The following is a 115,493-nucleotide window of genomic DNA, read 5'->3' on the forward strand; positions in this document are numbered from 1 at the left end:
TGCCGTTTAACATCTTCTGTTAGATTAAGTAGATTAAAAGTCATGATATAAAGTCATCAGAGCTCCTTATTTAGAAAATCCATGTGCCCCTCTTGGGAGGTACAGAAGATCTCCACCGCCTGAGAAAAAAAGACAAGGAATATAGAGGTAAGTATCAGACGAGTTATGGAATAAACTCCCCGGTCTTCAGTCTAAACCCCCCTCGGCTCAACCTTCAAATAACACCCCTGGGGTATTAAGCACTTGCTGAATGACTTGGCAAAAGAGATGTTACAATCCATAGATTTATGTTACTTAGTGAAGGTTGACAGAGCGCACTGGCTTTTTCTCAGCAATGCCCTGCTTGACATTCCCACACAGACACACCTGGGAGCTCCTCAGAGGAACCACAGTCCTCAGGCTGAGGGCTGTTAGATTTACTTTTACATCAGACTAACAGCTTGACTCTGATTTACATCATCCTTTTATCCACTTTTCTTTAGCACACAGTTATACAGTAATTATCTTAATCCTTGTGAGACACGGAGGGGTTTTATTTCCTCTATAAACCGTGCATGTAGTTGTGTTTGTATATGGTACAGTGCTGTAGGTGCTGCCATGCGTGTGCTGTGAAGGCTGTCGCTGTGCATCTAATCACAGCAATCTCAGCCAAGACTGGAAATAGACTATTACACCATCTGTGTGTGCATACATTCAAGTAAGAGAGGGCCATAAAGTTCCAGTCTTATCCCTGTTGCGCAGCTAAGTATCCTACAGTGCAGATTCCAAATGAAGTCACATTTGTAAAGGTAATGATGCTGGTGGCAGACAGTACATTTGAAAAAAAAAAGAAAAAATGAAGGAAAGACATCAGATTGCTCACATTTGTGCAGCATCATTAACTGAGGCGAGCTTTATGAGCTTGAGGAAGGTCCCTCTAACCAAAGTGATCCCAGTATTTTAAGGTCGCTGGTCAAAGACTTGTGATTAACGTGCGTATGCAATGGTTGACTACAAGCAAAGATTAGTCATAGAGCAATAATCAAAAGTAATGAAGCTTATATCAGGACGTGGGTTCTCTCTGTAACCACCAACAGCTAGAAGGAATATATGTTCATTGCCATTTCACTGTGCATTGGTGCTAAATGAAGCTTTCTTTCAGCGCTGGAAAGTCTGTACTCAAGTGTGACTCCAGTTACGTCACTGAAATATTACTCAATTACAAGTAAAACGAGTGGTCTTATGATAATAATTAAGTCTAAATTACTCCCAGCTCCTGCTCTCTTCTGCCCAGTGGTCATGGTGACCTCTCCAGACCTGCACCGGCTGCAGAGCCGTATGTCAAGGTTTTCATTGGTTTCGATATTAATTCAAATTGTACACACTACTCAATCATGATTTTGAAAGTAACTAAGCAGAGTTAATGATGCTATGTGAGTACGAGCAAAATCACAGACATGAAAAGACACTCAGAATAGTACAATTACGTCTACTGTCAGAACATTAAAGTCTTAGTTGCTCATTTATGCGCTCAGATTTCTGTGTCTTAAAGGTTACAGGGTCATGGTAACAACTGACTCCATTATTCATACCACAGAGAAGTTATTAGCCGGAGTCTTTAGATGCAGCTTACTGTGGCAGAATAAACATCAGGCTGCTGGCTTTGAAACTGAGTTGAGGTAATAAATAATGATGTGACATGCTGATCTCATTAGGCCCTCTGAAGTTGTCTCCTCTGGACAATGATTAGCTGTATAATGTACAAAAACATGTGTGAGGGTTATGTTCTTTCTGCAGAAACCCAGCGCCCTCCAGTATCTGTTGTAACAGTTTCTGATAAAACGTCTGTGTGAAGCAAAAATTACTGGGCAAAACATAAAAACACAGCTGTGTGTGTTGCTTTTCTCTTCAGAGTGCTGAAACAAGATGTGCTTGAGATTTTTTTCAAATGATACCCTGTGGTCTAGCAGTTAATTATCAGAGCGAACGGGCAAACCGAACAATGGCGAGGCCAGGCAGCTCGCATGTTAAAAAATGAAGCAGGAGAAGGGAGAGATCAGACAGTCCTGTGAGAGCCCACTGGACTGGAGTGTGCATGTCTCTACTGCATGTGTGTGCATCATACAGCGCTTTGACTTTCACTGCCATGTCTTGACTGTGTGGTGAAATTGTTTCATAAACAAGACATAAACCTCAAAACCCTCTTCTCAATACACACAAGCGATGCGCTTCTGAGAGCAACACATAATTATAGATTTGGAGTGTTTGGCGACTATCTCGCTCTTAGAATAAGAAAGGCCTGTTATAAGCCCCGCTGCTACAGGGAGGGACAGTTATGCCTTCAAAGGGTACGAAGACACAGTGAGGGGTCATTGCTGTTCTGCCTTTGACCCAGCAGGAAGAAGAGTGAGCAGGTAGGACAGGGTAGAGGTGTAATGTATATTTAAAAAAAACATCAAGATGCAATTAGCAGCTACAGTGATTCAAAGTGAAACTCAGCTGAAAATGTCATAATTGGGGGCAGAGTGAGGTCCTTCACCCTCCGAGCAGAGGACAGGACGACACGCCATCCAGAATCACACACTGGGGTGGCGTTATGCCGGTGTTGTTTGATCCGGTGTCAAAAATAAAAAAAGCAGGCGGAATAAAGGATTTTTGTTTTGCTGTGTAAAAGCAGCTTATGATACAGAAATCCCTCGGTCAACTTTGAAACAAGGTGGTGCATCAACATGTAAATGTTTGGCCTTTCAAAACGTAACCTTTTTACATATACAGTACACCCACTTCATTTCTCTTTCATTTGATGTGAAGTGGCTGTGGCTCGATGTGTCTCCAGGCCACAGTGAAATGAAGCATTTCTCTGTGGCCTGGAGACACACTAGAGACCCCGCTCTGCAGTCACAGCCAGAGTTATATCACATGCCACCTTTTGTCAAAGTCACACTAGTGCAGTCCAAAATGTTGCATACAAGTTTCAAGTCAGGCCAGACCAGAAAGGACGGGTGGATGTGCTAAGATAGTGTACAGTGCTGCACCATAATTATGGTAATCTCAGTATGCTTAAGTCGTACTTTCTGCTTTCTACTTCACAACTATGGCTTCACACAGAGTCAGCACTGGTAATTGTTGCAGTTTCTCAGGTCATCAGTCAATCAAAGAGCTGCTGTAACGAAACACAGAAAACACTTTGAGAGGCGGAAGGATGAGCTAGCGGTCAAGCTAACCAGGGCAGACAAGCTATCATTATCTGTGACGACTACCTGTACAGTAAGATGCAGTCAAGTGTTCTCCAGTCCAGTCCAGTGTAGAAATAAATCCAACTGTGCCAGACTAGTGTGTTCCTCAATCAGAGCCTCTCCGTCTCATATCAGACAACCACGGCAAAAGCCTCAATGAGCCGACGGAGGGCTGGACGATGAGGAAGCCTCTTGTATTTTGTGCCATTTCTCTTTTTTTTCTTAATCATTAAACAGTTACAGTGTACATATTATGTATATATGAGTCTTATTCATTTCTTACCTTTATATTAAATTGTTATTTTTGACTATTGTTATTGTTTATTGTTATATTGAACTGTCCTTTGGCCGCTGTGTCGCACAGATTTCTCCATTTGCGGGACTAATAAAGGGATTATGATTCTGAATTTCTGATTTAATGGTTCGTTACCGCTTAATGGATGTCAGGTAATCAACAGCAAAACAAACCAAAACTGACGTCTGCACTCCAGTGTGTTTTGTGTTGCACCTTTGATCATTCCTGACTTGGTTTCCAACACGCATGGCGCCATCCTTCACTCTCCCAGTTCCATTACTTTGGGGTCTGCTCGAACAACAGTAACAGCGGCATGCATCGCACATGCATTAAACTTGCACAAGGTGTTCAAACCCTGTGTTGTTCCTAGGATGTACGAAAAGTGCTGTAATGTGCTAAAATATTGAAAACAAAATGATGAGGCGTGTATGGGGGCAGGTGAGTGGGTGGAGCATGTGTGTAAGAGAGAGAGAGAGAAAGATTCTGCTGCACCGAGCAGATTTGCAGGGCCAAGGTCAAGGTCACAGCAGGCTTGCTTCCCGCCAGAGGCAGAGGTAACCTGAACCAACAACTGCAACACAAGAGAGCCCACACTATCTCCAGCCTGGGTGTGAAATGGGGAAAAAAAAAAAAGGTTGCCCTTGTGCTTGTGTGAACAGGCGATCTATGAAAACACATGCAGAGTTTATGCACGCAAGAGATATTTTGTGTGTCCACAAATCAGATCATACTGCAGGTCATGTGATGCTTTTCTTTTCTTAGCTCTTTTGTCAGACGAATCTCCCGCAGGATTTTTACTTTGATTTTTCCACATCACAGCGATGTTATCATCAGTATTTGAAGCGTTAAATCATAACTTATCAATGTGTCAGTGGCGAGACAGTAAATGTTCATAACAGCAATCCAGCCAAACAACTTCACGGTCCATGTCGGTGCTCAAAGCAGAGCCGTTCATGGAGGCAGCTCGGCACACACATTGAAATATTCATGTGCTCTACATGAACTGTGCTTTCATCTATAAGTTAAAACCTCGGGAGAGGGTGTAAGCATTTTACTTTGAGAGTCTGGTTCTGATAAACTTTTCGGTGGGGTAAAATGTGTCAGCGAGGCAACAGAGGGGCGAGACAGTGTGTGAAATCAGAGCTCAGGAAGAATCTCATAACATGTAACATGTCTCTCTGGCAAGGCGGATTTGGATTTCAGTAATCATGCTTGCTCCATGCTTTCTTGGTGTGATGAGAAAGCACTGCTGGTAAATGTATTTTAGAGGGTAATTTATTCAACATTTTTTTTTTCCCAGGCTTTAAACCCAGGATGCTGCAGTTTGCCTGAAGCTAGAGAGGCGCAGAGTATATCAAAGTTTAGAGAAACAGAACTCAGATTCAGACCTCGAACTGCAACAAATCTCAACTAAAAAACCATCTGTGCATCCGCATATTCATCTATATTTATATAAAGTTAGATATCCAGGTCAGGTTCAATCAGATATTTTTATGCCATATGCTTCTTGTGGAGGATGTGATCACTTCAACTGAGAATCAACTCCACGATGCCCAAACCCCCATCACCTCCTTCCTATCAAGAATCTGCTCCACAACAGGATTACACTGAATCCCAACATTCAGCCCCAGTGAGACCAACATCCTGCTGACGAGCATCAAGAGGATTCACACTGGGGCTGTGCAACATGACCAAAAACTTGGTACCTACTCTGATATACATCTTTTCGCATCCTGATAAATATACCTATCACAGTAAGGCACATTTCCTGTAAATTTAACTAATACATAGTTTATATAAAATAAACATATTGAAAGGCCTATTTTTTGTTACATTTTAAATGATTGACTTAAAAGACCAAAATGATTTTCTTGACAAAATAATACTCATATTACATTTTTTTTTTTTGCTTTTATTTAGGACCTTTGTGCAAAATTCTCAAATATGCTTGCATAAAATATACATTTTATCCCTGGTATTTCGTACTGTTTTACGTGATTATCTTGTTGATGGTAAAATACCTTATGTCATTTCAATAATGTCAAATAAGACAGATGCATGTGAGTGTTAACATCGTCAGACAACTGACTTTGGCTGAAATGAGGCAACTAATGTTTGGTCTTCAGGCATCTCCATGTTTTTTGAGGGTCTATCTGATATCAGTGTGTTGATGTTGCTCCTAGATCATCATAATTAATGTTGTTCCAGGACCATATATGCAACTGACACACACATTTGTGTAATGTCACAGCTTTGCAACTCTTGTTGATGTTGCTCCTGGAACATTATAACAAATAATGATCCAGGACCATCAATTTTAATTACAAGATTTTTTCGGGAGTTCGGATTTTGCTCTTATTAAAAATCAACTTGGATAAGCTCTCAGGAAATGTCCAAGTTGTTGTTTTGATCAGGATGATTGCTCTATTATTAGCCCAAACCAGAAGAAAACTACAGTATATGATGAAGAGGGCCAGTGAGAGAACCAGTGACGGGCACCCCCAGCTTACACTGTGTATAACTGAGAGGCCTGCCTGCATAGGTGTCAGCCATCTCACTGATGGACTCCCTGACAAGCTCAGCTCACAGGGCCAGGCAACACTAATGGGCTGTCTCCACCCTTTTTCTGAGATACCTGGAAGGAAGTCTCTTCTCAGGGTAGCTGCTAGATAAGAGCGGGTCACCTTCCTAGCAAGAAAAGACCAAGGTCTCACACTTGGCGGGGCCGTTTCTCATCCTGACAGCATCACACCCAGCTGCAAACCAACACACCGGAGATTTCGGCAAAGCCAGCTCTGCACCAACTACAACATCATCCACAAATAGCAGAGCTGCCACCATGTCACTTAGCTTATCCAGTTGAGCCCCCTTGTCAAGACTTCCCAGCGTATCTTGGATGTGTCTGACTCCATGCTAAGCAAGCAGGCAGAGCTGTCAGTCAGTGTGAACAGATATGATACGACTTGCAGTATCTCCCACAAGCTGTCTTTGGATACAGCTCTGTAAGTCCTCTCTAAATCTCATAAAACACATGTAGACTAGATTATGAAATTCCTGAACACATCACTGATCCACTGTAACACAGCTAGAGAAGAAGCCAAACTAGATTCAAACACTCCTCGACCTCAGTCCACGGATAATGGCCAACAGCAACAATAATCAATTAACTGCTTGAGTCATTTATCATGCACAAATATTAGCTGGTTCCAGGATGATTTTCTGTCTGCTCCTGTTGTATAGAGTAATAAATGGTTTGTCTTTCACCGTTGGTTGGACAAAGAACAATTGGAGATGTCACCTTAAACAAAATATTACAGAGCAAACAGTTATTTGATTGAATTGAACTGGTTGACATTTTGGGAAATACGCTCATCAGCTTTCTGGATAAGAACGTTGACACCACTATGGCAACAAGACTGTTAAGTTCTGGTAATAGGTTTCTGATTGTATACTTCCTATCCACCATACTGTAAAGACAGTTAGAGGTGCCACAATTTTTATTATAAATTTAAGTCAAGCAATAATCACTTTCAATTTTGGCCATTGAAATCAAAAGCAGAATCAAAGATTCTCCCAGTATTTCTGCTATTCTCTCCACCCTCTTGGGCACGTCCAAAGGAAGAAACAAACAACCCTGAACTGAAGATGATAAAGCCAGTTTACCACCAGCCTTCATCTGCACTTCCTGTGTGCACAAAGACAATAAACAGACTTGTGCTGGATACAACTGATAGTGTGTGAGACACTGGGTTTATTTTCTTTTCTAAAGGGGATCCTTTATTGATTTCTTTGAGAAGAGGGTTTACTCATGGGTGAAGAACTGTACTGAACTGAAAACATTGCCAAAGATCCTTCATTAATTTGTTTGGAAAGAGGGTTCACTCGGGACAAATGTGACAAACAAACAAACTGAATGACTGTCTATTGTTATTTATTGTTGAATCCCTGAAGGGTATTTTTTGTTCAACTCCAGAACCTTTATTGCTGATAAACATTATTTGATCTGCACAAAGCCACCAGGATGTGATCAAGGTGCTGTACTTTTATATTTTCAAAGAAATAATTTGGCATGAAAACAACAACTGTCACACCCCTAATAAGAGTGTCAATAAAGAGACTATCAGTTTTTTTTTTTTTTTTTTTAATCTAACTCCTGTCTGGAAAATGCCAACGAAGGACTGTCCTTACTGGAGGGTTGCAACTTCTTTGTCATCACTGAGGTCATCAACAGCAAGTTAAAGTTTCGCAGTGATCGGCGCGTGATGAAAACATAAATGACCTCAGGTGAACTGGTGGGCCATTTCAGTCACGGGGGGTTTCGACCATGGAGTGACTCAAGCTGTATGTTCCTGCCCTACAGAGGCACGAAGAGCAGCAGTCAGAAACACTTTAACCAGATCCTGCATGCAGACCTCCAGTCAGCCCGTCCCCGGCTCTCGATGCCTCGTAGGGGAAATCTGCATCAGTAACACAAACTGGCAGATTGGTCTCAACAGTTTAGAATTTGCCACAATAATCATAGCCTCGGCCTTTCTGCTATTTGGCCTTGGCAAGCAAGAGAAAACTCATATAAGCAACCTTATACAAACAAGAGCATATTTTTAACTATTAAGCTTGGGCATTCCTTTTTTTGCTACTCACTGTCGCTATTATTGCAAATGATCTCCTCATGAATGTTTGTACCAGTTTCACATAAACTGAGGCAGACAACTTAATTAATGCCATGTCGGGGGCCTATTACTGCAGAGATACAGTTTAGGTTTGTTCCGTTTGTCCCCTGACAGCAGGGCTACAGAGAACAGAGATATGAGTTTAAGAGACACTGCCAAAACACAAGTTGTGTGAGTGAGTGTTATAAGAAGAGGACGGGGGCCTGTGTTTAGACAGGGGCATCCTGTGCTGGTGAAACAAGAAGGAAGAGGTCTCGACATCACAGCGTCTCGGAGAGGAAGAAAGAAGCCAGACGTCCAATAATATTCTTTAAGTTGTTCATGCCATTCTGTTTACATCGTCTCATGATAAATGGAAAAACGCTCCAGTCAGTTTCAATTTCGGTGGTGTTGTGTTTGGACTTTGTTAACATGAGAAAAACACTTTTCAAATATTTAAGTGGCTGTTAATCATTAGTAGTAGTGTCAGCTCTCGTGCTAATATCCCAACAGCTGCAGTATACCGGTGATCTAAAATCTATGAGAAAAATGACTGCTAATAAAATGTCAGTGCAAAAACGATGATTTGGATACAGCCACAGTTTCAAAAGAAATATCTTTATTCATCACATACCATCATACAATATGTAGTATAACCCATCCCAGAGGAGCAGTGGGCAGCCAAATTACTTTGCCAAGTCCAGATCCAAGCCAGTGCCTTGGTCAGGGGCACTGACCGGAGAATGAACCTTATATATGTTATATATATATGTTTTGATGGCAGGGGAAAATGGAGCAGCAGGATCCAAGGTGAGAACAAATCACAGCATCAGAAATGCCCAGCTAAATGTGAGATCTGAACCCAGCACCCGTGAGGCAGCAGGGCTAAACACTGTGACACCGTGCTGCTGTACCGTATCTGTAACTCTTCTTTTTTTAAATTCGACATTCACTCAATCCTTGGTAATTTGCAGATAAAAAAAGATTTCAATGGTCACATAAATATTACATTCAACCTTTCATTCCAAAACCTAGCAGCGCATGAAAATATTGTAATGTAGCCTGCTCAATATAAAACTGATATGAGCCATTCTGCTTTTGACACTTTCTGCACATTTGGCTGATGGTATCACTCACTAGTAATGCAATTTATTACAGTTTGGGGCACTCACAAGAGACAGCTTAAAAAAGGCACAGCAGAGGCTGAGATATCCAGACTTTTACTACACTGACTGTAAAGAGACCTTTATGTGTAAAATTGATGGAGAGCTATTATTCTTTTTTATTTTTTCTCCTTTCCTTCAGTGTTTTATAGCTATAGTCTGCACCAACAGAAGCTCCTCTCTCCCACAGAAAACTCTGCTCCTGAGATGCCTCGTCAGTTATCCCGCCTTTATTTCTGTGACTTTGTGACATCACACCACATCATCATGTCTAACCACCATGTCTGTCATTTGCATAATGTGGGCCTGGCAGCTGGTCTGGCTCTTAAGAATTGATCGACCACAGCTGCTCTGTTGGTGTTGTTAGTGGTGCTGGATCAGGCATGTGTGAGCTGACCAATCAGAGGAAAATGGGAATTTGGGAGGGAGTGCTTAAAGAGACGGGCGCTAGAACAGACCGTTTCATACAGAGGGTGAATACGTTTCTGTAGCACTGGACAGTATGAGAAACTGATGGGATGATTGAGCTCTGAAGGCAGTCTCTTCTAGTAGTACCCCAAAATGAAATTATTAAGCTGAAAAGGATCACACTATGTCTCCTTTAAGTCACTGAATTAGGACTTCTACTTTTCAGAAGTCATTTTCTAATGTCACATTGCTACTATTACTTGAAAGTACCCTGTTGAGTTTTTGACCTCAACAACTGCTGTGAAACAGTTTACTTTATGAGTACATCCCCATTTATGAGTGCATCCCTAGGTCATTGATCATCAACATTTGCCAGTATGCACAAATAAAGCTAGATAAGAAGAAGAGCCGCTCAAAAAGGGTGTTGCAAATGTTTCATGAGGAAGGAAAGACATCAAGGACACAAAGAATGCATTTGGTGAAAGATGACTCTGGCATGTACACATAACTTCTGTTTGTTTACAAGAAATTGCCACAGGGCACCTTTAAGTAAAAGATATAAATGCGTCTTGCACTGCTGTCCATGGGGGAGCAAAAGCAAGACGTTCTATGAAATATAGGCTAATAAACACAGAGAGAAAATGATGGGCGTAAAGTGAAACAAGAACGGGAATTCAGGTCATTAATCCAGCTAGCTGGTGCTCAGCGGGGTGTTAACCCCAGGGAGCAGCCATTTCTTAGTGGTGCCATCCTCCAAACTCCAAACGATGACTCATCGTGGACCCATCGAGGGCAAATAACATTCACACATGGTCTGGCATCGCAGCACGACAGTCCTTGGTGAGACACAAACTTAGCTACAGTCAGTCAAAAACTTTGATTCTGTTGGCAGTTCCTGTCTCGCAGGTGTCCTCTGTTCAAATACATCTTTCACTCCGTGTGTTGCCTAACAGAATACCTCTGTGCAGCGGCGCCTGTCCAAGTGCACGTCCATGTGCGTGTGCACGTTCAAGTGATGCATGTATGAGTCTACAGTACATACTTGCCTAAGAGTGAGTCTGTTCTCCTCGGGGTAAGCCTGTGGAGCCTGCGACGTTTCCTCTCACCCTACTGTCAGGCACTGCTCAGCTGTTGCCTGCATGGCTTCTTAACGGTCTGGGGAGCAATGTACCCTCCTGTCCCTCCTCAGCACACCAACACACCCCGGTGACCCCAGCCGGAGCGAAAGGTCAGCACAGAGCCCACAGCAAGCAGCGGAGAGGTCACTCTGGAAAAGTTTCTTTGTCTCCTCTACTTAACTGAGAAACAACTGAGTCCACAGAGCTGTGAATACATTTTTGCAATATTCAAACCATTCAGTTTAGTGTGAATTATTGTTTTATTGGATGAGTGGGTTTGATAGGTTAGGTCATAAGTCATGACATACACTTGTAGTGATCATAGTAAAGTTCTCTTCTGTAATTTGCAGTACATCAAATTGAAATGTGTTCAATAACGTCAAATTCAGTTTTAATCAAGTTCAGTGGCAAGGCGTCTTGAAATGTGCCTTGAAGAGACTGTTTTAAGACTTCTGGTCTCAGCATGTATCACACTTTCACAGCAGGTCCGACAGACAGAGAAGACATAGAACCACGAACACCTCTCTGTAGCTAACACTGTGCGGCAGCTTGCTTAATTATCACATTATTATTACGGCTTGTGCATTCATATCAGCTCAAACTCGGCTATGAATCACAACCAAGACGAAAGTTTGAAAAAAAAAAAAACATGCAGGAGAATTTGCAGATTTTGTCATTAAAGAAGTCAAATATCGAGTTAAGTCGTAACACAAATTATAGTTACCATGAAAGTAGGACAAATAACTTTTACAATCTATGACAGTTCCTAAAAGCAGATGGGAGATATGGATGCAATGTGGTTTTGTACCGCAATACTGTTTATGGATAAAATAAACAAAAAATACTGCTTGTTGTTTAACTAATCCAGCTATTTACATACCCACTGAATCAAATACCTCATCAAAAATCATATAACAAGAGCCGACAGCCACGCAAACGGGTCTGTGAGGCTGTACTCCGACACAGCTATGCATTGACCTAAATGCTAACGTCAGCATGCCAGACATGCTCACACTGACAATGTTAAAGTGCTGTTGTTTAGCAGGCATTACATTCACCGTCTAAGATTAGCAATTCTTAGCATGCTATTTAGCACTGAAGGCAAAGTACAGCTGAGGCTGATGGGATATTTCTGTTTTCGTTAAAGGGTTAGTTACCACTGTATGACAAGTATATATGAGGGGGGGGGTATAGTGTCAGTATTTGTCTTGTTTAAGAGTAATCACATTTTATCTTACACATATGAAAGTAAATTAACTGATTTACAGGAACATTATAATCATATAGCAAGACACAGAGAGGTGACTGCTGTCTATATGCACACATCCAAACAGCAAAAATAATAAACCTGCACTAACATTCAGCATTTTCAGTCAGACATCACTCATCACTTGTTTCAAGCAGGGTCACGACTAACAGGTCTGAGAGTGACGTTTGGAAGTTTTTTCAAAAAAATGAGCAAAACAAATTTTCAGTGCGAGCAAGGCAACATTTAACAACTGGCTCAATAATGAACCATTTGCTCATGAAGTACAAGGAGTAAACAAACACAGACGACAGGCAATCTCTCATCAAATCCCCTGCTAACAATATTAGCACATGCCATGTGATACTAACAGGATGAAGATCAGAGGGCTCCTGCTAAGCCCTGTAGAAGAGGAAGGTTCCCGCGAGTGGATAGCATCTATCGAACTGGATGGAAACAACTGCGAGAGTGAATAGTGAGATAAATAAGAGATAAATGCAGAAAGCGCAGTGGAATTGATGGCTGCTGTGCAAGGACTTGATAAGAAGCACTCAATTATGGAAAACACTTAAAATGCTCCTCTTCATATCGCCCTGTGTGACACCCTCCTACTGTACAACATTTTCCTCATTTGTGCAACTACTGTCACGACCCAGTCTGGGATCTCTTTGAACCGAATCAACTTAATGTAAGCGTGCGATAATGGAGACCCTCCATGTTTCCAGTTAAGCAGTGGACACTGCGGGTTTACCGATCCATGTTACAGGTTAGTAAGTGAAAGAGACACTACATCAAAGATGAGGCTGAGAATGAAACCCCGTCCTGCGGTGGCCTTAATCCTTCAACACCTGCGATGTGAAGCGCACTCCTTTGATGCTGTTGGTTCAGCTAGAGAGAAAAGAGACTTGATAGGGAGACAGAGAAAGAGAGAGCGAGCGAGCGAGAGAGAGAGATGGGGAGATAATAGACTGCTCATTTAAAACTGAACTAAAGTGAATGCAAGTTAAGTTGACAGATTGGTGCGTGGCGAGCGAATCAGCTCTTCTATAACTCTTCAATGATATAACTCGGGGGAGGTTTACTGCTCCATCTCACTGACAAAGCACTGGGGGAGAATGCTGACTGGCTATCTGCTGATGTCTGGAACCAATAAATATATAAAATTCAAATCCAGCAACAACTCATGAAGACACCAGTTGTCATTGATCTTGCCTGGACATTATTTTATAGGCCAGAGCTCACAGCTCCCGCTCGTACACAGTATAGAAATATCTCCACAGTCCTTACATGTACCTCTCGCTACATGCTCACTGCTGTTTGTGCTGCATTACTGTTTGACTGTCATGGTTATGAATAAAGATTTTTTTTTTTTTTAACTGAAGTGAATACATGGTTGATAAATCATAAAAAGTAGTTTTTTTTGTTTAATCAGGCTGCTGTGTTTCATGAAAAATCAGATGGATGAATCAGTGTGCTGCGTTAATTCCCCTGTGAATGTAGCCTTCACTTCACTACCAAAACCATCCAATTAAAATGTATGTTAACAGTGTGTGTGTGTGTGTATATATATATGTATATGTATATATATATATATATATATATATGTATATGTATATATATATATATATATATATATATATACAGTATGTGTGTGTGCACATATATACATTGATTTTTTTGTTTTTCTTTCCATTGCCTCCACAATACTTACACAGGAATACACCCAACAAATAAGAACAAGGACAACAAAGCTCGACAAATGAATGTAAAAAAATAAAGAGGGCTAATATGTACACATGTATATGAACAACTAGGTTCACAGGTGGGGACTTTTGATGTAGAAATTCGCAAAGGAGTCCAAGGCAAGCTGAAACCAGACCTACCACATCTCTGTAACCGAGAGGAATCAAAATGGAGAGAAATGTATGTGATGACATCACAGCTTTCATATTGTAGCACAGATACAAGAGTTGCAACGACGAGGCAATTGACAGAAAAATGGATCAGAAACAAATCTCATTGTGGGGTTGCAGCAATGCAACTTTTTAAGGTATAATGTGATACAAAAATTGATATTTACCATATTATGTGCACAAAATATGGCAAAATTCTGAATGAAACTGCTGAAATGTGATTTAAAACAAGATTTTGTTTCAGGCTGCTTCATAGTCATGTTCACACTTGTCAAGCATGTCCATAGCCTACACCATCCACGATTACTCTCAAGCTCAACTCAAACTGCAGTAAAGAACCGAGGCAGGATGAGAAGTTCAAAACAACACAAATGTCCAACAAATTACCTTAAGGATGATTAGGAGAATATTTCAAGCAGCTCTGTTGAAACTGAAGATGACAACAGTGATACGCTAAAGGGTCCACAGAACCTGCTAACGTTAACAGCAAGCAGCACAGAACAGTACAACCAGAACGTTTCTGCAGAACCACAAATAAGAAAACTGAATGTTTCTTGATGTTGAATGTTCCATTTCACTCTTGTGCCAACACTTACACTCTGGTAAATTTAAGGCACAAAGGCCAGAAATCCTGACAAAAAACCCCCAGCTTGTTTTGGTCACCAAAAAACAGCTGGAAATATCCCCAGGTGTCCTTACAAACATCCACTGTGGGCCTCGAGCTGTGGTCGGCCATTTGCCAGCCTTCTTGGCTTGTAATACCTGGGCTGAGCAGTGTAGATAAATGACTCAGCGCACTTATATCGGTGGTACCTAGAGACTATAATATTTTATGAGATGGTACAGGATGTCGAGTTTGAGACATACTGTTCTAGGATACCAAAATGAATATATTTGTGTTACGGGTCTTTGTTGTTTGGTAGAGATATAAAGATGTCACTTTGTGTGGAATATTGTGACGGGCATTTTTCACTATTTTCTGTCATTTTTATAGAACAATCAATCAGTTTTATCTCAGATCTCAGAATGCACTAAAGCTGACCACCACCACCAACAGCAATATCACAACAACAATGGCGATACAATAATCTAGGCTACCACACAATGGAACAATATCACAAGGGACCGGAGGAGATGGATGATCCTGGGGTGGCCAGCTCTGCCACCGCGGGCCATTCACTGTGTCCAGCAGGAGGGAAGCTGAAAGGACAAAATCAGCACAACGGCAAACAAAAGGCAGGAAGAGGACACGTCCGGTGATTTTTACATAATTCAGATTATGTGAATTATTCCTGGACATCAGAGGACACACAAACCACCCAACAGGCCGGAGTCAAAGAGAAGAGCAAGCGACATGTAAATGTAACAGTGAATGAATGCACTGTGATAACACCTCCCCAAACATGAAACATTTAATTAAAGCTGCAGCTAACAATTATTTTCTTTTCTCCATCCGACAATCCACAACCCCGCGGTATTTCATTTATCATCTCATGACAAAAGGACAGGAGCAAATCGCCACTAGTTGGCATCATTTTCTGTTGACACACAGTACTTATCCGAGTTGCTTCAGTGCTTCATTTAAATAGGGCTACATGCAATTCTTTCATTACAGATTAATATGGTGACTAAAAAATGACAACCCAAAGCAATTAACAATGACAAAGAATAGAGAAAGAAAAACAAACCCTCACATTTGAGAAGCTGGAACTGGAACTGAATCTTTACGTCATAAATGACTGAAATGATAACTGATTATCATTATTGTTGTTGATTCATTTTACGTCATCCACTTATCAATCAATTGACTTTTTTCAGAACACGTAAAATTTACAGTACGGGTGCAAATTTTTCATTTTGAATTTAAATTGTGGGCTAAGTTAAAATATAAAATAAAGTAAACATCACATTTTTATTGTTACTTACATACATTTTCTGATACCTGCATTTGTATCTAATTTTGATTTATTTAATAAGCAAGTGTTTTTAATGTGTAAAAAAGATATTTTTGATGTATGTATGTCCATCTCAGCACATCTAAATCAGTTCAATACTTATGATTATGATTAAGAGGCACATTCTAATGTTTAATAAGGTATTTTTAGCAAAATGTTAACTGATCAGAAATGATTTCCACACACAGTAAATTCTACATTCCAGAAGTGCAATCCTGCTTTTGTGCAAGGAAAAAAAAAAATGTAACCAATAAGACCATTTGACACACTATATAATAAAAAAGGTGTCGTCGACAGCTTTGATCGATCAACAACAGTTGGGTGATGATTTTTTTTTTTTTCTCTGCTCCTGTAAAACCTCGGTGCCTGTACCACCAAACCGGCCCCTCCTTCTACTGCTTTGTTCTGAACAGAGCATGTTGAGGGGGTTGGGTGTAAGAAACAGGGTGTGGCTTCCCTGTTGTCATGGCAACAGAGATATCCCTGCTTTGAACCCCATCAACCAGTCGCCAGTAGTATAGAGTGGGAGAACGCTGGCACATGCAAAAAAAAAAAAAATTTACAAATATGCATGAAGCCTCTGTCACACAAACAAACAACCCACAGAGCTGAGTGCCTGCACATGGAGGAGATGAGCACCATGGCTTTTTCTGAGCAGTTCCTGAGACCTGTGATAACCTGAGATAAAGCCAATACTACCCCCCTTCAGTGACAGAGCGATAGGCTCTCCGGTTTCTCCAAGTTCAAACATGCATAGCCCATCACTTATACCAGCAATACCGCTGTACAGCAAATATCTCCCCCTAATAGGCTGCCGCTGTTATAAAACACAAGGTTACATGACATTATGAGGCTCCGTAAAAACAGGAGTCAACGGGTACTCTGTGTGCATCTGTGGGACGTGATGAGCGCCTGACCTGCAGACAACCCCACGGAGGAGGTGGTAGAACATAAAGCAGAGGAGCTGATGTCTCCACACTGCCAAAAACTGCCTGTCAGTATGTCAGTGGTTCAAAACAGCCTGTACACGGACTCTGATGTTATTTAGTACGAGTGAGATTTGACAACAAGAGGCTGAATTTACCTCCAACAGCCATCAGACACTACAGCAGTACCAGACTGGAAAACTGCTTACATATATATTCAAAAATAAACCAGTTCACTACATTAGATATGCAAAGCCCTTGTGCACTTCCATCAACTGAAAGCTACAACCATTATTCAGTCCCAGTCCCTCAGCAAACAGCTCAATATCACAGTCAGCATAGCATTGCTTTCCAAACACAGCTGCATTCAGAAGATATGAAAACACACTTACAATGGAGCCCCAAAGTTATTCAACGGCAGCTGCACTAATGAAATGAAAAAAAAAAGGGCTTGATCAATACCATATTTTACTTCCAACATAGTGTTAGACCTAACTGTTACATGCCATATAAAATGGACTGTGATAGTCACATAATGTATATGTTAAAAAATATTACCATCTGGTGGTGAAATGTAGAACTGCATAACACTGCTGCTGACCCAGATGGGTGTCAAGGGGAAAAAAAAAATCTTAAAAAACTGGAGACTTAACTCAACGACTTCCATATGTTTCAAGTCAGGACAATATTGAAAATGTCATTCATAGTCACCGAAGCTCTACTGAATTGGAAAACTATTGGGGGAAGAAACCTATGGAGGAAAGAGGGTCTAAATCAAATTTCAGGGACATTATTTTACTTTTTTTGGAAAACACACAATGTGAAGTCAGTAGGAGGTTATAATTATCCAGAGGCTTTAACATTTGCATCTTTGGCTCCCAGAAGCATCTTGTGTGAAAGAAAAACAGTAAATGTTACAAAACAGACACCAAATGGCCTCTTAAGTTTTCATAATTCAATGTGCATTTCCGTTTTTATTGAACCTTTGACAAGAAAACCTACCTTTTACCGCTGCCCATTCCCGTTAAGTTAAGCTAATTTGGCAAACAAACCAGATAAAGCCATAATTATTCTTAGAAAACTAACAGGATTTTTCTTTTAGAGGCTGTGATTTAAAGTAGTGGGATTTTTTTGGGGGAAAAAGAAACCTAAAACATAAACAGCCCAACAATTAGTCTCCTAAAAACTTAACATCCAAATTTTAAGCTGGCTAACCTCAGGAAACCCAAATCATCATCTCACCAGCCTCCATCACTATTCACTTAGCTTACTTTGCTAGCTAACCATCTAAGACCCATTTTGGGAAAGGAGACATACGCAGGTTATTTTTTTTATTTGGAGGCTGGAATTTTAAATTGTACAAGTTTAGAAAAAACATATAACATATACAAACGAAACATTAAACAGCAAGCACAAGCACAAGCTTGCAATTAAGCACCATAACAGCCAAGTATTAATCTAGCTAGCCTCAGGCCTTGCTTACCGTTTGATTCGTCGTCGATCCCTCAGAATTCCGACAGTTTCTGACAACACTTAAATGCAGCAGAGTCGTTTGCGCGCGACACGACAGACAGCAAGGCAGCAGCAGCAGTTAGCAGCTCAAGCTGCCTTACAGATAAAGCAGGCTAGCTGTACATTAGAGTTACTGCGCTGTTATTTTTTACATCTACAATCATTAGTTGAAAGTAGCTGACAAGGCTAATGAAGACTGTCGCCATGTTTAGGAATAAGTCTGCCTGGTTCTCCAATAGTGCACCACAGGAATGTCAGAACTTTTGGGGTAAGTGCTGTTAGCTAGCTAGCTGTTAATCTATCATCAGGTCAAGGTGTACAGTAGCCATTTTTATTTTAGTTAGTAACCTAATAGTTAAAATAATCTCCCACTGAATCATGTTAACTGAATTTATTAACTTGGGTAGTTAGTAGGTAATATAATGCTTACAGGGATGCTGTGACTGACATTATGTTAGGTTAATGTTATGATGAAACAAAGATTAAAGTTATATTTTAAAGGATAATAGATACAGTGCCACTAATCAAGATTAGGAATCGGTGCTTCCTCAATGACAGCCAAGGCCTAAAGATGTGATGTGCTTGGTTTCAGCCTCCTATTAGGTTCATAATGATTGTAATCCATCCATCCATCATCTGTACACATTATATGTACGCCGCTTAATCCTCTGCAGGGTCGCGGGGATGATTGTAATGCCTATTCCAATTCATAGAATTTCAATAAATATGTCAGCATAACAGACTGGTGTAGTTTCTAGCCTTAAAACCTGGAAATCAGTTAGCATTTTTGAACATCTGGTTCCCCGGTCCAAAAAAAAAAAAAAAAAAAAAAAGCAATTTTTGAATATTTTTTGGGTTGAATGCCTGTAATATGGTCTGTGGTTACAACAGGCTTAAGGTATTTTGACATTTCGTTCTACAATATAAAATGCATCATTAAATGTCTCTCTGTTTAATAATAATGTGCTCACAAACATGGCAGTTGTTAACAAGTGGATAATGAGACTAGAGAATTTGGTTACAAACTATTTTAACTTCAACTTTGCAAGTTGTAGATTTATCAGTTTACATAAATCAAGTAGAGTTTTTGTGTAATAAGATGCCTAGTGGTGGTGATATTTAAGTCCTGTGACTGTAGTGTAGTCTGTTCAAGGCCTGTTGTTAGCTTTTTACCTCTAGTGATTTAATTTACGCTTCACAAAAGTGGTTTTCATCTGTGAAGATTATTTTGCTGGAAAAAACATGTAAGCATCAGTAAATTATGTTTGCCACAGATATTTCTTCAACAATAATCCAAAATCTCACAGGTTTCTTGTCAAGGGAACCAGGGCGATTCTAAATTCTGGGTTAAAAAAAAAAACATAATCGCTATCCTCTATGCATTTAAGTTGGATTTAAACTCAGTTCGAGCTGGCATTTTGGTATCAATAACATTTTTCTTGTAGTTTTGGAGGGTGGGACCATTGCTGGTTGGAGAACAGCAGACTACCTCTTCAGCAAGGATGCTACATGTCCTGACACTCTAAGGTGAGCATGTATCAGACCCAAAAAGCTGCACATTTATCATCTAGAAGATCATTTGAAGGTCATTTTCCCTTCATTTCTGTTTCTTTCTTTCAGGATATTTGAAAGCAGAGATTATCTCTGGAACAAGGTGGTGGTTTTTCACTGCTCGTTTCTGTCTACCTGTGAGAAGAGGAAGAGCGGAAAATCTGTGTGTATTGGTCATTATGTGCTGCCTCCAGCTTCAGTGCAGGAAGGTGAGGAAGACGTGTTTATTGATTTGTTGTAAACCATGCAAAATCAGTAGTTCCCAGCCTTGGAATCTGGACCTGTAAGGAGATCCCACGATTAGTCTGGAGGGTTACAAGATGATCAACAAGACAGGAAATATGACATAATTTGTTAAATACCTGATTGTTTTACCTCTTCTGACCTCAAAACTCTTCAGAGGGAAGAGTCATTCCTTAGATGAACTTCATTTAAAAGGAAACATTTTTTTTTTAATTACTTAACTCGTTCCATGTTTTGTCTGTTTATCATTTAAGAAGTGAGGAACGTGGTTGGGAGGTTGATTTGGGAGTGTGAAGACGAGCAGTCAGTGGCAGAGGTAAGTACACTGGGATGTAAAATTTACACAAAGGCAGATCATGTAAATTACTATAAGCTGCTTAGTTTAAATCTGTTTTTCAGGGTTCCCATAATAGTTTGAGTTGCCAGACAGAGGATGAGCACAGTGGAGGAGAAGCCGGGACAAGCAAGTATGTCACTTTTCCTAAAAATGTTTTGAATCAGAGAGCTCAAAGATATTGTAAACTGTCCCACAGCTGATTTTGCCTTTGACACTCTTTAAGCAGCTCTGAACCATGTGACACAGACTCATCAGGATGTGAAGCCCCTCTATTTGGTCATTTGCGGGATTATCCAGTTAGCAACATATTCACAGGTGAAACATCATTAATACTTTCATAATTCCAATATTGCTGTTCTTTGAGTTAATGTCTGTACTTGTTTTTGAGAAGATAAGAAGTGATGATTAACCATATTGAAGATGTGGTGCAATCCATATTTTTAAAAGAGAGTCTTCTGCAGGTATTGGAAGAAGTATATTTTGCATGTTCTGTGTGTTTACATGCTTTTTTATTCTGGTGACTCATTCATTTATACTGCAGGGTATGTCAGCATGGACAACCTGCAGAAATATTCAGGTGATCTGAGTGATTTCCATCCTGGTTGTGTCCGATGTTCCAACTGTAAAGGCTGTTTGCCACATCTGTAACCAGTCGTGCACTCAGAGACAAGAGTGTGGAAGAAGAATAAACATCAGTTGTGGTATTAACAGTCACAAGCAATACTATATATATTATACCAGAAAATGTGTTATTTTGTTTTTATTAAGGTTGCATTGTGAGAATGTATTATAGATGTTTACACTGACATGAATAAATCAGTGTACCAAGGCTAATTTTGATTTCATTTTGTCCACATTATTTCATTGTCTGTTTATTGTTTTATCCCTCTCACATAGTCACATTTTGTTCCAGTTGCCCAGTGAAACTGAAATAGGTAGATGGTACAAAAGGCTAAAATAACAATTTCTTACATCTGTCTGAGAGTGTGTACAATATTACTCAGTTTCCGATATGATAACGTAGTGAGGATACACTTGTCCAAAAGAGGAGTCACAGAAATTGAATTTGTGCACTCAACTAACATAGTTACCATCGAGAGACAAACCTCAACAGACAATCTGCACATTGTAAGAAATACAGCACAAGGTGTTAGGTGCAGTCATACTGACCAGAGGGTAACTGATGGAGTATTTTGCTTTTTTAATCATCTGTTTGCAGTCTTACAGTATTAATTGCAAGTGAGTTCACACAGTTTGAATCTGTTTTTTTTTTTTTTTTTTTTTTTTATCTTTTATTGATTTCGCCTCTCAAATCTGGAAAAGCCACAGATGACAGACAGAAATAAATAAGTGAGACGTATAACAAGTGTGTTGTACGAACAAATATATCAATTTTTTAACATTTACAATTTGATCAAACAAACACTTTGACAATAAGACATTTCAGCTTTTTTAAACTTTCAATAAGAAATCTGAAATCAGAAACTTCTCTACAATGTAGAAAGTAAAAAAGAAAAAAAAATGTGTTGACATATATGTAAATATGTAATGTGTAAGTAATCAGAAAGATGTTTATTTTATACAAAAACAAACAGGTACTATACTCACAATGGTTTCAATTAATTAAATGTAATATTTCCATCAGATGAAAACAAACTGATGAACTTCACTCTGTAGGGCCTGTTTTCTATTGGACGATCGTATCGTATCGGACTGAGCGTAGAATTACGTTAAAGTTAGAGGGTTTTTAATGGTAATCACATCATGGCATATCGATTAGACAGGCTTAATATCAGCTTATAATTACCAACGACATAATTTTAATACATTGCAAAATCACACCGAGCAATGTGAGGGTTGAATGTAGTAAATTAGCGAGGTTGAATTTCTTGGCGTGGTCGCGGTCACCCCTACAGAGTGGACTCTTCCATGGGTCGTTAGCCAATCACACGCTTTGTTTTGGTACCGGCCCTGCTAGCTAGCAGGAAGGTGTAGCTCAAGCTCACTGCTGGTTGTACTTTGACACCAGCTGAAGTGAGGTTTTGTCACTTCGGACTCTTCGTCTGTCTGGTTCATTTTCAGCCCGCTGTCACAGCCGTCATGTCGCACGAGAATCTGACTGTGGTGCTGCACGCGAAGGGAGACCTGCGGCTGGTACGAGCACAAACGTGGTCCATGTGCATGAGACGATTAGTGAGTTACACTCGGTGGGATTTAAAACTGAATCCAACCTCTCTGCATTTTCTTACAGGAAAACCGTCCCGTCCCTGAGCCAGGACCCGATGGTATGACATGTCTTAACAGTTTACAGGCCGCTTCAACAAAATGTGTAGACTGTGTGCGCAGGTTATGTGAGGTTATTGTGCGTGAAATTAAATAAACTTCATGCATTACATCAGTGCAGGTAACTCTGGACAATCTGTTTCTCATTTAAAGAGCACTGCATGTCAAAATGCTTTACGAATATATGACTATACTGTAAACCGCTGTTTCTAAAGCTTTTATTAGCTTTGTTAATGATCTTAAACAATAGACCACTCCCCTGTCTAATGTTAACAACAAATGAGCTATGAAGACCTTTCAGTAATGAAATCAATATAATATGCTTGTAATATGAGCTCTGGTATTCTAAAGTGTGAGTTAAAATTTAAAGATGTAGGAAATGATTGTGAAATCTGGAATCAGACTGGTGTGTAGCGTGTTTTCTACTACAGGGTGATGAAATGCATTCCCCTGTCATGAGTAAATACTGTCTGTCCATATTTTGCACCCAGAGGTTTTGCTCCAGATGCACTCTGTTGGAATCTGTGGCTCAGACGTTCACTACTGGCAGCATGGCCGAATCGGGGACTTTGTGCTCACAAAGCCAATGGTTTTGGGGCACGAGGCGTCAGGACGGGTGGTGAAGGTCGGGTCTGCAGTCCAGCACCTTAAAGTAGGTGAGTGGGTGATATGTGGAAGTGGAAGTGTTTTTACATTTCAAACAACAATATTTATTATTCCAAAGGGGTGTATTATTTTTCTCAACTCTGGTCATTTCTACGTGTGGAGCCACAAATGCATCTCACACATCTTCGCATTTATATACCGTTGAAATGAAGCTCACACTCAGACCTTCCGTGATAGTAATGCCTTGATAAACTCATGCAGTGCTGTTTACTTTTCAGGTGACAGAGTGGCCATTGAGCCTGGCGTGCCCCGCCATGTGGACGAGCAGGTAAAAAACGGCCGGTATAACCTGTCTCCCACCATCTTCTTCTGTGCCACGCCCCCCGATGATGGAAACCTCAGCCAGTACTACAAGCACAGTGCCAACTTCTGTTACAAGTAACTTTTTGTTCATGATCGCACCAGAGTTTGCACAACAACGGCCTGATCTGACTGCCAACTGACGCTCTTGCCCAACATTTGCGGTATCCTTTTATGTCCTCCTTCGTCTTGATTTCTCTCTCACTCTTTTCTTTTTTCCCCAACGATGCAGGTTGCCTGACAATGTGACCTACGAAGAGGGAGCTCTGATTGAACCTCTGTCTGTGGGGATCCACGCCTGTCGCAGAGGTGGTGTGACCCTCGGCAGCACAGTGCTCATCTGTGGTGCAGGTAGAAATGAGACCAGAATATTGAAATTGAATTAAAAGACTTTAGTACTTTACTAACAAGACACGGCAGGCAGCATTTCACCGTGCACCGTTAGGGAATACAAACAGAGAGGTTGATTGGAGTAACATGCCCCTGCAGGTAAAGAATCAGTGGGTGTAGTCACAAAAACAAGACTCATACTGACTCAACAAAACTCCAACGAGGGCAAAAACTGCCGAACCTGAACGCACCTTGTAAGAGACTTAATATTTAACAAATCCCTCATGTTGTAAAAAACAAGCTAATGAACATTTTAGGCAGGTGTGTTCAGCAATATCAGGTGAAACAGCAAATTCTTCTACAACGGTAAGTTAAGCTGAACAGGTCCAAGATAAAAGCTGAGCACACATTATGTCATTCGCTCTTTTTACTCTCTGCAGTGGTCATGCTGTGTATTTCCTCTCTCTCCACAGGACCTATCGGGTTGGTCTGTTTGCTTGTGGCCAAAGCGATGGGAGCCTCAAAGGTCGTCATCACAGGTAACACACGCAGTTTACAAACATCCACCTCAGCTGAAACGGCTCATACAGATTCAGTCCCGTCTTTTGTTCTCTGATCCACCTTTGCTGCATTCAGATCTGTTCCCGGAGCGTCTGACAATGGCTAAAGAGTTGGGCGCAGACTTCCAGCTGACGGTGAAGAAAGAAGACGGAGCCCAGCAGCTGGCTAAGAGCGTAGACGACCTGCTGGGCGCTCAGCCTCACATTACTATTGAGTGCACTGGTGCTGAGAGCTGCATTCAAACTGCCATCTATGTACGAGTCTTTCTCCCTGTAAAATATCATAGAAGGGTCATACTGTATTTGTTAGTCCACACTTAATCTGACAGCTTCAGCTACTTGTTACATTACAGATTAAACTACCTACTAAATTTACAGCATGTAAAATTAGCAACTTTTTGTATTACTGTTTTTACTTCAAGTGGAAACAGACAACTTCTGAAATCAAATCCTAGAAGGGGTCCAAGTGCTTTTGTAAAGACAGCATTAGCAGCATGGCAACTGCTAGCATCCCGGTTACTGTCCAATGCAAAAACAATAATAAGAATCACAATTGGCCCATGAAACCCTGATCTCAGTGCTGTGAAAAGACGCACCAGGTTGTATCAATAAGTCGGTAGGTTTTGTTGCTGATCTAGTTCGCCTTCAGCGAGATTTCTTTTGCTGTGTGAGTTCCCACAGTTATTCCAGTTGCTCCATAGTAACAGTACCTCTTCCTTTTTTGGTTGCCCAATGGCAGATGTGCTGTCTTGTTGTAATCCTTCCTTCATTTTTTTCAGGACAAAACAAGCCTGGACTAAAAACAGAGTTTATAGGGTTCAGCCATTACACTGTGCAATCAGTATTAACCTCATAAAGATAAGCTGAAGCTAAAGAGTTGTCTGTTTTCAGTTTAGGAATTTGTATACATTCTCTACCACTGCCTGTATTATATTCTTTATTATGTTATACTCTGAGTCAGCCTGCTAAATGCCAAAAGTGTTTTTATTCTTTGTTTGTTTTTTGAAATAATTCAAGTGATATTTGTCTCTTTCCTGTCAGGCGACACGTTCGGGAGGGGTGGTCGTGCTGGTGGGCCTTGGCTCTGAGATGGCCACTGTTCCTCTGATCAATGCTGCTGTAAGAGAAGTGGACATCAGAGGAGTTTTCCGCTACTGCAACACGTAAGGAGATATTGATTAACTGCCCTTCTTATTCTATAAGCAGATGTTTAAAGCAAAGTTGGATACAGTTCAACTTCACTTTGTTTACAGTCAGTAAAAATTAAGTAATAGGTATCACAGAGATTAAACTCTAAAGTAAAATGTTTGTCCTGCTGTGTTGCAGCTGGCCGATGGCCATAGCCATGCTGGCGTCTGGCAAAGTGAATGTGAAGCCCCTCGTGACGCATCGGTTCCCTCTGCAGCAGGCGATCGCGGCCTTTGAGACCACGCGTCAGGGTCTGGGGATCAAGGTCATGTTAAAGTGTGACCAGAATGACCAGGATCCTTGATCCCCTGGAGTGAAGCAAACCTCACCGACTGCGAGTGACTCAGCATGACGGACAGACACACACTGGACATTGACCCAGAGGAAGATAACGGCTAGTTCAAAGAGACTACTTAAACTACTTACTGCTGTACTGCCTGCAGGTCAGAGATGTTGTTGCATCAAACGGTATGAGTTATAATTCTATGGTGCTTATTTAAAAAAAAAAAGCATTTTAATTCTTTTATGATTTTATATAATTTACAAATGTGCTGCTCTTTAAATTTCTGATAGACTGCTTACAGCCACTGTAGTGAAAAAAAAAACCTTAATAAAATTAATTTAACAAATTGTTTGTTTCTCACAAAACTTGCACTACCTAAATATAGCCATTAGGGGGAACTAGAGATTTAAAGTGAAAACATTGCAGTGTTTTTGTCCCAATAGTACATAATTGGTATTATATACAAACAAGTTTAGACAGGTTTTTTGTGTAAGTGCATGATTTTAAAGTGAATGCTGATTGCACAATATAATGGCTATAGACTAATGTCACCATTGGCATTTAGATGGGTTCCATATAAACATTGTATTTGCTGTACTGCTGTGTTCTCCACCAGGCACAAAGTCTTCCAGGAAAATGAAGAGCGTCTGGAGATCCAGTCACTGGTACCTGCTCTCATGTATACATTATAAAGAGTAAATGAACGAATAAAGTCATGTTTCATCCTGTGTTACTGATAGCTGAGTCAACAATAATGGCACTTCAAAAGACCAGAGGGGCAAAAGTTGTGTTTACACTGTAAATAAACAGGACCTGAACATATTTAGCCATTTTTTGCCAATGGGAATATCTACCAGACTGCAGCTTAGATACTCCACGCTCTTTGAAAGTTTCCATACTATCTAAAGATCTCCAAGGTCGACATGAAGCTGTCGCACCGGCTACAATTAATTTACTGATTCACTTTGCAGCGGTGAGCTTTGTGGGAAGTGTGTATAGAAAGACCGAAACTCATAGCTGTTTTGAGAAATACCATAACATTGAAGTTCTTTTCTTTTCTTGGCAGCAGTGGGCTTTCACAGAAACAGATTGGTGCCAAGGCTACGCTTTCATACAGCGAACACATCCCTTTACAAAAAAACAAAAAACATCTTCAGTCTTCAATTTGATTCAGTCCAACAAAACCAGCCAGGTTTAGCTCAGATTTTATTATCTTGCCACAATGACATGGTACTACTTTACGAGGCATGCACACAGATTATGTTCATATGGTTTAAAATTTACTACAATGCATTGCAAAACCATTACTCGGTGGTAAGGCTTGTTTCTGTCACAGTGTGTGTGATTCACAGTTCTCTCTTTCCCTCTCAGGACTGAAAGCCAACATACAGGTGGGAAGATGTTCGCGGTGACTAAACCTGTGTGTTTTTGTTTTGTTTTGTTTTTTTTTTTCCAACATGAGCACAATACTAGACGAGTTTCTCCTTATGTACAGACATTCTAATACTGCTTATGGCAATGGGACAGCTCACACAACACAGTTACATTCACAATCCGCTCATAGTATGCATGAGTTTTCAGTCAGGAACACTAAAGATGAACATACAGTAGAGTAGCACACAAAAGAAACTTAATTTCCTCATACATGTGACTTTGATATCAAAAGCATAATTAATGCATGGTAATAGCTGTATTCAGTTGCTTGTTATTTAAATGTATGTGAGTGTTTGTACATGGGATTTAGAAAAGACTAATCTTGCCATTCAGAGGCTGAACTCGTGTATTGCCGTATGATGAAGATAAATCAAAAAGGATATGGCATTTCTCCCATAAACCCCTGCTGCAAGCGTTGGTTTGATTCACATGTACATTATATCAACGTAGCATATTTAAACCCGACATTTCAAACACTTGATGCATTCTCCTTTTCACTGGCAACCACGATGGTGTCTGGCATTTGATTGTGTCTCTGCCATCATCATGGTTTTTCAGTTCAACAGCAAGATTCAATAAATATTTACAGCTGCGGGCCCCCTCCCTCCCCTCTGCCTCCAGTTGCAATATTAGCAAAATATGTATTTACATGAGAAATAAATAAACAGTGGAGAAAATGAAACTATACAAGGAGTATAGTAGAAGTACCATATTGCATTACATGAATATAAAAAAATAATCTGTGACGCATTTGCTCGATAAGTCCGTCCACTCAGTCTCACTGGAGTGACACAGAAAAAGCACAGACAGGACAAATAAATAACACACACGCACGCACACACACATACACACACACACAGTCTCTTCAGCTGGTTGGATGGAAAAAGCATCTCATGTCAATAAAATGGCCGATGCATGTTAAGCACAGATGATGGAAGAGATGATGATGATGATGAAGTCACCAGCTCAAACAAAAGAAGAAAAAAGAGAGACATGAATCGACAGGGAGAAGTGATCCTCCCCCACCCCCCCGGGCGCTGGTCAGCTTGGTTTGACCCATAAGAATACCAATCACAGCTGATCACAGCCCGTCCTGTGGAGCGGTCCCTGGCCATTGTTTATATGTACATAGGTGTCTCCTGTCCTGTCAGAAGTCTGAACATGGCTGCAGGCATGGTCTTCATGTGAATCTGACATTGAGAGAAAGAAAACAACAACACAGAGTCAGCGAAAAGTGTTTTCTTATCGATATTTAGAAGATGCATAAACCTCACGACTAAATGGATTCATGAGTAAAACTGTATAAGCAGAAGACAGAAATATTCATACACATTCTTTTGGACAGATTTATGAAGCTGTGTGTATGCCTGATTCTGTTTTATATTCTTTTTGTCTTTGAGAAAACCGGCAGGCGTGCACAAGCTTCATTCCCAATCCCACAATTATCCGCAAATGGAGGTAGAAACACCCGGCGTGTCTACGCTCGCGTCGGCTCCACCACTCATTGGTCCCAGAAGAACGGTAAAACAAGAAGCGCAATGTGGTTTAACTGTCTGTGTTCTCCAGCGGCACCAGAGCAGCTGTCGCTACATGCGACTGTTACGCACGGCACATGGACCCATAAATCATCATTAATAACGATAATGTCTTCATCATCATTCCTGTAAGTCAGACGGATGAGCACTGAATAAACACGGAGCTCAAACTGAAACAGACTTTTCAAAGTGCTTTGCAATTCAGGATCAAATGGAAAGATGATGAACGTGGACGTTAACAGCTCCAATGTAAATAAGAAGTGATCAAAATTGCTTTAAGTATGTGTGGGAACAGGCACACACAGTTTTTTGTATATAAGCAACATTCATTCTTCTGGCTTCTGGTATTCATCAGCTGACACTTTCCTGACCTTCTACTTCTTTGGCGTAACTCTCAATATGTCTGTTTCATATATCGATTTATCTCCGGGCTTCTGTTCTGACTTATATTATCCCACAATGAAACATAAAAAGTAGTGTAAAATCAATGGTCACTAAACACGATTTATTTACCATCTCGCAGCGTGCAGACAGGTCAAAGAGGTAAATTTAGAGGCCGGTTGGGGCAAGAGGAACGACCTCTGTGGAGTTTTTGATTTTTCTGTCTTATACACTAAATATTCCTCTACACAGAGATCACAGACTACTGAGAAGTAAACAGCAAGTGATTTCGAACCCATGTTTTAGACTCCACACAGAAACGAACATGACAGATTCCTTCCATCCATCCACAGCACAGAACCCTCCACCCACATTTGCAGTCTTTATTAGCTGTTTGATATGCTTGGCTCCGACTACTCCAGTTAAACTGCACGTCCACAAAATACAACCTGCCAGAGACAGAATTAAAAGAGGAACTGTCAGGTCGAGGCAGCACAGGCCGAGATATCCTCACTTTTACTGTCCAAACAAGCTGGGTCCAACATTTCCTATAAAGATACTCAATCACTCCTTTTATTAGTCTTCCCCTGCCTGGTAAATGCCGACATCTTTCAAACCTAACGACCCAGTTTGCAATGCAGGGTTTCAGTTAAAAATGAGTGGTCACCAGTCCGAGCCTGAAATAATCCATCAGGGTTATTTTCTTGCTTTGCTTTAGAAAGTTTCTCTGGAGTCAGGAAGAGATTAAACAACTGATTTCCGAGATCTTTACGGGCAGAGAACCTCATTACTAAATGCAGAGCCTGTATAGACTCTGCGCAAATACGGCGGATAAAAGATACACATACGTACATGTGTATATAATTATTCTCTGTGTGTATGTGTGTGTGTTTGTGTTCATGAGTTTAACCTCTCCGACGGAGTTCGACAGGGCCTGGACAATCTTCTCATGTGCTGTTGCCACCACACTCTGCCCGTTGATCTCTATGATCCGGTGACCCACGCGGACTCCTCCTCGCTCAGCAATGCCTCCTCGCATCAGACTGCATATCTGATGGGCGGAAAAAAAACATTCACACACACACAGAAGAAAAAGTCTTCATGTTAGATGCATTTTGCAAGAATTCAGAGGTATATGCCAGGGGAAAGGTAAAATGTCTGTAGCAATGCTGTGATGGCATCTGAAACTGAGGCTACAACAGATAGTTTATATTTAAAGACAGTGACAAACTGCACATCACATCTATGCTAAATACAATGTTCTTTTTAGCAGGAGTTGCATTTGGTGTATGTTTTTCAAGGCGAAACAGCAATTTATCACAACCCTGCAAATGACACGGTGTTTCTACAGTGTATCCAACACGGGGCAAATACAATAATGAGGAGATTAATCTAAACTGAGACGGGAAAGTACACATGCTGTACAGGACAAGTACGGAATATACCGCACTGAATGTTAAAATTAACAGTTTACTCAAGAGAAAAATACAAAATCACAAAAAAGCTGCACATTTTAATTACGATTTGTGTAAGGTTGTTGAAAGTATCGATACTTTGATACGTTTTTTGATGCCGCATGTTTAAAATAATTTAATTTCTGTTAATCATAAATACAATAGCATTAAAAGTACCACAGCTACAAATAAAACAGATCCATAATTACGGTTTGCACCCAAGGCTGCACAGATATTAACTTAATCACCAATGTGTGGTTATGCTTTAAGGAACTCTTCTTGCACCAGCACTGTGTACAGGTTGTAAGTTAAAAGAAAACAAAAATGATCCCATCCTAAGGAGTGTTTTTACTTTTAGTGGTGGTTTTGAAAGCAGTATTGAGTATGACTGTATTTCTAATCGTACTGTACTAAACTGTGCCAAATATTCTGGTATTATGATGACCTTATATCACAGTGATGACCCTACATGCTTCCAAGTAACATAAAGAAGTCAGAACTACACTTACGATGCCGTTCTGGACACTGAAGCCCAGCTGATACTTCAGATCTGGTCTCTTGATGAGGACTGTGGTGACAGGAGGGCAACTGACAATGTTCATCTTCACTTGAACCTGGTTCTTCAAGCCCTTTAACAAAAGAGGAACACACATACATAAAAGTAGTTCAGTTTTACAGAAATCATACTTATTTTACACATTCAACTGCATCTCCAGTGTCTCTGTACCTTAATGATTCCCTGACAGGTGGCCAGTGGCAGCCCCACTAGGCTGGTGTTGTTAATGGACATGATCTGGTCTCCGATGCTGAGCTTGCCAGAGCGAGCGGCTGGCCCGCCGTTCATCATGTTGGCTAAGATAACTGTGGGCAGGATGGAGCCCCAGCCCGACTCCACGATCACCACACCCAGGATCTCCCCTTTACTCTTCTCCAGCTGCAGCTGGAGGTGGAGAGAGAGGAGCAGACAGTCTGTCAGGTCTCATCCTGTACAGAAGGTGATCATCTTTAACACCATGATTAGAGCATGCTGACTGACTGGAGCAATTAAAATTACCACAACAATTAAAACACAAACATTTCAACACTACTGTGTCTTCATCTGCTTTAGTAAATCTCAGCAGCACCGGATTCAGTCTCAGCTTTCTGAAGAATACGTAAAGAAATCTTTTTTACTTGAAACAACATGAATCCTTTTTAATAACAGTCAGAAAATTCACTTTTTCTCTCCTTTTTCCTTCCAAGGCTGTTCAGCACTGTGAGACCCTACCACGACATCTATCCTATTAATATCTCCGGTTGTATTATATTACTTCAGGCTATGTTGCAAATCAATGAGCAGCACTCCTTTCTGGCAATGTTGGATATATTATTTATTAACACATTATGTGAAGAAATACCACAATCTCTCAAACAACAGACATAACCAGCTGTGTATTTTATACATGTATGGATCCTCTCTTGAACTTCTACCGTTCGTAGCATATTGCAACATATATCACTGTAATAATATTAACTGCATAACCATTATGTTGACATATTCAGCAGCTAAAGGACAGATTCTCTAAAAGTCAAGTCAATCCCATTTAATGTTCCATAATTGTTCAAATGTGCCCTGCAGAGCTGTTTATAAGAGCATACAGTACTCAGGTAGATGTTTGATTTAGAGAAGTGCTCTCTCTCAATAATGTTAATACTGACATAATAATACAGTTAGTATGTCAGACATTAAAGCTGCTACAGTGGTATGAGCACTACTGCTTCCTGTCGTAAAGATCTTGATCTGGCTGGCTCGTACATTTGTTTTGGAAATGTGTGAAAGAGAGACGCAAAATATCTGCAATACTATTTTTCCTGTTCTACTCTATGAAATCAGACCTGGGACAGAGCGATCGCTGTTTACATGATTCAGTTTAAATCGATCTAAAACCCACAGCACCGTCAATTCTTTCTGCCACGGCTTCTGTCTTCTGCCGCATCACGCACGCTCGTGATGACGTCATTGTTTTAGGGTACATGCATTTATTTTGGAACAATTTTTCTACTTGTATTGTCTTTTTTGAGGCCTTGATGATGAGGAAAAAAAATTAAGTCGGTGACGTTTCGCAGCTTTTGTTCATAGGTGACCACCTTTGGAGTGTTAAGATATATTTTTGTCTATGTTTAGAAATCTTTTGTTCGATATTTTTTCTGTTTTTATCTGGTAAAATTTGATTTAAAACATTTGATTCGTGCATCTTATTTCTATCTCTGGCTCAATTTAAATGCTTTACCTTTAACTTTTAGCTTCGGTTGTACATATTTTAGGGATGTGTAGTGTAGAAAAAAAATCACAAAAAGCTAAGATACCATTATGGACACTGGAGGAACATTTCTATTGAGTTCTTCTACAATGTTTGCAGGCTGCATAATGATGAGGTCATGTATGGATTTGTGGCTGTTTAAGATCAATAACTGTAATGTGAAGATACTGACACGAAGAAAACTTGGTTTTCGTGTCGTACAGTACCAACTGACCACAGAGCAGCTTCTCATCTCAGGCTGTGAGCCTCAATTCATCCTCCACACTCCACCATAAAAAATAGGTTTAGTTTTATGACTCATCCAACCTGCAGTCGAATCCCACCCACTGACAGGCATTGAAAATAACTATGAACTATAAAGAATTAGCCGGACCTCTTGCTGATGCTTCGTATGCTTATGTAGGTCACATAGAGGCATCAGTATTGAACTGAAATTGTTTCATAATCTATTAAAAGTTCCTTGTTGTATGTTTAAAGGGATATTCCGGTGTAAATTTAATCCATGTTCTAACTCACCTCTCCAGCTGCAGGCTCGTTGTGGGGAAGTCCCGCAGCCCAGTGAATATCATTACTGCACTCGGTAATATCAAATGTTTGATACCTCGAAATATGTGCTGGGACCCTGTTTGTAATGTTGCTGAAGTTTGGTGCTGTTCTGAGCATTATTTGTGGCTTTTTGATGGCGATCCATTGGATCCATTTACTGCAGCGTTGTGTTGTTGTGCGGTGGTTTCTGAGGATGCTAAAACTACGTGAGCTAGCGGTCCACAAACTTTATCTCTGGAGGGGGGGTCGTACTCGATGTAAGGTGTGTTAGAACATGGATTTAACTTACACCGGAATATCCCTTTAAATCTAATTAAACAGTCTTGACTCTTCTCTAAAACCTCCACCTGGTGTTACCTCAGTGAACAATGTTTGATGTTTATCACTTCACCGCACAGAAGTTGATCAGTGTTTAAAGCCAGATGAAAGCCGGATTTAAATGATTTTATTCTGAATTTATAACATCAGCATTTCAATTCACACGGCTTTACAGATCCAAGCACTGTGTGAATCTCCACACTGTCTTAATGCAGGAAACAGTTTTCTGCTCACACTCTCAGATGCCAGCTACTCGTGAAGCCTTGTGAAATGAACTTATTCTCCACACAGTTGGTGAGGAAGCTTTATTGCTTCGAGAAAGCCCAGTTTCCCCATCACCGCTAAAAATTACCCACGTGCCTCTGAAATAGCAGCTGTGTGGTGGCGCCCGTGCAGCCTCTCTGCTCGTACAGCAGAAACTGTTACACGGTTTGTAATTCTCTCAAAGCCTCCAGTAATGCTTTCAGCGCACTGTAAGTTCTAGAGGAAATGCTACGGCGATAATATTTTTAAAAAAACCAAGAGTTGACATGCTTGAGGATTTTACTGTGCCATCTGCCTCCTAATCTGTCTAATTAGTTAACAGCTACTGTATACTTTCTCTGATGGCCCTGCAGCAGGAGTGCCATTTGTGCCACATGTTACATTTCACAGCGTCTCGTTTTTTCCCAGCACCAACAAACATCTGCAGAAAAATCTTGAAGTTGCAGGAAAATTAATGCGTGTTCTGCACATTTGATATACACCGACCTCTTTGCAGTTTTCAGAGTTGGAGAAGTGAATGAGGTCGTCATTGTACATCTCCTGGGTGTTGATGATGTCACTGTACTCCTTCTGGCTCAGGTCCTCGGGGTTGATGCCATTGGCTCTCAGGAACTCCTGATAAGCTACGCTGAACGCCTGGCCGATGGACTGAGCGATTAGCTGGGCCTGCAGGCAGACATAAGCATGTGTTTGTGATCTTGTTTTGTTAGATTCACAGAAGCTCAGCTTCACTGAGTTATATATAAATAACAATAGTGTGGGTAATGAACATCCGGTGGCATCAAACAATAGCAGCATCGAGTATGCCCAGAGTATGTTGTGGCATAATAGAAACTGATTTTGACTGTCATAAGCTCTTTGTTTGAATTTTCAGATGAGAGCGGAAAAGACAGGAGCATTTCCCTGCTGGAGTCTCAGTGAGGAGGAATGAAGTTTAATGAAAACAGCCATAGAAACTAAATCTACACAAACTAAACGTTCTGTCTTTACCACAGTGATGGAATGATACACAATTTCAGCCACACAAATCAAGGACTTTAAAGCAGTTATTCCCAACCAGGAGGACTCGTACCTAACTGTGAACCCATCATGTCACCCACTGATTTGTGGACTACCATTTTAAAGCATCGAGTTTAGAGTTACGTCCCTCGCCATTTTGTCTTTTGGAACCAGAAGCGACCATTTTGTGATGAGTGGGCGGTGCTGGGAAGGATATCCTGTTTGGATCTGACTGAGAACTCGAGGACTTGCCATGGTAGTGACTTGTCAATCACAAGATAATCATGCTCTTTTGCATACCCTGCTTTATTATCTATTATACTCTAAATGGGACCATCATTTACAAAATGAACATAATAGTGTATTGAAAAAGACCATGAACTCATTGAGAAACTATTAACTGAGGTAATAATTCAAGTAAGAAGTCGTGTCAAGCCTGCATTCAATTGGACGGGAGGATGCTTTAGGCGCTTCCACATTGATTTCACTTCCTCTATATCTTTAACAGTCAATGCTCATATCTCTGGGGATGCTTCTGCATTTACCAGATAGTACATGGAAAGATTACAGAATACCTCAGCCTTATAAATAAAATAATTTAGACAAAATATACATTCACACGTGTTAAAGGGAAAAATACCCACCCAAATAGATTTAAATGTCAGTGTGATCTTTAGTGTGGATGCTGTGACAATCGGCAATGAACTCGCACCTCCCACCAACCTTCACAATTGATTGATACAGCTGATGGATAATTGGTTGCGATGTGAGCTTCACTCAAATAAATAATAGAAGAGGAAAAATAAGAGAGAGGAAAACATGACCACCTCTGAGATCTGAATGTCTGCTTTGACAGAAATATCACAAGAATGTGCTTTCGCTGAAGGGCAGCTTTAGCTCATCTGTTAGGGTTGTGGGGGCTGAGCAGAAGAAAACACTGGGGCCCTGGCACAAAGGACATTTGCTACCAAGAAAGATAAAAGTTTATAAAAAGGGAGATTAGTCAAATATAAACTTGTAACAAAACAAAAAAAACTGTGGAGATCTTTGCTGCATAATCTACATCATTTTGCATGCTGTAATCCCCTATTTTCCTTTGTAATTAGATTCTGCACTTGCATATAAATCTCTTGCAGAATCTGCAGACAGTAATGACCCAAACTCTCAGAATCAATACACTCTGGCTGAGTTTTGCACGACCATAAAAAAAACATCAAAACCAAGCAAACAGTGCACACAGCCAGCAGAGCCACAATAACAGAAACTGTTTATAAGTTGATGGATGAGCGGCTGAATGGTTCTATTATAACTCTGTCCGGCCTTTAAAACCTGGCAGCAGAATGAGATGAAGAGAGGACAGATTGGAGTCCAGCCTTTATACTGACTGGCAACAGACACTGAGCTGCTGGCTCCTCTGTGCAACATTGTTCATCATGCCAAGTCTTACTGAATCTGCCTCGACAAAACAAGCAGCAGCTCTCTGTCTTCAAAAAAATAAACTAAAGATTTTAAAAAGCCCAGCCATTTGTCGTCATTTCACGTCACTGAGCTGCTGTGGTCGCTTATTGAAGGTCCCACAGCATCATTTGTTGAATATCTATATTGAAGTAACATCTGTGACAAGGCTCAGTAACACGCGGAGCATCAAACGGGAACTGAAACATGCTTTTATGTGAATCCTGATTTAGACAAAAGCTTTTTTTCCTGTTCGGGGGATCAATATGTGGAATTCCTCCTGCGGAACTCAAACCAGATCATTTTAAAATCAGACAAACAGTTTCTGAAGAGATCACTCATGTAGTCTGATTTGTATTACAGTTTATATCTAATATTGTTTTGTATGTATTGTCTTGTACATATTTATTGTTGAGTTTGTGTTTGTTTTGTCTTTTGTGTACGTGTCGTTGAGTACTCATGTATTTAGGGACATGATTGGACACTTGGGCTGTAAATGCTTTGTTATGTGGCATCAGCTTATGTTACATACTTTACAATGTACAAATAAATATACAATTAATAAATACATGTGGAGCAGACACAAAAATAGAAATTAAGGATTAAAGACAATAAAGTCTAAACAAAGCAATGACAATCCTCATCTCTTACTTTCTTTAGATGTTGGAAGACTTTTCTCCAAGAACACCTTTTTGACTTCCTCTCAGCTACTTCCTGTCATTTAAAATTGACAGCTACTCTTATAAAGCGTGATCAGATATATCAGGTTTTTGAACTTGAAGCACTTACATCTTCAGACTCAAAGACATGGCATATCATCTTGTACTGCTTCTTTGCCTCTGGTGCCCCGGGCGTAGTTTCAATACAGTCCTGGGAGGCTGTGCGTGGCATCCGGCGTCTCGCCATCAGGACCACGATGTTCCCGATGTCTGCGATGTAGGATATCGTACGGAGTGCGTTGTCCATCATCGTCTCCTGTTGGCAAAATCAACCAAATTCTCACACGTCGAAGACAAAATCAACCTTTGAACATCAGCCCACACATTTATATCCACTGATGAATTTAAAGGCATCATTAGGAATGTTATAAAGGAGGCATGTGGTTGTTTTCCTGAGGGGCTGCTGTGTCTGAATAGGTGTTTTGATTTATTGTGGATTTTTGTATTGTTTTTATATATTCTGTTACAATATCTTGTGCTTTTGTACAGCTGTTATCTTGGCCAGATCGCTGTTGTAAATATGACTATAATCTCAATGGGAGATCTTAGTAAAATGAAGACGAAATAAAAAAAAATATATATTTCTTTATAATACTCTACAAGTAAAGTTTCAATTTGTGACTTTATAATATGTCATGTAGGCTATGAAGACATTTGATTTGCAGCTGTGAGCCTCAAGTCAAATAAAATCCTACTGGACCTAAAATCTGAAACAAAATTTAAAAAAATATTAACACTGTAAAGTCGAAATCTTTTTATATTCTGAACTTTTGCTAATTATCTTGTATGGCCTGTCCTCGTCCAGGTCAACACAGTCGAGTGGAGACTGTATGATTCGGCCTGTTCATACGTCTTCCTGGATCCAAACTACATATATTTTATATAATTTCACTGACAGTCATTAAATCAATTACATTTTTAAGCTGTGATTTTGTTGTCCTGTGCATACAATATCTACAGCATGTCTTCCATCTTTTTTCCCTGTCAAAAGTGTTTTTCTTTTTCAATATCATATTTTCCTCACTAGAATTTAGGGTCTAAGGACGGAGGATGTCATTTACGGTACAGACTGTAAAGAGCACTGAGGCAAATACAGTATACAAGATACAGTAGGATGTTTCAAATATGTGTTGGAGAGTACAAGATGGAGCCAGTAAATAGAGAAAATGATCACACCACAATTCCGCATCTGAACCAACAAAGTGACGTGATGACACAAATGTCACCACAGTGAGTTTTTTAGTTTTGTTCCTCTGATACTAACACAGCTTTCAGGAGTATTTTGCGATGGGATTAAAGTCTGATAAATCACAGATAAATTAGACTGTGAGTACACGTTCATCTGAAAATAATAAACAGGTGTGCAAAATATTTAACCAGCATCTGGATACCAGAGTTTGTGTTGTTGAAACTAGGTGATCCGATTGGTGTAATCGTGTTTGTTCACTCAGTCTAATAACTGTCTTGTGTCATGATGTGGATTTTATGAGGCTTTGTTTCTGAACTACGGAACTGAAATCTAGAGAAGATATAGGCTTGAATCTGCAGGTTTGCTGAGAAGGACTCATTTGTTCATGTTTTATGATAATGTGCTCAATTTCATTTCAGTTTAGTTAACTTCACCTCATTAACTGTGCCTGGTGGTTTTATTCCATCGGCCTAATTAGTGCTGTTGTTCCAGCCCACCTTTGGAGTTGTTCCTATTATGAATCAATGTCAGAAACCCCATGCAAGCTACAACAAGGCTGTTGATGGCAAGCACGAAGGCTTTTTCACTCTCAATCTCCCCGTTAAGAGAGCCAGGACCACTGGCAACCAGATGGAAAAGGGAGGAAAATAGACACTGCATTGCAGCACGTTATTTTCTGCCAGGCTTCCCACACGCACACACACACACACACGCGCGCGCGCACGCACACACACACACACACACACACACACACACACACACACACACACACACACACACACACACACTCACAAACACACACACACACACACACACACACACAGACGACCAAACAGGAACTCAGACTGACATACTGCAAATGAATCATCTATCACATATACATTAAACTGTTACTGTGAACACAAAGCTGTATTTATGATCCAAGGAACTGCAGCACTCTCAGAAGCATTTCTGCTCCTATCAAAGTCTCTGCCTCCTGTGAAGACTTGTTCTTGTGCTTCACACAGCTGCGTATCACGATGCTAAAAGGCAACAAAACTTTTACAAAGCCTTTGCAACAGTGAGGAGAAGCTTTGTTTAAGAAAGAAACTTCAAGATGAGAAAATCTGGTGGATAAATGAGATTTTCGACCTTCGGAAATCAAACTTGTGTGTGTCTGTAAAATAACTGAAAAAACCAACACCCATATTCTACCTCTGATTAGTTCAGTAAATGGCTAACTAAGTACAAATGTGCTCATTACCTTGACTAAGGAGGTTTTGTTTTTACCTGTGTCCGTCTGATAGTTGGTTTGTCTGCAGGATTACACAAAAACTACTGAACAGATTCCAACAAAAATTGAATGGTGGATAGGTCTCGGCCCAGAAAACTTTTGTTGTGAATGAAGGGACGGATCCAGGAATTTCTTGTCTGACTTTCTTTCACATTCTGAGAATCTCATTTATCTTTTCTCATGGAATAATGCACAGATCTTGATGAAAAAAGGTGTACGTTGGTGGCTGATATCAATGAGTGAGTACAATTTGATGCAGATCCAAATTCAGAACCGGGTCAAGTGGATTTGATGATGTTTTATTTGATATTTGATAAGGCTTGACTGAATTAGAAGGAAGTGTTGGGCATTCTTTGGTGGCGGCCTCATCCACACGTACAAACGAAAAGAAGACATTTTAGCACCATCTCAAAAAAAAAATCTCCAACCATACCAGGCACACCTGAACATGCATATCCTATGACCATTCACCTACACATGATATTGTAAACAGGAAGCAGATTGTGTTACCAAAAAGGTCTGTTTACAGTGACCTAAATTGCAGCTTACATGTGTATGAAAGGCTCAATCTTAAGAAACACCAGTGTACATGTGGTGTGCCATTCTAATTATTTAGATGTCTATATGAAGTCTGTCACACAATATCAATAACCCTCAAGCACCAAAACCCCCACTTATACACTAAATTTATACAGTTTTAAAATGCACATTTTCATGCACTGCCAAATATAATACATATATCCTGCTTGCTGTAAATACCTGCCAATATAAATCCTGCAAGCTGAATATAATATAATGTAATGTAATGCATAGATATGTATACATGCATATATTGTAATTTACATTATCTGTCCACCTCATGTGTGCATATTTATCCTGTGTTTATTCTGTATTTCTTTGGAATACTCAACTGCTTCATCGCAGTACTTGTACTATGATACACAACCCACAAAAAAGCTCAGTTATACACAGACTTTTTGGTGTTTACTTTAACAGTGTTTGGGCCATTGGTGATTTTAACATACTGTTTATACACCTACTTTCTTATCAGATGTTTTGTGCAGCACATTTCTCTCCCATGAACCATTTTTTAGTCTTTACTAGTCGTTATCTCATTTGTTTAGTTTTTATTGATCTCATTTGTAGCTGTATGTCTGTTATTGAGTAAGAACACTGAGAATAATGTGAAACTGGAGTCACATTCTGTGCATGTGCACACATACTTGGCCAATACTTGACCGATTCTGATCGTTGCTCTGAGTCACCCTCCACACACAGATGTTTGTGCAGCATTTTTAGGCTTGGCAGAGTTCAATCTCACCCCGGGTCCAAAAGAAATGTGACAGTGACATCAGGAGGTTAAATAAAGAAATAACTAAACCACAATCAGTCATGGCATTTCATAACAAGCAGTGTATCCACAGTTAAGCTGCAGTTACGTCAGCTATGACACAACAGCACTCCCCTGATGTGTAATACCTCAGTGGGTGGCTGAGGCACTGGAAGGGTGAACAGCTTTCATTCTCACTGGTGAGAATAACGCTCTCTGGTAAAAAACAGAAACATGATGTACGTGTGCTTGCTGGTTCTCACCTGTGAGTCTGCGTTGAGGACTTTGATCCTCTGGGTGGAGATGAATAGATCAACCTCGGTGAGGGTTTGAGCATCTCCGTCTGCACTCTGCATCAAGATAAAAAAAAACAAAAAACAAACAGAAGATGTGGTTAGATCGTCTCCTTTGACTTTCAAGATCTTTGTGCCAAACTTGGCTGTACATGGTTTACAGTTATTCACAACTGTCTGAATGGTGTCTGTGTTAAATACAGAAACATATTAGTTTAGTATCCAAAAATGCATGCATGTAAAGTTCAGGGTCCAGCTGGGGAAAATGCTTGTTAGATGGACCGGTTGTTGAGTCTAAAGGTGAGGTGGATACGGCAGAAAAAGAAAGCGTCTGGCAGTGGCATTACTTTACATCAACCGTCTTGGCACGAGGATGGCGGGCTGGCATGGAAACAGTTCATCACTAAACCCTGACCAGCTGGCTGTATTTGAGAGTGAGAGCAATGCAGCTTCAGCAGTGGAACAAGTCTGCTCACATCTCTCTCCTCATCACTGTGCAGTGTGCACTAATAAAATTATATTTGTCTTTGCTTCATTAAAAGAGCCACATGCATTTCACAAATAAAGCAGTAGTGCTAAAAGCTGTAACTGTAAATGTTTAATGTCATAAATGGTGAATCATTTATTAGAGACTCTGGCTTGAAACAATTTTTATCCCGAGTATAGTGTCTTAGGATACTAAAACTAAGCAGATATTGGAAAAAGATGTAACTGAGTGCTGTTGTAGTTTCCAGAACACCTTCTGCCTGGAGAAAAGGTGCGCAGTCTTGCTTTGTGAACAGAATTCAACTTGTCTTGTGGATTTAATGTTCTACAGAGGCCATGGTTACAGGAGAAATAACAATCAGCCTCCTCTACGATGGACTTCTGCCTATAAGATCAAATTATTAGTATTATTCTTGACATTACCACTGAAAAGTTTGATTATAGCTAATCATGTCAGGTTATGGTAAAAAGAAAAGAAAAGAAAAGAAAAGAAAAGGAATATAAGACCTAACAGCTAAATGAGACCAGAAATGTACAGAATCCCACAACAAACAATTACTTTAAACGACGTTGAATAATACATTTTTGTCTTTGAGCGCACCTTAGTTATTCAAAACGCTGAGTCTTAAAGATGCTAATTCAGTTGGAATTGAGGTTGTTTTTCACCGTCATGCCAAGGATGATATGAACTGAAATGTTATTTCTGCAAGAATTAGTTGATGAAAACTGAGTTAATCACATAAAAATACTACAAAAGTACAAGTAGAAGTACAACTGAATTTGCAAACACAAATTAGCATTGCAGCTGATGAGGTAAAACATTGTCATATTCAGTATGTTGTCTGTTTTTGTCAGCAAAAGCTAAACTTGACAAGGCCTTTAGATTTCTGTTTTCTTTTTCGCGTTATCTTGGTGCATTCATAATGCGAGGAGTCTGGCTGTTGGACGATTGTGGTGGCTTAAAATCCTCCATAGTTTCTGATTCTTCGGTTTGAGGGAACAAATGTAAATTTGACTTTTTTATGTTTTTAATAGCACTCGATTGACTTGAATCACTTGACATTTATTCCTGCACTCGGTCAGGGAATATAACAGCAGGAATCCAGAGCATGGGTAAGAGGTTAATCACAATGAGCCATTGTACTCTTAATCAGACATTTTTGATCTCATGAAAGTGTTATAGCACAGGCTAATACTGTGCTGAAAAGAAACTTGTGAAGTAATACATCCTGGAGCTTCTCCTACAGTGTTCTGCTGACAGGTTCTCTGTTACTGTGTGCTCACAGTGGTTCCACATAAATTCACGTAAATGTGCTCTTATTGAATTTGGCTTTAGCGGCTCTGGTGCATTATAGTACACCTCATCTTCGGTCAGTATAAAGGGTCCTTTCACAAAAGCATTTGATGATGCATCTGGTTAAAACATTACAGTTTAACTGATATTGAGACATTTCAACTGACTTAGGAAAGACTCTCACTACCGAAATGCATCGCCTTTCACTTATATATATAAAAAAAAGATGTTTGTCTTACTTCTGGAAAACATGACAAAGATTTGTTCGACTAAATTAATGCACACAACAAAGGTGACACAGATGGGAGGAAAACAGACGGAACCAGACAGGCACAAATGAAATGAAAAAAGAAAAGGTGAGAGTGTAGGGAAAAGTGGCCAAAGGGTCTTCCTTTTGCTCTGTTTATTACACACCGCCTTTTTCTTGATTTTGGCAGCCTTCTGTACCCTCTGGCAGGCGGGCGGGCAGGCGTTGGGACGGGACAAGGTCAGCGGATACGGGAGCACAAAAAAACAGGAGGGAGAGGAGGAGGAAATAAAGAAGGTAAATAAAAGAAGGTAAGACAGTTAAGCCTCAAACCAAACGGCAAGTGTGCTGTCACTGCTTAGAGAGAGGGACAGAGAGACAGAGAGAGAGAGAGTATGTGTGAGTATGTGTGTGACTGTAAATATGTTTGTGGAGATAGTGTTCGCACAGCTGTGTTGGTTATCAAGTACAAATCAAAACAGCAATTACAAAGGGGTCATAATTGCTTTTTCTCTTTTAAACACAACAAATCAAAGCGTGCAGACACGAACTGACACTGTTCCTGCGGTCTTAACATCGATGTAAAGCTCTATAACGAGGGTTTATTTGTCTTTATCAGCACTGCGGCGAACAAAGACAACAAAGTCTGTAACTGTTTACTAACCTCCATGTTCATGTCACAGTCTAAGCGCTATTACTACAGAAAGACTGGCTGGAAAACACTCAACGCTCAAAGAGGCAGCAGAGGGGATAAAGCCCCGAGCAAGGATTTAAACTGTACGCTTGAGGTTTGGTCTCTGGGCTGGATAAAAAAAAAAAAAGTCAAGTCACTATATTTGGAAATAAACGGCTTAGATGAACATGGAGGCAGTTTTACAAAGCTCATGTGTTTGATTAGCTCATCAGTAATTCTGCTTGGCGTGGGCCCTACAGTTGCTGAACTTGCACTCATAATCCTTCAGGGTACTTTGTAATCTTTCAAAATCAACCCTCCTGTATAAAGTTCAAGCCATCTCCATCTGCCATCGACCAGAGGAAATGATTTTGACCCTCATTACGTTTTCCGAGTGTGAGGCTGGATGTTTGCCCGAGCCAAGACAGTATTAGATGAAAAAATAAAACAAGAAAACAGCCCAGAGGGAAGAGTCTTTTTGGGGGGTTTTCGTTTAATGACAGTTTCCTCCTCCGTCAACATCTGAGGCTTTCAGCAACATCTACAACTCTGCTAAAGAGGAGCTGAGCAGGGGAGGAGGGGGACAGAGGGGACAGACAGCAGGAAAGAGTGACTGTGTGTGTGTGTGTGTGTGTGTATGTGTGTGTGCACGTGTGTGTGGAGGGGGCGAAGCTGCATAAATATTACATCAAACAGAGTGAACATCATGGAAAGAAGATCTGCATAAATAACCTCTACAGCCTTGCTCCGATCTACCTGGCACACTTTCTTTCTGCTCTATCCAGCACTACAGGGTCTAAGTGCTTGTATGTACGACATGTGTGCTTGTTCGGGTTGAAGTGGAGCAAAGAAAAAATACGAGCAGTGCTGCACGCTACTGCCTGTGTGGTGGGGTGCGTGTAGTCAACGTTTGTGTCCGTCTCAATGTCAAAGATTAAAAATGACATTTGCTGTAAAGCAACTAAATCCTCCACGGGGGACGAATCAAGGAGATAATGGACGAATTCCTGTTCAATGGACCTTTTACAAGCAGGGGACTGGCACTAAACGGTGATAGCTAACTGTTGCCATGGATTCATCCTGACAAGACTTTTGGCAGGAAAGGCAACTGCATGACAGGGAGTGAGCGAGCGAGTGAGTGAAGAACCAAACATAGATTGGATAAATGTGAAATGATGCCAGTCGACAGCCTCATTGTGGTGAAGAGGGCTTTTAGACTGAAACAAGCCAACAGGCACGAAGACTTTCAGACCCTCCGTCACTTTCTTCTTTGTTTCAGGATGTTGTTTGATTCAGTTGAAACCCATGAAGTGAAGTAATTCGGGATTTGGGGACGAACACAACTAAAAATGTATGTAATGTATGTAATTTATCTCGTTAAAGTCAACAGAAACTAATAATAAATACGTCAGTGCATTCATTGGTTGTTAAGGTCTTTCACGCCACATTCATGGTTACATGTCGGCATTTATGACTCAATATCAAAATGAAATACTCATTTGGTATAGACCGATCAAACGATCATGCTCCGACAAATTTTAAATATACAGTACATCTTATTGCGTAATTACATAAATACTTGCAGGCAACAGCAATTTCAAAGCCTCTTCAGCCACAATGTGATATACATTAAGACTAATTTTGGAGCCTGCAAATGGATCATTAACCATTAACAATCCTAAATGTAAGTGGAACAGCTTAGACTATACTGAAGCATGTAAAATCCTAGGATAGGGCTCAGTGGCAGGACTGTGTAAGTATGAGGATGAGGTCTTTATCATCTGAGTCTGTCACTTAATTAAAGGACCAATTTGTAGGTTCAAAGATAAGTTCACCCATTCATGAAAATGAATTCATTAAACTTAAACTCACAGTGATTTCTATGGAAACGCTCTCCTAAACAACTGAAGTTCATGATAAAGATGTTTTGTGGACTACAAAACCCAACCTTCCATCAGCATGAGGTGAGTATATTATTACTTCATTATCATTTTTGGGTGAATTTATCCTTAAATGTACTTCCTGTTACCAAACAAAGGAACCTACAAAATGTGACCAGTTATAGAGGCTAAAACACGACTTGACAGAGACACACCAGAGTGAACTGAAACTGGCTGGTATTTGAATTTTAATGCCTTGCTGATGTCATGCACCATGAAAGCTGAATATTTCAAACTGAAGACCTACAGTACATTCAAGGGGCACTGTGTAGTTTTAGAGAAGAAATTCAAACTCAGAGTTTTAATATTTACAGTATTAATGTGGTAACAATACAAAAAAATGTGTATTTCTTCCATAGCTGAATAAACGAGCTGTTGTCAGATGGAAATAAGGTCCCCAGAACACTATTTGACGGGGGACAGGGTCCACCACATATAAACAAAGTAAAACAGTATGATACTGAACTGTCCCTCAAGGTCAGCTTGTTCATTCAGACATGAAGACAAAGAAAGTTTTTTTAATTTAGTTTGTTTTGGCATTTCTCTTCTGATCGAAAAGTTTATTCCACAAAAGTACACAGTGCACCTTTAACGCTCTCTGTCTGCACAATTGCACTCAGGTGTATCCATGTCACCGGTGACATTACAGCACGCAACTTTCTAAAACTAGACCACTAGACGGGAGGTCATCTAATATTTAGAAACACAGCCCAGCTTGTGATCACATGAGAGGGAGATAAAAGAGACTGGAGTCTGGGTAGCAACTCTGCACCAGCGCTGCATGATGTCATCAAGTCACGAAACCATGCACTTTGATTTCGAGTCCATGACTAAGAAATGTAAACAAGCTAAAAAGTCTCCTCCTGAAACTTTGAGTATTGACTTTTGAGAAGTTGGACACTTGCACTTGGGCAGAGCAGCAGTGATGAACGGACCAGTCAAGCTAATGAAAAAGAGCATGAGGCCGGCTCCTCGACGCCGCTCTGGTACCATCCACAGTATTTCTCTGAAACTGCACTGGAATATCCTCATCGCGTCGACATTAGTGAGCAGGAGGGAGAGTGTCAACAAGGGAAATATAAGGTTCACAAGCCAGCAGTCCCATTATCCAGCCAGCTGTGGCAAACACACCCTGCGGCCCAATCTGGCCAAGTTCTTTAGCTGCCCTACAAGACCACTCATGCCTAATATATGTATATAATGTTGGGTTCTAGACACCATTAGCACTCTGTCCTTGTACATTTCATTAAGGGCAAAATAGACAAAACAAAAAAATACCTCATGAACTATTAAGTACAAATACAAAAAAATCAAACAATATACTGAAATGGCAGGGTTACATTTGTTTGCTTGAGTTTGGGGAAATGCATATAACTTCCCCTTCACAGATGTCCACGAAGGCGAGAAATTAATTCAGATACTGTATGACAAATATGATCAAACATGCAGCACTAGCCCCGTGAAGGCACTGGACATATTTCCTGCTGGGCCTCTGTGTATATTGAGAAGCCTAAATAACAACAAGTTGACTGTAACATTATGCCAGCTCCTCCGGGGAGAAGAATGAGAACTGCAGCCATACCAGCAGCACTGATCGGATGCTGTCTCCAGGGATGTGATCAAACACATCTCAACAACACTTCTGAGAGGCTGCAATAACTTAGAGGGGAATAGGCTCTCATATGGCTGTTTCCATGACAAGGGTTTTTTCTAAGAAGCAAAGGACATTTCTTGTTGCTCAAAACCACAATTTAAATGTATTTTCTGGTCCAGTCCTGACTCTGGTGGTAATCCTTTTCGATGACTGAGGAACTACTGGGGGATGAGTTTTCTCTGCTGTCACTGAATGAACATCAAGGGAGCTACAACTTGTGCAAACCATGAATTCTTACAGTAAGAAAGTATTAGAGATATCAGTTAATCTTTACTGATGTTAAATACCAATTTATAGTATGAAGTTGACTTCCCAACTTGCAGTGGCAACACTGTGCGACTGCAAATCAAAAAACAAAACAAAGCAATTGTTTTTAAATCAATTATTTGAATTTTTTAAAAAAAATATTCTTCAGACTCAATTTAGGACAGCACAGAGTGACTAGTACAAAACAGTTCCAAGAATTATGGGACCAGAAGAAAAACACTCATAAAATAAAAGTACTTTCCACCTCCTCTGAAGAAATAGAATTAGAGGCTATGGTGTTGTTAGAAATGCTATTTTCAGACACAAAGAAACAACAACACAGAGTCCTTTGATGTTTGAGTTTGGTGTAATAAATTGATAAAAAGGGAACTGCAACGATGACAATCCTCTCTTTTAAGGTTATTTCTTTTCAACCTCCATGAAACAACAAAGTAAGTTTGGATTTTCTTGTTCCCTCTCCTTGTTCTTTCATCAGCACTCCCTCTCTCTCATTCATCCACTAGCTCTCTCAACTGCAGCTGTCTCTTGTTTGCTTGCTGCGCTCACTCTTTTTGAGCTTGTGGGAAAAACAACAACAGAGCTTTGTTTATAATGTTAGCAAAGTATGAAGACATATCCACCCGACATCCTTATTTTAATACGTTGCGCCTTGCACAACTTTTCAAAGCTGCAATATCTGTTTGAATAATCAGTGACATTTTGTCCAGTCCATCCCAGTAGTTCTGAATCATCATAAGGTCTACAGTAGGTGACACCAGTTTTACAACTGGAACTCAGTTTAATTCTAAATTCAGGTGAAGTTCTAGTATCTTTAAGGGCTGTTGGATCCCTGGAAAACTTCCTGTAGTTGAAAATGACTGTAGCTGTGTTTCCACTCAAAGTACTCAAAGGAACTTTTTTTGATGCGTGAAGATTAAAAAAAAATCATCTTACGCATGGCCATGGTTATTCAAACATGTAATTTTTGCATGTGACTTTGCAATGATGATGTGATATAAAGTGATGGACAGGTATCATTATTTGTGCGTTATTGTATTTTGTTGATGTAGCAAAGCACAATGACCAAAGACTGGCTTGTTGCTGCAGATTTTTAAAAAATGGTGGCTGAAATAAAATGATGCAAGTGCTGATCAATCAGAAATGTTCTGGAAGCTCAATCCCCAAAGTTACTGTACTTTTGGAAGGTAATCCTTTTGCTAAGTAAAATACTGTCCCTGCAACGTTAGAATTTAGACTCTGGTCCCTGAAGTGGAAACACAGGGTCGATCCAAATATTCCTAGCTCCTTCTTGAAGTTTGTGCCTGGGACTTTTTTGGTCAACTCCTCCAGATGGAAAACAGCAGAACTGCAAACACGCATCCAGCTGAGTGATTAAAAGAATGGATATGGATTCCTTTAGGCCAAAAACACAGTGTGTGTTTGTTTTTATGTGTGAGTCAGTGTGGCTGGGTGTGTGTGGGTGTGTTTTTGAGTACCTTGACCCTGCTGACAGCCTCCTGGGCCTGCATCATGCGAATGTTCTTGGAGGGATTCCTCTCAGACAGCAGCTGAGTGGAGCCCAGGTAGTTAGCAGCAAAGATAATTCCATCAATCAGGTCTTCTGGTTCACAGGGTCCTGGGACTGGGCCAGGAAGAAGCAGAGAGGATGGTGATTAACGGTGAGATGAGGGGAAGGACAGAGTGCAGTAAGACTGAAAGGGTCAAGTGTGCAGTAGGGAGGGTATAGTAATCATTGCAGTCAGCATGCTGTGTGAAGAAATGAAGCCAAACACTGTTGCTCTGGAGATGGAGAGATGGAGATAACAGGCTGGGTGGGATAAAGCAGTGAGATGGCCACTGGCTGCGAGCTGACGGAGGTTCAGTGCTGGTGGGAGGCTGAGGCTCGGATTAATCTGTGTCTGTGAAATGTAGATGTGGACTCTCTGACACCCACTCGGGGACACAATGTGCTGTCATGATCTGAAGGAGCAGACAGGCAGCAAAGGCCCTCGCACATTACTGGGCCAAGCATCTGCCCAGAGGCAGGGAAAGAGCACTTGAAGAGTTATATCAGGGCCCGTGATGTGACAGACTGGAGGCAAAATAATACCTGGAATGGTTCCATGCAATTACAATGTTTTGATTTCATCACCAAACGGGTGTGAAGACGGATTCACTCACCATCGACGAAGCTGGGAAACGATGCAACCTTCTTTGTGGGCTGGAAGACAACAACAGGATATGACAGATAAATCATTGTGAATAGATTTACAGTCAATTAAGCTTGTTTCTTCAATCTCAGATAAAACAGAGAAACCTTCATGTTTCACTCCGTTTGTAAATGTTGTCAACTGTTACACTCGTCTGCTTTTCTTATTGTACTGTGCACGTATCAGTTCATGGAATCGAGCAGAAAATCCTTTACATTTAATTTCAAAGAGCACCTGCTCACAGTTTTGACATGATGCGTAGGGGAGTCTGTTAAGAATCGGAAAACAAAGATGAAGAGAAAATCTTCAAGGTAAACGAACATCCAACACTCACTCACAAAAACCCTTCTGTCTTTTATTGACACAGTCAGAGAGAGTAAATCTGATTGCTGTTTACATCAGTGATGATAAAACTGATTGTGACTGGTGTCTGACTTTCCACAAACAAGTAAGCTGACCGTCCTATCGTGCGAGGCATGATGCACATCTGCTATACTGGCTGGTAGTTGCTTTTCAGTTGCAAACTGCCATGAAAAAATTGTGTCTTCCTTTAGCATGTAAATAACTGACACCAGAGATGGAAATCAATCTTTTTCACATAGTTTCAAAGATTGATAACACATTTAGCACTGATTTTTGAAAAATATTGTCCTATATGGACACATAAAACATATAAATGGGTTTATTTGAAAGGGGCAGAGTGTATGATTGAAAACAAGGCAAGAACCTCATCAGAATAATTATAAATGACTCTTTTAATCTATGTAGAAATATTCCCATTGATGATTTTGCTGAGAAAAGTTGTCATAAATATTCAGACATTTCTCTTATTTGCACCCCATTCACACAATTACATCCATTTAAACCGGAATACTTCTAATGCTACAGTATTTACACCTTGCTCAAGAGCACTACAAAAGTGGGTGTGGATAGAGCATCAAGTCTTAGTCATCCACCTCATTCAAGTTGCTGTGGGAGGTGGAGGAGTGATGAGGAAGCACAAAGAGTTGGTTGCACAAAGAGAGAGATAGCTGTGAATATTGAGGTGATTCATGAGATTCAAACACTCATCGCCCGGGATCTATTGGATCATCGAACCTGCTCTCTACAATCAGAAAGTGCACTCAGCCCACCGACAGGGAGGTGTGGTTGGAGGCTGCACAGGAAGCCTCCGCTGCAGACATCTCAGTGAAAAATGGCTCTCATAAAACCACAAGCAGACACACTGCTCAATTACGACAACGCTCTCGCGCCGCAAGCTGAGGACATAAGCTGAGGTTGTAATTACACAATTACTAATTTACTCAGTCACACACACATGCAAGAACACACACAAACAACATCTTCTGTCTAAATGACCTTGCAACAGATCTAAAGGCTGATGGAGGAAAACACTGCGACACAACATCCAGCAGCATCTTACCTCTGGTACATTGTTGTTCTCCAGGGGAACGTTGAGGTCGGAGCGCTGCTGTTTTCTGGGTTGCTCTGCACCATTGCTCACCTGGTGGGTCAACACAGAAGTACAGGTGCAACCAGATAGGAATTAGGATATAATAAAAGTGAAAATCAAGAGAGTAATATTGAAAAAGCTCAAAGTGAAACTTTTTGTTTCGGTTTCTGAGGTTCAAGTGTGAGGAAAAGTCACATGTGGGAGGGTTTTAATGCATAGGTAGACCTGCTGTGAACACAATGTGTATAAGAGCCCTGCACTATCTAATAATAACAAAGATTAAGTTTTAACCTAAAAAATAAAGTCAATCATCTTAAGAGTGAAGCATTCTTTTGATCAAGCTGCTGTAAACTGAAACATGATTAAGTTCTGTCTTCTACTTGTCCTTCAGCCAGCTCTTTCTTCTGTCTTATCTCACATCAAATATATAGACATATACAGCACACCCAGCATATAATCACACAGAGGGAGGATTACATTTATTCCCCTGGATATCCATCCTTCAGTCCACCACTGCTCATTAACATTCATTTGTGTTACTGGCTGAAATGAAAACCTCCTGCCTTGATGTGGTGGTGAGGAACTGAAATCCGGAGGAACGGTCCATGCTGTTGTGCATGTGGAATTGAAATTAATTACCACAAACATGACATTAGTGGCCTCATTTGCAAAACGAGAGCTAACTTAAAGTCCTGATCAGTATTCATGCTGCACAACTCTGTAGTGCAAACAACCATTAAATTAATGAGATTCGTGTTGCTGTTTGGTGAGATGTTTAACTGTCATGTTCTACAAAACTACATTCATGCACAGAATCCAGGGTGAATTCAGTCAAACCCTGCACATGCCTTCACCTGCATGAAAAGCACTTTCATGAGGTGTAGGGATAACTGAAACAAATAGTTCCTGACAGGGAGGAACATTTCAGGAAATCTTTCATATCATAGCTTTAAATATATAATTGCTATGGACATACGGCAATCTAATAATTATACATGTTTAGCTTTAAACAGAATCATAATAATAGGCACACACTGGCTTTTAACAGATTGTAAGTGGTCTTAAATAGTGAAGAAATAAAGAAGCATTCCATCCCAAAAAAAAAACAAATTCAAGTAAAAAGGAAAACATTTAATTGAAAATACTGGCTATTATAGGAAAACAGAGCCTAAATGTTAATGCTGGTATAACATTTGACCATCGTCTCATTGGTGATTATGTCACAAATAACTTTGATAACATTTAAATGTTAAAACGTGCAGCATGTAAAGCATGTGCAGCGTGTAAAACAACTTTCCTCACACTAACATAATGTATCTGTAGATGACCTCAAACTGTTCCAGCTCTTGAAGCATTATCTTCTGGCACCACACTGTGCAGCAAAGCTCTTTTCAAATTCATTGTTATTCTGGTTTATTCAAGGGTCATGTAGAAGTGGTGTGCCGAGAACATTTCATTTGTTAACAAAGGTCAGAACGACCAAATCATGTCAGTGTGTCTGGGACTCATCTGAATCTGCGGTGTACTGTACATTCTTCCAATTTAATCTAGTGTCTGACCCAGTTCTGTGCTACAAATGAGCTCCACAGTGTATGTAGGAGCACATGTGCGCACTGTGGAGCAGGTGTGTATCAGCATGCTGCCCACAGGAGACTATCTCTGTTCTCCTTTTACCATCTGACTTTTAAAAGATGGGGGAGCTCTGCGTGTGTTTGAGCCCATCGATGTGTCTGTGCAGTGTATGCGCGTTTATCCAGATCTGTGACAGGGAGCGAGATGGGGTGGGGGGGCATCTCAAGGTAACATGGGGGAGGGTAAACGCTCAGAGGAACGATGAGGCAATGAGGAACACGTCACCTATAACTCATCTCCAACTCCTCACCACAGAGCTCTTAACTTATATGAGGTAGCAACATTATTTGCACGTTTTCTGCAAAGACTCTGACCATATTCGCATTGTTCTGTTGTTACTGCTTTCCATCTGTGTGCCTTTTGAACACAACAGAAATTAAGATTTCTACAAGATACGCCAGGAAATTGAACTAGTCTTGAATTGAAAAAAAAAAAAAAAAAAACACTGAACATTTTTCACAAGTATTTAATTTACTGCCTAAGAAAAAAAAATTACAGTATGAAAAGCAAAGATGTGAAAAATAACCCAGATGATGGCTGCCTCAGTTTCAGGCTCCCTCTATTGTCTGTCTTGGCTCACTGTCACATACTGCCAGGGCTTACTGGGGCTCTTGAACAGAACACGGCCTTTGCTAATGTGATGATTAACACCTGTGCTTTTTTCCAAGGAAAAAACATCCAATACGCAAAGGCCTGATAGCTTGAAATGTAGTACAGTAATCATTTCTGAATAGAAATCTGCAGGAATTTTAAATTGCTGCCTTAATACAACGTAACAAAAAAAAAATGGTTATCAACACATTTTAACAAAAGGCAAAATGTTTATTCAAGTTTTGCTGCTAATATAACTGCAAAATGCACCTTCTGGCTGAAGCCTGGTGAATGTGCTCTGTGCATGCAGGTATTTGTATTTGTATATTATATTGTATACTTAAATGTGTAAATGTGCAACTTTTGATCATTTTGATGTTTGGAAGGAAAGAGTGGACTGTATCTTTTAGCAGTTTGCCAGAAAGAGAGCGCCTCACTCCCAAGCATCTGGCTCATCACCTCGCTTCATTCTTATATCATTTTTACATGCATGAAGATTTTTCAAGGTGTGTAAACCCACCAAAAACGGATGATTGACTCCTTTCTCACTACAACTAGATGAGTTTGCATGTCCGTTTTTTGTTCTGGTGTGTTATATTTGGCTTCACAAGCAGGAAACAGCTAAAAGTTGCATTGAGGCCAGGGACAATGTTACTATGGTTACTAATTTTTTACTACTTCAGTCTCTTTTTCAAACCCAACGCCAACTGAACAACAGTCAAGCACTGTTCGAAAGAAAGTCAGCAAACTATTTACATCATAGCATCACGCCACAAAAAGGTTTCAGGTGTCATGTTTCTATCATTGCTGATCGAGGGTGGAGCCGATGAATCCCTGTGACCTTTACAATCATTAACCTGTTGAAGAGTGCCAATTGTCCCCTTCACAGAAGACAAAAGACACATGTAACCGTGTTTTTTTTTCAGTGTGAAAGAGGTTTCTAACATGTAGCTAGCTTTGTAATGGTAAATGACAAAATGACTATTTTTCTAAAACTATCAATCTCTTTTTATGGACTGAAATTACTCTCTCTTACTCTTACTCTCTTTTCTTGCTTGGTTTTGTATTCCCTGCTGAGTTGGTTTTATCTTCATGTTTCAAAACAAGGATGCAGGTACATACTTGTAAAAAAACAGCTCACCTGCTCCTGTGTCCACCTCTGCCTGTCTTCAGGGGAGCGTGGATGTGCCTTGACCCCCCTCTGGAGGTCAGGGTTGTTGTGATGCATGGAGGGCAGGTTCAGGGACTTGGGCCTGCTGTCGTGACGATGGTGAGCTGGTGGGTAGGGTATAGCGTCAGGCTTGGGATGAGGGTAGTCACTTGGTGCAGGGTCCTGCGCCAGCTCCTCTGGGCTTTGGTCAGTGCCACTGCTTAGACTCCCCATGCTCATACTCATCTTGATCTCTGCAACAATTTGGTCAATGTCCTCCTCCGCCTCCTCCCCCGTCTCCCCCTCAACCACAAGCACCTTACGGCTACGGTAAGGAGATGCCCGCACTGAATTCCCATTGTCCTCTGGCGCATAGTAGTCTCCAGTGTAGGCCCTGCCATGTCTGTCCTCCTCCTCACCTTCATCATCTTCTTCCTCATTAGGACAGTACTCCTCGCTCTCTGCCTCCTCCTCATCCTCTCGGGTGTGCAGGGTGTCTTGCAGGGAGGGCTGGTGGTGGTGGAGATGGTGATGGTGATGATCCAGGATGGGTTCTGGTCTCCCGTTGTATATCTGCTCATCGGGGTCTTGCTCCACCACCTCACAGCGAACCTCCCCCTCTCCCTCAGCCCACTCCTCCACGCCGTGCCTCTCTCGTCCTGCCCACTGCTCCTGCCTGACCTGGCCCTCCTCTCTCCACTCCTCCCTTGCCTCCTCATCTCCCTCTCTCCACTCTTCCCTCACCTCTTCCTCCTCTTCTCTCCACTCCTCCTGCACTGCCCCCTCTCCTTCCTCATCTTCCACCCATTCATCCTCTCGCACCTCCCCCTCAACCTCCCCCTCCTCGACCCAACCTTCCACGGCCTCCTGGCATTCGTCAGTGTGTGCTCCGGCTGGCTGCATGCTGCCAGCGCAGTCCCCCTGGCTGTGGTTGTGGCTGTGGTTGCAGTCTCCCTGGCTGCTGCAGTCCATACCTTCCAGGTAGCTGTCATCCTCTGGGCAGTAGCGGATGTAGTAAGTCACACCTTCATCCTCTTCTGCCAGCCCTGCAGAGAATAATGATCAACACAGATGTGTTTCTTAATATCTGAGGCCTCTTCTCTAAAATCCAAACAAGCATTGAAATACGTGTGTCTGATGGTTCTAGCCTCCACATTTAGTGCCCGGCAAGGCCCTGGACAGGCTCCAAAAGTGCAAAACTCAAAACTCATCTGGCAGGGTTCTCACCCACACCAGACCTTGGCAGCACATCACCCTTACCCTTATTGAGCTCCACTGGCTCCCCATTAAGTCCCGCATCGACTACAAAATCTCCTTCTGACCTATAAATCCCTCCATGCCCTTGTCCCCGAGTACCTAGCGGACCTCCTCCACTGCTATAACCCATCCCAGGAGCTGCGGTCCTCAGATTCTGGCTTTTTTTCCACTCCCCAACCTGTAGAACTCTCTCCCTTCTATAATCCACAGTGGTTCATCTCTGGAGACCTTAAAAAAACTCCTGAAGCACCACCTGTGCACCAAGGCCTACGACCTCAGTTAACTCTGTCTACCCTGCAATAATCTATCCTACTCTGTCATCCGACCAGCCATCCCTCTTTCTGACTTCAGCTCCTACTTCCTTATTATTCTTTTCGGAGCCATCCGTACTGTAAAGCATTCTTGGGTCTCTTAAACGGTGCTACATAAAACCAAGATATTGTCATCATATTATCATAATCACTATTCAAATATCTGTCATGATAATTGCAATATGATCTATTATCATATCATGCAGCCCTGATCATTACAATCCCATAAGATTCCTATGCTATGGAAATGTTGTTTATTACTCCAGTAAATAGGATGAGCCTTAGATTTGACTTAGCAACAGGAGATACTTTTAGTCTGCTTAGCTTAGAGAACCCTCTGGCTCAGCTATTAGCAAGATGCTACATGATTTGTGTACAGCTGACAAACAGTGAAAGTAATTCAACAGTATGTTTAACAGCAAGGTTACCAAACTAGCCAGCCATGTCACTGTCCTCAAATCAATAAAGATTTTTCTATGATCAAATGATTGGCCATGTGGCCTCACGTAATGACATGAATAGCAAAGGGAATGTGTGATAATTGCTTATATAAAGTATTGATATGTTCATAGGGATAGTTTATGCAGCATCTCAGCTCTTCTTTTACATGTGCCATCCTGTGGTTTTCAAAGGATGATGTGACTACGCTTAGTGTTGTTGTTACCTATTTTAGATACAGGCTAAACGTATTAATTTAGAGAAGTAAACTCACAGTTTCACTGCAACTACTGGTGTTCATATATAAGGCATTTATTGACACCCTGCAGCCAATCAGAACCATAGTATCATGGTATATTAAATTAAATACAGCCGGATAACACTGATAAACAAGATTTCAAAGTTTATTTCCATGTGGAACTTTAGTCTTTATATGGGAAAAATGTTTGAACTTGGGTGCCAAATTACACCCTTGCTTGAATGCAGAAATCAAAGGGACTCCCATATGCACCAGTGGCAGAGCCAACATTTTAGCACCTGAATGACAGTTCACTGTTTGTATTTCTCAGCTTCTCTGTGTGTGCTTCACATACTTTTTCAATTTACATTTTACCTTACTTTTATTCATTATTGTTGTCTGCCTTCACATTTGATCAAACAGAAATGGATCGAGAATCAATAATGTAAGAATGATTAACGGAGGGGCAACGATAAAATCTTCCTGATAATTCCTGATAATATACAAAGATTTATCATCCACATGATTAACATCATACCGTCATCATAATCCTCCTCGTCATCTGAGGTGTTGTTAATGTAATCAGAGCTGGAGTCATCATCCAGGCTGTCAGCGCCACCGTGGAAGTCTGCCTGGTCGTGGTCATTTTGTTCATGTTCTGGCGTGGAGGGAGTTGCTGGCCGCTGATCCTCCAGTTCTGCGTCTGCTTGGTTGGTGTACAGCTTCACTTCAACCTCTGCATCTGCATCCGCCTCTGGATGGCTGTGACTCACGTCTTGAGACTTGGAGGAAGAGTATTGTGCCTTGCAAGAATGGGGTTGGGGTTTCGGCTCACGCGAGGACTCTTTGGGGTAGCGGACTGGGCGTTGCCGGGGCGGGAGGACTTTCAGATCACATGACTCTGGAGGATGAGGGTTGGGACAGGAGGCGGGGCCTGGAGCAGCCATACTGTTTCCTCCGCTGGTCCCCGGCCTCTTCCTATGAGCCATGTTCGGCGGCTTACTGGCCATGCATTGTTATCAGTTCGATCCTAGGAGACAGATAAAGATGCAGGGGAACGGTGTTAGGGCAAAATCAGATGTTAACTGTTAATCTACCCACGCAAGAGCTGCAAGTGCACTGAGGAACATACTGCAATGTAACAGAATCAAATAACGTTCAAGGTTAAAGCTGCTGCTTTTAAGACAAGTGGAACTTTGTGTTTGTTTGATACATATGACCCTTTATCAAAATGGCAATAGACTCCATTTATCAAACACACACACAGAAAGTACACCCTTATAAACATAGTCCTCCATTCATCTTCTCACTCTCCTTCTTCACTTTACCTATATCTATAACATATTCAGTTCCAGACTAACCAATCTTTTCTTGTTATTGAGCACAACAGCCTCAATTTACTTTAGCCACATTCAGAGCAACACTTTTGTGCTTACTTAGCAAAACTTTGGCTTCAAATACACAACAGTGGACTTAATATATCACTGAGGCTCAGCTTGAGAACAATAGACACAAAGAGCAGAGTCTTTCTAAGAAGACCCCCTCTACATAAACCTAATGGGACACTGCCAGAGAAAGAATCAATAGTTAAATCAAGGTCATCTTCACAAAGGTGCTGCACATGTGCCCTGATACCACTAGGCCTACAGATGTCGGTGAAGACTTTATTGATCCTTCAGTGACTTACCGGCTGAGAATGGTCAACCTGGGAGACAATAAAGTCTCTTTCCGACAAGACCTGGCTAAGTAGCGCAGGTGAAAAGACAAAGCAAATTATTTCATTCTGTGGTGAGGAAGTAGCCAGCCAGCTAGCACAGAACTTAAATCCCAAATGTACACATTTGCTAAAACCATAAAAAACCATAAAGCTGCTTCAGTGTGGCCTGATGTGCTGAAACTATTTTTTATCATCAAAAATCAGTAACTAAACCATATCCAGTCTTTTAAAATCTACACCATCCAGTTAGATAAACAACAAGGTACTGTAGCATTGGTTATATTAAAATGCAGACCAACCAGCAGGCTGTGGATCCGTGTCTGTGACAAGAACAGATAGAAATAAAGTAATAGGCTTACTTTCCCTGATACCAAAACAGATATTATTAAAAAAGGTACACAAACAAGATAAAGGTATCCTACAAATCATGAATAAATCCTATTACAGACATACAAAAGAAGGAACACAAACACAAGCCAGCATCAACACACAAACAAACAGAGCCAAGGATTACAGCAATAAGAGCGCATTACTATTTTTTGCAATGCATTTTAACAACCAACAACAAAAGTTCAGAGTATGTGTTCCAGTTTGTTGTTATCCCCGCTCTGTTGTGCCGTGCAGTTGCCATGACCAAGTGCCCACAGAGGGGTGTTGCCGCTTATTTCCCCATACTTTCCTTCACAATAATTACATTTTCCACTGCCAGTGATTACACTGGTTAATTAACTCCACACAACCTGCCACAAACACATCCGTGCTGAAACACAAACACACACACATACAGTAAAGAGCACACACGGACACAGTTGGTTGCTCCACAGGTAGCCAAGTCAGGGGACAAAGATTACATGTGCACACAAAGCACATGCACTGGGCTCTTGCGGCTGTTTGGCACCTAACTGTATAAATAAATATAGACACTTGTCTAGAGGTTACTCATCATGTAGTATTTGTAAATGCATACAGACACATGTTCTGTACACCTGATGATATATAGCAACTTGTACGTCCAATGAAGCAATTTTGTGCATCATTTAAAACAGCTCATAAAAAGGTTTTCTATTCAAATGTTTTATGCCTTCAAAATGACCCCAGCTTATTAATGTCTGAGAAACCATGCAGTGACTGTCTTACCTGAGCTCCTGAGCTGGGATCTGGTGTACAATAAAACAGGGATCTAGCTGTAACAACGGTCCCATCCTCCCTCCCATCTCTCTTCGCTCCTCCCTTCCCCCACCAGCATCTACGCAGCATGCACCTCCCTGACTCCACCCACCTTCCTTCACATTATATCCCAGCATCCTCCTGCAGAGCCCCTGCCCCGCCTCATCCAATTCCCCAAGGCTGAGGGTAAGGATTGGTAACTATGGGTAACTGCATCCCCTGGGGACTGATACCCTCTGACCTCCTCTTTGTTAGCTTACAACAATCACTGGCCTTATTTTTGTGGTGGAGTGTTGCCTGACTGTTGCCGTGTTTGTTCCATTTCGAGTTTTTGATATTTTTCCTGAGTGTCACCACAACTGCTGTGTAAATCTGGAAATCCTATAATTCCCGGGCCAGGTGGCTTTTATCAAATCTGCTTTGTCTGGCACGTATTTCAGCATTTGATTTGTGTTTATTGATTTGCATGCATTTGTAAATGATTGCAAAACACACAGGGGATCTGTCCCATCTGTTTAGTACCATGAGGACAGATTCTGAATGAATTATAACATATGGTATACACAACTTTGCTTGTAAACACAGAACCTGTCTACATGTCATGAGGCTTGTTTGTACCTTCACTTGTAGAATCTGTTTTTCCCATTTAACAACCAATATATAACCAACAATTTAAGTGTATGCGCACAATCTCAACCTATCCAAAATACAAATACATTTCTCTAAAGATGTTTGCACATTTCTCTCCTTCCTTTTGCATTAATTTTGACCGCATATGAGCGCCACTGCATTTATCATTACCTCACCACAAAATCATAATTGTTATAATTAAGTGGTCCTGATTGCTAAACAAAATACCCATTATTTTACGTGGCAAGTGGATAAAGATGACATTTGTTTTACAGGAACTACTGTAGCTAAGGGTAGGGGGCAGTTTGCACACATACAGCTGCCTATAAACAGGCGCTTAACACCTTTAACAACTGACTGGATGCTCACTGCATTACTCATGAACACTTTTGTTTTGTTTTACTCAGAACAAAAAGATGTACCGCCTTATTTAGGGACTTAGTAATTGCAGGGTAGTTTGTTTAATTCAACTCTATGCATTTGGGACATTCTATCATTTTTATTTTCAGTCTTCTGTTAGCCATCAGTTTCCAGTCAGGCACCACTGAGTCATGTGTGGCCACACAGGTGGCTCAACTCAGCTCGAGACAGCAGCCGTTGCTGCTGAATTGCCACAGGAGGCAGTCGATGAGTGGGGCACGCCTTGCAGAATCAATGATGTCCCCATCTGCAGTTCAGTTTCACTGTATTTTTCTCTTCAACATTTTCTATTCTTCAACAAGCAAAAATCAACAAGGCAGAGAAATGGGACAATGTGATGATTGCCGTTTGCAATTACTTCATCAGACATACGGGACATTGTTCTGTCTCTGTTGTTGTTGGAATCAGGAGTTAGAGCTACAACGATTAGTTGACTGAAAGCAAAATTAGGGGCCGACTGTTTTGATAATCTATTCATCTTTCTGTCATTCTTGTTTCTGTCAAATTGTTAACATTTTTCCTGGTTCAAGCTTCTTAAATGTGAACATTTGTTTCTTTACTGTGTCATTTATTATAACAAATAAAGAATCTTTAAGTTTTGGACTGTTGATTTGACAAAATGATATGGCAGATTAATCAGAATGAATGGAAACAGACTACTGAGTGACTACTTATTTTCAGACAACTGACCAGCAATTGCTCATAAGATATTTTCTCTTATGAACATGCTGTACAGTCAGATGGCTTTGGCTCTGTAGATGTTTGCGGTGTTGAACTGGGGATGTTAAGCAGTTTTTGAAGGCCATTTCAAGTCTTCTGAACTGTCACTTCCTCACACTCTTACTTTAATCTTAAACTAATTTTGAGTTTCTTCCAAGAGTTGTTTTTAAATTGTTCACCATTTTCCATCCATACTGTGCTACTGACAAAGTGCACATGTGTAATTTTAACACACATGCACCTCGCTGTTCTTTGAAAGTTAGACTAATAAACTTAAAATAACTAAACTAAAATAAACTGGTCAGCATCCTAAACCCTAGGCCAGTAGCCACCCTTATTTCACAGCTCCAAAATAAGTCCTTGGTGAAGAGGGAAAGTACTTACATTGTTCTAACTACAGCCTACAAGACTGGTAAACTGACCATAGCTGCACATGTGGGTTTAAAAGATTGTGTATCCGAGTTAGTCTCTCCTGTACAGGTTGTGTCTCTGCCTTCTCTGTAATGAATGCAGGGATATGCTCCAGCCTCATGGGAACCTGAATATAAATGGAGTGCTGGATGAAAATGAATCAATGATTGGTGCAAAAAGAAATCAGAATCCAGCTGGCTCCATCACTGTACACTTCTTTCTATGTCCCACCTGCGCACACACATGGACACACAAAGCATGGGTCTCCCACATAAATGCGCTGAAATGTAGGCACTGATTCAAGCTGTTACCTCCATCACTAAAATAGGCTCGACACACACTGGGAGTACTAACAGCAACACACCAGCCAGGCCGCCTGCAGTATCCCAATTGTCTGCTCTGAGCTGCAGCTGGGGACCACTTGTTCAGGGCTGTCTCCACGGACAGACCTATTCATGTATGCCACAAAGCGCCTCATCTACAGTAAGATAAAGCTTTAAATTACCCGCAGACACTCCTACTCGTTTGACAGACATGTCTTAAACGTGTGTGTGTATGTGTGCCTAAAAGCAGGGCTGAGGAGAGGACAGAGGGCGAGAGAGACAGTTCGAAAGCAGCAGATGGCTCGGTCAGAGTGTGGGCCCCGGGAATACTAATGTCTCTCTGCCTTGAATTCTAAGATATGACCTCTGTTCACGCCAGTGAAATAGAGAGTCAGGCTTCAACAGGGAAGAAGCAAGACGGAACAGATGAGAATGTCTTTTACCCCTCAGAGTGTTAAAGAGCCGTGAAAAAAGAAGATTATCAGACAAAATGTACATGGCTATTCACATCTTCTTTAAATGCAATAAGACAAAAATAAGTATCTCTATTGAATGCATTAGCATCTGAATGAACAATTCAACTGGGGGTGTGGGGACATTCAAATGATGATCAAATTCACCAAGGTGTAACTGACAGTCTCCAACATTCAGGTTAAAACATGACACAGCAATGTCACCTCACCCTTTTTAATGTTTCCCTCCAACAGTGCTTCTTCTACAGACAACAGGGTTTTCCCACCAAGTAATAAGCTTGCGACATCACCCGAAATTGCCTGTACACCAGGTTTTTTACATGAAAAGACTCTCGCTAAAGCAGTGTGGTTATTCACTAACATCTCCTCCTGCTGCAAGTATTTCACTTGTGAAATGTGACATCATTAGTACTTTGAAGTATGCTAGTTACAGGAAATGCACAGACATACAAAAGTACATATATTTGGAAAAGCGGATCAATTTTAAATATGTCAGGGAGTAGTTTTATACAGTCTGTGGGAGTAATGGAATAAGAAAGTTAGATGTTAGATGAAGAGCTGCAGAATGACAGACTGAACACCTTCAGCTTCTAAGTGAGGTAACAAACTCCCTTTTCACTCATTCATATTATTAGATTTAGTTAGCATTGGGTTGAAATCCTAAATATTGCCAAATACACGTTTTTGCCTTTCACTTTGACAACAAATCCTCCATTGTCATCTTGCCATCTTGTCATCTCTCCTCCTTACCAGATATGTCTTCTCTTCTGCTGCCATTGCAAAGCAGATGAGTTTGTAACTGAAGTGTCTGTTTGATAAAGTTTGATTAGAATAGCAAAAGGACAGCAGTGGGCAAGTAATATAATCCATGTATGCTCGACCACCATGTAGGTCTGGTGACACTGATTACAATGGTAGGTCTGCTGCAATACAGTTGAAATTGTATTGGACCACTTCTACATCACTGCAGACAGGTAAGAAGTTAAACCACCAGATGTGAGTACAACGAGATTTTCAGCTGCTATTAAGTTGTTGTTAAGTTTATTGTATACATTTTTTTTCTGAAAACAGGTCGTTGCAATGACATAATTGTGAATATTAGGAGTGTTTTGGATACATTTCCATACATTTACCTACTGCGATAGATCTCAGTATCAAAAACTGAACTTGTGAATATTCTAATATCAATTTCAACCATTTATCACCACCCTTGCCTTTCTTTCATGTTCTCTATCCAAACATGTTTTGTGTTAGAATGAACTGCTGCTCTGCTCTGATCTGAAAGAACATTTCATGTGACAAGCTACAAAAACAGTATTTTGTTTTCTTGCATTACAGACAGGTTTTTGTGTTTCTCATTTTGAGCTCTTGTCCAGTGACTCATTTTTCAATGTGTTTGCTGCAGGCTCAGCTGTGTACTAACAAGAATCATCATTTAACACCAAAAGGCTACTTTATGCGAGTTCCAAGGAGTGAAATAGAAGGAGTGGGAGTGGATGCAGCACTGCAGCTTGACTAAAAATTGGAGCATGATGTTCTGTCCTATTGCAAGTTTGATTCAATACTGACTCCAAGCAGAAGGCAACTGCATATCAGGCAGCAATACCACAGGGGTAAACACCTTTCTGGTAAATACTGTTACCTAGGCTAGCTCAAGCTACTGACTCACAGCTGTCTCCACTGTATTGCTTTTTTACAATACATTTACCCTGCAGTGATATTTTTGCCAAAATAGGAAATTCTGCAGTTTTTTTCTGCATCGTGACTGATCCATTAAAACTTTCATGTTGTCTCTCTCACCTCTCTCTGCTCTTTTTCTGCTGTCTTTAAAAAAAATGTCTACTTTCCTTTCCATCTTTTTTTCAAGGATCTACCCAGATAAAACAGATGATTTTGGCATCCAGTTCTTGACATATGTAACAAAAAAACCTAGTTTGGTTTACCAGTTCGCTCTAAAACACCATGAATTATTTGGTTTAGGATGTTTCAGAACAAATGTTTTCTTTTCGTTTTGCTGGGTGGTATACTTAAAAAACATTTTGAACTGGTTGGTTGAACCAGTGCAAAGTTTAATTCATAAGTCTAGATAGCTAACTACGGTATTTTATTTAGTATTTTATTTTCATAGAATGAGACAACACTTTCAGTATATTCCATGCTTGATCAGAAACGTAATCTGGTGATCTGGTTATCAGAAATATCTTCTTTTATTTCTTTATCAAAGTGACCAGATATAAGCCACTTTTGAAACCCAATATGTTGGCTAAATGAGAATAAAACAAACATATCCTACTTGCAAATCAACACTACTCGGAATGATAAAATCAGTTCTGGTATATTTGGGAGTGTGCTGGTGTGTGTGCATATTGTGGTCTGAATGAATGATTACGCATCATTATTCAGTCTTTGGGGTCTGCTTGCGGCTCATTTTTCACTATGAAAAGGAAGAAAATGAGACCTGTCGGCTGAGTTTAAAGTTAAAAGCTGTCAAACAGATGGAATATGGAGGAGTTCAGTATGAGTTTCCAGAGAGAGGAGAGCGATAATGGAGAGAAAGAATCTTCTCTGTTTCATTTCTTTCAAAGATGGAGACCTGGCTTCCTGCTGCTACTCGGCACACAGGAAATTGCTGTTTCAATTGAAGTGTGCTTTCTGCTCTCTCTCACTCTCTCTCTTTTGCACAGACACACAGACACATTTGTAGAGAAAAATAAGGTCCGAGCATATTTTTTTTTGCCACAAGAGTGCTCATTTACTGGAGGTGTCCCTGTCGTTTAATGAATACAGGGATCATCCAGACACCACACACACACACACACACACACACACACACACACACACACACACACACACACACACACACACACACACACACACACACACACACACACACACGCACTTTAGATTCAGCCTAAACAAAACATCTGACAAAGAATGTCCCAACTGGACATCACATAGCAGGGACTTCCACTACAAGAATTAAAATGTCTAGTAACTATGATGAAAGAAACAAACAAGCAAAATGTGTTTCATGCCCCCCAAAATGTCTGATCTTCACTATACCGTCTTGAATCCTAGCAAAGTTTGAGTCTAATATGAAATAATACTACTGCCAATGAGCAAGGCAAACCTGGTTAGCTATCAAGATTAAAAGCTATTACACCATATGTAATGTAAATATCCTTGCTAAAAGGAATATACATTTTAAGCATACCTTAGTATGTATTTACAATGTGACAGTGTGAACACACACTGTGATACATAGATTTATCAGTGAGGGAGAAGATGTGCTCACTGTGCACTTCAGACATTGAAAAAACACTCATAAGGAAAACATATTAAACAAAACATTAATCACAGCAAACTTATCTTGAGGAGATTTTTAAAACTGCCACATCATCTGTTTTCTGTACATTTTGATAAGAGTGGAAAAAAGCAACCTCTGTAAAATTGCTTTCCGTTGACATCGATGGTTGGAGATATGACCCTTAATCAGACTCCTTCAGCCAAATGATCAGGACAACAAAAAAGGAACTGACACTGTGAGAGGTTCTGTGTCAGTCAGGTTATGAAGCCCGTAGGCATCAACTCTAGATCAAACACTCCATCGACAGATAAGGCCAAGCTCAGCCCTTTTAACTGGACTCTTTCCCACTGCAGCCACCCTCTCTTCTCTACTAGCTGAGGCATAACTGCAATATACCCACTTCCTTATGTACCATCTTGATATTCCCCATCTCCACAGACCAACTGTGCTGAAACGATTGGTTTTTAAAGTCTGTCAAACTAACCTGAAGAGTGATTTCAGGCAATCTGAGAAGAAATCAAAATTTCTGAGATACTATTTATATCTCACTTAAAATTTCCTGAACCATGAAATAATCTGCGTTGCCCTTCACGAAGCAGATATCCATCAACTTTAATAGGGTCAGCTCTGATCACATGATGTTGTAAACATTTAACTGCATGACATTACCCTTACGACACATCCACATCATTTACCACATGTTAATAAATTGTGTAATAACCTGGCCATGCTGAGCTATGCCGCTTGTAAATAAGGAGTAAAGGCACTATCAGAGGGAGACAGAGCGAGAAAATGAGTTTCCTCTCAGCTGTCTCATTGAGATTCAGCGTTTGTTCTCCTTACAGCCTCCCACTCACTTCAGGACGACAACAAGAGAGCGATGCGGGAGACGGGGAGAGAGAAGGAAACCAGAGACTTGGTGAGCAGCGGGAATGGCACAGGACCACAGAACGCATTGCTCGTTCACCCGCCATTCTGCCTGCCAATGTCCATCTTGCCACTCGAAAGCACACCACAGGCACACCCCCCTCCTTCACCCTTGACTGTTACCATGGCAACCCTTTGTTTTCCAGTGCAGTCTCTCAGAGGAGGACTGTCTCAGCCAATCACCAAATAACTCCTTCTAACTGAGCAAACACACAAAGCACGCACACATTACTTGAACAATGCTACTGTGCTAATGTGGACGTTTTAATCTGTTTTGGAAACACAGGAAACAGCAACACTTTTGGTCTCAGCTGTGTTGAGTAAATGTGCCCCCTCACGTCAAATCACAAAGGCAGAGCGAATACAACAGATGGACTCAATTCTTTTAGGGTGGCCCGGCAACATATTATCTACCTTAAGAGACAAAAACAACAAGCCTCCTTACTGATTCACAGTGGTATCAACTTGTATCAAAGATGAAGTCTAAATGGGTGGCCTCCCTTAGAAAAACAAATAAAGACAATATTAGGGCAGAAAAGAAAGGTACACACAAATAGTGTTTTTCTGTTATGCTCATGTTTGTCCTCGAAGGATGGAAATACCTGAACTAGTGTTGGGTAAATGAGTGAAACATCTTAGACAACTGTTGGATGCTAGCTCTTAAATCCACAACAGTTACAAGGCCTTCCCTTTACTCTGCAGAGTCTCAATCTCAACTCAGCAGGTAACTGTTTTATCTGTAGTCTCTGACTGGTGTGATGTTGCAAATAACCACCCAAACTGCTGTACTTATGCAAACGTCAAACCATCATTACTGGTTTAATTAATGTGTTTGTTAGTTTATAACGCAAATCAACAGCCATCACACAGTTCCATGGTAATCTAAGCAAAGACTCAGTGTGTCTGGCCAAGGCGGCAACTGGAGCGCTACCTTTTTAATTACATCATGGGTAGACACACGGTGTGATCACCAACATGATGTGTTGATGAGATTTGTCAGGTTACATTTTATAGTGGTGTTCCCAGGATGTAACAATCTCAACAATATTCTCAAAATATCAGTGTATTTGAGGATCATTAACAGGATCCTGTTCAGCAAGCAAAAGTGAAAATCATAGAGGTAACTGTCATTACCTCCCAACCACCTCTGCAAGTATACAGTCAAATCTTAAAAAAATCAAGCTTCAAAAATAATCAAGAACTAATCTCAATTTTGTCTGTGATTGGTGCCACACAGTTTTGCTTTCTGTTGTATTGTCTTTCTATCATGTTGTCTGAGTCTGGCCTGTGAATATAGATTAGTTTTTTCTTATCACATGTGGGTAAGATGTGCTTTTTAATGGTCAGCAGGTTGTTTTCTGTAGTCTTTGCAATACGTTTGATTTCAACTTCAAACCAGATACTCGGCAATGCAGTGTTTTTGATCAGTTGGCCTTTAAGTCAACAAACCAGCTAAAAGAAAGTAATTCACATATTTTGCCTTTTTTAAAACTTGTTGCATGTGACCACTAAACAACATGACCAACAAGAGTAAAGTGTCACCCATTAATTCACAGTGTGAACATACTTTGGTTTGTGGGCTCTGAGACTGGCCAGGTGGCACATTGGGCTAGGTTGGCCTACATTTTAAGAAGGAACATGAAACACTCTCTAAAGTTTGCCTGGCGACAAGCCCAGCATGCAGACAGCTAAACACAGCTAAATGGCCCCAGAGGGAGACCGATACTGGGGCGATTTCACAGGGTTTAATTGAAGCTGTCAGCTGGGTTTGGTTACTGATGATAGAGAATGAGTGAGAAAGGGTGAGACTGATAAAAAACATGAAGTTATTTCAATATGTAAAACTATGAACTTGGTGAAAAACAGTAAAAGCAGCCTTGACATCACATGGATACCCAATCACTGCTGGGACAGCCTCCACTGCACACATGTTAGCAGCAGGGAAAGCATTTTTTGTTCTGGATTTAATGAGAAATCCTACTACACCACTTTGTCCCAACTGGGCTGACGCATGACAACACAATAAATGGGTATTAATCCAATAACCCCCCCCCAAAAAAGGGGGGAGTTAATACAGATTGTGGAGATGCTGCTAATTAAAAACTATGGTTATTTGTCCTGTTGGCTGATAAGATGTGGAGGGAAAATATGCAGGACAAAAAAAGACCCGCTGTTTATTTTTGTTTGAAAGGGGATTAGTCATTTTTGTGCGAGTTTTGACAAAAACAGGATGAAGCACATACATCTCAGGATATGAGAACTGAGATTGGAATATTGTCTGTAAAGTAAAAAGTATGTTTCTTAGGATCCAAGTTTTAATTAGGAAAGGAGATATGATTTGTGAAATGTTAGTTGTTTTCATACTTGTTTTATCTTTGCTAATTTTTGAGTGAACTGTGTAAACTGTACGTGGATTACACATCAGTGTAGATGGTTATAGTTACTGCACTTTCAAAATGTGCATTTACCTTTCATTTGTTACTGGCAGGAATAGCAGACGTGTTGCAGATTGATAGTTTAGGATTTTAGAGGTTTTGTTCTTTCAAAAATTCACTAAACACAGTCAGTTACTTTGCTTTGCTGCCCTTGATGACCATCGCGCTTTTTCACGACAACTACATTAACATATGTTAGGTAAGATCTCTGGCTGCTTTTGACTAATGAAAATGAAATGAAATGTGCTTTTTGTTCTGTAGCAGTGTTGGCACAGAAACTCTGGTATTTAATAAGCACCAGCATACTATCAAATCTTAACCCACCTCCTCTTGTAAATGAAGCCATTCCTTTGGATCAATCTTTTTCAGTCAAGAGGCCTTACGCCTCAGATCCCCACGTTTTGTCAAAATCCAGTCAGTGGTGTTTGTTCTATCATATTACAAATGTATGAATACCACATAAATATTGTTTGGACCTCAGCAAACTTGAAACTGCTGAGCCAGGTGACTTCTTGTTAGTAACTGGCAATAATGGATGTTTGACAGCTGCTTCACAATTGTATTTAGACTGGACAATGCACTGCAGTGTTAATTCTATTCTCCAAGAGTCAGCTCAGACACCAGACCATGGCAAAAAACAGCATGTACTTCTACTCCCACAAAGCTGTCTTCCACATTGACAGATTCCTTAGAAAAATGCTAATAATATTCATTGAACGTGGTGATGGTCATTGTATCCAGTGACAGCACAGAACAGAGCGAGCAATATTGGGCTGAGAAATATCCCCTTATCTTGTTGAGAGACAGACAGGCTGAGCGGTAACAGCCAGGCCCGCTAATGCAGTTTGGTGGCAGGCACATGAAATAACTTCTGGGTTCAGTCAATCACACAGCCCCTCGGGGAAAACAGGAGGAAAATATGCATCACGTTTCACATCATACAAACACACACAAACAAGTACCGCAATGCATACTCCATCAGTCCTCGTCTGCCTTTTTTCCACATCTATACATGCATGCGTGGGCTACATGCATTTGTGACTGAAATGGCTTGATAACAACACACCAAGGTGATGACTGCAATTAGGTGTGAGTTGAAAAACAAAGCACACTCGGCACTCAGGTTTCCCACGCGTCAGTGTTTGCTCCTGAAAAACACAGCAGGGTTAAATGTTTCACCGTTATTTGCTTTGGAGCAAAGTGATTTGCGCGCACGACCTGCACACCCCTGCACACCCCTGCACACCCCTGCACACCCCAGCACATCCTGAAATGGACTGTGAGAGCGTGCACGCTGCTAAGCTTGGTGTGACTTTTTGTTTGGTTTCGGTATCGCAGCTGGCCAGCTGACAGGCTGAGGATTAATCAGGCAGACAGAGCTTGCTCAGCCACACAGAGGAGCAGCACCACATTGGGCAGGAACAATAGACAGGTAGACAGACAGACAGACAGACAGACAGACAGACAGATAGACAGACAGAGGCTTGGTTTGATTACCCTGTCCCATGTTGCACTGTGTCACATGTCACTGTGTGTGCGCACGTATGTGGGTTTTTGTATCTCAGACCTCAGAAGTGTGCTAACTGTTAACACAGTGGCTCTAGTTTGTTGCATCTGACTGCCTGAGTGTGGTATGTGCATGTGTGTGTATGTGTGAAATTGTCACATCAATCCTCCTAAAGCAGTGGCAGGTTCTGAAGGGGGTGTCACACCTCCAAGCCTCCTTAAAGCTTTACTGAACCCAAGGGATACACACCGAGTCAGGCTGGAAGATTGAAATCTGCCCACTTACACACACACACACACACACACACACACACACAGAAACACATAACAAACGGTCTCATGTTGCAAAAGCGGCTCTGTACTGTTTTTCCGTATTCCCCAGCACTTGCTCTTGTATACATTCAAACATCAAAACTGTATCTGTTTATGTGTGTTGCATAATCTGTTGTTTTATTTTTCATTTTAAGTGCATTTACTGTGGAGAGACAGAAAAGTCATCTGTGAGTCTCTTCATATCATCTATAAAGCTATGCTAATGAGGCTGGGGAATCTTTATAAAAGTGGATGGTTGGAGAAAACAAGAAGACAATCATCACAGCAGCAAGTGTAGTTTGACAGAGGAGGCAGGCCTACTATGTAATAATGTATGATTCAAGCTATTTTAAGATTGCGGATTGCTAAACCTAGATTTCTTTGGGGAAATCTCACTCACAGTGCTCAGTAGAAACTGTGCCAAGCAGGAACACAGTCAGTTCCTGCCTGGGTTTGGTAATGAGGCTGGCTCAGGCACAGTGTTATACCTAGACAAGGTGGGAAAATGTGTATCTATTCAGATTTGGCGTCATCACATTACGTCTGTTCCACATCCAATATGTGATCACAGTCGTCAGACACATCTCTCTTTTCTCTCCTTCTCTTATATCTCAGTCTAAATCCCCAGTGAGGCAGTCATGATAACAGAACTGATAATATAACTAGATAAAATGGACAGTTAAGAAGACTTTGGATTTAATATCATGTTATCATGATTAAGTATCAAGATTAACTAATATCCCTTGATGGCAGAAAGTCACAAACTGTTCAGATAAAATATTAAGGCGATTTAGAGGTCAAACTAAAATTAAAATAGAGATATGATGAGGTTATGAGGTGCAGCTGGGTTATTTCATTATCAGTGACTGGGAGCCAGAACTAGAGTTGTGTTATTGTTTTTTAACTTTTCGTATTCATCTGATTGTTTTTATTTTGAGAGACTGCTCTCTGCTCTGAAAAGCTTTTGATGGGGCAATATTTCAAATGTGAAAATGGCTTCTTAAAGATAAAATTATGCACACTGATGTCCAGGCTCGCAACTAGGGCTTATAATAATAAATAAATAAATAATAATTGTGTCATTTATTACTGTGTTGTTTATTTTCCCAATCAGCCAATCAATCGTTTAGTCCATAAAATGTGAGAAAGTAGTGAACAAATTCCAAACAAAATTCTCCAGGAGACATCTTTAAATGTCTCCTTGTATCTGACATACAGCCAAAACCTGATGATTTAAATTTTATGTTAACAAAAACAAAGAAGAATGGCAAATCCCCCTGAAGAAATTTAGCATTTTTGCTTTAAAAATTATTTAATCATTAATTGTCATCATTATTTTTGTAAAACAAAATAACTAATTGCTAAAGTTCTGATTGCATCTAACCATTATTTTCACAATAGATTACTCGGTCAACAAAATTTAGATTAATATAATAACTGTTAAAATAAATCTATTGTCAAATATTTAGTAAACATGCCAATTACTGGCTGGCAGCAATGGATTAAACAGAGTGAGGACATTTGTTGTTATGAGGAATTGTCTGGCCCACAGTCAGTTAAATTGCTAAAAATGGTGGAGCAGTCAGAGCAGTTGGAATACAATGCTGCTCCAACATGTCAGAAAATGAAAGGGGACAACTGAATTGTGTTGGAAAAGATACCAAATTTTCATATATCCCACTGAAGTCATCAGTCTACAGGATAGTTGTATTCATAAAAATTGTATTTATGGTTTTTGCACCCACAGAAACATAAAATCAGCAAATGCATAAACCATAGGGGAGTGGAATATAAAATCAGTGAAAGCAGGATCCTCAATAAAAAATACAGGGCCCAAAAATTTAAAAAAAAAAAAAAAAAAAAAAAAAGACTTTGAGAAAAGTATACTGCCAACTGTACACCCAGGCGACAACAACAACAACAATAGATGCCAGACATCTACAGTGCCACCCAGCTTTTAGAAAACTTTAGCGGTGGTTTCAAGAATTAAGAGTCTAGTCGAACAGTTATGAAGCCAAAACACACAACTCTAAAAACACTCTATCCATTTGCCTGCAGATTCTGATGGCTTCATCTCTGTAGCAATGAAGTGTTAATTCTTTCTTGCTCAAGTTTATGAAATAGATGTGACAACATTCAGCAAAATGTTATGAGTAATTAAACTAAGTGCAATCCATGATTGTTGACACCTGTTCTGGCGTGAGATATCATCTTTCTTCTGCTTTACATCCATCACTCGTATAAAAACTGTTTCGTATGCAATTAAAACAAAAAGAAATTATGTTGAAAAACATCTACCTTTTAATTTCCTTGATGTTATACTTCTGTGTTTTTACTACTACTATTTTTGCCTACTCTGAACATGCAACACGACTTTCTTCCATGTCGCTGGGTGCTGGAAGTTCTTCCTTTTCTGGACAGAGGGTCTAATCATAGGGGGTGTCTCGGTGTGGACTGCAGATTTCTCTGACACAGACTTCAGACAATAAGCGCAGAGTTGTCTTTTCATTGGACTGACAGTTGACATCAAAATTGCCATGTATGTCCGAGTGAAGAGATCATTTTATCCCAAATACTGTCTAAAAAATGTCGGGAGTACACTGTGTACAAATGGATCATTGAGAGAACTGTCATGCTTTTATTTATTTTATGAAAGGTCAGATCTGAAGAGAGATAAATCAATGCTAAAGATGGCAGCTTGTAGATGCATTGCCTCAGTCATTTCACTGTGATGTGCTGAGTACTAATGTCGCTGTCCCTTGGGATGCAGCCAGGGATCATAAGAAATGGCAAGGACAGAGAGGGGTCTAACGGGGCTCATTGAGGCTGGATGACCAAACAGAGCAAACAGCGGCACTGATTCCATGATGACAGAAATCTGGATTATTGCAGCTCACATTTGAATCCCCTTACATCACATCACTCTGACTCTGGTCTTTCTACTCATCCTAAAGCTAAACCATGGACCTTTACCCCCCCATTTAGTCCCTATATTACCAAGTGGCAGTACAGTGGCCTTGTGGATAAACAGGGTGGCCTTCAGCTGGAGGTTCACCTGCTCAGCACGACACAGATTCACCACAGGTCCGGATTCAGTATATTTGGCCCTACACTCTGACCTAGTCTTATCGACCTACAGGAGTCAATGAAGTGGTGACTATATCATCACACCACTATGAGGACTTGAGAGTACATCATTGCAGAGCTGAGGTAATCTGACAGCCCCTGATACATTATGGTTCCAGTTAATGTATGTGCAGACTTTGGAAGGATGCAAATCATTACTGCTTAGCCAATATCTGATAACAAGATTAAGTCAAACATAGCAGCCAATTTTTTGAAGGTGTTGAGGATCCTTAATGGTTAGATTTTAAGCAATTTATGCTCAAAATAATCAACCTCCTCAAATCTGTATCTAGATTAGTTAAATCTCTAGAACATGACCCATGCTGATGTGAGATTAGATGTGAGTCCAGTGTAATCAACTGTGTGTTTCTGAATTAGCAGAAGTGTCCAATTGCCCATTGGAACATTACTGCTGTTTCCCACCATCGCTCTGACCCACAGATCTCCCCAGAAGGAGAAAACAAGTCTCCCGTCACCACCGACATACATCCCTGTGGTTTAAAAGGGTCTACATCACCACTCTGCATGTCTGTATTTTAGCTGTGTTCAGCCTCACAAGCTTGAAAATAAGACTTTCTAGTTATTAAGGAAGTTATGCTAAAACAAAACAAATAACAATGGCATGGATCAAGAGAACGGGGAACGGAGAACTCCTTCAGTGATAGACTACTACACTCCAAGTGTGTGAAGGACAGGTATCGCAGGTCACTGCTTCCTGCTGCTGTCAGTCTTTACAACCAGCACTGCTCCCAGAAGACCTCACTGTGCATTGTGCAATACAAACTCTATACATAACTCATTTCTAATTTTTATCTGGACATTTTTTTAAACCCATATTTATTATTTGTAAATAACAATACACTGCCTCACTTATAATTACATGTTCATATTGTACAATATCATGTATATATGTATATACGAGTCTATTCTATTTCTAACCTTTTTATTATTGTATAATATCACTGCCCTTTGGCTGCTGTGATGAAGAAATGGCCCCGTTTGTCATTCAAATTGTAATTTCAAATTGACCAAGAAGCCATTTGTGGTTACACTTTTAGGTAAGTTCAAATTCCAATTTGAACATCTCAAAAAAATATAATTTTCTACAAGGTACTTTGAACTTATACGGATGATTTAGGAGCGGGCGTGGCTCAGTCTGCATGTCAAAGTGTCCATGGGCAAGATACTGAACCCCAAACTGCTCCTAATGTGCTGGTCGGCACCTTGCAAGACAGCCACCAGCAGTGTATGAATGTATGTATGAATTACTCTAAGTAGCCTTGGACAGAGGCATCTGCTAAATATAAAATGATTCAGAGAATCATTGCACTATAGTCGAGCAACAGGGACTGCCACCTGAGGAGGGGGAAAACAGACTGACAAATGTGAACTGTTTTTGTTCACAGCCTTCACACATTTCTAGCAACCTCATATATTTTGTGCCGGCAAATTTGACAGAATGTTAATAAGCAGAAGAATGTTCATGCTGTATTATCATGCAGATATAAAGTGTATCTATACAAAACACTGATTGTGGATTTTCAGGTGATTGCAACTCCTAGGCTCTCGAGCAGAAGAAAGGAAAGCACAGAAAATTCCTTACACATATGATGATGTGACAGATCGTGGCATCAAATTCCACTATGTCTTCGGGGTTAATTATGAGTACATTCACAGCGTGGTATCCAAAAAAACATGTATACATTAATGGAGCTGCTCAGGCTTTTGATGATTTATAACAAGTCATGGGAACGCCAGATTCTTTGTCCTTCCCTTCATCTTCAAAGGATTTAATCAGAATAAGTGAAGCATAGCAGCTGGCAGACTGAGCACACATCACTGCGCTGCACTGGATGACTCAAATTCCAAATGCAGCCATCCCCAAAACCAGTCTATCCCTCAAGTTCTCATATGGATCCAAACCGCTACGGATTTCCCATATCAGTGACATGCAGATGGATAGAGGAGTATTTTTGACTGTTTACAGACCAGCTCGAGCGAGAATGGTTATGAAACTGATGTCAGTGATCTAGTTCTGGAGTCACAGCTCCTTTCAGACCACACTGAGGCTCAGACTTTGAAACCCCAGAACAAACAGCCCTGCCCCTGTCTCTCTTTAATCACTTTACAAAAAAGGATGCAGTGACTATCAACAGTAAACATGAAATAAACACACAAGCAGAACGGATGGAAGGAGTCGGTTGATGATGGATGATATTCAAGTGACTATAATAACAAAGGCTGTGATATACTGTTGAGTGTCAGGATGATACAGAGCTCTATTAATTTCTCTGTGGGTGGATGGCACTGTACCAGGGTGGATGAATATTCTAGCAGAATATTAATAAATGATGAGGGGAGGCAGTGTTGAGAGACTCACGACACTTTGTATTGCTCAACTGTTGTTTTTGCGTCCCCTTCCTCCACCTCCGTACAGTATGTCTTCAGTTGGGTTCTCCCATGATGCCTTCCCTCCTCCTCAATCAGAGGAACTAACTGCCTATCACAGTTTGATCAAAAATATCAACAATGTGACTGTTGTTAACCTCTTAATGTATTTACAGGTGGGATAACTAACTATTATTATTATTGGCAAGATAAATTATAAATATATGAGAGTGCATAGCTTGTTTGTTTTTCAATCAACCATGGCAAAACATTAAAGGTGTCTCAGCTAGAAAAGTGTGATATCAATTAATGGGTTTTGTCTCTGATGCGTAAAAATACTAACATAGTGTGAAGTGTGTGAGTTCTCTCTCAGGAGCCCTGCATATTGGCCTTGTCAACAAGGACTCGCTTCCGCTCACAAGCCAATCGGAATCGGATTTACCATAATAGCAGAGGATTTCTGTTTTTGCAATACTCCATCATGCAGAAGTTAAAACATTAAGCATATGAGCTTTAACGCAGCTGTAAACACCAAGAAGAGTCACCTTGCCGCCTCCACACAACAAAGTCTCTTTGACTGGACCCCTATATGTTTTTTCCATCGTTTTATTCCTTACTCCCTTCCTCATCTTGTCCCTTCAGTGTTTGTTTCTACACCAGAGAGGCATGACTCAGTGGACAGCCAGGCAAGATAAGGAGCTCCCCAGTGCCTGGAGGTTGTTTGTGTGTGCTCACTCTGTGCCCAGAAACAGGTCTGAGTGTACCAGTGCACAGAAACACACAACAGTGGGCAGTGGTCGTCCCATCATTATTGATGTGTTTCTACAATTTGGGAGAACTTGAGTATGTTTCATGTGACACAATGAGGAGTCCTCCCACACTCTTCATTATAAAATCATACCGTTAAAACCTGTCAAGGCACAGTAAAGCAAACTTACTGATATCTGTAGGTAGGGAGAGCAGCTCTACTGTTTGCTCCAGGCGGTGACCTAAAACACAAAAGGAGACAGAGCGTCACGCTGAGCATCAAACTGACAATGCGCATGAGAGACACTCAGTTCAGTGCAAAGATGGAGCTTTGATCCCTTTCTCCTGCCTCGATGTGCAGAAGCTATGAGGGTCGATGATGAGAAATGGGACTGTTTGGGTTGTAGTGGCAAGAGGACATCTGGTGAATAAAACAAAACAGAAAGTGACACTGCGGGCAGCTGTGATTTGACTCTGAAATAAGGACCTGAAGCCCTAGCAGAATCTTTTTGGCAATTGCATCAACCCTGTAGAAACTCTGCTGACACAGATTGACACTGACACTCATCGCTACATCAATTATCTAAAATATAATATATATATATATATATATATATATGTATATATATATATATATATATATATATATATATATATATATACACACACACATATACATATATAGGTATCAAGTATCCAAAATTTCCATCATTATTTTTTTAATAAAAAGATTTTTTTCCCAGACAACCACTGTTTGTGACAGCGGTGTAGATAAACAGGAGTAACTTGCATTTCAGGGAGGGAGTTTCAGCAAACTTAGTAAAACAGCAACATTAGCTCAGCTGTGACAGCAAGGCTTCACCATCTGCCATTAAGCCAAGGCCGCATGTCACATCTCATCCTCATGTCCCGAGTCCCCATGTGGCAGGCCCAAGTTGCTGTCCCAACTCATCAATTAGATCAGATCAGCTAGAAAAACACACCACCAGCATAAGCACTGTTGGTGTCAGTATGATAGCTCTTTCACAGCCAGTGGGGGTTCTGCTGAGTGAAGTGATTTGGTCAGATGGCGGTAAAAAAAACACCCGAAAGGAACAGGTAATTGAACAGTGTGGTGAAGACCACAACAATGGCAGCTGTTTGCTAAATAACAGAGTAGCTAATCTATCATGGTTCCTGCATGATATCAAGAGTTTTCCACTTGCCTATGTAATAACTACCAATCAAAGTAACAGAAAGCCAAAACTTGGCTTCACAAACAGCTGACTTAAAACAAGAACTCATATGCTGTTGGATCCTCAGCAGCAATGTAACTGACCGAATGTTGGAGAGAGGGAATAACGAAAAAGGCAAAATGGTCTTTTGAACTGCAAGTGATCAACACTCGCTGACTCAATCTTCCAAGGGAATAGTGCAAAGTTTGGTATATAGGAGGAGAAGAGACGAGCAATGCCTGAGCGTTGAAAAAAACAGCTATAGAAAATTGTTGACAGGGCAATCAGTGACTTTGGTGCTTACTTCTGTAGACATAACAGACTCTCTTTATTCAGAGGACATTGTTTCCATAAGATTCCAACTCTAACCATCACACCCACATGCATGACTGTAACATTTACCCGCATCTTGTCTGAAGCATTACTCTAACCATAACCCAAAAACTTTGTCTTAGTTCCTTTATCAACAATTGGTGATTCGTGTGGGGATGAACACTATCAGCCCCCGGCCTCTCATACAAGAGGTACCCTTTAGTGCCTATATGAAACATACCTAACTTAAAAAAAGTAGGTGAATAGGCCTGCACAAAAGGATACCTTGTGCATCTGTATTAAATGCAAGATGACTTTATATCTGAATTTGATCACCTGGGAATGAGAACAGGTTACCCACAAGGACATGATGTGAACACATTTGTTGTCTGCACGAGGTGAGAAATACATAACATTAACAGAGTGTGTTCAAACTAATTGCAATGACTGGGGCTCTTCCATCTTACCACCGCTGTACTTCACCATGGCTCCCCTCCTCCTACTTGCATACAGCCCTGAGGCTTGTATTGGTCCCACAGGTCCACCTCACTCTGCAGCACACTGCAGCTATACAGTGTCTGAGACAAAACACTCAGTGGATCATGATTACGAACAACCCAAATGAAAGAAGAAGAAAAAAAAAAAACATTTACAAAGGGGCGCATAGTCCAGTGAGCTACATTCGAGGAATAACACACTATTATACTGTATAGCCTCATTCCCAGCACCATATCATCTTCGACACTGTGAAGCAAAAATGGCAAGATGCATAAATAACTATTTTCAATTATTAATAGCTGCTCATTATGCTGCTTTTGTCTCTCCTTTATACCCTTACCAAAGTTATAGATCATTCCTGACTAATCACAGTACTCAAGGGTTGTTTTGCTGTACCCTTAACAACTGCATATGAGCATTCCACCCAGAAATTAAGACAGGCAAATCATAGTGCACATAAGGATGTGATGGAATATAAAAAAAGATATTTTACAGAGAAAACTAAGCAATTTATAGGTCAATGGACAATTATCAAACAGCCACCTCCCCTATAATTTAAGAAGTTTGGACATTTCTCGATTATAAGACATGATGATTCAGAGACAGAGCATAATCAAGAGTCTGAAGTTTATTGTTGATTGTTGGTTGTCCTGCTTCAGCTGGACAGTGAAGTTACATCGTGAGGTTGCTCCCACGCTTTTAATTGTGGGCAGACATTAGGCTCACGTTACTTACGTAGGAGGCATGCAAGGACGTTATAATAATACCTGTAAGGTATGTCGGAGGGAGGCAGAGAACACCTGCAAGTGATAAAAATAAATGAATAAATAAATAAATAAATAAATAACCTTGTCAGTACTTCTTACTGGGACGCACGTATTGGAAAAGATCCATGCATGACTTCTGCCTCACAACAATTACAACACATTACTGTAGAATGCAACAAACGTGAAAGGCAGTGCAGATGGATAAATATTTTATTTTTGTAATGGTTATGTACTGAAAAGATGTAGCTTTGATGTTGTAGACTGCTGTTGATTAATCATTGGAAGGACCTTCTGAACAAAAGGGGAATTTAAATGATGAAAGAGTAGCCATGCGCAGCAATATAGCTCATTGAGGATGCCATACACTGAGATGCATCGCAATGCATCTAGAATCGTTTGACACTGACAACTGAATTGCTATCGAATCGAATCATGAGGCCATTGAACACACCTCTACTATAACTCTAACACCTCTACTATAACTGTAACACCTCTACTTTACCTCTAACCTCAAGAAAAATAATTACAAAAATGGAAATGAGCCCACTCAAGAATGCTAAAAAGATGATAAAAGGCTTGTTTAGAATAATTATGTGCACCAAAAGAGCATTTTCCAAGGGCCAAATCAAAGTGGTTACATAGAATGTAAGATTATTACTATTTGTCCTTATTCAGGCTCAGTGTGATAATGAACTACATGCTGTACCATTGACACAATGTAGGTCATCAAATATACCAAATATTACATGCAAACACTACAACAGGTAACTTGTCGCTCATACTCAAAAACAGCAAACCACTGTAGACTTCTAGCCCTAGGTGTTATCAGAACCAGACATCCATCCATTGCTTGTGCAATGAGGGCCAGATGGTAAGGAACAACTGTAAGTGTAAGTGCTCACTCAGTTCAGTGTCAGTGAATATGTCAAAATTTGACATTAATTTAACATACTACGCAGTATATCTCAATTTATGTTTCAGTTCTTCACGTCTCTATTCTGTCCATATGTGTGCAAGTGTGATGTGGAAACTTGCAACCTGCTGGTCAAATACACTCATGATGTACTTTTCATTGAAGCAGGAGACATCTTATATCCACACATTCATGTTGGCTTTGAATGAGGGAATCCCATTAATCCCAACATTAAAAAGATGTGAGATTGTGCAATACTGCCACAATAAAGACGTGTGAAATTTAAAATGGCATGTCTGCATTCCATCAGCAAAGAGAATGCGACAGACGTGACTTGTAACACACAAGTGTCAGAAATCAGCAGCATAATATAGCAATAATAATCATGGGCCATCTCAGTTATGGTGGTTGATCTCATCCTGGACCTGAGACTTTTTCTGACATTTTTGGTTGCTGTTCTTCACCTCTAAATTACTTGCTAACTGCTGCTAGCTGCTTTTTAGGGGAATGCTTTTTTGGCCTCATACATAACACATCATCAAAAATGTGACACACCTTGGGGGCTCACTCTTTCTACAGAGTCGATTCAGTTCTGTCACTAGTTGGGCTCTGGCTAAGAAAAAAAAACATAATGAACCCCCATTTCTTCTTTGTACCTTTTAGACAAAACGACAAGGTGGGAAAATGGCTGACTATTACCGCCTTGAACAGGCTGTATCAAAGGGGCTTTCGTCTCAGGGGACAAACATGACATGATACACTGATGAGTTCCCTTTTTAAAAGAGTTTTTGCTATGAATGAGAGAGGACCTGTTAATGAGAATGGTCTGAAGACATCAATACTGTACATGCATGTGTGTACACAGGAAAATTCACATAACCTGACCAACCTGACAAAAAAATACCTGTCTGCACACCTACATTTCAGGTCATCAGAGCTCATCTCCAGCAGGAAATCTATCCACATTGATCTCCGCCCTCTCTCTCTCCTCCGCCATGACAGGCGAAAGCTTACAGTGCCCTGTTCGCACTAAAACCTTGCATAAGCTGTTCCCTGGCATTTTACACCCCGTCAACATTTTACAAGGTTGCTCACTGCCATGCTTTCCTGACCTCCTGTCCCAGAGCAATAACTAAGCTGTCTTTGCTGAATTACAGACTTAAGGCACCCAAAGATGGAACAGAGGATGAAATGAGAGTGCTCTGAGGCACAGCAGAGATAAACAAGCTGCTGGCTGCTAACAGTACAGTTAAGATGTCCTGACCTGCAGCTTTAGTCTCAGTGCTGTTTAGCAGTCAGTGTTAAGAGAAAACACACCAAATGCAACATATTAATAATTTCTATCTCAGGTCTTATCAAAGAGTATGGTACATAATATTGTCCATAAAATCAAAACATAGTATGAGTGGTACAATACAGTACTGTCATAAGAATGCAGGTTGTTGTCTTCAGATTCATTATCTATTCACTTCAAACCCACCTCTTTTAATTCTCTCATCAATATTCCTCAGCCAGCCTCAACTCACCCGAGGCTGAGAGGTCAGCACAGACGGCTCCAATTTCAGCATGTTCAACTAAATCAACGGACTGTTTTTGAGCTTACTGCTGAGGTGTGGAACCTCTCTTCTGACCTTTCAAATGCCTCCTGAACCAAAATAAGAGGGTTCATGAAACTATTTGATACAGTGCTGCAGCAATTAGTTTAATGCAGTGTGCTATCACCTTCACTAGAGCTGAAACGATTACTCGAGTAACTCAAATAATTCGATTACAAAAAATAGTCAAAGCAAAATCTCTGCCTCTAGGCTTTGTTTAATTCCTATCACCCGCGTTATGTGACCTGCTTGGCTCAGGGGTCATTTTTCCACACGGACTGTTATTGTGGACACACACCGTTATGTTCAGAATTGAGTTGGCGGGATGGCGAGAGTCAAGAAACTGTCTGTAAAAGACAGAGAATGTCCAAAGTTTGGGATCATTTCACACTTAAAAAAGAAGATAACAAAGTGTAATGTGTCAACTGCACAGCAGAACTGGTGTCCCACAACAGCACGTCAACAATGATTCACTATCTGAACCGAAAGCATCCAGTTGTTAACACCAGCTCAAAAAGCATCGCTGACACAAGATAATGTAAACATTGATGTTAGCTAATTTAATGTAGTCTACCATCGGTAGTTGGAACCAATGGTATATGTACAGGCTGTAGCCTGATGTCGGTATGACTAGATATCATGTTAAGATGTGGAAACTAATTTGTGTTAATTTGCGAGACAGTAATAGCCTACTCCACACACACACACACACACACACACACTCTCTCACTCTCCCTTAGTCACACATGCACACACAAACGAACACACACCCTTACTCCCGGTGTTAGGAACAATTGGAATAAATACCTGTATGTTTTTGTCAGGAATAAAAGCCAATTGCTTGGTCTGTTTAACAGGCCTTTCATTTTCATTATGCATTATTTGGTATTGTTGTTTAATAATGCACAATTCTTTTTTAATTAGATTATTCGAAAAATTGATGGCATGATCGGTAGAATAATCAATTCTAAAAATATTCAACAGCTCCAGCCCTATACTTTACAGACATCTTTTGTGAATACACGGCACACCCAAAACACATGATTTTTCTGCAGGTAACCTTGATTTAAAGATATAATCTGGTTGATAAATTATTCAAGAAATGGTGTCTAAATTATCAAATATAATTTAACATATATAGAGAGCTTCTAGGCATCTCCTAGGTCTAGTTTGTGTTATAAAACACAACGAAACAGCTGCTTTCCTGTGTTATTTAGAATAAGCCTTTTAGTCAAAACTCGAGATCAAAATCCACATTGATTGAAAGCTCTTTAAATAAACAGACTAACATTGGACTATATCACTTTCCCTTCACTTTCACCTTCCCACTCACATAAGCATAATTTAGCAATGTTTTGACCCTGAGTGGGAGGTGTACATTTTAAGTCAGTGCACTGTAAGGTTGTCAAAATTATAGATTTTCTATACATAACAACTCTAAATAAATAAATCAACAGTGCTACTTTTCTGTAGAATTCCATACACAGGTAGCAGCTGCACTTTTCGACCTCTCTTCTTTCTGACAAAAAAGACCTGGGCCTAAGCATCACAGAAGTTCAATGTTACAATGCTACAATGTTTTTTGAAACTAAAATGTGTTTGTGAGAAAAAACACTTTTTTCTGCCCAAAACCCTGCACATTGTTATGAAAGGCCTCATCTTAAGGCATCAACTAAAGTTTAAAGAAGTGTGACATTTACAGTTTGCTATAGTCATTTTGCTGTTTGAAACTGAAATTGTTATCAAATATCAATACTTTTTCAAAGCATTGTGTCCAGTTATGAATTCCAGTATTGTGACACCACAAGTGCAGTGCATGAAAGTAAAGACACCACCATATGTTATGTCTGATGTGATATTTGCAGTATCACATTTATCTCTCAGAAAACTGAAAGACACTTCTGAATAATGACAGTTACACAATTCGGAATGTCTTTCCTATCATAGAGCCCATTCACATGCATGACAGACAACAGATAACAGCCAGGATTATACCAGACATTGTTGTCTTATCTTAATCATTTGGATGTTGGAGTCTGCTTTGTATTTCAATGTGTGTAAAGAAATAATACATTGAAAGTTAACTCTTCGGTATTAAACAAATACAAACGTGCCCCTCTGTAACCACACTTGAGTCAGCACATCCCAGGTATTTCATCAGGGTTTCAAAGCACAGAGCCACTATTTACATGCACAAGCTCAATAACAACATACTCAAGTCTCAGATAACGAGTGGATATTGACACACATCTAAAGACACTCATTAAGATAATCACCACAGACACCAAGACACAGACCTATCGACTTCTGTGCTGATTTTTATTCAAATGCAATTGCAAAACATTGCAGTGCATCCTGGGAAAACATGATGAACTGCAGTTGCTCACGACAAGCAGCAAAAGAATCAATGAGACAAAAACATAAAGTTCGTATTTTCCATTGTATATCAAAATAAATAACTACAATTACAATATCAATGGAAAGTATTGAAAAATACATGATTGTATCTACTGTGTTCTTAGTATTTTAGCAGTTAAGAGTTCAACCTTAGATACTTTAAGGCTGTTATATATAGTATAGTGTTGCCATAAAATATATCATCACTGACACTGCTCCAGAAATATCCTGATGTATTGTTACATCATTCATGTTTGACCTCATATCCATAGACCAGAAAACAACAGAATGGGCCCACAGATTGGAAGGCACATCACTGTTTTCTGACAGTGCCACAAAATCTTTCTGCTACATAGTGTAACCCATCAGGTGAGTGAATAATAGCAGGAGAGAGATGGCCTACATAACAACTCTGAAGAACAAAGAGTAAAGTTTGGGCCAGAGATATAGAAGCACCTGCTGTGTCTGGTGCTACTAAGGCTCTGAGGGGATTTTTCAGAATTTTCATCAGAGCACACAACAGCACAGCAACATAGATTAGATGGATTTTTCCACAACAGTTCCTGCTTGACTGGCTGTCTCATCAGACAACTTTACCACCCACCCTCTAGTCAGGGGTTAATGCTAACAGGCTGTCCAGGAAATTTGCTGTGGCAGCAACCGAACATGTCTGAGCTTTCCTCAGATGAAAACTCAATGCCATTGCTCTAGAAATGCAACTCACATCCATTCATGTTTTGTTTTGTTTCCTCAATTTTCCCAAGAAAATAAGTGTGACTGTAAATCATTCAAAAGCAACCTATGTGCTAATAAATCAATATCCTACCCTGTGTGTGGGATGATAAACTAAGCAATCAAACTTTTCATGTCATACCGTTGTAACACAAAGTCAAATAACTTGTTAGGTTCAAGTATAGCCCCCAGGGTTCTCCCAAAGTCAAATTTTATTTTATTTTCATTTTTTCTTTTAAAAGCAGGGAACAAACATAATTTAAGGCCAAGAATGTAAACAATTTATTTGCTTGTTAGCTAGCTTGCAGCCATTATGGACAATAAATTACAATATGATAAGAATCCATATGCCAACATCTGTTGCTAGCCAAGATAATGTAAGCTTATTATATAAAATATTATTAATGGTAGAGTCTCTCATTGTTTAACACTAAGTTATTCAATCAAATACACACTATTGAGGGTTTTGCAGTCGGCTACTTTGTGTTAAAATATTCCCATCAGCCTTAATCGCAAAATCTGTAAAATTACTACCTAGAGATAATTTTAAAATACTTCTTCAGACCTTCTGTAGCAGACCGGCATCTACATATTCACTTGTATTTTGAGTGAAATGTATCTGCAAATGTAGAAACAAAAAAAAGTTAAGGGTGAAACATGTTTGCACTTTTTCTCTCTTTCTCTTACATTTGTGCTAAAGCTTTTTTATAATTTTTTTCAATCTGCGAGGTCCCCTCTTTCCCCCATTCATCTCTGAGCAAGTCTTACACTGCAGTGAGAACAGCCATCTGGTCGCTCCATCACCTTTATCATACAAATGATGAACAATCATCTGCGCTGTCAATCAACCAACATGTCTGACCATAGAAATAATGGCCCAGAGGCTTGTTCTCCAAGCAATTCAAGATTCAGCCTCATTTACATTCGACATGCTTGAACAACAGCATGCTGCATTTTATAGCTGAGTTCATTTACCTCTACATCCATAGACGACAAATGTTTCTTCGAATAGCAGCAATCTCTCACTGTCACTGAAAGATATTTACCAGATGTGAGTTTGTCTGCATAGCTCAACAATGACAGCAGCAGGTGAAGCTCTCTGCACATCTAAATGCTAATAGCATGCTGCTCCTCAAAATAATGCGGTAGCTAATGAGCTGGCTTGGTGGAGGCATCTGAGCCTAAGTAATGTCATAAGTGACAGCATACTGAGGGAGAGGAGGCATCTTATGACTCACAACGCAGCAGGAGGGTTTCGTAAAATTGGTATTTAAGGTACACACATACACAAGCCAGCACCACACACACATGCATAACTAAAAACTCACAATGCCATGGTTAGTTTGACTGAAACTCTAGGTTTTAATTTTAGGTCATATTCACATGGAATACCTGCATCTTCCTCTTCAGTAAGCGTCTCACAACCTTACATCATAAAATGGTAAATTCTGGAGGAATATCTGAGCGCAAAGTGACAGTTGTTGACTGTCTACCATATGCTTGCCCTGTACACACACACTCATTCTACAAGTTTACAAAATAATGCTGAGAACAAAGATACTGAACAAGAGGCGTCTTCGAAAACACTACTAATTGCCTAAGTGATTAAAACGTCAATAGATTGGCTCCAAGTAATGGTGTAACCAAAAAGACTCAAGCCTTCTCAGTCTGTCCTGAATGTGAACACACGTGTCTCTTCCTGATCACGGACTTCCACTTCTGGCATGTCCTTATTGTACCTCTAAGCAATCTATTTTGGTTGACTCTGACACTCTGGCTTGCTGCCCTGGGTTGCTGCTTACAGCTAAATTTATAGTTCACATTTTTCATGTTCATGCATTCTGTTGTCTTGTGACACAAAAGCCATGGCTCAGTATTAGGGTTGGGTTCTATTTTGGATCCAGTTCCACACTGATAAAACACTTTACATATACGCTAAGCTCTGAAGCTAAATAATCTCTTTTAGGTCTTTTAGGGGCAATTTTCCACATGCCAGTGAGTTTAACTGTACAATGAGTATTACTCAGCTTGTGAAAACAGTCATATAATGTTTTCTGTGAAACAGCTTTCTACAGTCTGAGAAAATAATACTGATAATCTCGTCAGAAAAGAAATGCCGCTCTCTAGATAGAGTCTGGTGGACAGTGGAATATTTAATCAACGTTTCATATTGAATTCATTACATCATTATCTAATTGAAGCAACAGGTTGTGATCATTAACTTCATAAACCTGTCAGTCAAACTCTAGACTTTCAATTTTTTCAGCAAACAAACTATTTATACAGACAGTTTACATCTTCTTGTTGAACTTTTTCTTAATGTGGTCTTGTTTCTGTCTGACTGGTTTGCTTTTGTAGTTACTGTATATTGCTTCACTGAGTGCAATGCCTTTGCTTTGTCTGTTTTAAAAGGTGCATCATAAATAAAGTAATGATTATCATTTTTACTATAAAATCTCATTACAGATCTCAAGTATATCTTTGAACTTGTTCTGAACATAAATCACAAACATTCAAATCTGAATCTAAAATGGCATCACACCACAAACCTAATCATTTAGGGATTCAAATTATGCTGATTCTAGTCCAGGTGAACAGAGTAGGGGGCCTTCAAAAATCCAAGCAAATAAAAATATTAAGACTAGAGTTTATACAAATGTTATCAATTTGCACCATATAGGTACATCTATCAATGTTTTAATCATCTGAGCTGGATAACAGAAGCCACAACTGTGGAGGAAAGCACACTGGTATGATTCAGACAGACCCAGTTAACGAATAAGGCTGTTTCAATGCTTCTCTGGGTGTCGCCTCAGAGCGATTCTTCAGTGCCACCCATGATTAATGCAGCTATGAATGGGTTTCTCTTTCACCAAGCACTGTGGGAGAAAGGCTTCTTTCATGCTTTCTTTCTTACTTATCCATCTTGCTTTCCTACCAATGTGACCTGATTTAGTCACAGAGTGTGAAACTGATTTGGACTCATTTACATGCTAACACCATAAAGAGAGGTGAAATGATGTGTACGCACACCTTAATGATTCTAACGGACACCACAGCCCTTGGCAAAAATAATCGGCACTTTCAACTATATAATTCACAAGCTCAATATTCATAAATCTAACTCAGGAACAGCACGTAGGAGCACGGCCATCATGTAGAACCATTGCATGTTTCCACCTTGACATGCTAAAAGGATAAATACATTTATGTTGGGTTCTAGTAGAGGTAAAATGGGGGCTACAAACTGGAGGATGAAACCTTGAAGATGTATGTTGGTTGTATTACTTCAAAGGTGACCTTGTTTAAATTAATCTATGACATGCAGAACAATTAACACAATTCATAAATAATCATAATAATAATAATAATAATAATAATAATGATACAATAAGTTGAGTTTTGATTATGTAACTGCATACATGGAAGTTATGGTTATCAAAAGCAGCAGGGAGGATAATATCATGTGTGTCTGGTGGCAGGGCAGTCAAAGGAGATTCTGTACACCCTACCTTTGTGTTTTGAGTACACTAGCCTAGAGACAATGTGGACTTGGCCTTCACACTTGACTCAGCGGTGTTATTTTGAACACTGAAGAAAGCGTAAGCGACATATCCAGCTGGACTGTGACATCTCTAGCAAACCTTATTCATGCCTCAGCTAGTCGCTGCTTCGATATCGATTCCTTGAAGGTGCAGGTCATTGATGTGTTGAAGTATGTCAAGGGAGCAAAGACAAGTGTTTGATGCATTCTGGAGAACGACTTCTCAAACCATAATGGATTTTAGAGCAAGGCCATAAGAACAGGACCGAGAAGTGTTATGTATGTACGGAATGAGAAAAAAAAAAGTCACAGGGAAGACAGCTGTAGAACTAGGCTTGCTGCTGTATCACTTGCACATAAGTGATTTTTTTTTCATTCTCTTTCCTTTAACTTTGAATAGAAAATGCATTAAAATTGACTTTGCATCTTATCTATAAACCTCCTCAACCATAACAGAGCTTCAGAGACAAAACCAAACAGTTCAAAAACTAGCCCACATTTTAACACCTGTCACAAACACTGAACAAAGAAATGCCAAAATAATGCCCCTAAACCATGCATGACGCAGAGTGTGACCTGGATTTCAGCATGTTATCTTCACCTGTTAGTAAACAGCAATAGTGTATTATTAACGTAATACACTTAAGCTATAAGTCAACACTTCAGCAAGAACAACGCTTGGCCTCTCAAAGACCAATCTGGCCACTTCAGATCAATTGTATCCACTGGATGAAAGCTATAGGAGATAGCTTTGTCTCCAAATCAAAGAGGTCTAGTGAGGGTTTAAAAAAACATCCATGACAGAGGCAGAATCACAGATCACACTTTCAAGCAAAAACAGAAATGGAATGAGACAGTGCTGTCAAAACAGCCTGAGTAACACTGATATGGCTTTCATATTCATGTGTGTGATACTAGGACAAAGTCAAGAGCTGGGCAACAAGGGCTGACCCATCTCCGTCAGGATATTCATGTTTTATTTAGAGACAACTGATGGTTAAAGTTGTACACCCTGGCATTTTGTATGGTAATGATAAGGCACATTACATCCTTGATTAGACATTTCTGAAAAAGCTAAAAAGCCAAATTCCTTGTAAATGCTTTCTCAAATGACAATCTGATATAACAGTCATATATCATGCCATGATCACTGGATACAAATTTGAATACGAAAGGTCAAACTTGAATATGTGATGTCGATATTTCCTCTGAGCAGCATCATCATCTGATATGTGATGGTGAGTCATCACCAGTTATCCTTGCAACTCTGACTAAGTTTCGATGCTATAATCAAGCTCACACATAACCAAGAAAACCATTTTTTCTAGTGATGAACATCGAATTGTGATGAGTCCATAAACCCAGGGGAAAAGGAAAAAACAAAATAGCTGCTGGCAAGCTAAAAACCAGAAGATTAAAGTCCTTACTGGGCAAACAGAACAGCCATCAAAGCAGTGCAGTGGAAGACGATGAGTTGAAGTAAGTGCATGAGCTCTGTAGATATATTATGTTACAGTGCTATTTCAAATAACCTCATGAAACACAACCAGTAGGGATAGAAAGGATTTCCAGTCAGTACATGTAGAGGTGCTTCTGTCAGCTCTAAATTCTCTCGCACTATTGACTCTAGCTGGCTGCCACAAAGTTTTTGCCTAGGTATTTTTTTTTTAATTAAGCTTGATATGGCTGACTGGAAAAATAAAACTACATGGCCCTCGAAAAGCACATAAAACTGGCAAGGCTGCAAAAATCCTCCAACGTCTAATATTAAGAGTGGAAAATGTTTTTATCTGCGTCTGAATCCTATCGATGGTTAGATTAGATTAGTTAGATTTCTGGAAAGAATCCTGTATGGAAATAGTGGGGCTTTGTACTAGAAGGACCTGTACCAGACTCATTACCACTCAGTCAAATCATTATAATTATATAATATGTGAAAATTCATGGTGTGATTCATATGTATCTGATTTACATAATATTGCAAAGCTCATTGTTGGTTTGTGAAGCTGAGCTGCAAAGAGATTGTAGTGATGATGTCATCTGGAGATAAATCCTCTACAGATGGTGAATAATGGAACAACTCGTGGGACAATATGACAGCATCCATGGTGATCTCACTTGTGAGCCATAGCATCACATGCCACATTCACATAAAAACAAGCTAGATGTAATATTGCAAGTAAAGTAATTCATACGTCTGCAGGCACGCAAACCATCTGCAAAGAAAAAGGTTGCCTGATGTCATAATCATTTTAAGCCTTGACGCTCTAATTCCCACCTTACAGAGAGAGTTGTCTATGTTTGTGTATGTTGAATCTAACAGTCTAAAATATACTGACTGAAAAAAACAATCGATTATTGGAGATCAGAACATTTATGGACTCGAATTTTGGTAATTCCACAATCATTTAAGTTTTTTTTTTTTTTAAATGTAACATTGTAATTGAACATCTTTGGGTATTTGAGACCTTGTCAGGTTAAAAAAAAGTAATTTCGCGATAACTCCTTAGACCCTGGGAAATAGATTTAGGCTTTTGAGAGAACTTACCGATAACTGACAGGGTGAAGGATAAACTGAACTAGAATGGCGCCCACTACAACGTATGCCTCTGCAACAGTCCCCTTAAATTCAATCAAATCTATATGTTAATCAGTTAAATCCATATTTGTATTAGGTTTCTTCATCAAGCTCCATGCATCATTCCCTGAGAAATTAACAAAAAAATCGTAGAACTGCCTCTTTTTGCAGATCTTCACCTAAAGTTGATGGTGTCTGTTCTGGGCCAAGACCCATCCTCAATCCAAGTCTACCTTCCATCAATCCACCCAGCTCAATTTCCTGACTTCAGCTTCATGACTGTTTTGTTTTATGTGCCCCTTTTTAATGTAAAGTCTCTTTGGCTAATTTCTCAGCATATCTCTGTCTGCTAGTTACCACACAGCAACAGTTTGGTTCACAGCTTGTCCTCTACATGCTAAATCCTGCTTTGAAAATAAATGTGCTCGCTCTAATTGTTCACACTTTTTCAGTTGTCTGGAACAACACTGCAGCACCACTTATCTTACAAAAGCCTCATCATCAATCATTGTTTCAATTTCCTTTTATGCCTTTTCTAACATTTTTATGCAACATGAACAAAATCAACACCCACCCTGTAGCCATATTTATGGGTTTAATTATCTTGGAATCTTTTGTTTTTGCCAAAGGACATGATAGTATGTTATTATACCTCCACCCACACCAATGTTACAAACGGAGTAGAGAATGTAAGTGTTGGCGCTGTATGTGAAATCCATAGCTTACAAACCAAAGCTTTTAAGAAGATATAACACATGATATTATATAATGGATAAATGACTTTCCTGTGGCACTCCTGACGCTAAGGCAGTCTCATTTCCTCTAAAATAATATTTTTGTTTAGTTGACCCATGTAACAAGTGCATTTAGATCAACTGACTTGATAGACTAATGGTTTAATAACAGATTATCAAATAGTATTTTTCAATAGTAATTGTGTTGCACGGATGGAGGTGTTGCTCTATTCTGTTTCCATCCCCAGGGTCCAATTTAGTATCCTCTGGCTGCAGCTAGAATAAAATCCCGGCAGGCTGCAGGGAGGGTGTTTGCCCTTCAGTGCAGGTGCTAAACAGAAAACTATCCCAGGGTACGAGATACAAAGCAGGGACGTGAAGGAGACAAGCACTGGAGGACGGTGCAGAGGAAGTGAGGACAGTCTGAGAGGAGGCTCTGGAAAGAGAAGGAGGAAATAAAACCTAAGCATCCCCACTTTCAACATCACAACAACTCAACATGCTGGACACATCCTCCAAGGCCTTATGGGCTTCTATCATGGCTTTCCAGGGGCCTTTCACTTTTTTCTAATAGCCATGCATTACTCTCCTCTATCTGCCCTCAGCACTGGTCATCCTCAGCTGTGACACAGCCATTGTTCTGCCTCTCTGCTGTCTGCTCCCCACTGTACAAGTCCCATCTTCCATCTTTATTCCATCCAACTGCTCACCTTTTTGTCAGCTTTACTCTAGTTGTCAAAACAAATTAATTATCTCTGTCTAGTCACTAGCTACAGAATGAAAATTAACATTTGTAGATCATTTATCAAGGCTAGGATGTGAGCGATTCAATCGTTTGTCTTTGGCTTCATGGTTTTTGTGCAGTTTCAAAAAAGAGGCAACAGTGTGTCTTTTCAAGCTTAGCAAACTAGGATCCAAAAAAATTACTTTTGATTTCATTTTAGTGGAAAAGAAAGAGATTTCTTTTTTTTTACCATTATATTGTGCCAACGATCATAACCTGATTATATCACGTCTTATCGTTTGAAATATAGCCAAATAATGAACGGAGTCTTACTCAAATCTCAGCTGGTTTACGCTGCTGTTATTAACCTCACGCAGCATAGCATGTATTGTGTATTCCACCGTGGGCCAGCGCCAACTCCAGGGAAAACACTGTTGCCGTGAGAGAAACCAACAAAACAAGACTTGGAACTGTAAACATCAGAGAGCCCCGAGATATCATAAAAGTGGACAATAGCTAATGAAATGCATTCTGCATGACTGGATGAGGACAGACGCGAAGGACAAAACAGTGCATGATGCAGAGCAGACCCTCTGAGCCTGTCCCCTGCTCCCGCTGAACAATGAACAGCCAGACACAACGCCTGTCAGCAACTGCCCTCCCCTGTGGCCGGGGACTGGCGTGGGGTGGCACACAACAGGCACTTAAGGATCCACACATCCCTCACCAAATATAGCCTTAAGACACCTACAAGCCTTACTAAACGTTTAGCTGGTCAATAACTTGAAGCCAGCATTTTCAGCAGGTGCAAGTGTAGTGAACCTGTACCACTGTTTCCAACTTAGATCTTGAGAACTGGCACTATGGATGGGAGGAGTTAATCTAAATACCACTAGGATGTTAAACAAGTATGGGGTAATAGGATGTATATTAAGGGAAATGAGGAGATATCAGGGGTGAATGAGACATTATTTTTTTCCCACAAAGAGAACTCAGAGCAGGCTGCACATGCCCGAGGTGCCGTTTACTAAAACGACGCAGGAAAGGAACTGGACCATTAAGGACATCTAAAAATTAATGACCTTCCGCATCTCGTGAGACACTAAAGGCCTATAGCGATATAACTACAATCGATTGTTTTAGGCGTAGACGAGCCTGCGCATGGATGAATCACCTAAAAAAAATGTTGCATTAGGTGTGATCGTACTTCAGAGCACCTTACATATCCTTAAACCGAGTTGCTCCAAAATACATACATCTTTAAAATCACACGCCATGACACATACAGCAAGAGGCGTTTTTCGGTCAGAGCTCACCGCCCGTTGTTAACACTGGTGCTGAGGACAAATCCACACAGGCAGAGCGGATCAGCATCCGTCCGCAGCACCTCCTCCGGATGCCTCGGAGGGAGACTACTACAGCCTCGTTGACACATGGATAATAACCGATGATGACCAAACTGTCTGACATTTTTTTTTTAACAAAACTGCGCCTTACCTGGAGAATGTCATACGCCGATCAAGTCACCTCCTTTTCGGATCTGAGAGGGATGGTGCTGGCTGGTCGCGCATCACTCAGTGTGTGTTTCGCCGACGGAAAGCGTACGGAGAGCAGGGAGCCTGACAGCGGCGCCCCGGAACGAGCATAAAATCAGACGAGCCCACTGCAGTTGTCTGGCCCGTGAATACGAGCGCCAGCCACCCCACCCGAACCGCGACTTAGACAGAGTAATCCATTACTCTTTGTCGGTCGTTACCAATTTCATTATATGGAACGTATAACTACTAGAATCATATATCCCAAATATCCAACAACTGTAGACTAAGGTTGTATGGCTTTTAGCATATCACCATCTTAAGTAGCTTAAGTTATAGGACAGGTTTTTGGTTTTTGTTTTTTGTTTTTTTCAAATCACCTTAACCTACTGTACATTATATTTAACATTTAACTATTTGACCATATAAGAGCCAACTGTTAAATGCTGCATAACATTAGCAATGGATGACTGAGGCTACTTCAGCTAAGCTAGCTAACAAAGTAAACGGATGTTAGCCAAAATTTTGTGAAATTAACTGTTACCTGTCGTTTTACTAAAACAAACAGCTTTGTCAAATACACAATCCCATCATCACCACACAGATGACTGAGAAAACTTCCCTCTGCTGAACCACTATAATGATTCTTTTTTTGTTTTTGTTTTTGTTTTTGTTTTAACAAGTACTGGTAACTTTAGGTAGCTACGATAAAAAAAGAAAAGAAAGGTTGGGGACGTTTCCACACCAAACCAAGATGGCAACCGGAAGTGGCTTGTCAACATTTAATCTATTAGTATTTAAAAAATTAATTAATTAATTTAAAAAAAAAAGGGAATTGACACTATAAATGAGCATTAAAACCAATAAAAAATCTAATTTGGCTCTATTTGCATTAATTGTTTGATGCTGCATAGAAGTTTGCTAGCTAACTGGAGGATTAATGCTAGAAAGCTAACAGTACAGTAAAGTTAGCTAACAAACATTTATATTTATATCATTTATATGATACATTTATATTTATCTGAGAGCATAAATCTTTCAGCAATGTCATTTTGTTTACCAAAGTCACATAAACTCCGAACTATTACTGTATTTAATGAAGTTGTGCCAAAGAAAGGAAAATTATTCAAAAGCTTAAATGAAGAAACGCATTGAAACTTTGATATGCTTCTTGCTACCATTGTAGTCTTACTTGTAACATGGGTTCAAAGATGGTTTTCAAAAGACTGAATTAGCCATGTTCCAGCCATCTCAGGTGTTTTTGATTATTTTCCTGATAAGAGCACCTCACATATACATTGGTCCAAACATGCTAACAAACAAACTTGACTGACATAATCACTGTTTCTGGGAATGTACAACTGTGAATCTTTGTTATCTTTGAGGGTAGGTTGAGTTTGTTGATTTCATGACATTCCCAGCATAGCTCAGCCCTGTGGAGAATTTCTAATCAATCAGAGTAATCAATAAGACAGGGGTGTGCCTTTGAGGAATGTTAAAATGTGTTGTCAGTAGCTACCAAGTTTTTTAAAATGATCCGTGGGAAGTTTGTTGGGTTACAAAAATGACACGCACAGCAAAACATATTGACACCTCTTGTATTATCTGTGCAGCAGGTTTTGAGATAGCCAGCTCACATTTGTTTGTTCATCCCAAAACAATAGAGGAGAATGGAACTTACTGCTCAAAGCGCTGAAATATTACATTTTAAAATGCACCATGGTAAAACAATTTGTCTTAGGCTTTGTTTCTTCTGAAGAAAGTAGTTTCCAATGAAACCTTTCATTGTTAGTGGCTTATCCAGACTAACAGTAGCCCTGTTTCTGGAAAGACATGTCGCTATATTGTTTCAGTCATTCATTCAGCCTTTATTTAAATCTTGAAAAATCATTGAGGGTATCATTTTCAATGATGTTGAGAGCAAAAGACAAACAGAACAGGTGCACAAATGTGTAACAAACAGAATCACAGAGCAAGTGAACAGAATCAGTACATAAACATGATAACAGATAAGAGGCAATATGGCAGAATACAAACAAAACAGATGAATGAATCTGCAAGTAAATGTACATGACAAAACACAAATAAAACAGAGGTGCATACAAGATAAATGGCAAACAACCATACAGGACAGCACGTAGTGACAAACAGTTAGATTCAGTTGTTTGATATCAAAGTCTTAAACTGACTTCAGATATAACTGTTCTATGTTTATGGAGTACTGAAACTGAAAAGAGTTGTGGTTTACCCTGGGGACTTTAAGTATGATTCAATCAGTAGACCGTGTTGAATAGTGACTCTGTGACCAGTTTGATTAAAGAGCCCATATATGGTGACAGACTTGTCAAGGCTTTCATTCTGGATGTTGACAGTAATCACATCATTGACTCTGTTGCCAGTTGTATCAAACACCACTGATCAGCCTTTATAGTGCTTTATTATGTTGTCCACACTGAGATGAAGGAAGATTTCTTCTGAAGAGCTTTAGCCTCAGATGTGAGGTGGAGTCCAGCACTGCCACTGAGTGGCCACGTGTCGACATTACAGCTGAATGAATCACCAAGCACACAGTCACAGATGGATAGGACTCAAATCTGACCCAATAAATCCACTAATGCCACAGAGAAGCAGACTTAATCCCTCTGCAAGGGAACATTTTTTTTCCACAGAGAATTGGGATCTCACTTCACTTTACAAACAATGTGTAACTTAAATTCTTTTGAATTGCTGAAATTCAAATTAAAAGATGGCTAGCTGCACATTTTAAGACACAGTTTACAACATGAAGCCATGATGTCCATTCCTATAACATATGTATAAACAGACTGTTGACAGAAAAAAATGTCACTGCCAATTATGTTCCATTTTATTTTGATTAATCGTTAATGATTTTGTTGTTATTGTCACTGCTGCATTGTGTTTGTTCTATGTAGCAACTTTCTTGTCTGGGAGTTGGAATATTGCACTCCATGTCAGAGTGTGACATTTTATTATTTATTCTATTATCAATTAGGTATTATTGCTCTCCAAAGGGGGTCTCTTTTACTGTTGAAAGCTATTTGGGGAAATTGTTCCTCTTCTTCCCAGTTTTGGCTGTGTCTGAGACTGTTTCCGATACGGGCGAATTAAAAAATGTATTTATCTGTGAACACATTTGAAGTGATAATGGAAGCAAGGGATCAGAGTTCATTTGGAAAATTAAAAGCCATTCAGAACAAATGTACAACAGTTTAATGGACACTTTTGTGACTGTGCAATAAAATTAAAACTTGATTGAGCAAAAGAAAACAATAACATATATTATTGAAACAACCCAACACCAGTTTGATTGGTATTCCCTGGATTGCACAATATTTCTTTCTTTTTAAAAGATTGTAATGAACTGATTTAAAACATAGATAGCACAGGAAGATGTTTCATCCCACTTCTAGGCCACAGTCCTGTTATAATGAGTTCACTTGTACTAACAACTTAAACAATAATATCATAGCAGATATATAAGACACATCTATTCTTGTAGAAACATGATTCCATATTGGAAAAACACAAAATTCTGACAGTAATTCAGACTGTTTTGTCAATAGCTTTTATGTTTTTTAATCTTTTTCTTGTGTAAATTTCAATGGGCTGTGCTCTACCTCTGGTACTGGTTCTAAAGAGAATCGCTGATGCTGGTGCAGCCAAGAAGAGGAGAATTACAGAGTAAATGAAACAAAAGCAATGAGCTGTAGAAGACAGTAAAATGTGGAAAACATCACTTGAGAGATCAGGAAAGATTATGTAATGATATCCTGTGGATGTATGATTGTGATATCATTTGCACACTGTGCTTGTTCAGATGATAATAAACGGCTGGTCATGTTTACATGAAAAGATCTGATGTTTCATATGATTCATAATGTTGTTTCTTGTTTCTTCATTTCTTACACAGGAAAGCATAACATAAGACGTGAATGTCATGTCTTTAACTATGAAACATTTAGCTTAGCATTTGAAAAGAGGCAGATGATTCATACAGCAATTCATTAATATCTAATCATTTTTCTTACTTTGCAGATGTTATTTTTCTTTGCTGGACAGGCTCACTGCAAACAATTTATTTTTATTTATGGATTGTTTTTCTCTTCCACATATGAACTTGGATAAGTACGTGATGAGCTTTTTGCAAAACCATTATAGATACTTTTAAAAAAAACAAAAAACAATCAGCATCATGAAATCACTTTATTGAGTTTTTTTACATTTATCTGAGAAAAGCTGTTTGAGTGGCAGGAAAGGCAAAAGTCTTTTTCATGTACTTACTTTCCAAAAAACTTCAACAGAAATATATTGGTGGCTATAACAGACACAGATATTCTAGCAAAAGCATGATTATATTGAAAAAAAAACATGATTATAAGAGGAATTTTCCTCAGACTGTATGGTCAGTAACTCCAACACAAGACTGGCCTTCGTACTAGTATCTTGAAGGAAGTCCTCGTGGCCTGTAGCGGTTGGGATCTCCTCCGTTGCGCCCCCACCGGTTTGCCTCCTGATCTCTTGCGATTTCAGCACGATCACGATCCTTTACCATATGGTATGCTGCTCTGCCATTACTGAAATGTGAATAAAGATGATGAATATCAGCACAAACAGAAAATAACACAAAAGCTTAGCTTAAAAGTGGTGTAATTGTATTTATATTTTGCTCCTCACCTGATAACTGTAGCAGCCCACCTGCCCCCTGGTCCTCTCTGGGCAGCATCAGAGTTTCCTCTGGCATGGAAGTACTTGTCTGAATTTTTCCAGTTGGCCTCCCTCATGTCCCTGTATGCTCGCAACATATCACGACTTCCTGATCAGAGGGACAGCAGACATTATTTTGTTAAATGAAAAAGAAAATGACATTAAAAAATTAAGATAATATAATAATAAAATGAAATGAAATGGTATTAATCTTGGATGAATCCAGGTGCTGTATCGTAGGGAACTCGACTTTCAGTTTTAACTTCTTCCACTTGCCTACGATACAGCTACTAGATTTACCATGATGACCTGGATGACTGAGAACCTTCATCAACATAATAGATATGTAACATTACAATTATACATGTTGTTCTTGTGAAGATATTTCCTACCTTGAACAGCTTGACCAGGAAACTTGTACCACTGTGCATTGGTTTCCACGATTAGAAACAGCACAATTGCTGCAAGAAACAACTTCATGTCTGAAGATGTCTAAGGAAAAAACAAAAAACAAAAAAACAAAAAAAAAAACAATCACATAATTCATCATAAAAAATTCAAAATGGTACAAATTTGCATTCATATTTTTCAGGTCCTATCACCAAATTCCAAACTTACTTTGCTGTTCCTGCAGAGGTAAGAGTCTTAACAGATCGAACGTAGAGTATCTTGTTGGTGAGGACTCCTCTGATCTGACTCGCCTTATATTCTGTCCTGAAACAGTGCAGGTTTTATTAGTAGCAAGCTGTGGAAATTCCAGTTTGAGATCTGAAATGTCAGCAAACATACTGAAGACACTCCCAAATTGTGCAACTGCACGTTCAAACAAAAACAGTGACACACTTGTTTATATAATCAAAAACCTTAGTTTTACTTTCCTTTTTACTTATACTGACAAGTTGTGCGTGCTCCACTTCTGGATCTGGTCCTGGAAACAATTTCTGTCAATATTATTGGATACATGGTAGTTTCTTTGCTTGTGAGTTACATGCAGGTTCCTGCAAGCACAGTGAACATTCATTGATCATTCTTGATCAATTTATCAGACAAAGCAGGACTTTGCTTTGTTTGTTTTATACATTTGCTGCTGTGCCCCTTCAAAACATGCTGCCGAGCACTGCTTGCAAACTCTTAATATTTAAGATTTAAAATCTAGATAATCACATCAGTACTTTCCAAGCTGGTGTTGCGAAGAGTATTGTTTCCCCCTTGAAACTACTGATTATGGAGAGCTACCAGGGCTAAAAACTAACTCCTTTTCAACAAGTTGTATCTGTCGGGAATTTTCTCTTAGGCCATTTAAGGCACATTTCATGACTGTGTCGTTATATTCAACAGCACGAAAGTTTATTGCATTTTTTACGTCTTTATTTACACAACCAACTACTGTTACTTATATACATAAATAGCCTGAATATTCTGTTTGTTAAATCTTCATTTTAAATATTTAAGACTTTTGGAAGAAACGTGTTCCCACTAACATAACTGGTGCAGGTTAAAGAATGAGCAAAGTTTTCAAAAGGCACACACCTCAACGACTGATGGTATTTTTCTTATTTTCCCTGATAAACCATATATGATGGTTTTCTTTCACACTAAATACAGTGACAGGTATGCCACTATTGTTTCCTTAATCACATTCATCAACTCTGTTTCCAGCTGAATCAGCCAGAGTGGATGAATGAATGCAGGATGAATGCATGCAGAATGAATTGATCACAATTACTTTATTTTGTTATCCATACTGAGATGAAGGAAGACTCCCTCTGAAGAGCTTCAGCCTCAGATGTGACGCAGGGTCCAGCACTGCCACCGAGAGTCCAATCCATCTCTGCAAGCAAAAACAGTGACATACTTGTTTTTATAACTAAAAACCTTAGTTTCACTTACTTTTTTTTACTTATTCTGGCAAGTTGTGCTGTGCTCTACCTCTGGATCTGCTCCTGGAAAAAATTGCTGGTACAGTTTCAGCCACGAAGAGGAGAATAACATGAATAGAGTGTATGAAAAAAACATCTGCAGTAATATCCAAGAAACTAAAAAGAGAGCAAAAACTGTGCCAAACACTGGCAAACATTATGGTATAAGAAAAGGAACTATCAATGTCATGTTGTTTTTTTTAACATATTGCACAGTGATTGTTCAGATGATAATAGATGGTGACACTACCAGTCAAAAGTTCAGACACAACCTCTCATTCAATGGTTTTTATTATATTACAAAGCAGAATGATTTATATTTGATATTATTGAAAGTAGCAACTTTTCCCTTTGTTGAGAGCTTTGCACACTTCTAGCATTCTCTCAATTAGCTTCATGAAGTAGTCACCTGGAATAGTTTATTATTGTAAAAAAAAAAAAGATTTGTGGAATGTCTTGCATTCTTAAAGGGTTTGACACCATCAGTTGTGCTGTGCAGAGCTAGGGTTGGTACACAGTTCAGTACAGTGAATAGTGCTATCTGGCTACTGTTCTAATCCATGTTATGGCAAGAACCACTCAGCTAAGGAAAGGGAAATGACAGTCCATCATTACTTTAAGACACGAAGGTCAGTCAATACAGAAACTTCCAAGAACTTTGAATGTATATTCAAGTGCAGTCGTGAAAACCATCAACCACATGATGACAAACTGGCTCTCATGAGTACCACCCCAGCAAAGGAATACCAAGAGTTACCTCTGCTGCAGAGGATAAGTTCATTAGAGTTACCAGCCTCAGGCACTGCAAATGAACAGCAGCTCAGATTAGAGCCCAGACGAATGCTTCACAGAGTTTAAGTAGCAGACACATCTCAACATCAACTGATCAGAGGAGACTGTGTTCTTGGGCCAAGAAATACAAGGCTTAGACATTAAACCAGTGGAAAAGTTGAGATATTTGGTTCCACCTGCCATGTCTTTGTGAGATGCAGAAAAGGTGAGCAGATGGTTTCTACATGTATGTTTCCCACCTTGAAGCACTGAGGAGGAGGTGTGATGGTGTGGGGCTGCTTTTCTGGTGACGCTGTTGGTGATTTAGTCAAAATTCAAGGCACACTTAACCAGCGTGGCTACCACAGCATTCTGCAGCAACATGCCATCCCATCTGGTTTGTGCTAAGTGGGACCATCATTTGTTTTTCAACCCAACACCAGTTTGATTGGTATTCCCTGGATTGCACAATATTTTTTTCTTTTCAAAAGATTGTAATGAACTGATTTAAAACATAGATAGCACAGGAAGATGTTTCATCCCACTTCTAGGCCACAGTCCTGTTATAATGAGTTCACTTGTACTAACAACTTAAACAATAATATCATAGCAGATATATAAGACACATCTATTCTTGTAGAAACATGATTCCATATTGGAAAAACACAAAATTCTGACAGTAATTCAGACTGTTTTGTCAATAGCTTTTATGTTTTTTAATCTTTTTCTTGTGTAAATTTCAATGGGCTGTGCTCTACCTCTGGTACTGGTTCTAAAGAGAATCACTGATGCTGGTGCAGCCAAGAAGAGGAGAATTACAGAGTAAATGAAACAAAAGCAATGAGCTGTAGAAGACAGTAAAATGTGGAAAACATCACTTGAGAGATCAGGAAAGATTATGTAATGATATCCTGTGGATGTATGATTGTGATATCATTTGCACACTGTGCTTGTTCAGATGATAATAAACGGCTGGTCATGTTTACATGAAAAGATCTGATGTTTCATATGATTCATAATGTTTTCTTCATTTCTTACACAGGAAAGCATAACATAAGATGTGAATGTCATGTCTTTAACTATGAAACATTTAGCTTAGCATTTGAAAAGAGGCAGATGATTCATACGGCAATTCATTAATATCTAATCATTTTTCTTACTTTGCAGATGTTATTTTTCTTTGAGTTGCTGGACAGGCTCACTGCAAACAATTTATTTTTATTTATGGATTGCTTTTCTCTTCCACATATGAACTTGGATAAGTACGTGATGAGCTTTTTGCAAAACCATTATAGATACTTTTTAAAAAAACAAAAAACAATCAGCGTCATGAAATCACTTTATTGAGTTTTTTTACATTGAGTGGCAGGAAAAGCAAAAGTCTTTTTCATGTACTTACTTTCCAAAAAACTTCAACAGAAATATATTGGTGGCTATAACAGACACAGATATTCTAGCAAAAGCATGATTATACTGAAAAAAAAAAAAACATGATTATAAGAGGAATTTTCCTCAGACTGTATGGTCAGTAACTCCAACACAAGACTGGCCTTCGTACTAGTATCTTGAAGGAAGTCCTGGTGGCCTGTAGCGGTTGGGATCTCCTCCGTTGCGCCCCCACCGGTTTGCCTCCTGATCTCTTGCGATTTCAGCACGATCACGATCCTTTACCATATGGTATGCTGCTCTGCCATTACTGAAATGTGAATAAAGATGATGAATATCAGCACAAACAGAAAATAACACAAAAGCTTAGCTTAAAAGTGGTGTAATTGTATTTATATTTTGCTCCTCACCTGATAACTGTAGCAGCCCACTTGCCCCCTGGTCCTCTCTGGGCAGCATCAGAGTTTCCTTTGGCATGGAAGTACTTGTCTGAATTTTTCCAGTTGGCCTCCCTCATGTTCCAGTATGCTTGCAACATATCACGACTTCCTGATCAGAGGGACAGCAGACATTATTTTGTTAAATGAAAAAGAAAATGACATTAAAAAAATTAAAATAATATAATAATAAAATGAAATGAAATGGTATTAATCTTGGATGAATCCAGGTGCTGTATCGTAGGGAACTCGACTTTCAGTTTTAACTTCTTCCACTTGCCTACGATACAGCTACTAGATTTACCATGATGACCTGGATGACTGAGAACCTTCATCAACATAATAGATATGTAACATTACAATTATACATGTTGTTCTTGTGAAGATATTTCCTACCTTGAACAGCTTGACCAGGAAACTTGTACCACTGTGCATTGGTTTCCACGATTAGAAACAGCACAATTGCTGCAAGAAACAACTTCATGTCTGAAGATGTCTAAGGAAAAAACAAAAAACAAAAAAACAAAAAAAAAAAACAATCACATAATTCATCATAAAAAATTCAAAATGGTACAAATTTGCATTCATATTTTTCAGGTCCTATCACCAAATTCCAAACTTACTTTGCTGTTCCTGCAGAGGTAAGAGTCTTAACAGATCGAACGTAGAGTATCTTCTTGGTGAGGACTCCTCTGATCTGACTCGCCTTATATTCTGTCCTGAAACAGTGCAGGTTTTATTAGTAGCAAGCTGTGGAAATTCCAGTTTGAGATCTGAAATGTCAGCAAACATACTGAAGACACTCCCAAATTGTGCAACTGCACGTTCAAGCAAAAACAGTGACACACTTGTTTATATAATCAAAAACCTTAGTTTTACTTTCCTTTTTACTTATACTGACAAGTTGTGCGTGCTCCACTTCTGGATCTGGTCCTGGAAACAATTTCTGTCAATATTATTGGATACATGGGAGTTTCTTTGCTTGTGAGTTACATGCAGGTTCCTGCAAGCACAGTGAACATTCATTGATCATTCTTGATCAATTTATCAGACAAAGCAGGACTTTGCTTTGTTTGTTTTATACATTTGCTGCTGTGCCCCTTCAAAACATGCTGCCGAGCACTGCTTGCAAACTCTTAATATTTAAGATTTAAAATCTAGATAATCACATCAGTACTTTCCAAGCTGGTGTTGCGAAGAGTATTGTTTCCCCCTTGAAACTACTGATTATGGAGAGCTACCAGGGCTAAAAACTAACTCCTTTTCAACAAGTTGTATCTGTCGGGAATTTTCTCTTAGGCCATTTGAGGCACATTTCATGACTGTGTCGTTATATTCAACAGAACCAAAGTTTATTGCATTTTTTACGTCTTTATTTACACAACCAACTACTGTTACTTATATACATAAATAGCCTGAATATTCTGTTTGTTAAATCTTCATTTTAAATATTTAAGACTTTTGGAAGAAACGTGTTCCCACTAACATAACTGGTGCAGGTTAAAGAATGAGCAAAGTTCTCAAAAGGCACACACCTCAACGACTGATGGTATTTTTTCTTATTTTCCCTGATAAACCATATATGATGGTTTTCTTTCACACTAAATACAGTGACAGGTATGCCACTATTGTTTCCTTAATCACATTCATCAACTCTGTTTCCAGCTGAATCAGCCAGAGTGGATGAATGAATGCAGGATGAATGCATGCAGAATGAATGGATCACAATTACTTTATTTTGTTATCCATACTGAGATGAAGGAAGACTCCCTCTGAAGAGCTTCAGCCTCAGATGTGACGCAGGGTCCAGCACTGCCACTGAGAGTCCAATCCATCTCTGCAAGCAAAAACAGTGACATACTTGTTTTTATAACTAAAAACCTTAGTTTCACTTACTTTTTTTACTTATTCTGGCAAGTTGTGCTGTGCTCTACCTCTGGATCTGCTCCTGGAAAAAATTGCTGGTACAGTTTCAGCCACAAAGAGGAGAATAACATGAATAGAGTGTATGAAAAAAACATCTGCAGTAATATCCAAGAAACTAAAAAGAGAGCAAAAACTGTGCCAAACACTGGCAAACATTATGGTATAAGAAAAGGAACTATCAATGTCATGTTGTTTTTTTAACATATTGCACAGTGATTGTTCAGATGATAATAGATGGTGACACTACCAGTCAAAAGTTCAGACACAACCTCTCATTCAATGGTTTTTATTATATTACAAAGCAGAATGATTTATATTTGATATTATTGAAAGTAGCAACTTTTCCCTTTGTTGAGAGCTTTGCACACTTCTAGCATTCTCTCAATTAGCTTCATGAAGTAGTCACCTGGAATAGTTTATTATTGTAAAAAAAAAATGATTTGTGGAATGTCTTGCATTCTTAAAGGGTTTGACACCATCAGTTGTGCTGTGCAGAGCTAGGGTTGGTACACAGTTCAGTACAGTGAATAGTGCTATTTGGCTACTGTTCTAATCCATGTTATGGCAAGAACCACTCAGCTAAGGAAAGGGAAATGACAGTCCATCATTACTTTAAGACACGAAGGTCAGTCAATACAGAAACTTCCAAGAACTTTGAATGTATATTCAAGTGCAGTCGTGAAAACCATCAACCACATGATGACAAACTGGCTCTCATGAGTACCACCCCAGCAAAGGAATACCAAGAGTTACCTCTGCTGCAGAGGATAAGTTCATTAGAGTTACCAGCCTCAGGCACTGCAAATGAACAGCAGCTCAGATTAGAGCCCAGACGAATGCTTCACAGAGTTTAAGTAGCAGACACATCTCAACATCAACTGATCAGAGGAGACTGTGTTCTTGGGCCAAGAAATACAAGGCTTAGACATTGGACCAGTGGAAAAGTTGAGATATTTGGTTCCACCTGCCATGTCTTTGTGAGATGCAGAAAAGGTGAGCAGATGGTTTCTACATGTATGTTTCCCACCTTGAAGCACTGAGGAGGAGGTGTGATGGTGTGGGGCTGCTTTTCTGGTGACGCTGTTGGTGATTTAGTCAAAATTCAAGGCACACTTAACCAGCGTGGCTACCACAGCATTCTGCAGCAACATGCCATCCCATCTGGTTTGTGCTAAGTGGGACCATCATTTGTTTTTCAACCCAACACCAGTTTGATTGGTATTCCCTGGATTGCACAATATTTTTTTCTTTTCAAAAGATTGTAATGAACTGATTTAAAACATAGATAGCACAGGAAGATGTTTCATCCCACTTCTAGGCCACAGTCCTGTTATAATGAGTTCACTTGTACTAACAACTTAAACAATAATATCATAGCAGATATATAAGACACATCTATTCTTGTAGAAACATGATTCCATATTGGAAAAACACAAAATTCTGACAGTAATTCAGACTGTTTTGTCAATAGCTTTTATGTTTTTTAATCTTTTTCTTGTGTAAATTTCAATGGGCTGTGCTCTACCTCTGGTACTGGTTCTAAAGAGAATCACTGATGCTGGTGCAGCCAAGAAGAGGAGAATTACAGAGTAAATGAAACAAAAGCAATGAGCTGTAGAAGACAGTAAAATGTGGAAAACATCACTTGAGAGATCAGGAAAGATTATGTAATGATATCCTGTGGATGTATGATTGTGATATCATTTGCACACTGTGCTTGTTCAGATGATAATAAACGGCTGGTCATGTTTACATGAAAAGATCTGATGTTTCATATGATTCATAATGTTTTCTTCATTTCTTACACAGGAAAGCATAACATAAGATGTGAATGTCATGTCTTTAACTATGAAACATTTAGCTTAGCATTTGAAAAGAGGCAGATGATTCATACGGCAATTCATTAATATCTAATCATTTTTCTTACTTTGCAGATGTTATTTTTCTTTGAGTTGCTGGACAGGCTCACTGCAAACAATTTATTTTTATTTATGGATTGCTTTTCTCTTCCACATATGAACTTGGATAAGTACGTGATGAGCTTTTTGCAAAACCATTATAGATACTTTTTAAAAAAACAAAAAACAATCAGCGTCATGAAATCACTTTATTGAGTTTTTTTACATTGAGTGGCAGGAAAAGCAAAAGTCTTTTTCATGTACTTACTTTCCAAAAAACTTCAACAGAAATATATTGGTGGCTATAACAGACACAGATATTCTAGCAAAAGCATGATTATACTGAAAAAAAAAAACATGATTATAAGAGGAATTTTCCCTCAAACTGTATGGTCAGTAACTCCAACACAAGACTGGCCTTCGTACTAGTATCTTGAAGGAAGTCCTCGTGGCCTGTAGCGGTTGGGATCTCCTCCGTTGCGCCCCCACCGGTTTGCCTCCTGATCTCTTGCGATTTCAGCACGATCACGATCCTTTACCATATGGTATGCTGCTCTGCCATTACTGAAATGTGAATAAAGATGATGAATATCAGCACAAACAGAAAATAACACAAAAGCTTAGCTTAAAGGTGGTGTAATTGTGTTTATATTTTGCTCCTCACCTGATAACTGTAGCAGCCCACCTGCCCCCTGGTCCTCTCTGGGCAGCATCATAGTTTCCTCTGGCATGGAAGTACTTGTCTGAATTTTTCCAGTTGGCCTCCCTCATGTCCCTGTATGCTCGCAACATATCACGACTTCCTGATCAGAGGGACAGCAGACATTATTTTGTTAAATGAAAAAGAAAATGACATTAAAAAAATTAAAATAATATAATAATAAAATGAAATGAAATGGTATTAATCTTGGATAAATCCAGGTGCTGTATCGTAGGGAACTCGACTTTCAGTTTTAACTTCTTCCACTTGCCTACGATACAGCTACTAGATTTACCATGATGACCTGGATGACTGAGAACCTTCATCAACATAATAGATATGTAACATTACAATTATACATGTTGTTCTTGTGAAGATATTTCCTACCTTGAACAGCTTGACCAGGAAACTTGTACCACTGTGCATTGGTTTCCACGATTAGAAACAGCACAATTGCTGCAAGAAACAACTTCATGTCTGAAGATGTCTAAGGAAAAAACAAAAAACAAAAAAACAAAAAAAAAAAACAATCACATAATTCATCATAAAAAATTCAAAATGGTACAAATTTGCATTCATATTTTTCAGGTCCTATCACCAAATTCCAAACTTACTTTGCTGTTCCTGCAGAGGTAAGAGTCTTAACAGATCGAACGTAGAGTATCTTCTTGGTGAGGACTCCTCTGATCTGACTCGCCTTATATTCTGTCCTGAAACAGTGCAGGTTTTATTAGTAGCAAGCTGTGGAAATTCCAGTTTGAGATCTGAAATGTCAGCAAACATACTGAAGACACTCCCAAATTGTGCAACTGCACGTTCAAGCAAAAACAGTGACACACATGTTTATATAATCAAAAACCTTAGTTTTACTTTCCTTTTTACTTATACTGACAAGTTGTGCGTGCTCCACTTCTGGATCTGGTCCTGGAAACAATTTCTGTCAATATTATTGGATACATGGGAGTTTCTTTGCTTGTGAGTTACATGCAGGTTCCTGCAAGCACAGTGAACATTCATTGATCATTCTTGATCAATTTATCAGACAAAGCAGGACTTTGCTTTGTTTGTTTTATACATTTGCTGCAGTGCCCCTTCAAAACATGCTGCCGAGCACTGCTTGCAAACTCTTAATATTTAAGATTTAAAATCTAGATAATCACATCAGTACTTTCCAAGCTGGTGTTGCGAAGAGTATTGTTTCCCCCTTGAAACTACTGATTATGGAGAGCTACCAGGGCTAAAAACTAACTCCTTTTCAACAAGTTGTATCTGTCGGGAATTTTCTCTTAGGCCATTTAAGGCACATTTCATGACTGTGTCATTATATTCAACAGATCCAAAGTTTATTGCATTTTTTACGTCTTTATTTACACAACCAACTACTGTTACTTATATACATAAATAGCCTGAATATTCTGTTTGTTAAAGGAAGACTCCCTCTGAAGAGCGTCAGCCTCAGATGTGACGCAGGGTCCAGCACTGCCACTGAGAGTCCAATCCATCTCTGCAAGCAAAAACAGTGACATACTTGTTTTTATAACTAAAAACCTTAGTTTCACTTACTTTTTTACTTATTCTGGCAAGTTGTGCTGTGCTCTACCTCTGGATCTGCTCCTGGAAAAATTGCTGGTACAGTTTCAGCCACAAAGAGGAGAATAACATGAATAGAGTGTATGAAAAAACCATCTGCAGTAATATCCAAGAAACTAAAAAGAGAGCAAAAACTGTGCCAAACACTGGCAAACATTATGGTATAAGAAAAGGAACTATCAATGTCATGTTGTTTTTTTAACATATTGCACAGTGATTGTTCAGATGATAATAGATGGTGACACTACCAGTCAAAAGTTCAGACACAACCTCTCATTCAATGGTTTTTATTATATTACAAAGCAGAACGATTTATATTTGATATTATTGAAAGTAGCAACTTTTCCCTTTGTTGAGAGCTTTGCACACTTCTAGCATTCTCTCAATTAGCTTCATGAAGTAGTCACCTGGAATAGTTTATTATTGTAAAAAAAAAAAAGATTTGTGGAATGTCTTGCATTCTTAAAGGGTTTGACACCATCAGTTGTGCTGTGCAGAGCTAGGGTTGGTACACAGTTCAGTACAGTGGCTACTGTTCTAATCCATGTTATGGCAAGAACCACTCAGCTAAGGAAAGGGAAATGACAGTCCATCATTACTTTAAGACACGAAGGTCAGTCAATACAGAAACTTCCAAGAACTTTGAATGTATATTCAAGTGCAGTCGTGAAAACCATCAACCACATGATGACAAACTGGCTCTCATGAGTACCACCCCAGGAAAGGAATACCAAGAGTTACCTCTGCTGCAGAGGATAAGTTCATTAGAGTTACCAGCCTCAGACACTGCAAATTAACAGCAGCTCAGATTAGAGCCCAGACGAATGCTTCACAGAGTTTAAGTAGCAGACACATCTCCACATCAACTGATCAGAGGAGACTGTGTTCTTGGGCCAAGAAATACAAGGCTTAGACATTAGACCAGTGGAAAAGTTGAGATATTTGGTTCCACCTGCCATGTCTTTGTGAGATGCAGAAAAGGTGAGCAGATGGTTTCTACATGTATGTTTCCCACCTTGAAGCACTGAGGAGGAGGTGTGATGGTGTGGGGCTGCTTTTCTGGTGACGCTGTTGGTGATTTAGTCAAAATTCAAGGCACACTTAACCAGCGTGGCTACCACAGCATTCTGCAGCAACATGCCATCCCATCTGGTTTGTGCTAAGTGGGACCATCATTTGTTTTTCAGCTGCGTCAGGTGACCTGGCCTCCACCCATCACCCGATCTAAACCAGTTAAGATGGATTGGGATGAGTTGGACCGCAGAGTGAAGGCACAGCAACCAACAAGTGCTCAGCACCTCTGGGAACTCCTTCAAAACTGTTGGAAAACCATTCCAGGTGACTACTTCTTGACACTGATTGATGGAGTGCCAAAACTGTGTAAAGCTGTCACCAAAGCAAAAGGTGGCTACTCTGAAGAATAGCGAATATAAAACACATTTTGGTTTAACATTTGTTTGTTTACTACATAATTCCATATGTGTTCCTTCATAGTTTGGATGTCTTCAGTATACAAAGTAAAAAATAATACAATTGAAGAAAAACTAATAAACGAGAAAGTGCGTCCAAACTTTTAACTGGTAGTGTATGGTAGAGATGCATGAAAATAAGCTTATACAGGACAGAATGTGGAAGTGTTTTTTTTACTGTACAGTACTGTATGTGCCAGGTCAAACAGGTCATGCTGCAACTTTTTTGCTGATTGTTACAAAAGGAAAACTTGGTTCTCATTTTCTATGACTAATTTAAAAGAAATCGTCCAATGTTACTTAATCGTCGAATGTTACTTAATTTATTCCTGTCAATATTATTGGATACATGGGAGTTTCTTTGCTCGTGAGTTACATGCAGGTAACTGCAAGCACAGTGAATATTCATTGATCATTCTTGATCAATTTATCAGACAAAGCAGGACTTTGCTTTGTTTGTTTTATACATTTGCTGCAGAGCCCATTCAAAACATGCTGCCGAGCACTGCTTGCAAACTCTGAATATTTAAGATTTAAAATCTGGATTACCACATCTGTACTTTCCAAGCTGGTGTTGCATCGAGTATCATTTCCCCCTCGAAACTACTGATTATGGAGAGCTACCAGGGCTAAAAACTAACCCCTTTTCAACCAGGTTACGTCTTCATTTACACAACCAACTACTGTTACTTATATACATAAATAGCCTGAACATTATATTTGTTAAATCTTCATTTCAAATATTTAAGACTTTTGGAAGAAACGTGTTCCCACTAACATAACTGGTGCAGGTTAAAGAATGAGAAACCTTTCTCAAAAGGCACACACCTCAATGACTGATGGTATTTTTCTTATTTTCCCTGATAAACCATATATGATGGTTTTCTTTCACACTAAATACAGTGACAGGTATGCCACTATTGTTTTTCCTCAATCACATTCATCAACTCTGTTTCCAGCTGTGTCACCCAGAATGTATCACAATTACTTTATTTTGTTATCCATGCTGAGATGAGGGAAGAGTCCCTCTGAAGAGCTTCAGCCTCAAGTGTGATGAGGGATCCAGCACTGCCCCGGACAGGCCATGTATCCACATTGCAAGTGAATGATGCTCTAGGCACACAATCACAGATGGATTGGACAGAAACATGAAATCCACAAATGACACAGAAGCAGACTAACTCCTTTTGCAAGGCAATGTTTTTGTCGTGAATAGCGATACTGAACTGGTGTTTTTTTTTTTTTTAAATTGCAGATAGGTTCAAATGAAAAGAAAACTGGCTGCAGATATTTTTACACAGTCCCCCATCTGAAAACATAGTGACGCCATTATGTCCACACCTATATATCGATGAAAGAAAAATATCAGTTCTTGTCTGCAGATGAGTTTTGGTACTTAAAAACCAAACAACACAAAATTTACATTTTTGATAGATCTTTATTGCTTCAAGGCAAACGTAATCATCAGCACAGACATGAATATAGAAAGACAAACTCTTCTCACTTCTTCTAACAGTTTGGGATTAGGCACATCAACTGTAGCCAACACAAGGATGCACACAAGTCATGACATGAACACCATTCCGGGCTCGACTCTTTTATAACGAGTTCAGAAATATTATGGCGGTTCTAAAGTGAACATGATTCCAACAGCAATTCCCCTCAAACTGTACGGCCAATAATGGCTTTTATACAAACAATTTGAAGGAATCTCTGCCATTGCGCCCCCACTTGTTTGCGTCCTGATCAGCAGCAGAGTCCCCTGCAGCAATCCCTGTTACTTGCTGCACCCACTCTCTGCCATCTCTGAAATGGGAACAGAAACAAGTCAAAACAAGTCTCATAACCTAATTCATAAGTTAGTATATGATATAAAATATACATACAATATCTCACTAATTTCACTCATCAAGGTAGAATTGCACCTTGATCATGAGATGCTATTGTGATCAGATGACACAAAGCTCTGGTTGTCATTAGCATAGAAGTAACAACAGGTAAAAGTAAGTGGAGGCATGCAAATGAAAATGACTAAAGAGCTGCAAAATGATCCCAGAGGTGCTTCACACTGAGCTATGGAAAACAAACAGGCATGTGATGGAAATAAGAATTAAACCAGTGTCTGCTCCTCACCTGCTAACTTAAACAGCCCGCCTGCCCCTTGCTCTTCTCCAGGTAGCATCATAGTTTCCTCTGTCATACTTGTACTTGTACTCATCTGAGTATCTCTCGTCGGCCCTCATATCCGTGTATACGCTCCACTTGTTACAACTTACTGATCAGAAGGACAACAGACATTATTTTATTGAATGGATAAGAAAATTCAGAGAAACAAACATGTAATTCTCCACAATCCTGGATGTATAACATTATAATTATACACAGTTTTCTTGTGGAGATGTTTCTGACCTCCAGCACCAATACGAAACTTGCAGCTCTGCGTACTGGCTTCCACAATTAGAAACAGAACAATTCCTGCAAGAAGCCACTTCATGTTGAAGGTGTCTGAAAGGAATTAAAAAAAAAGAAAAAAAAGAAATCACGTTCATCATTCAAAAGACCAACATGATACAGACATGCTTTTATACTTTTCAGGTCAAATTACCAAACTGAATTTCAAGCTTACTTTGCTGTTCCTGCAGAGTCCAACGTGTTCACAAATCATCCAGTATCTTATTAATGAGGACTCTTCTGATCTGAGTCTACAATGCAGGTGTCGTCTTGTCTTTAAAAGATGGAAATTCCCCAGTGAGATCTGAAATGTCATCAAAACAAACTGCGGAAATTCCCTAGTTGTGCAGCTGCTCATCTCGGCGAAGGAACAGACTACCTTTGCTTTTGTTTTGACTTGGAAGCTTCAGTTTCAGTTTCTCTCTTTATGTGTGCTTTGTTTGTGCTACGTTTAGGAGTTTATGACAAAACAAAAGCAAGCAGCAGTAACGTCTTAGAATGTATAAAGAGAGAGAACTGTGTGAAACATTTGAGAGAAAGACTTAGAACACTGAGATAAGACTTGTTTGTGATACAATATGTTTATTCTGTTATGTTTGTATTTACACAGTGTGATGG

General features: G+C 39.8%; 5 protein-coding genes and 1 long non-coding RNA gene across 10 annotated transcripts; 2 read left to right on the forward strand and 4 right to left on the reverse strand.

Moving 5' to 3' along the window:
* Positions 1-18,427: 18,427 nt before the first annotated feature.
* terb2 (telomere repeat binding bouquet formation protein 2) lies at positions 18,428-21,365 on the forward strand. 3 transcript variants are annotated; one of them, XM_037094512.1, is made up of 7 exons: positions 18,428-18,668; positions 19,846-19,927; positions 20,021-20,160; positions 20,452-20,510; positions 20,594-20,661; positions 20,755-20,846; positions 21,073-21,365. In XM_037094512.1, exons 1-7 carry the CDS (start codon positions 18,590-18,592, stop codon positions 21,177-21,179), a joined length of 627 nt encoding a protein of 208 aa, XP_036950407.1. In that variant the 5' UTR covers positions 18,428-18,589; the 3' UTR covers positions 21,180-21,365. The 3 variants fall into 3 exon arrangements, with proteins under 3 accessions (XP_036950407.1, XP_036950405.1, XP_036950406.1); XM_037094510.1 differs by having other exon boundaries at positions 18,433-18,668; positions 20,449-20,510; XM_037094511.1 differs by having other exon boundaries at positions 18,434-18,668; positions 20,449-20,510; positions 20,758-20,846.
* A 1,130-nt stretch (positions 21,366-22,495) lies between these two features.
* Positions 22,496-26,880, forward strand: sord (sorbitol dehydrogenase). 2 transcript variants are annotated; one of them, XR_005074509.1, is made up of 10 exons: positions 22,496-22,685; positions 22,783-22,816; positions 23,306-23,470; positions 23,699-23,858; positions 24,013-24,131; positions 24,584-24,649; positions 24,747-24,925; positions 25,712-25,833; positions 25,997-26,326; positions 26,758-26,880. XR_005074509.1 is itself a non-coding variant. In XM_037094508.1 (9 exons), the coding sequence occupies exons 1-9, from the start codon at positions 22,632-22,634 to the stop codon at positions 26,160-26,162; spliced, it is 1,065 nt and encodes a 354-aa protein (XP_036950403.1). In that variant the 5' UTR covers positions 22,496-22,631; the 3' UTR covers positions 26,163-26,874. The 2 variants fall into 2 exon arrangements, 1 of the variants encoding a protein (XP_036950403.1); XM_037094508.1 differs by having other exon boundaries at positions 25,997-26,874.
* Positions 26,881-27,329: 449 nt separating this feature from the next.
* apba2b (amyloid beta (A4) precursor protein-binding, family A, member 2b) lies at positions 27,330-96,323 on the reverse strand. 2 transcript variants are annotated; one of them, XM_037094494.1, is made up of 15 exons: positions 95,566-96,323; positions 78,252-78,302; positions 57,990-58,481; positions 55,199-56,253; positions 51,805-51,885; positions 50,353-50,392; positions 49,668-49,813; positions 43,826-43,861; positions 41,602-41,688; positions 37,617-37,802; positions 34,860-35,039; positions 31,673-31,885; positions 31,455-31,574; positions 30,402-30,542; positions 27,330-28,765 (listed from the first exon to the last, which is right to left on the reverse strand). In XM_037094494.1, the coding sequence occupies exons 3-15, from the start codon at positions 58,459-58,461 to the stop codon at positions 28,694-28,696; spliced, it is 2,829 nt and encodes a 942-aa protein (XP_036950389.1). In that variant the 5' UTR covers positions 58,462-58,481; positions 78,252-78,302; positions 95,566-96,323; the 3' UTR covers positions 27,330-28,693. The 2 variants fall into 2 exon arrangements, with proteins under 2 accessions (XP_036950389.1, XP_036950390.1); XM_037094495.1 differs by lacking the exon at positions 43,826-43,861 and having other exon boundaries at positions 95,566-96,321.
* Positions 96,324-99,808: 3,485 nt separating this feature from the next.
* saa (serum amyloid A) lies at positions 99,809-101,101 on the reverse strand. The gene is made up of 4 exons (XM_037096274.1): positions 100,947-101,101; positions 100,721-100,820; positions 100,299-100,437; positions 99,809-100,198 (listed from the first exon to the last, which is right to left on the reverse strand). Exons 2-4 carry the CDS (start codon positions 100,806-100,808, stop codon positions 100,060-100,062), a joined length of 366 nt encoding a protein of 121 aa, XP_036952169.1. The 5' UTR covers positions 100,809-100,820; positions 100,947-101,101; the 3' UTR covers positions 99,809-100,059.
* A 3,238-nt stretch (positions 101,102-104,339) lies between these two features.
* Positions 104,340-110,138, reverse strand: LOC119018055. Its single transcript, XM_037095389.1, has 9 exons — positions 109,980-110,138; positions 109,753-109,852; positions 109,330-109,468; positions 109,092-109,229; positions 107,795-107,847; positions 106,593-106,678; positions 105,238-105,337; positions 104,815-104,953; positions 104,340-104,714 (listed from the first exon to the last, which is right to left on the reverse strand). Exons 2-9 carry the CDS (start codon positions 109,838-109,840, stop codon positions 104,576-104,578), a joined length of 882 nt encoding a protein of 293 aa, XP_036951284.1. The 5' UTR covers positions 109,841-109,852; positions 109,980-110,138; the 3' UTR covers positions 104,340-104,575.
* Positions 110,139-113,842: 3,704 nt separating this feature from the next.
* Positions 113,843-115,197, reverse strand: LOC119018324. The gene is made up of 4 exons (XR_005074714.1): positions 115,051-115,197; positions 114,834-114,929; positions 114,558-114,699; positions 113,843-114,230 (listed from the first exon to the last, which is right to left on the reverse strand). It is a non-coding gene; the product is annotated as an uncharacterized LOC119018324 (long non-coding RNA).
* Positions 115,198-115,493: the final 296 nt, after the last annotated feature.

The sequence above is a fragment of the Acanthopagrus latus genome, chromosome 4 (assembly GCF_904848185.1).
Source record: "Acanthopagrus latus isolate v.2019 chromosome 4, fAcaLat1.1, whole genome shotgun sequence".
NCBI lineage: Eukaryota > Metazoa > Chordata > Actinopteri > Spariformes > Sparidae > Acanthopagrus > Acanthopagrus latus.

Bases quoted from the DNA above. Each gene is read 5' to 3' on its own strand.
- terb2 (XM_037094510.1), top strand. From the start codon at position 18,590: ATGAAGACTGTCGCCATGTTTAGGAATAAGTCTGCCTGGTTCTCCAAT. The intron at 19,928-20,020 runs GTGAGCATGTAT...TCTTTCTTTCAG, and splicing joins ACATGTCCTGACACTCTAAG to GATATTTGAAAGCAGAGATT. The intron at 20,662-20,754 runs GTATGTCACTTT...ACACTCTTTAAG, and splicing joins GGAGAAGCCGGGACAAGCAA to CAGCTCTGAACCATGTGACA.
- sord (XM_037094508.1), top strand. From the start codon at position 22,632: ATGTCGCACGAGAATCTGACTGTGGTGCTGCACGCGAAGGGAGACCTG. The intron at 23,859-24,012 runs GTAACTTTTTGT...CCAACGATGCAG, and splicing joins AGTGCCAACTTCTGTTACAA to GTTGCCTGACAATGTGACCT. The intron at 24,650-24,746 runs GTAACACACGCA...TGCTGCATTCAG, and splicing joins CTCAAAGGTCGTCATCACAG to ATCTGTTCCCGGAGCGTCTG.
- LOC119018055 (XM_037095389.1), bottom strand. From the start codon at position 109,840: ATGAAGTTGTTTCTTGCAGCAATTGTGCTGTTTCTAATCGTGGAAACC. The intron at 106,679-107,794 runs GTGGGAAACATA...TTTTGCTTGCAG, and splicing joins CTCCTCCTCAGTGCTTCAAG to AGATGGATTGGACTCTCAGT. The intron at 104,715-104,814 runs GTGAGGAGCAAA...TTCACATTTCAG, and splicing joins TGGGCTGCTACAGTTATCAG to TAATGGCAGAGCAGCATACC.
- saa (XM_037096274.1), bottom strand. From the start codon at position 100,808: ATGAAGTTGTTTCTTGCAGCAATTGTGCTGTTTCTAATCGTGGAAACC. The intron at 100,438-100,720 runs GTAGGAAATATC...CCCTCTGATCAG, and splicing joins TCCTGGTCAAGCTGTTCAAG to GAAGTCGTGATATGTTGCGA. The intron at 100,199-100,298 runs GTGAGGAGCAAA...TTCACATTTCAG, and splicing joins TGGGCTGCTACAGTTATCAG to TAATGGCAGAGCAGCATACC.
- apba2b (XM_037094494.1), bottom strand. From the start codon at position 58,461: ATGGCCAGTAAGCCGCCGAACATGGCTCATAGGAAGAGGCCGGGGACC. The intron at 49,814-50,352 runs GTGAGTGAATCC...TTCCTGGCCCAG, and splicing joins GTTTCCCAGCTTCGTCGATG to TCCCAGGACCCTGTGAACCA. The intron at 31,575-31,672 runs GTACAGAGACAC...CTTTTGTTAAAG, and splicing joins CCTGTCAGGGAATCATTAAG to GGCTTGAAGAACCAGGTTCA.